Genomic DNA, 144,179 nt, shown 5'->3' with positions numbered 1-144,179 from the left:
CCATTGTGTGTGGGACGCCAAACTAGCTGCTCAAGACAGTTTTTGGAAAACATGTTCAAAAGTACTTCACAAGACAGTCTGTCTGCATCTCCTATAATGAATCCACACATGTCCCAGTCTATAGTTGGTAGGTTCAAGCTGCCACCAACTAGCATTGCATGATCTGGGTATTTATATGCAACTCACTATTGACTTTATCTGAATGACTCTAGAACTGTCACAGCGGAGTTGGTTAAAACATGATAAAATTTTCTCTTAAATACAGTTAATTTCAGGATTATCTCCGCCATAGCCGGTCCCAAGCCTGGTTGAGAAAGGAGGAGGGGGAGGAGTAACACCTCATTAAGAAAACCTTGGTTCACCTGGCCCGGGTGATAGTACCTCGTGAGGGCCCCTTGCCAGGGGTACAGTGAAGACCTCAATGGCAGCAAAGGTGGAGAAGATGGACTTGTGTATGGTGGAGCTGGCGGAAAACGCACCTTTTCTCTTTGGGTACAAAAAGAGTACATGTAGCAACTGTACCGCACAGGGGAGGCTACAGACAGTGTCTGACTCACGGTGAGCAGTTGATTTTAGGCTGGGCATCCTACTGCCTATGTGGAATGTAACGGGTAACTACAACATTACATTCCCAAGCAGTACATGGTATGTCTTTCCATGTGAAAGATTGCAGAGTTAAAACTTCCCCTCATTCGGATCTCCGGGAGGGGAACACATTGAGAGTAGACATCTTTGAAAGGAAGAAAGGGACAGTGAAGGGAGGAAAGATAAGGACTGGAACATGGAATGTGAGGACACTACTGCAAGCAGGAAAGTTAGAGAATGCAAAATAGGAAACGACAAGGAACAGATTAGATGACCTCGGTTTGTGTGAAATGAGACAGGGAGAGAATGGGGACATAGAAAGTGAAGATTATAAGCTCCTTTACTCAGGGGAAATCAAGAGTGGTGAAAACGGAGTAGGAATATTGATAGGACAAAAGTTGAAAAATAAGGTAATGAGGGTACAATATATTGATGGAATACTGATGATGATATGAATGAAGGGTAGTTCAAAAAATTTGGTATTAATACAGGTACTATGCCAAACAGCCAGCACAGAGATGAGGAAGTGGAAGAATATTATGAGAAAATACAAGAACTCATCAAGAAAGAAAATAGCCATTAAAATTGCTACACCAAGAAGAAATGCAGATGATAAACAGGTATTCATTGGACAAATATATTATACTAGAACTGACATGTGATTACATTTTCATGTAATTTGGGTGCATAGATCCTGAGAAATCAGTACCCACAACAACCACCTCTGGCCGTAACAACAGCTTTGATACACATGGGCATTGAGTCAAACAGAGCTTGGATAGAGTGTACAGGTACATCTGCCCATGCAGCTTCAACATGATACCACAGTTCATCAAGAGTAGTGACTGGCATATTGTGACAAGCCAGTTTCTCGGTCACCATCGACCAGACGTTTTCAGTTGGTGAGAGATCTGGAGAATGTGCTGACCAGGGCAGCAGTCGAACATTTTCTGTATCCAGAAAGGCCCGTACAGGACCTGCAACATTTGGTTGTGCATTATCCTGCTGAAATGTAGGGTTTTGCAGGGATCGAATGAAGGGAAGAGCCACAGGTCGTAACACATCTGAAATGTAACGTCCACTGTCCAAAGTGCTGTCAATGCGAACAAGAGGTGACCAAGACGTGTAACCAATGGCACCCCATACCATCATGCCGGGTGATACGCCAGTATGGCGGTGACGAATACATGCTTCCAATATGCTTTCAACACGATGTCGCCAAACATGAGTGTGACCATTATGATGCTGTAAACAGAACCTGGATTCATCCGAAAAAATGACGTTTTGCCATTCATGCACCCAGCAGGTTCGTCGTTGAGTACACCATTGCAGGCACTCCTGTCTGTGATGCAGCATCAAGGGTAATCACAGCCATTGTCTTGGAGCTGATAGTCCATGCTGCTGCAAATGTCATCAAACTGTTCATGCAGATGGTTGTTGTCTTACAAACGTTCCCATCTGTTGACTCAGGGATTGAGACGTGGCTTCACGATCCGTTACAGCCATGCGGATAAGATGCCTGTCATCTCGACTGCTAGTGATATGAGGCTGTTGGGATCCAGCACAGCATTCCGTATTACCCTCCTGAACCCACCGATGCCATATTCTGCTAACAGTCATTGGATCTCGACCAACACGAGCAGCAATGTCGCGATACGATAAACCGCAATAGCGATAGTCTACAATACAACCTTTATCAAAGTCAGAAACATGATGGTACACATTTCTCCTTCTTACACGAGGCATCACAACAATGTTTCACCATGCAACGCCGGTCAACTGCTGTTTGTGTCTGAGAAATCGATTGGAAACTTTCCTCATCTCAGCATGTTGTAGGTGTCGCCACCAGCGCCAATCTTATGTGAATGCTCTGAAAAGCTAATCATTTGCCTATCACACCATCTTCTTCCTGTCGGTAAAATTTCACATTTGACGCACGTCATCTTCGTGATGTAGCAATTTTAATGGCCGGTAGAGTAGAAATGCCTGCATTATGATCGTGGGGGACTGGAATGCAGTGGTGGGTGAATGAAGAGATGAAGATGCAGTAGGAAAATTTGAGAGAGGTGAACAACTAATTAGTTTCTGTAAAGATAATTCATTAGCAGTGGGTAACACATTATTTGAACACCACAAAAGGAGATGTTACACATGGATATCAAATTTGAAAAGGGAAAGATATCAGTTGGACTACATCCTGATACAAAAAAAGTTTAGGAACTGCCTGAAGAATCCTAAAGCTTATCCAGGGCAGATAAAAATTCAGACCACAGCCTAGTAATGGGAGAAATATAGGTGAAGTTGAAAAAAGTCTGGATAAGTAAAGCAAAGGAAAGACTAAACATAGAAAGACTGAAATAGGTAGGAAAGGCATCAGATTTGGAGAACAGATTTATGGAAAAATGACAAAGAGGTAGTGTTGATGAAAGTGTTGATGACAAATGGATAAAAATGAGGGAAGGACTCATGGACTCTGCCAAAGAAGTACTGGGAATTACAGTAACCCAAAGCACCAGGAAAGAATGGATAATAGAAAACATGTTGAAAAAGGTGGAAGAGCAGAGAAAGTGAAAAGTGTAGAAACTGAAGAAGGCAAAAAGAGGTACAGGAAACTGAATAATGAATTAAGAAGAGAAACTGAAGAAGCAAGGGAAAAATGGATGAAACAGAAATGCAACAAAATAGAGAAAACGGAGAAAGAGGGAAAGTATGAAATGATGTATAGACTGGCTAGTGAGATAGTTTTTGAATGTAAAAGAAAGAGGACTAACATGGTAATAGAAAGAGAGAATGGTACTCTAGCAGAAGAACCACTGAAGATTTTGAACAGATGGCAAGAATATATTGAATGTCTGTATAAGGGGGATTAAATGCAAAGTGAAATTATGGTTGAAGAGGAGCAATATGTGCCAGAAGATGAAAGGGATTCACCATCTTGGAAGCAGATGTAGAAAAGGCGCTGAAGGAGATGAAGATTAGGAAGGCATGTGGAATTGATGATTTGCCAGCAGAACTGTTGAAGAGTCTGGGAAACAAGGCAAGAAAAGAAATAGTCTACCTCTGTAATGAGATATATGACATGGGGAATGGCCTTAGGACTTCTTTGCAACAGTAATGATACCAATAGAGAAAAAGAGAAACACTAAAAAATGTGAAGAGTATCAGACCTTCAGTCTAATTTCTCATGCAGCTAAAGTCTTGCTGAGAGCGTTGAATAGAAGGCTATATGGCAAGCTGGATAGAGGGATTGCAGAGGAGCAGTTCGGATTTAGAAGAGGAAAAAGAACAAGAGATGCTATTGGCCTGTTAAGAACTTTAGTGTAAAGGCATGTGGAAAAAGGTAGATAAATCTTTGCTGCTTTTATAGATTTAGAAAAGGCTTTTGACAGAGTTCAGTGGAACAAGCTGATGGATATTTTGAAGAGGGAAGGAGTAGATTGGAAAGAGAGATGACTGGTACAAAATCTATATTTATGCCAGAAAGTAAGGATAAGGATAGGAAATGAAATGTCAGAAGGAAGCAGCATTGGACGAGGTGTTAGATGAGGTCGCCTTTCACCACTGTCATTTAATGCATACCTTGAAGAGATTATAGTGAAAGGTTTAGATGGGAAAAGAGGAATATGTATTGGTGGAAAGAGAATAGAATGTATAAGATTTCCTGATGCCATGGTATTAGTGGCAGAAAGTGAGCAGACAGTGAATAAAATGCTGAAAGATCTGATTGAAGCTTGTGTGGAATATGGAATGCAAATAAACACAGCAAAAACAAAGAGTATGGTCATCAGTACAAGACATAAACTGTCCAATATTAAAATAGGACAATCTACCATTAGCCAAATAAATGCTTTTAAATATCTTGGAAGTACAATAACTGAAGACTTGAGATGTCACCAGGAGGCGAAAACTCGAATTACCATTGCGAAGGAGGCATTCAACAGAAAGAGGAGACTCTTATGTGGCAAATTAGATAAAAGTCTAAGGAAAAGGCTTGGCAAATGTTTTGTCTGGAGTGTGGCACTATATGGGGCAGAAACATGGATGCTGAGACGAGAGGATGAAAAAAGGTTAGAAGTGTTTGAGATGTGGATGTGGAGGAGAATGGAGAGAATAAGCTGGATGGAAAGAGTGAGTAATGAAAGAGTATTGGAAAGGGTTGGTGAGAGAAGATGTCTGCTGAAGGTTGTAAGAGAAAGGAAAAAGAACTGGTTGGGACATTCATTGAGAAGGGAGATGCTTTGGAAGGGTTGATTTGTGGGAGGAGACTGAGAGGAAGAAGGAGATACAAGATGATAAGACAACATGAAGGGAACAGCAAGGTACGCAGACCTGAAGAAGATAGCAGAAGACCGGACAGCCTGGAGAACTACCAAGTGAAAACCTGCCTTTTGGCAGAACACTGATGGTGATCAGGGTTAGTAATGGATTGAAGTTCAGTTATTAATTACAAGAACAAATAAATTTTTATCTTTTTCATATATATTTTCTTTCCTGTTTGTGTGATTAGCACAAATATAGCAGTGCCCATGCACTTATATACAAGTATATAATAAAGGATAGTCTGCATGTAATGGTAAAAATCATGTTCTACGCTCTAATGCCTTAAAACAGACCCACTTCAAAGGAAGACAGACAGAGAGTGAAGGATACTCAGAAACATGTGATGAGTGAAATTCTGTCAGAGATAATTCAATTTAATTTTCTGGTGCTATTATCATTGAAAATGTGTATTTTTGAAGACCTAAATTATTGCTATAAAGTCTGTAAGTTTTGTGGTTGATACCTGTATAGCAAACCTGGAATTTCCACACCATGCTCTGCCACTTAGGTTCTGACATGAAATGCAGTATCCACATTTCATTGCCAGTGACAATGTGGTCCAGGAAACTGCCATCCTCCTTGGCCTACTTTTGGAGATGATTTATTGAAGCAAAATATTCTCTTGCCTTTCATTGTGCCATCCAACAGCTTAAGGATCATTGACATGAAACTTTCCAGTACCCTAAGGACCACTTTCACTAGTGCATCGACATGGGATATGTTGTCGTCAGCCTGTAATGAACGCAGTCTCCCTGAACTCACATAGTCAAAGTCTTCAAGGTCTTTTGTGAACTACCACCACACACTTCTCAAAGCTAGACACTTTTCCCCATATGTTGGCTGCATTTGCCTGTGGATTTTGATAGACGTTTGTCTCTTGATCCATAGAAAATGAATCACACTTGGTTGCTCACATACCATGAACATTCAACAACTGACAGCAGAATTGTGTCATGGAGCTACTGGCAGATAAGCCATGCTGGTCAGAAAAGGTCTGCCGCTGAGAATGAATATGTTGTCTTCACATTCACCCTCATATTTCTGTGTTACTTTCTTTACTTTTTGGTACATTTATGTTGCCCTCTGATGAATACAATTCTCTTTAGATTCTCTTATTATCTCGTTGAAATATCAGTATAGTTGCCACTTGAGTATTCATAAATTTTGAAGTTTTTGTCTGAGAAGATTTCAATGAATGCTTTCTCTAATTTAAAATTTCTTTTCTCTCAACATTAAATATGAATGATTGAATATTAAATATTGTAAGTGTGATGCAATATGAATGATCATTAAATCAAGTTTCGATTTTGATGCTTGGTGAGTCATTTAGGTAATGCATATGAGATTAAGTTTTTGCACGTGTTTCGTAATTTCTGTTTGAGATATTCATTGGGCTTCTACATTTGCATCTGCATCTATACTCTGCAAACCACCGTGAGGTGCATGGTAGAGAGCATGTCCTATTGAACCAGTTATTAGGATTTCTTCCTGTTCCATTCACATACAGAGCATGGGAAAAATGATTGTTTGAATGCCTCTGTGCGTGCAGTAATTATTCTAATCTTATCCTCATGATCCCTATTAGAGTTATATGAAGGGGGTTGTAGCATATTCCTAGAATAATCATTTAAAGCCGGTTCGTGAAACTTTGTTAGTACACTTTCTCAGGATAGTTTAATCAATCTTCAAGAGTCTTCCAGTTCATTCCCTTCAGTATCTCTGTGACACTCTCCCACAGAGTAAACAAACCATTGACCATTTGTGCTGCCCTTCTCTGTATATGTTCAATATTCCCTGTTAGTCCCATTTGGTAAGGGCCCTCACAATTGAGCAATACTCTAGAACTGGTCACACAAGTGATCTGTAAGCAATCTCCTTTGTAGAATGATTGCATTTCCCCAGTATTCTACTAATAAACCAAAGTCTATTGTATGAGTTAGCTGATTCCTACAGTGGCTCATTAATATTATAATCATAGGATACTGCGTTTTTTCGTTTCGTGAAGTGCAAAATTTTACAATTCTGAACATTTAGAGCAAGTTGCCATTCTCTGTATCACATTGAAATCTTATCAAGATCTGACTAAATATTTATGCAGATTGTTTCAGATAGTACTTCATTACAGATAACTGCATCATCTGCAAAAAGCCTGATTTTACTATTATGTGGTGTTGTGGATGCAGTGTAGCGAAACATTATCTGACATAAGCACAGGTACAGCAGAAGACCCAATGCAATATATCATTTCACAGAATACTTCAAGCAGAGCCCTTCCTTAGAAAAGTGTTAACAATGTTACAAAAGAAAAAGAGAATTCAATTCAGCTAGGACAGAAAGACTGTTGTACAAAAGCCGTTATGTTGAAATACAACAATAAAACTGTTTGTTGTGTGAAAATCCTTGGTTATTCATTATAGTAAACTTAAATAACATCAGTATGTCTACATTTAGAAGAGGAAAATGGATCAGTGTTCAGCAGGATTGGAAGACAAATAATTTTATACTGCTGGACCATCACACCGTTTCCTTCCTTATTCTGGTATATCTGTCTTTTAACTCCTGATCCCTCACATTTTCTAATCACATCTTCCTAACTGATCTTCTCTCTTCAATTTGTTGCTGGCACTCTTTACTGAACCACACCTTATCTAAGCTCTTTCATTTGCCTAGAATTCTGGAGGCTACCCTGTCATTTGCAGGTTTTATGCTAGTGTTGGCTTGTATTTTCTTTTAATATATTTATATCATAATAGTCTGCTTAGCTATTCTACATACCTTCTTCAATTAAATATTCATCCTACGCTTCATCAGGAAGTGATCAGTGTCACCATCCACTCCTGTATAGGTTCGGGTATCTTTGATGCTGTTTGCTTGCCACTTCTGGATACATGTTGTTGTTGTTGTGGTCTTAAGTCCTGAGACTGGTTTGATGCAGCTCTCCATGCTGTTCTATCCTGTGCAAGCTTCTTCATCTCCCAGTACCTACTGCAGCCTACATCCTTCTGAATCTGCTTAGTGTATTCATCTCTTGGTCTCCCTCTACGATTTTTACCCTCCACGCTGCCCTCCAATACTAAATTTGTGATCCATCGATATCTCAGAACATGTCCTACCAACCGATCCCTTCTTCTAGTCAAGTTGTGCCACAAGCTCCTCTTCTCTCCAATTCTATTCAATACCCCCTCATTACTTATGTGATCTACCCATCTAATCTTCAGCATTCTTCTGTAGCACCACATTTTGAAAGCTTCTATTATCTTCTTGTCTAAACTATTTATTGTCCACGTTTCACTTCCATACATGGCTACACTCCATACAAATACTTTCAGAAATGACTTCCTGACATTTAAATCTATACTCGATGTTAATAAATTTTTCTTCATCAGAAACGCTTTCCTTGCCATTGCCAGTCTACATTTTATATCCTCTCTACTTCGACCATCGTCAGTTTTTTGCTCCCCAAATAGCAAAACTCCTTTACTACTTTAAGTGTCTCATTTCCTAGTCTAATTCCCTCAGCATCACCCGACTTAATTTGACTACATTCCATTATCCTCATTTTGCTTTTGTTGATGTTCATCTTATATCCTCCTTTCAAGACACTGTCCATTCCGTTCAACTGTTCTTCCAGGTCCTTTGCTGTCTCTGACAGAATTACAATGTCACTGGGGAACGTCAAAGTTTTTATTTCTTCTCCATGGATTTTAATACCTACTCCGAATTTACTTTTGTTTCCTTTACTGCTTGCTCAATATACAGATTGAATAACATTGGGGAGAGGCTACAACCCTGTCTCACTCCCTTCCCAACCACTGCTTCCCTTTCATGTCCCTCGACTCTTATAACTACCATCTGGTTTCTGTACAAATTGTAAATAGCCTTTCACTCCCTGTATTTTACCCCTACCACCTTCAGAATTTGAAAGAGAGTATTCCAATCAACATTGTCAAAAGCTTTCTCTAAGTCTATAAATGCTAGAAACGTAGGTTTGCCTTTCCCTGATCTATTTTCTAAGATAAGTCGTAGGGTCAGTATTGCCTCACATGTTCCAACATTTCTACGGAATCCAAACTGATCTTCCCCGAGTTCGGCTTCTATCAGTTTTTCCATTAGTCTGTAAAGAATTCGCATTAGTATTTTGCAGCTGTGACTTATTAAACTGATAGTTCGGTAATTTTCACATCTGTCAACACCTGCTTTCTTTGGGATTGGAATTATTATATTCTTCTTGAAGTCTGAGGGTATTTCGCCTGTCTCATACATCTTGCTCACCAGATGGTAGAGTTTTGTCAGGACTGGCTCTCCCAAGGCTGTCAGTAGTTCTAATGGAATGTTGTCTACTCAGGGGGCCTTGTTTCGACTCAGGTCTTTCAGTGCTCTGTCAAACTCTTTATGCAGTATCATATCTCCCATTTCACCTTCATCTACATCCTCTTCCATTTACATAATATTGTCCTCAAGTACGTCGCCCTTGTATAGACCCTCTATATACTCCTTCCACCTTTCTGCTTTCCCTTCTTTGCTTAGAACTGGGTTTCCATCAAAACTCTTGATATTCATGCAAGTGGTTCTCCTTTCTCCAAAGGTCTCTTTAATTTTCCTGTAAGCTGTATCTATTTTACCCCTAGTGAGATAAGCCTGTACATCGTTACATTTGTCCTCTAGCCATCCCTGCTTAGCCATTTTGCGCTTCCTGTCGATCTCATTTTTGAGAAGTTTGTATTCCTTTTTGGCTGCTTCATTTACTGCATTTTTATATTTTCTCCTTTCATCAATTACATTCAATATGTCTTCTGTTACCCAAGGGTTTCTACTAGCCCTTGTCTTTTTACCTATTTGATCCTCTGCTGCCTTCACTATTTCATCCCTCAATGCTACCCATTCTTTTTCTACTGTATTTCTTTCCCCCATTCCTGTCAATTGTTCCCTTATGCTCTCCCTGAAACTCTGTACAACCTCTGGTTTAGTCAGTTCATCCAGGTCCCATCTTCTTAAATTCCCACCTTTTCTGGATACATACACAATATGTATTGTAGAAAATTCCAAGTTCTTAGGTGTGCAATTGATAAAAACCATATAGTAAACCTGGTAAAATGTTTAGGTTCAGCTACTTTTGCCATAAAAATAATTGCCATTGAGATATAGAAGTCAGTAACGGAACAAATTTTGCCTATTTTCATTCACTTATGTCTTATGTGGTAATATTTTGGGGTAACTCCTCATCTAGACAAAAAGCATTTATTGCAGTAAGAAGTGTATGAAAGAGGGCTGACTACATCTGTAACATAAAGATTTAAGCAATGCTTTTCACTGTCTACCACATGGTATCTCCAGATCCTTAAGCAACTTACAGGTTCTCTGATCAATGACACAGGAAATTGTGATAAAGAAATAAAATAGTAAATCATCCTTGGCCAAGCCTTAATGGTTAAACTCACTAAGATCTGGCAGAACTGGTAATATCCAAAGCAACAAAGATGTGCTTGGTGGAATCACTGGTGTTTACTGTGTTCTTGTATGGCTGTGAGACGTGCACCATGAAAATTAGTGCAAGAGTCTAATTGATGCCTTCGAGATATTGTGTCAGAGGAAAATGTTATACACTCCTGGAAATGGAAAAAAGAACACATTGACACCGGTGTGTCAGACCCACCATACTTGCTCCGGACACTGCGAGAGGGCTGTACAAGCAATGATCACACGCACGGCACAGCGGACACACCAGGAACCGCGGTTTTGGCCGTCGAATGGCGCTAGCTGCGCAGCATTTGTGCACCGCCGCCGTCAGTGTCAGCCAGTTTGCCGTGGCATACGGAGCTCCATCGCAGTCTTTAACACTGGTAGCATGCCGCGACAGCGTGGACGTGAACCGTATGTGCAGTTGACGGACTTTGAGCGAGGGCGTATAGTGGGCATGCGGGAGGCCGGGTGGACGTACCGCCGAATTGCTCAACACGTGGGGCGTGAGGTCTCCACAGTACATCGATGTTGTCGCCAGTGGTCGGCGGAAGGTGCACGTGCCCGTCGACCTGGGACCGGACCGCAGCGACGCACGGATGCACGCCAAGACCGTAGGATCCTACGCAGTGCCGTAGGGGACCGCACCGCCACTTCCCAGCAAATTAGGGACACTGTTGCTCCTGGGGTATCGGCGAGGACCATTCGCAACCGTCTCCATAAAGCTGGGCTACGGTCCCGCACACCGTTAGGCTGTCTTCCGCTCACGCCCCAACATCGTGCAGCCCGTCTCCAGTGGTGTCGCGACAGGCGTGAATGGAGGGACGAATGGAGACGTGTCGTCTTCAGCGATGAGAGTCGCTTCTGCCTTGGTGCCAATGATGGTCGTATGCGTGTTTGGCGCCGTGCAGGTGAGCGCCACAATCAGGACTGCATACGACCGAGGCACACAGGGCCAACACCCGGCATCATGGTGTGGGGAGCGATCTCCTACACTGGCCGTACACCACTGGTGATCGTCGAGGGGACGCTGAATAGTGCACGGTACATCCAAACTGTCATCGAACCCATCGCTCTACCATTCCTAGACCGGCAAGGGAACTTGCTGTTCCAACAGGACAATGCACGTCCGCATGTATCCCGTGCCACCCAACGTGCTCTAGAAGGTGTAAGTCAACTACCCTGGCCAGCGAGATCTCCGGATCTGTCCCCCATTGAGCATGTTTGGGACTGGATGAAGCGTAGTCTCACGCGGTCTGCACGTCCAGCACGAACGCTGGTCCAACTGAGGCGCCAGGTGGAAATGGCATGGCAAGCCGTTCCACAGGACTACATCCAGCATCTCTACGATCGTCTCCATGGGAGAATAGCAGCCTGCATTGCTGCGAAAGGTGGATATACACTGTACTAGTGCCGACATTGTGCATGTTCTGTTGCCTGTGTCTATGTGCCTGTGGTTCTGTCAGTGTGATCATGTGATGTATCTGACCCCAGGAATGTGTCAATAAAGTTTCCCCTTCCTGGGACAATGAATTCACGGTGTTCTTATTTCAATTTCCAGGAGTGTACATATCACAGGCAGAAAGAACAAATTCTTCCATTACAGGAGAACTTAGCATCACATGAAGCTTTTTTTCTCTTGTCTTTTAAAGCTATTGCCATTTCCTTGGCCACATATTGAGAGAGAGTGGGCTGGATCACATGAAGAAGATTACTGGCATCCCTCCTCATATTGTATGAAGAAGATCTGAAGTTCTCTGTAAGTGAATGGAGATGTCTGGTTGAAGATTCAGTTACTTAAGAAATGAATAAGGAATGAGGTCACGGCACTTACTAATGAGTAATCTGACTAATGGTGATAACAGTTACGTCATAAAGTTATGAAGAAGTTAGCACTGTGTGGATTGAAATAAAACGCCAATTATTTTAGCAAGAGACGATAGCTGGTATATGTGAGTACAGATCATCATTACTTAAGATAAAAATACACTGAAGCACCAAAGAAACTGGTACAGGCATGTGTATTCAAATACAGAGATACGGAAACAGGAAGAATACAGTGCTGCGGTTGGCAACGTCTGTATAAGACAACAAGTGTCTGGTGCACTTGTTAGATTGGTCACTGCTGATACAATGGCAGGTTATCGAGATTTAAGTGAGTTTGAATATGGTGTAACAGTGGCGCATGAGCAATAGGACACAGCATCTCTAGGTAGCAATAAAGTGGAAATTTTTCCATATGACCATTTCATGAGTGTACCATGAATATCAGGAATCCAGTAAAACATCAAATCTCTGACATTGCTGTGGCCAGAGAAAGATCTTGCAAGAATGGGACCAATGACAACTAAAGAGAATCGTTCAATGTGACAGAAATGCAACCCTTCTGAATATTGCTGCAGATTTCAATGATGGGCCATCAACAAGTGTCAGCGTGTGAATCATTCAATCAAACATCATCAGTTTGGGATATCAGAGCCAAAGGCCCACTCATGTACCCTTGATGAGTGCACAACACAAAGCTTTATGCCACACCTGGGCCTTTCAACACCAGTATTGGAGTGTTGATGAATGGAAACATGTTGCCTGGTCGAACGAGTCTTGTTTCAAATTGTATCGAGCAGACAGACGTGTACGGATATGGAGACAACCTCATGAATCCGTGGACCCTGCATGTTATCAGGGGGCTGTTCAAGCTGGTGGAGATTCTGTAATGGTGTGGAACGAATGCAGTTGGAGTGATATGGGTTTCCTGATACGTTTAGATATGGCTCTGACAGGTGACACGTATGTAAGCATCATGTCCGATCACTGGCATCCATTCATGTCCATTGTGCATTCCAACAGACTTGGGCAATTCCAACAGGACAATGTGACCCCCACACATCCAGAATTACTATAGAGTGGCTCCAGGAACACTCTTCTAAGTTTAAACACTTCCGCTGGCCACCAAACTCCCCAGACATGAACATTATTGAGCATATCTGAGATGCCTTGCAACATGATGTTCAGAAGAGATCTCCACCCCTTGTACTCTTACAGATTGATGGACAGCCCTGCAGGATTTGTGCTGTCAATTTCCTCCAGCACTACTTCAGATACTAGTCGAGTCTAAGCACATTGTGTTGCGGCTTTTCTGCTTGCTCGTGGGGGCCCTACACGATATTAGGTAGGTGTACCAGTTTCTTTGGCTCTTAAGTGTATGAATTCCACAAACAACTTCTATCAGACCTTACTTACTACTTGCCTGTGTTAATGACTGTTTGCATTATACAATATGCAAGACTGTACCATATACTGTATAATAAAACTTATGACTACAGAAGAAAATTTGTGTGTCCTAGGAAACATTAGAGAAATAATACCAGAGATGAGTGACTGTGTTACACCACCCAGCTGTGCAGTAACCAAAAAAAAAAAAAAAATAGAAGAAATTATCTTTACACTCAAGGTAGCCAAAAGTAAAATATGGAAAATAACTGAAATCGATAATTGTCCAAAAACAGTCTTCCAATGACACATCATCTAGGCAGCAATCTTGTTCATGTACTTTTTTAAAGAACTTAGTAAATACAAAATAGTGTTCAAACACTTATTCATTCATTATATTCTGTAGATACCAAGGGACATGGAATGAGTAAAGATGGCGCCAATAGGAAAGTGTAGTGACGCTTCTCTCTCGCTAAAAAGGCAAAAAATGAACAGTTCTTCGTGTAGAGAATGTAAAAAGCGTGTGATGAAGGGTATTCTGTGTATCAAATGCAACTTCTGGTTACACGAAAAGTGCGCGAAAGTAAATCTAAAGTTCGTCAGCGATGATTTTCCGTGGACATGTCACGGTTGTTTACGTGACGAAACGGCCGATCTTGTAAGTGCAGTTGATACAAAAAACGAAATTATAAAATTACTACAAAGTGACATTGAGGCATTAAAAACCGAACTTTCGACCATCAAGAAAGAAAACGATACATTAATACAAGAAAAGAAGTCCTGTGTGTGTAAAAGCCATCAAACGGAAAAGCAACAAGATAGCGAAAATACGAGTGACCGATCTTACTTTAAAAACAACATTTCAAGTGTTCCCGTTGATGTCTCGGTAAACTCAGTAAGCCAAAAACCGGAAGATAAATATAAATGGAAGGTGGTGACATGCAGCAAAAGGAAAAACAAGGCGACAGATACGCAACAAAAGGAAAATGACTTTTTAATAATTGGCGAATCGCTGCTGAAGAATATCGCTGTCCCCAATTGCAAGATCGACGTACGACCTGGTATTAGAACGCATCAACTCGGTAAACATTTTAAAAATATGGTAAATGCAAGACAAGCTACTACAGAACCATATTCTGAAGCCAGACGTAACTATAATGGGGTGTTTATACATGTTGGAACGAATTCGTTAAGGAGCAGCAGTGAGGAAGAAATGGCAAGCGAAACAAGAAACATGATTCGTTCTGCAAGAAATATGTATGCAGGATCTCGTCTGATACTTAGCGGAATCATAAACAGAAAGTCGGTGAGTGAAAAATATATCGCCAAAATAAACTGTGCTCTTAAAGAACAATGTGATCGTCTTGGGGCAATTTTTATAGACCCAAACAAATTCCTATGTGAAAACTCTCTAGCGAAGGATGGCTTGCATTTAAATAGACTGGGGTCTGTAACGTTCAGCAGAATGTTTGCAGATGTCTGCAAAATCATTAGATGCAAGGGAAACTAATATGGCCTGAAGGGGGTGAAAAATCATACACCCCAGCTGGAAAAGAAAAATATAAGCACCATACAAAAAAAGACGATACTAAAGAATTTGCCCCAGAATACAGCTCACAACATGTAAACCAACAAAAGAAAAATTACATAAAAGTACTTCATCAAAATATTCAATACTTTGGTAACAAAAAATTAGAAGCAGAAGTACTCCTGAGTGAAGTAAGACCAGACATATTATGCATAAGTGAACATGGACTAAATGAAAGTAAAATACATAATGTGGCAATAAAGGACTACAAACTAGCTAGTTACTTCTGCAGATCTAAATATAAGGGTGGTGGCGTTTGTACATATATTAAAACAGGTACTCTATCAAAGAATGTAAACAGTGAAGCTGCTACATTTCCCATAGCTAGAGAAAAAGACTTTGAAGTTACTGGTATAGTGGCAGAGGATTTTAGAGTGTTTTGTGTGTACAGGTTACCATGTGGCAATATTAGCATCTTTCTACAAAAAATTGCTAGCTTATTGAGAATGAATATGAAGAGAAATCTTATTATATGTGGAGACTTCAACATTGACATGGGAAAAGACACAAAAATAAGACAGGATTTTGAAGAATTGTTAATACAGCATAACATGAAAGTGACAATAACTGCACCAACCAGAGTGACTTCACAAAGTGAGACAATTATTGACAACATAATTATTAATATTTGTAACTATGAGTCACATGTAGTTCAGACAGAAATATCTGATCATCATGGACAACTAATCAGCTTTTGCAGAAGTAATGACACAGTATCAGAACCAAAACAAACAACCAAAGAAATTAGGATCATCATCAACATCTTTAGAACAATGTTAAGTAAGGAAACCTGGAATGAAACCCTACAGTCCCAGAGTGTAAATGAAAAATATGATGCATTTATTTCAACAGTTAAGTACCATTTTAATGTAGCATTTCCCAAAGTAAAGAGACAAGAAAGGCAGCAAGATCAAACACAGTGGATTACCAGTGAAATACTAGAACAGCGAAGGAAGCTTCAGGACGTGAGACGGATGGGCGAAGCTGAAAAATATAAAATGTTAAAAAAGAAGTATAGAAAAACAATAAGAGAAGCGAAAGCAAGAGCAATTGACACCACTGTAGCGAACTCAAAAAACAAGGCAAAGGCAGCTTGGAATGCAATCAATGCTGAAAGAAACGAAAAAGATGGGTCAAACAAAGAAGAAGGTATTAGGTCAATTAAAAAAGAGAACACAGTGGTCACAGATGGTATGGAAATAGCAAACATACAGAATAATAACTATATCAGTGTAGTAGAAAACCTAAAATTGGAAAGAAATAGTCAAAAACAGAAGGGTATTAAGGTACCAAAAAGATCATGCAGTACTATGTTCTTAAGACCAGTCATGGAAGATGAATTGCGGAAAACTATACAGAAACTGAAGTCCAAGAAATCAGCTGGTGATGATGAAATATCAAATCATGTAATAAAGCTGGTATGTGAGGAGATAATAACACCACTGCTGAACATAGCAAACTGTTCTTTCAGAGATGCAATTTTTCCAGAAAAACTAAAGATAACGAAGGTAGTGAGGTAGTGCCAGTGTACAAGAAAGGGTGTAAGGATGATCCCAACAACTACAGTCCAGTTTCACTGATATCAGGTTTCTCAAAAATCCTAGAAATGCTTATGTATACCAGATTAGTTAACTATTTGGACAAACGTAACATTCTCATGCCCTCACAACATGGTTTCAGAAAGGGTAAATCTACAGAATCAGCAATTGTCAGTCTAATAGAATACATTTTCCAGTCCTTAGATGAGAAAAAGGTTGTCTCTGCAATGTTTCTGGATCTTTCAAAGGCATTTGATACCATTGACCATGAAATGCTGATACAAAAATTAAGCAACTATGGCATTTGGGGGCAACCAGGTGAATGGATAAAATCATACTTGTGCAACCGCAAGCAGTATGTATCATTAGGAGACTCGTACCAATCAGAAACCAAATCCATCAAATATGGAGTGCCGCAGGGTTCGGTAATGGGGCCATTGTTATTTAATGTATTTGTTAATGATATAGGTGTTGAGGAGGACGAAAAGAAAATATTGTATACTGATGACATGACAATACTAAATAGTGACCAAAATATGGAACAGCTTGAGAGAAGAGCATACATATCTGCAAATGTCACAGCTCAATGGCTGTTGGAAAATGAACTGGTTATAAATCTAAAAAAGACTATGTATGCATTGTTTAAAAACAAGGAAAAGGCAGTAGACATGGATTTAGAGGTTGATGGAACAAGGCTGGAAGAAGTAGAATCTGCTAGATTCTTAGGTATTCTTGTGGATAATGACCTGAAATGGAAAAAACATATTAATAATGTCTGTAAGAAACTGAGCTCTGTCATACTCTTAATGATGCAGCTATCACAGTATTCAGACAAGAACCTTCTGTGTACAGTGTATCATGGACTTTTCGAACCATACTTACAATATGGAGTGACTGTGTGGGGAAACTCAAACAAACAAGAGACAAAACGAGTGTTAACATTACAAAAAAAAGCAATTAGGACCATTTTAAGAAGAAAGACCTCTGGAACATGCAGAAACTGTTTCAAGAATTTAGGTATCTTAACTTTTTCATCGTTGTATATATACAAGACAATAATGTACATCACAAAAGGTAGTGAGGACTCGATTACAAATGCTAGTGTACATACCCACAATACAAGAAAGAAGAATGAAGTACGGAGCATACCCCACTGACTGGCAATGCTAGAAAAAGGACCCCAGTACTCTGGTATCAGACTACTAAGAAGTCTGCCCAAAAACCTGCAAGATAGTGTACTTCATAATGACTTTCCAAAGAAACTTAAAGACAATCTCATTGGAAAAGAGTTTTACAGTGTTGCAGAATACTTATGCCATTAAATTTGTATATATTGTTACTCATTATCAGTGATGTAAAAATGTAAGCTAAAGGTGTAGAAAAATAAGTGATAAAGAATGTTAATACTTTGACATGTCCTATATTACACGTACATTTACTGTACACAATGTAATCTTACAGGATCAAATAAAATTCAATTCAATTCAATTCAATTGAATTCAATTCAATTCAATATACATTAATAACGGACAAACATGTCATAGAAACTTAATCTGTATACCATATTAACAATAAATTATCACTATACTGTTTAATGCTATTCATGCTCATGCCAGCTAAATTTAATCAAGCAAATTACAAAGAAAGCTGCTAATTTGTCATTTTGGCTGTCTTCCATTCTTCTCAGTTCTATCATTAAGCTTTTCTACACCTACTGGCAGCTTAATATTTAATTGATTACATCAATATTTTTGAACCAAAATTACTCATGTCCCTCGTCATGTAGCTTAACATCATTATCTACTCCCCTCCTTCCACCCCCCACCCCCCCCAGATACAGCTTGTCATCACTGCCACTTTGTGTGTCACTGATTTTAGTTATATTAATAACAACAAAAACATAAAGAGTTTTAATTTTGTAATAATAATAATAATATGTTTCATTGTAACAAAATACATAACACATTATTTTAATAATAATCATAATTTGTTTACATCAGAGCTTAGCATGAGTGATGTTTAATAAGTAATGCAACACACTTTGTCTTCTTGGCCTAATTTGGTTGAAAAAAATGCAGAATTCATTGTGGGACATCACATAATATTCCCACTTCATCCTCTAAAGTTTAATGAAGTTCTGATAGGTGGTGGCACAATACGTAGCCTTCAAAATGGCGTCAGTAGTGGAGGTGCATTCCAAGCAGAGAGCTTTCACTTAGTTCCTTTTGGCAGAAAAACAGAGCATCACAGATATCCATAGGCGCTTACAGAATGTCTACAGAGACCTGGCAGTGAAAAAAAGCATAGTGAGTCACTGGGCGAGGCATCTGTCATCATCACAAGAAAGTTGGGCAAACCTGTCCAATCTTCCAAATGTTGGCTGGGAGCACACAGCTGTGACTCCTTCAATGTTGGAACTTCAGCATGTTTCTTGCCACAAAAATGCAAATGAATTTCTCCTTCTCCATGACAATGCAAGGTGTCACACAAGACTGGGCAACTGAGAGGAGCTCAGAAAACTTCACTGGACTGTTCTTCCTCTTCCACCCTACAGCCCAGATCTGACACATTCCAGCTTCAATCTGTTTGGGCCAATGAAGGATGCACTCCACAGGAAGCAGTACATGGATGATGGGGAAATTATTGATGCAGCAAGACATTGGCTCTGATGTTGACCAGTAGAATTGTACCATGTGGGCATACAGGCCCTCCCAGTAAGATGGTCTAAGGCCATCACACTGAATGAAGATTATATTGAAAAACACGGTTTTGTAGCCAGAGGAGTGGGTAATAATATAGGATATTGGAATCATTAATGAAACCAACCTGCTTTTAGAAAAATAATATGTGTTGCATTACTTGCTGGATGCCCCTCATATATCATTTTAACATATCTTCCTAAAAATTGCTGTTCAGAGAAATCAGCATCTGAAAAAGATTTTCAAAAAATATGAGAATACATCATGCAATTGGCTTATGGGCACTAATAGCAACAAACTCACAAAACGTTGGTGTCATCATGATTTATACAATATGAAAGTGTATTGTGCACTCACATTTCATTAAGCATTATGACTGTGAAAACAGGTCTGCAGTCTAGGGCTACGCAAGTGTCTCAATGAGAGAACTGCTCTTTCTTTCAGTTGTTTCTGCCTATATTCAGGATGTAAGTCTTTGTTTTTCTTCTCTCCTTAGTGAAGGGTACTTCTCTTTCTGTACTACCTTACTCAGCTTCCTGTGGTTTGCCAGGTCGGTCTGTGGACTCATGTTCCTTGTGGGATTAGTAGTTGGTAACTGTTTATGAAAGTACACCTTTACTGGCTGGAAAATTCTTTGTAGGCAGTCAGCCCCAATGCCCATCCACATGGGAGGTCCTCATACGACCAACTGAAAGGTACCCTGTGTTAAACAGCTTGTAGGTTCTACAATTCCTTTGCAATTTTGAGATACTTATTTTTCACTATACTTTAGTCTACAAAGACTTAATTTGTGGGATCTAATATTGTCCTCTCTGTGGAAAATCCCTTACAAAAGCTACACTGAGAGGCAGTTAGTTAACTTCTGCTTAGTTAAATGAGACAGTATTCTATTTATAGGCTACTTGCTCAAATACTTCTGAAAAGACGGGAGGGGTGAAACAGTTCTATAATTAGAGGCAGTTTGCTTATTTTCAGTTTTAAATACGGATGTTACTTCAGCATATTTCAGTCAGGAAATATGCTCATATTCACTGATCAAGTACAAAGATAATCCTATCAAATCAGCATATGATTTTCATATACTACTAGAAACATCATCATTGGCAGCAGAAATGATACTTTTTTGTAGTGACCATATCAATTTTGGAATCTCCTTAAGTGTTGTATTTTTTACAGTAATGTCTACTGGTGGTGCACACAGTGTTTGCACAACTAAATATAGTGCACACGTATTTAGTTGCTTATTACAGGCTGCAATGATTGCTGCCACAGTGACAAGGTAATCATTGAACTTGGTGGCCAATCATTTCAATATGTCACTTCTTCCACAGCTGTTTCCTGGGGGTTGAATTTCATTTGGATTGCTACTTTTGTTCGTCTTTGTTTAATATTGTTCCAAATAGTCTGTGCCTTATTCTTTGAGTATTATTTCTTGGCCAAAGTATGCAAGTTCACTTTTTTAATGACAGACTGGAGTATTTTACAATACTGGCGGTATTGCAGATGATAAACGGGTATTCATTGGACAAATATATAATAGTAGAACTTACGTGTGATTACATTTTCACGCAATTTGGGTGCATAGATCCTGAGAAATCAGTACCCAGAACAACCATCTCTGACCGTAATAACGGCCTAGATACCCCTGGGCATTGAGTCAGAGTTTGGATGGCGTGTACAGGTATAGCTGCCCATGCGACTTCAACACGATACCACAGTTCATCAAGAGTAGTGACTGGCGTATTGTGACGAGCCAGTTGTTCGGCCACCATTGACCAGACATTTTCAATTGGTGAGAGATCTGGAGAATGTGCTGGCCAGGGCATTTGTCCGTTTTCATTCCAATCATAAGCTACATTTTCGACAATTTACAATTCTGCTTTAAGTACATGTCTAACTAACCAGTGGGAATCGGATTGTCGTCAATATCTGCCCACAAAATTTCTGTTCCGACACTGACAATGTTGAGTGTTTATGGAAAAAGTTCAAGGCAATCGTAAAATGCGTTTTAGACAGGTACGTGCCGAGCAAAACTGTGAGGGACGGGAAAAACCCACCGTGGTACAACAACAAAGTTAGGAAACTACTGCGAAAGCAAAGAGAGCTTCACTCCAAGTTTAAACGCAGCCAAAACCTCTCAGACAAACAGAAGCTAAACGATGTCAAAGTTAGCGTAAGGAGGGCTATGCATGAAGCGTTCAGTGAATTCGAAAGTAAAATACTAGGTACCGACTTGACAGAAAATCCTAGGAAGTTCTGGTCTTACGTTAAATCAGTAAGTGGCTCGAAACATCATGTCCAGACACTCCGGGATGATGATGGCATTGAAACAGAGGATGACAAGCGTAAAACTGAAATACTAAACACCTTTTTCCAAAGCTGTTTCACAGAGGAAGACCGCACTGCAGTTCCTTCTCTAAATCCTCGCACCAACGAAAAAATGGCTGACATTGAAATAAGTGTCCAAGGAATAGAAAAGCAACTGGAATCACTCAACAGAGGAAAGTCCACTGGACCTGACGGGATACCAATTCGATTCTACACAGAGTACGCGAAAGAACTTGCCCCCCTTCTAACAGCCGTGTACCGCAAGTCTCTAGAGGAACAGAAGGTTCCAAATGATTGGAAAAGAGCACAGGTAGTCCCAGTCTTCAAGAAGGGTCGTCGAGCAGATGCGCAAAACTATAGACCTATCTCTCTGACGTCGATCTGTTGTAGAATTTTAGAACATGTCTTTTGCTCGAGTATCATGTCGTTTTTGGAAACTCAGAATCTACTATGTAGGAATCAACATGGATTCCGGAAACAGCGATCGTGTGAAACCCAACTCGCTTTATTTGTTCATGAGACCCAGAAAATATTAGATACAGGCTCCCAGGTAGATGCCATTTTCCTTGACTTCCGGAAGGCGTTCGATACAGTTCCGCACTGTCGCCTGATAAACAAAGTAAGAGCCTACGGAATATCAGACCAGCTGTGTGGCTGGATTGAAGAGTTTTTAGCAAACAGAACACAGCATGTTGTTCTCAATGGAGAGACATCTACAGACGTTAAAGTAACCTCTGGCGTGCCACAGGGGAGTGTTATGGGACCATTGCTTTTCACAATATATATAAATGACCTAGTAGATAGTGTCGGAAGTTCCATGCGGCTTTTCGCGGATGATGCTGTAGTATACAGAGAAGTTGCAGCATTAGAAAATTGTAGCGAAATGCAGGAAGATCTGCAGCGGATAGGCACTTGGTGCAGGGAGTGGCAACTGACCCTTAACATAGACAAATGTAATGTATTGCGAATACATAGAAAGAAGGATCCTTTATTGTATGATTATATGATAGCGGAACAAACACTGGTAGCAGTTACTTCTGTAAAATATCTGGGAGTATGCGTGCGGAACGATTTGAAGTGGAATGATCATATAAAATTAATTGTTGGTAAGGCGGGTACCAGGTTGAGATTCATTGGGAGAGTCCTTAGAAAATGTAGTCCATCAACAAAGGAGGTGGCTTACAAAACACTCGTTCGACCTATACTTGAGTATTGCTCATCAGTGTGGGATCCGTACCAGATCGGGTTGACGGAGGAGATAGAGAAGATCCAAAGAAGAGCGGCGCGTTTCGTCACAGGGTTATTTGGTAACCGTGATAGCGTTACGGAGATGTTTAACAAACTCAAGTGGCAGACCCTGCAAGAGAGGCGCTCTGCATCGCGGTGTAGCTTGCTCGCCAGGTTTCGAGAGGGTGCGTTTCTGGATGAGGTATCGAATATATTGCTTCTCCCTACTTATACCTCCCGAGGAGATCACGAATGTAAAATTAGAGAGATTAGAGCGCGCACAGAGGCTTTCAGACAGTCGTTCTTCCCGCGAACCATACGCGACTGGAACAGGAAAGGGAGATAATGACAGTGGCACGTAAAGTGCCCTCCGCCACACACCGTTGGGTGGCTTGCGGAGTATAAATGTAGATGTAGATGTAGACAAGGCAAACTTCTGTACTTTTGTTCATGGAGGTAAAACAAAGACTTAATATACCATGAAGCAAATCATCAGAATGTAAAAGTACTACCAGAAAAAAGTTCCGTTCTTAAAAATATTTGAATTGTTTTCCAACATTTGCGGACTTCATCAAAATTGCTCTCAGATTCTACCAGTTCACGTATATTTGGCTATCATTTAGGTGAATATACCTGAGATCACCCTCTTTTCTGCAGCCAAATTTAGTACTGTTTGGTGGACGATGCTTCACGAGGGAGCGTCCTTTTGTGAATGGTCACTCAAAATTATTGATGTAGTTGATACTGAATTGTATGCTTTATCCCTCCCACAACTTCATGCCTCTGAGATTCAGACATAATTTTCAGATGGCGAAATGGTGCTCATAGGATAGCAGCAAGCTCAAGGTGGCTTTTCCTCTACATAACTTTTCAGCCGGATTCGCAATATTTGTTTCAGGGGCTTCTCCATCCTAAGGTTCTTTACTTAAGCATTTCAGGAGCTACATCTTCCATGGCAATAGGATGTGCAGTGAAGATAATTTTTCTGTTTTCAGTTCTTTTGACATCTCCTTGAAGGGATATAAGAAAAATACCTGTTTTACAATTCTTCAAATTATTTACATGCTAATGAATACTAATTTAATATAAAAACACAACAGCATACATACCTTTAGAACGGAAATCAGTTCGTCCATCCACGTGATGGCAAACCTACTCTCTGTTTCTCATTTCTCAGAGAGCTTTTTACACATTACCGAATACTGCCTTTTGACCGATTAAAGCATGGCCAGTCATGTGTTCCAGCGAGTACCTTTCGGCCGTTCTCTCTAGGCTACAAACAAGGCCACTTTGCTTTGCAAAGTCCTTCACTGTGGTTGGAACAAAATGAAGTCCCGGAAAATTGGATGACATATACCGCACATTAAAACCCTTAATTAGCACTGTGTTCAGCATGTGACAGGAACAATTCAATCTAGAATTTCCACTAAGAGCAGCGATTGTGTTGGCACCTAGGTCAATCGTAAAAGGTACGCAACATCTTTGAGATAAGACGTCCAAAAAACCTCCTTTCTAAATTTTTTATATATTTTAGACTTGTCTGGAAACGGGGTCGTAAACAACAAGCGTGATCTGTGGCCCCAGTTAACAATATAAGGAACTGTACGTGTCAGGTAACGAATCCTCTTTGCGTTACACATCCACCTACAAGAGTACTAGCAAAGTATTGCAAAACGACGCAGCAATAAGTCAAATCAAATGGTTAAAATGGCTCTGAGCACTATGCGACTTAACATCTGAGGTCATCAGTCCCCTAGAACTACTTAAACTAACTAACCTAAGGACATCACACACATCCATGCCCGAGGCAGGATTCGAACCTGCGACCGTAGCAGTCGCGCGGTTCCAGACTGAAGCGCCTAAAACCGCTCGGCCACTCCGGCCGGCTCAACAATAAGTCGCAGGAGGCTGATTGTTGTGGTGTTCTGAGAACACTTCACACTTGCATTGTAGCCAAGTCAGTGGGTGCAGTCGTTTATCGACACATTGACTGACATGAAGAAATTTTGACCATGCATTGCTATGCCACACTGATATCAGGAATATTAATTCTGAAGCCAAATTGATTCTTAGCTTCAAATGTCTTCTTTTGAACATGCAGAATTAAGTTACTTGATAAAATGTCAATTTATGACTGATCTGGACTGATAACAGGCCCAACAACATTTTAACACAATTATAATCTGTGGCCACACGTTGCTCACATTATTTAAAACCACAACAAGTATAAAAAAATCGTGTTTCAAGAAATGATTCAAACACTTAGTTTATTTGATTATATTAGCTACATATAATACCGCATTATTTACAATTTTTTTACTTGTTCTGACAATAATGTTCATGAATAAAGATCTTAGAATATTCCACTTCTTCAACACAACATTGTGAATGTCACTAAAACACTCGTTGCACATACAACTGTTACATTTAGTGCACACCCTCTTCACTTTCTTAGCAGCATCCTTTCTTTCTTCTGCTCTCTGCAGGCACTTGTAACAGCCCGAACATCATCTTTGACTGCTCTGCTTTGGTCCCTCTACTGTCACCTGGCGATGGCGGCTGTTATCTTCGTGAAACGGTTGTAGTGTTGCTTGTGGTTGTGGATCTTTGGCATTCAATAGCAGTAGAGTCAAGAGCTCTCTGAAAGGAATTATTTGTATGCGACACGTGGATCCTTTTTTCGCCAAGTTGAACAGCACTTGAGCATTTACAACAGATGTTCCAAAAAGGAATTCAAAAACGATCTTTCCATGCCATATAACTGTACACCAAACTGTCGTTGAGTATGAGCTCATTTGATTGGATACATCAATAAATGACTTGGTGGCATTGTAGTCCATGACTGCTTTGGGTTTCAAAACTTCCATGGCATTTTTATGTTTTACAGACACCATATCATCGTTATATGTATCTCCGATGTTTGCAATTAAAAATCACCATGGCTACCAAGTGCAAAAATATTGAGTGCTACGAACATGAGAGTGTTCAGTGGAGCAACCACTTTTAAACTCATGGTTCAAACGCATTATCTGTGAGGCCTCTAAACATAACTCACCATGTGAGCCGGTTATGGCTCACACATCCCACAGTACAATGTATATGTTAACCAAATATGGCTCACCTGGCGTCACAACCCATGTAACTGTGAGCCAACATTGGCTCACGTGGCAGTCAATGTGTTAAAAGGGTTAAGTTGATGATGATGATGATGATGATGATTGGTTTGTGGGGCACTCAACTGCGCGGTTATCAGCACCCGTACAAATTACCAATCTTTTCTCAGTCCAATCCTGCCACTTTCATGAATGAAGATGAAATGATGAGGATAACACAAATACCCAGTCATCTCTAGGCAGGTGAAAATCCCTAACCCCTCCGAAAATTGGCATCATGGTCACGAAGTGAGATTCAGTCAGTTTTGCGATACAACTTCGCGCGTTCTTTTCAATACAGACCAGAGATCTGTAGAAATTACTCTTGCGCTATGTCCACACCGTGCAACTATATTCAGTTGGTACGGAGTACTGCAAAGAGGAACTTTTACTCTGGAGGAAGCTAAGAGAACAGGAAGGCCATGATCATCAGTTACGAAGGAAAACATTGATGCTGCGAGGAACACAGGCAAATGACCTGTAAGCAGATAGGGGATACCTTAGCGCTAAATGCACCAGCAATTCGTTCGATTCTGCATAATAGTTTGTAAGTAAAGAAGTTTCGTTGTCTCTAGGTGCCGCATAGACTAACAAAAGAGCAGATGATACAATGTGTGACTTGATGCCGGGAGATGTTAAAGAAGTTTTCTGAGGACAATCTCAGTATGTTAATAACATCGTGACAGATGAAGAGGTATGGCTATATAATTTTGACGTGCTGACAAAGACTCGAAACGAAGTTTGGGTCTTTGAAGATGATGACACACCCCTAGCTCTCAGAAAGTCCCGATCAGTAAAGAAAATATATTTTTTTATTTTTTTTATTTTTTTCAAATCAAGTAGAATTGTGGAGCGTGTTATTTTGGACACACAGAAGAAGGTCACAACTATGTTGTACACTGAACAGTGCCTGCCAAAAGTCATCCAATCTTTGAAGAACATACGACCGAAGTCAAGAAAGAACACTTGGTTCCTCCATGACGACAAGGCTCCCGCTTACTGCACCTAAGCATGCACCGAATATTTACGGGGTACAGGACTTAAGCACCCTCCTCACAGTCCAGACATTGCTCCTTGTTACTTTGCATGTGCACTGTGCATGTGAAAATGAAGCTTAATAGTACCCAGTTTTCAAGTGATGATGACCTCCTGAGGGCTTGGGGAAACGAGTGTGCTTTATTCCCTTCAGAAACTTGGGAGGATTGGTTTCAGCGGATGGAGATGTGTATTCAGTCTGGCGGAAATTACTTCGAAAAAAATTAAATAAATAACGCTGTATTACAAAACTTTCCTAGTACCCTTTGTATCTGTCGGCAAGCATTCACCTCCGTTCACGTATTAAATTTCTTCAGGCATAATTTCTTTTCTAATGTTTTTCACTTTTTCTGCGGTGTGTCGTGAGAGTTGTGAGGTGAGGCATAATAGGTTCTGCGGATGCTTTTCCAAGTCATTGCAGTGTCAACTAATCTCTGAGCCAGATCCAAAAATCCGTCACCTCCAATAGCTTCAGAAAATCTCAAATCTCGTGGACAGATAGCGGCGCATTTCTCAGTAATCTTGCCCTTTGCAGATTTGGGAAGGTGTTTTTGTTCAACAAATGTCACTTGTTTGTTAGACACACACGAACAGCGCGTCCCTCTACTAGGGAAGTAAAGTTCATTGCGCTGACCAAATTGAACTTTTTGAGATCTGGATCAGGCTCTATGGTTCTGTTCTTACCAGCCATTAGTTTCTGTTGTACTTCCCGCTTTCTTTATTTACTTCCCTTTCTTTTCGAAGCACTTGCAATTTCTTCAGTCATTTTCTGTATTGCAAGAAAACATGAAAGTCTCTTTTACCATCACTTCTGTTTGACTCATAATAAGACAACGTACCTTTGCAAAAGATTAAATACGATTTTTATAAACGATTACCTAGAATTTATTAACGATTCGCGCCTCATTTATGCCCGTCGCAATAAGACTGCTGCTAATTGTGTTGGAGCAGTTGTGTTACAAAGCATCTATTTTAGAAGTATGAAGATGTCACAATGTCGTACAACTGCAGCCATCCTGGTTATGGTAATTTGAACAGCGTAAACGGTGCGAATGAAATGGCTTCGGCGATTAGTGTCATTTGATGAGGCAATAAAGTAGCCGATGTGAGGAAAGACGGCACTGAATTAAGACGCAGTATATCGCAAAATACAGATGCCAGTTTTTCTACGAGTGCTTCTGCAAAGTCTTATGCTCCAAGATCTCAGACAATACGTTTGTTTGCGGATAAGAAAACAAAAATCGCTATATATTGAGAAAGGAGGATAGTCTCTGTTTGATAATGATCTTGATTGTACGTGAAATAATATGAATTGGAGGAAAACGGCCTCAGAAGAAGAAAACGAAAATCGAGAAAAGACAGGGAACGTATTACTGTATGATTGTGTATACCAAAGCAATAAAAGTAGCTAATTTATTGTTGAATGACGACTCCAGATGTAGCTAATGAAATTAATAATAGTTCTACGCTATAGTAGGAAGATAAGTAAACACAAATCCAGATATATCTGTCGATGTTTTAACGCAGAGTCATAAATAAAAGTAACTTCCATTGATAAATACCGACCGACACACATCTCAAGCAGGTACCCTCAATCCAACCAAATGTACCAAGTGTAAACAGTACGACTGTAACTAGATATATGAACGAACTGAGCACTCAAAAAGGCACAAGTGAATCAAACGCAAGAAAAGAAAGTGCTAATAGTGCATCTATGGATAAAAATATGAACAAACTATCCACACAAAAATATACAAGTGGATTAAACGGAGAAAAACACAAGGTAAATATTCGTAAAGAAAAAAAAGTAAACAACCACTTTATGCATAAGCAAGGACACAAGCAACAGACATATATTTTTGCAGATAGTCATGGGAGAGGAATTACGGAAATTATGAGAAGAAATCACCCAGACCTTAATCTAACAGGCATCATCAAACCAGGCGCGCCATTACGCGAAATTCTGAAAAACAGTGACAACATATTAACGACCGGTAACAGCTGCATCATAATAGGAGGCGCAAATGATGTTTACTGTAATGAAACTTTGCGTGCAACGAGAATCCTAAAGGAAACAGTCAAAAGGATGCCTCGAGTGCATTTCTACATTGTTAGTATCCCCAGGAGACACGATCTGATGGAAAACTCGTGCGTAAACATCGAGATTGTTACAGCAAACAGGCTATTTGAGAAAATATGTAGAGGTTTCCAGAATACGACTTTCGTAGAGATAAACAGTGTTCACAGAGAGCACTTCACAAGACATGGTCTCCACATGAACGTAAAAGGGAAAAAGATTATTAGTGCCGAAATACTTAAATTTGTTAATGAGTCATCTGTAATGGAAGTGTCTCCAATCCCAATTCCGCCAAAACAAGAGTTGTCTGTAACAGTGGAACCATCATTATCTGCAGTAGAGCTACAACAAACACCAGTAGCAGCATCAAAGGCTCAGATATTCTCAGCAGCAATGTTAGATAAACCAATAGCAGCAGAATCACCACAATCATCAGCAGAACTGTCGTCATCAGCAACAGCATCCAGAACAGCAGACCCCATAATACTACCTCAAGGCAATGAAAATGCATGTGAGGAAAACATACAAGGTTCATTAGACGCAGCAGCTAACAAAGAAGGGCAGTCACCAAGTCGGGGAGCGCAGGAGCCACCAGCAACAGCAAACACACAGAAGAGGTACCTGAGGCCTGGGAGATCAACAGCAGAAGCAGCTTCCAATCAAGACAGATGCCTGAGAACTAGGAGACCTGCTACACTAAGTGAGGATTTTTTATGGTACCGAGTAAGCAGAAAGAGAACATGGAAAAAGATGTAAGTAAAACTGTCCATCTTAAATACCAGTGTGACAATAGTGAGAGGGACATAAACACCGGACAAAGATACGATCCAGGTTTAATGACACAAACTGAAAAAAAACATTGCATAGTACCAGAAGCAAAGGGAGCAAGTGAAGTGCTTAGTATATTACAGGAAGGGGAACTATTACATTTAAAGCCAACTGTTAGAATACTTCACCAAAATGTTCAATACATAAACAATAAAACAGAGGAACTAGAGGTAATATTACAGGAGTATAGGCCAAACATTCTAGTAGTTACAGAACATGGGCTAAAAGAAAATCACATAGGAATGTACAACTTGAAGAATTATGTGAAAGTAGCCAGTTTTTGCAGAACTTCCTATAAAGGTGGTGGGGTTGCGATTTTTTCTAACTATAAATCAACTAAAGCCATAAATATAACAAAATATGCTATAGAATTGAGCTTTGAAGCTACAGCACTGGAAACTAAAATTGCTGGGAATTTATGTTGTGTATTAGGTTTGTATCGATCACCAAATGGTATAATCAAAACCTTCTTTGAACAGCTGGAAGATATAATCCAACACCTCTCAAAAACATATGCTTATTTGATAATTATAGGAGATCTGAACATAGACACAAGTAAAAATACAGACAATACCAAGACCCTATTGGACATATTGTGCATATACAACCTTAAAATAAAAATAGATAAACCAACCAGAGTAACAAAGCATAGTGAAACTATAATTGATCACGTAATAACAAATATTCCTACATGCTATTGTGACACACAGGTAATAAACTCCACATTAGCAGACCATTTTGCAGTCATGATAGACATAAATATAAAGACTAGTGATTCAGTGCAGAAGATATGGGAGATGAGAAGACAGAACTACCCACATAACATAAATCTGCTAAAAAAGATGTTAGAGGCAGAAAACTGGGAAACAATATATGCAGCTAAAGATGCAAACACCAAATGGAACCAGTTTTTTTCTTTATTCAGTTATTATTATGATGTTACATGTCCTGTTAGTAAAAGGCTTGTCAGACAGCAACAAAAAAAGAAAAGCTGGGTGACTGGAGAAGTAATCCATGCCAGAAATAATCTGAGAGTGTATTATGACCTCTCCAAACAAAAAAATACTGAGGCCTACAACACACTGTATAAAATAAAAAAAGAAAGAGTACTGTAGTTTTATCAGAAAAACTAAAGCATCATTCATCAGGATGTCTATAGATAAGGGAAAGAACCACTCAATAGGTTTATGGTCGTTCATTAATGAAGAGAGAGGAAAAGTAACAAATCGGGCGGAGGACATCTGCCCACTGATGAGTGGGAAAAGCAACGCAAACCCTCTAGAAGTAGCCAATACTTTTAACAGATATTATATTACTGTAGCAGACGAATTAATAAGTCAAAATAAAACAAATGTAGCAAGTAAATTGTTAAACCCCCAACATACAAATCATACTATGGTTTTCATACCTACAACGGATGCAGAAGTGTCAAACCTAATAAAACAACTTAAAATTAAACATACATCTGGCTTGGATGGTGTCACATCACATCTCATAAAGGAATGCAGAGAATGTATATTAAAACCATTGACACACATGCTGAATGCTGCGATAGAAGAAGGTATATTTCCAGATTCACTGAAAGTAAGTAAAGTGAAGCCAATATTTAAGAAAGGGAACAGGGATGAATTAGGAAATTACAGGCCAATATCATTGATCTCAACATTTGCTAAAATCTATGAAATGATAATAAAGAATAGAATTGTAAGTTTTATAACAAAGTACAGTATACTGCATTCATCACAACATGGTTTCAGAGAAGGGAAGTCAACAAAAACAGCATCAACAGATATAATTGAGCACATTCTTAATTTACTTGACAGGCAACAAAAGACTTGTGGGATTTTTATGGACCTATCTAAGGCATTTGATTGTGTGAATCACTCAAAATTAATGATGAAATTATATCAGCATGGAATTAGAGGAAAATGCTATGACATACTTAAATCATACATTACAAATAGGAAACAATGTACAGAAATCAGACATACTAGTGGGGGAAATATAACAAACTACAGATCAGAATTACAAACAGTTAAACACGGTGTGCCGCAAGGGTCTGTGCTTGGGCCAATACTATTTATACTCTACGTAAATGACTTCCCTAGCTATATAAATCAGAAACTTATAATGTATGCTGATGACACAACAATCATTTGCACAGCTGACACAAAGGAGGAGCTTGAGAAGGAAGCACTCGTGACTATCGAAAAAGCAAATAAATATTTAACAGAAAACAACCTGTTTATGAATCAGTCTAAAACAATGAATGTAGTATTTCAGACCAAGCATAGTGAAAATTATAATATAAATGTTAATATAAATGGAAAGACTATTAAAGAAGTAACCAGCACAAATTTTCTAGGAACTATAATAGACAAACATTTGGCATGGGGGGAGCACATCGATGCACTGTGTAAAAAGATAAACAAACAGATCTTCATCATGCATAAAACAGCTAAGACTGTGGATGATAAAGTCCTCAGATCAATGTATTATGGACTTGTCTTCCCACATTTGTCTTATTCAGTTCATATATGTGGAAGTGCACAAGCTGGCTACCTAAAAAGAATATTCACAATTCAGAAAAGGGCAGTGAGATGCATTGCAAAAATACCACCAAGACAGACCTGTAGGCAAGCTTTTGTATACTATAATATTATGACAGTATATTCACTGTACATATACCAAAGCATAATGGCGGTAACGTCAAGTGATAAACACCTCCTAAATAAAGATGTACACAAACACGGTACAAGAGGAAATGAAAATTACTACATGATAAACAGAAATCTAAAACTGTCTATGACTGCCCCAGAAGAAGCAGGCAAAAGGTTTTTTAATAAACTCCCCAAAATCATTAAAAAAGAAACAGACTTAAAATGTTTTAAAAATCATTTGAAACTATATCTCACAGAGAAATGTATATACAGTTTGAGTGAATACTAAGATGGTGTTTAATATGTTATATCATTAAAATTATCATGTATGTTGTTTGGATTTGTATGTACATATAATGTGAAACATTTAATACCTTTGTATGATTATGGACTATTTCTGTTTAATCATTTGTTTCATTTATATATAATGAAATCAAGTTTGATGTTAATAGCCTATTGTATGACACACCCAATACTCTCAGCTGGATTTTCAGCTGGAGTCCATGGGCAAAGAATAAATAAATAAATAAATAAACAAATAAAGCCAAAATAGTATCTTTGACTCTGTATCCAGTAGTGAATTCCTCTACGTATTTTCCTGACCGAACGTATTTGCCTCAATTTTTTTAAAACAAGAATTTTTCAATGTACGGTATATCAGTTCGACTTTAACAATAACCATTGCTAACGTTCACTATCGAATTGTGGCCGGATTATCTTTGTTTCACATTGCATGCGATATTTCGTATGTTACATATTTGATTACGTATTAACACTTCTTATGTACTTAGCTCTATAATTATTTTCTTTTAGCGTAATGCATACAGGATTGGGAAAATGATCGTTATTTAACGCCCTATGTACACATGGGGCCAAACCTACAACTTTCGCCAACAGAAGCAAATTTCTGCAAGTGCACAGTGACAAACACCAGAAATTTTCAATCCAAATACATTTAAGACGCCACATTAGGATTTCTTACAATCAACTTTGTAATATTCCAACTTCAGACACTACAAAAACTATACATAGTTTCAGAAGCTGTGTTATGCTAAAATTAATAAAAAATCTAGTAGGTAACTATGATAAAAATTATTCTGAGCCTTACGCCGTGGCGTGTGAATGCTGCAGTTACAACACCGAGTTGCGTGTGTTGATTGAAAGGTTCTTCCCAACATAGCTCTAATTCTACTACATGGGCGACGCCCACGACATGTAGTTTTGATTAAAAGTAAAAATTAGTTTGTGAAATAGGATTACATAAATTAACGATAAAATAAAGTGTGTGTTCACAATTGCGGGAATAAAAGGAAAATACTGTGTGGAGCAGCCTGGCCTGCGCAGTGGCGTCATGGTCTCGCTTCGACCGACAATCTATTGCCGTACGGTGTCAAGGGCAACGCCGGCTCGCCACATTCCCGTCACACACAAGTGTCCCAGCCGGGCCCGTGCAGTGACGTCACGGGCTCGTTACTTCCAAGATTGCTGACGCCCAGTGCGGCACCCGCCCATGATGGTCTCGGTGGTGTAGGCTCCCGGGCGGTCGTCTTCTCGCTGACCCTTTTCAGGAATTAATCTTCATCTGGAGCTGGCACAAAGGCGTGATGGAAGTCGGTGGGCTAACCTGACGCACTGCTCACCCACTGAGCGGTGTTTTTGCACCCGCTACTGCCTGTCGGCGGATGCTTGACAATCACGCTTGCGCAAGCGTACACAAATTCCTCACGCCTCCAAACTCAAGCACGCACACGTACAAGCATCAGTTTGTTTACATTGGAAAACATCGAGCACAGACGACGATGCGTTTGCTGTTGCAGCCTTTTTTGCTTGTTTTACGGAAAAAAACAAAAGGGGAAACGCGATATGTGGAGTAATGAGTGGCTTAAAAAACGAATATCGTATTTTCATACAAATTTACTGAGTGAACTGAAGATATATCCTAGTGATTGGCATAATTACCTCAGGATGAATGGGGAAACGTATTTGAATCTTTTGTCCCTTGTGACGCCTTTCATTAAGATGCAGGATACAGTCATGAGGGAGGCTATAACACCACACGAAAAGCTAACAGCAGCATTAGGATTTCTCGCGACAGGAAGGAGTTATGAAGACCTCAAATTCACGTCTGTAGTTTCACCACAGGCACTATGTGTCATCGTGCCTGAAACCTGCCATGCTATCTGTGAGGTGGTCCAAAGTAATTTCTTAAAGGTAAATTAAATACGTTTTCTGATTACGAAGTTTTTCTCTGGCCACTGAATGTATTTTTGTTTTATGTACTTTACCTTCTTGGAGGCAATACCTTATTGAGCCAAAAGCATTTACAGTCCCTACTATATAAGTATTGTAATACTTGTTCACACCAAATAACTGCACATTTTTGGGCTTGAAATGAAAACATTTCATATGCTAGCAAACTATTTTTCATCAGTGCATTCATGGCAACATTTTATCAGTCGGCTACCTGTGAACCTCTTGCTTTTGTTTCAAATGGTTGTTGCCGTACCATACAGCATAATTTTATTTTATAGGCATTTGATGACAGCTGTCTCTCTACCTTTTGCTTTGGTTTGAAATGGTTGTAGCAATACCAAACTGCATTACTTTATTTGGTAGGCCTTTGATGACAGTGAATTCAACTGGAAAGTTGCAGGTCATTAATTGCAAATATCTTGACATTTCAAAGTGAATCTTCAATACTGAAATAATAACACTGCATGTCTTTACTTATTATTAACACTCGTTTTTCTTTTGGCACTGCCTGCAGGTACCCAAACCATTACATATAGGAAAAATACGCTACTAGCCATTAAAATTGCTACACACAGGAAAAAATTCAGATGATAAAGGGGTATTCATTGGACAAATATATTATACTAGAACTGACATGTGATTACATTTTCACGCAGTTTGGGAGCATATATCCTGAGAAATCAGTACCCAGAACAACCACCTCTGGCCGTAATAATGGCCTTGATACGCCTGGGCATTGAGTCAAACAGAGCTTGCATGGTGTGTACCGGTACAGCTGCCCATGCAGCTTCAACACGAAACCACAGTTCATCGAGAGTAGTGACTGGCATATTGTGATGAGCCAGTTGCTCGGCCACCACTGACCAGATGTTTTCAGTTGGTGAGAGATCTGGAGAATCTGCTGGCCAGGGCAGCAGTCAAACATTTTCTGTATCCAGAAAGGCCCGTACAGGACCTGCAACATGCAGTCGTGCATTATCCTGCTGAAATGTAGGGTTTCGCAGGAATCGAATGAAGGGTAGAGCCACGAGTCATAACACATCTGAAATGAAACGTCCACTGTTCAAAGTGCCGTCAATGTGAGCAACAGGTGACCGAGATGTGTAACCAATGGCACCCCATACCATCATGCTGGGTGATACGCCAGCATGGCGATGACACATACATGCTTCCAATGTGCGTTCACCGCGATGTCGCCAAACACGGATGTGACCACGATGATGATGTAAACAGAACCTGGATTCATCCGAAAAAATGACGTTTTGTCATTCGTGCACCCAGGTTTGTCGTTGAGTACACCATCGCAGGCGCTCCTGTCTGTGATGCAACGTCAAGTGTAACCGCAGCCATGGTCTCCGAGCTGATAGTCCATGCTGCTGCAAACATCGTCAAACTGTTCGTGCAGAAGGTCATTTTCCTGCAAACGTCCCCATCTGTTGACTCAGGGATTGAGATGTGGCTGCACAATCCATTACAGCCATGCGGATAAGATGCCTGTCATCTCAACTGCTAGTGATACGAGGCCGTTGGGATCCAGCATGGCATTCCGTATTACCCTCCTGAACCCACCAATTCCATATTCTGCTAACAGTCATTGGATCTCGACCAACGTGAGCAGCAATGTTGTGATACAATAAACTGCAATTGCGATAGGCTACAATCCGACCTTTATCAAAGTCGTAAACATGGTGGTACGCATTTCTCCTCGTCAAATGAGGCATCACAGCAACGTTTCACCAGGCAACGCCGGTCAACTGCTGTTTGTGGATGAGAAATCGGCTGGAAACTTTCCTCATGTCAGCATGTTGTAGGTGTCGCCACCGGTGCCAACCTTACGTGGATGCTCTGAAAATCTAATCATTTGCATATCACAGCAACTTCTTCCTGTTGATTAAATTTCCCGTCTGTAGCACATCATCTTTGTGGTGTAGCAATTTTAATGGCCACCAGTAGTGTAATCAAAAGGACAGTGTAACTTTTTAAAATTGGAAAAATTTAAATTTTACTCTAAAAGCACAAATGAACTTGTATTCAATGAAGAATGGTATTTTATTTTAATTTTTTATTACAAAATGAATAACTTTACATATTAATTATATAGTGTAACTGGTATTACTGACAAATGATGCAAGTGACTCTGAACTGCTTCTGCCCACTGTTGCACAGTAATTGCTATACAGCAGAGTGGAGTCTGCATTCACATCGCAAATTGTATGGGTGAGCTTCAACTGGCTCATTTCAGCCATGAATAGCGTATCATTTATAATCTTTTCTGCCACCAGCCTTTGTTTGTCGTCCAATATGTCTCTCATTTTAGTAGCAACCAATTTCCCAGAAACTTCGTGGTGGTCCTCATCTTTCTTTTGTTTTTGTCTTTGGAAATGTTCACTAATAACTCCGAGAACAGAGTACATTTCAGTACACCTTCTTTTACTATTTGGTCTACTTTGTTTACTTTTTGAAAGAAATACTTCTGGTGACCCTCCATCCCTAGTAGATGGGACAGTGGAAATTTCATATTGCTGTGAATGAAGTAGAGTCTCTACTTCCACCTCCAACTCTTCCTCCATACGCTGTGATATGGGGAGTAGTACTGTGGTAATTTCATTCTGCAAATAATACTGAACACTCGTGAATATCAAACGTTGAAAACACAAAGATGTAGCTATATTACACAACATAATCTTTTTTATAAAACAGTAAAGAACAATGCATGTAGTGTTCCATAAAAACACGGGAGAACTGCCGGATATCAGTAACTTCCTGCCACGATATTTCGGCGCAGAGTCTTCTGGCCATCTGTACTACACTGTAGTAGTACTGGCAAGTACGCGCTGAGCTCCGCTATTTAAAGCCTTCTGAGGTGACATTGCGCATGCGCTGCTCAGCGTGCGCGTTCATAACGGCTCCGTGCGCTGCGCCTCGCGCCCTCCACTGCGAAAGCCTGGCGTATCGGTGTCAGGTCGATTTCCATCTTTATGCAGATAACTACGTCGACTACGAAGTTTCTCTATAACAGGATTCCAAGCAGAGTTCAGCTGATAACCACTATCTCGATTGATGAGAGTCTCGTTGTCAGACAATCTTATTTCCACAGATTCATTGATAATCGAGCTCCAAAAGTTTGATGTATGGGCCAAAATTTTTGTGTCGTTGTAATTCATGGAATGGTCTGTGGAAATACAATGTTCGGCGATTGCGGACTTGGTGGGTTGGAGAAGGCGAGTATGCCGTTGGTGTTCCACAATGCGTTCCTGCACAGTTCGTGTTGTTTGCCCTATGTATGATTTGCCGCATTCACACGGAATTTTGTAAACACCTGGTTTACGCAGGCCCAGGTCGTCTTTAACGGATCCCACCAGTGATTAAATTTTGGAAGGAGGGCGAAAGATGACTCTCACTTGATACTTTCTCAATACTTTCTCAGTGAATGCGGCAAATCATATATAGGGCAAACAACACGAACTGTGCAGGAACGCATTATGGAACACCAACGGCATACTCGCCTTCTCCAACCCACCAAGTCTGCAATCGCCGAACATTGTATTTCCACAGACCATTCCATGAATTACGACGACACAAAAATTTTGGCCCATACATCAAACTTTTGGAGCTCGATTATCAATGAATCTGTGGAAATAAGATTGTCTGACAACGAGACTCTCATCAATAGAGATAGCGGTTATCAGCTGAACTCTGCTTGGAATCCTGTTATAGAGAAACTTCGTAGTCGACGTAGTTATCTGCATAAAGATGGAAATCGACCTGACACCGATATGCCAGGCTTTCGCAGTGGAGGGCGCGAGGCGCAGCGCACGGAGCCGTTATGAACGCGCACGCTGAGCAGCGCATGCGCAATGTCACCTCAGAAGGCTTTAAATAGCTGAGCTCAGCGCGTACTCGCCAGTACTACTACAGTGGCATTCACCTGAAGATGGCCAGAAGACTCTGCGCCGAAATATCGTGGCAGGAAGTTACTGATATCCGGCAGTTCTCCCGTGTTTTTATGGAACAATCAGTACGCCGGGAAAGCTTTAAACATCACAATGCATGTAGTGTTGGAAATCAAACGAGATTACAATTATAATGTAAATATAGTTGGGTTGTTTGGGGAAGGAGACCAGACAGCAAGGTCATCGGTCTAATCGGATTAGGGAAGGACGGGGAAGGAAGTTGGCCATGCCCTTTGAAAGGAACCATCCCAGCATTTGCCTGGAGCGATTTAGGGAAATCACGGAAAACCTAAATCAGGATGGCCCGATGCGGGATTGAGCCGTCGTCCGTCCGAATGCAAGTCCAGTGTCTAACCACTGTAAATATAGTAATAGTGGCAAATATTACCTTCATGTGGATAAACATGTTTCATGTGGGGGAGGGGGGAGAGGTCACATAGATGTGTTTATGGTCCCCAAAAAATTTAATAGATGTAAGAATATTATACAGTACTTTTTATAATAATGTAATTTTAAGCTAACATGTTTGAAATTGGGTTTTTCATTTTTCAGGTTCCTGAAACAGTGGATGAATGGGCCAGGATTGCAAAGGATTTTGAAAGGAGGTGGAATTTTCCATACTGTCTTTGAAGTATCCGGAAAGGATGTAGAGATTGTACCTGCAGCTGGAAGTGGATCATTTTATTTCAATTACAAAATACACAGTATGATTCTGCTTGCAATAGTTGATGCAAATTACAGATTTATTCTGTTCGATTTTGGCACAAATGGTAAAATATCTGATGGCGGTGTTCTTCGGAATACTGAATTTTTTAGGAGACTACAGAGTAACACCCTCAACATTCCACAAGAGAAAAAAGTAGCAAACAGTTCATGAAAACTACCATATGTATTTATAGGGGATGATGCATTTCCTCTGAGGACTGACATGCTGAAACCATTCTGGCAGAGTGACTTGAACTGCATGGAAAAGAAAGTTTACAACTACAGATTATGCAGAGCTCAGCGCACTTTTGAGAATGTATTTGGGATCTTGGCAGCACGCTTTAGGATTTTCCACACAGCTAGTAATTTTGAAGGTCAGCCATATCAATAAGGTGGTAAAAGCAACAGTTGCTTTGTATAATTACACTACTGGCCATTAAAATTGCTACACCACGAAGATGACGTGCTACAGATGCGAAATTTAACTGACAGGAAGATGCTGTGATATGCAAATGATTAGCTTTTCAGAGCATTCACACAAGGTTGGCACCAGTGGCGACACCTACAACATGCTGACATGAGGAAAGTTTCCAACCGATTTCTCATACACAAACAGCAGTTGACCGGCGTTACCTGGTGAAACATTGCTGTGATGCCTCATGTGACGAGGAGAAATGCGTAAAGGTCGGATTGTAGCCTATCGCAATTGCGGTTTATTGTATCGCGACACTGCTGCTCGCGTTGGTCGAGATCCAATGACTGTTAGCAGAATATAGAATTGGTGGGTTCAGAAGGGTAATACGGAATGCCATGCTGGATCCCAAGGGCCTCATATCACTAGCAGTCGAGATTACAGGCATCTTATCTGCATGACTGTAACGGATCATGCAGCCACATCTCAATCCCTGAGTCAACAGATGGGGACGCTTGCAAGACAAAGACCATCTGCATGAACAGTTTGACGATGTTTGCAACAGCATGGACTATCAGCTCAGAGACAATGGCTGCGGTTACCCTTGACGCTGCATCACAGACACGAGCGCCTGCGTCGTCATCACCATACTGGCATATCTCCCAGCATGATGGTATGGGGTGCCATTGGTTACACGTCTCTGTTACCTCTTGTTCGCATTGACGGCACTTTGAACAGTGGATGTTACATCTCAGATGTGTTAAGACCCGTGGCTCTACCCTTCATTCGATCCCTGAGAAACCCTACATTTCAGCAGGATAATGCACGACCACATATTGCAGGCCCTGTACGGGCCTTTCTGGATACAGAAAATGTTCGACTGCTGCCCTGGCCAGCACATTCTCCAGATCTCTCACCAATTGAAACGTCTGGTCAATGGTGGCCGAGCAACTGGCTCATCACAATACGTCAGTCTCTTACTTTTGGTGAAATGTGGTATCGTGTTGAAGCTGCATGGGCAGCTGTACCTGTACACACCATGCAAGCTCTGACTCAATGCTCAAGGGTATCAAGGCCAGTATTACGGCCAGAGGTGGTTGTGCTGGGTACTGATTTCTCAGGATCTATGCACTGAAATTGCGTGAAAATGTAATCACATGTCAGTTCTAGTATAATATATTTGTCCAATGAATACCCGTTTATCATCTGCATTTCTTATTGGTGCAGCAATCTTAATGGCCAGTAGTGTATTTAATGACTACTGTGAATCAGACTTATGCCCCACGTGATTCTCTTGATTTGGAGGACATGGAACATGGCTTGTTCCATAATGGCTTAACAACAGAGGATTCTAATATGCTACCATTCCAAAGGTCTACTGCAGGACACATTCCACTTGATGCCAAACATCTGAGAGAGGAATTTATGAACTACTTTGTGAATGAAGGACAAGTTCCTTGGCAACATAATTTTGTGCATTAGCAGTAAACAAAAATGTAAAAGAAAACAATGTGTACTGCAGTATAGTATAAACAAATGAAAGCATAGGCATATATCTTAATTGTAACAGTGCTACTGTAACTAAATACAACTACCAACCTATCTCACTTACCTCTATTCCTCGTACTCTAAGAGCATCTTGGTGCCTCGTGTTCATTTAAAAAGCGGAAAATGATCAAAGTACCACAGAACATGTCTGTAAATTTCATCTGCTGCAGCCTCTGATTTGTAACTGCTGTCATGCTTCCTCTTTTCTCGCCTGTAATTCGTTCATAATGTATTAATTTTCTTAATAACAGTATCTTTAGTTGCTGATGGCTCTCCTTCTTTGTACTTTGTGAGAAGCACCTCATATGCCGTGTCTATTTTCATTTTATCACAATATTCTTTACTTTTAATATTCCCTAAACATCGGTGTGCCTAATAAATTCCTCCAACACTTCCTGCTCTGACATCAGAACGAAGAAGGAAATGACACAAAATCTAAACTAACGCGCACTTCTCCACAGCCTATGTCTGAATGACGGATGTGTGCTTGTTCAAACCTCCCTGCTCTAGGCACACACAAGCAAGCACGGACACGCTTGGGGGCTTGCACAAGCACGCATAATCGAAATTCAGTCACGCGTCAAGCAGCTTGTGCAAGCCTGATGCTTGCGGTAATTTACCCTACACATGGTCGAGCATACTTGCGCAAGCGTGATTGTCAAGCATGCAGTAAGTGTGTGTGTGTGTGTGTGTGTGTTGGGGGGGGGGGGGGGCTTTAGTTTCTTGTGCAAATATCTGTATGGCAGCGGCCTTTTGCTGCATCATGAGCTCTATCATGCCCATCATTTGATGGAGCATAGACGTAAGAGCTATGACCAGGCTGCTGATGTCTCCTCCTCTCATGGCATCAGTGAAGTTGTTGAGTGGCACCAACAAATTGCAGTTGGCGGCACCAATGTTGCCGCCATCAACGCCTTCAGCTGCTTCGGCGTCACGCCTGGTCCTCTCTTCTGTTATCTGTTATAGTGGGCTGCCCTGCACTTCCAGCTCATGTAATAAGACTGCCCAACTGCACCTCCATGGTGCGCTTCCTAGTGTGGGTGAGCCATCTTCTTTGGTGACTGGCAGTCCTGTCTCCTGTGACAGTGGCCAGATGCCATGACACATCTGCACTGCTTGCCCTGGTCGCACTGAGAGTTGTGTCTGTGGATGGATGGCATGCTTCTAGATCTACATCTATATGGGTACTCTGCAAATCACATTTAAGTGCCTGGCAGAGGCTTCATCAAACCACCTTCACAATTCTCTATTATTCCAATTTCATACAGCGTGCAGAACGAACTAACAGCAAGATCTTTCCGTACGAGCTCTGATTTCCTGTATTTTATCACAGTGATCATTTCTCCCTATGAAGGTCGGTGTCAACAAAATGTTTTCGCATTCGGAGGAGAAAATTGGTGACTGGAATTTCATGATAAGATTCCGTTGCAACGAAAAATGATTTTGTTTTAATGATGTCCACCCCAAATCCTGCACCATTTCAGTAACACACTCTCCCATATTTCGTGATAACACAAAACGTGCTGCTCTTCTTTGAACTTTTCTGATGTACTCCATCAATCCTATCTGATAAAGATCCCACACCACACAGCAGTATTCTAAAAAGAGGATGGGCAGTAGTAGTGTAGGAGGTCTCCTTAGTAGATCTGTTACATTTTCTAAGTGTCCTGCCAATAAAATCCAGTCTTTGGTTAGCCTTCCCCACAGTATTTTCCGTGTGTTCCTTCTTATTTAAGTTGTTAATAATTGTAATTCCTAGATATTTTGTTGAATTTACTGCCTTTAGATTTGATTGATTTATTATGTAAATGAAGTTTAACGGATTCCTTTTAGAACTCATGTGGATGACCTCAAATTTTTCATTAGTTAGGGTCAATTGCCAATTTTCATACCGTACAGTTATCTTTTCTAAATCGTTTTGCAATTTGTTTTGATCTTCTGATGACTATTATTCGATAAACGACAGCATCATCTGCAAACAATCCAAAATGGCTGCGCAGATTGTCTCCCAAATAGTTTATATAGATATGGGACACAAGGTACTACTGGAAGTAAAGCTATGACGGGTTGTGAGACATGCTTGGGTAGCTCAGTTGGTAGAGCAGTTGCCTCAGACAGGCAATGATATAGAGTTGGAGTCTCAGTCCGGCACAAAGTTTTAATCTGCAATGAAGTTTGATAAGGAAAGGACAGTTTGCTGCCTACTGTAAAGATCACATTAGAAGACAATTACACAACAGCTTTCAGCCACAGCTTTAATCAGAGTAGGACACACACACACACACACACACACACACACACACACACACACACACACACATTCATTCAAACATACAAGCAAGCACACCTCAAATACACATGATCGCCATCTCTGGCAGCTCAGATCGGAATGCCAATTTTTGTTTCTTTAAGGACAACTCTGAGCCAGACACCGTGTAGCATGTATTACACTGACCCCAAGCCACTGCCATTTGCAACTTCAGTGGCGTCAAGAGAGAGCTCATTGGAGGGCAGCATGGAGGTCTGATGTTTTTACTGATGAAAGCAGGTTCTGCCTCAGTGCCAGTGATGGGCCCTGATGATTCGAACTATTGTGCTGTCATTAATGAATAGTGTTCTAGGGGGATGTTTTATAACGGGATAACACTCACCACATATTGATGTTGCAACCCAACATGCTCTACAGACTGTCGGCATGTTGCCTTGGTCTGCTCAACCACCACATCTGTCTCCAAATGAGCATATATGGGACATCAGACAACTCCAGCATCAGAAAACTCCAGCATCATCCACAACCAGCAATAACCACCCTGTACTGACCGACCAAGTGTAACAGGCATAGAATTCTGTCCCACAAATCGACCACCACCTATACAACACAATGCATGCACATTTGTATGTTTGCATTCAACACCAGTTATTAATGTACCAGTATTTCGCATTTGCAATGGCTTCTCATGTGTACATTACACTGTGGTCTTGCAATGTTATTCACTTACACGTTACCTAGACAAACATATTCCCAAAATTTCATTACTGTACACTAATTATTTTTTAGTGTTGAGATTTTTTTTTTCTGTCAGTGGATCTGTATGTGACAACCTGATCAAAATGTGAGGATTCACAACTGCCACCATATGACAAAATACTGGCTAGATCCAGAACCAAGGAACTATAGTTCACTCCAAAACAGCAGGTTGCTGTGTTCCGAGAAGGGGGAGCAATGCCACCTGCTGTATTTAATCCTCTTGTGTGGCAGTGAGCCACAGGCTGCCAACATTGCCTTTTGCAATTATTTGTCATTTAAGATTTTTATGTAGAAATGTTCTCACATTTGGTGCAGAAAGAGATGCTTGGATAGGGGTGATTACTGAGGGGCTGCAACTAGAATAACTGTGAAGTAATTAGAAATTTAAAGCAAAAATTCAACCTGCATTATATAAGGGACTTCCTTATCAAGAAGTGATGAGCTTAGTAATTAATGAAAATGTGAGAAAGAATCAGACTGGTCAAGATTTCAACAGGAGTTAATTATGGTTGGCTTCAAACAAAAACAGCATTATCTCCACAGTTTAATAACTGAAACAGGACCAGACAATTTAAGTCGTTTACACAAATGCACTCACAGGAAAGCAAATTTCCAACCAACCTTTTTCAAATAGGATTGAAGGAATCTCCATTACATGACTTATGACTTATGCGATGGAGAAGATGTGAAGCATCTAGCATTCTTTTGCACCCTCTACTAGATATAATAAAAAATATTTCACCGAATATTAGCTCCAGAAGAGGTTCCCCTCTTCAACACTGATGCAGTCTTTGTATCAACCCAAAAGAATGGGCTTTTTTTTAAAATGTGATGTTAACCACTTAAATATGTGTGATTGTGTGATCAACTATCTACCGACACAGTATATATGTTGTGTGGATATTTGTCATGATGCTGTGTTTTTAATGGTAAATTTTTCTAATAGCCATGTTTCAATCATTTATTTACATCTTTTTAAACTGCAATTATCTAAATGCATAACACAACAGTCCTAAAGAATGACAATGTGTAGATGTGATGGATGGCTGGATGGTGTATGCCAAATGTCAACAGAAGAAAACAACCTGTGCAGAAGAGCTTTAAACAAACACTGTTGTTGTTGTTGTTGTCTTCAGTCCTGAGACTGGTTTGGTGCAGCTCTCCATGCTACTCTATCCTGTGCAAGCTTCTTCATCTCCCAGTACCTACTGCAACCTCCATCCTTCTGAATCTGCTTAGTGTATTCATCTCTTTGTCTCCCTCTACGATTTTTACCCTCCACGCTGCCCTCCAATACTAAACTGGTGATCCCTTGATGCCTCAGAACATGTCCTACCAATCGATCCTTTCTTTTGGTCAAGTTGTGCCACAAACTTCTCTTCTCCCCAATCCTATTCAATACTTCATTAGTTATGTGAACTACCCATCTAATCTTCAGCATTCTTCTGTAGCACCACATTTTGAAAGCTTCTATTCTCTTCTTGTCCAAACTATTTATCGTCCATGTTTCACTTCCATACATGGCTACACTCCATACAAATACTTTCAGAAACGACTTTCTGACACTTAAATCTATACTCGATGTTAACAAATTTCTCTTCTTCAGAAACGCTTTCCTTGCCGTTGCCATCTACATTTTATATCTTCTCTACTTCAACCATCATCAGTTATTTTGCTCCCCAAATACCAATACTCCTTTACTAGTTTAAGTGTCTCAATTCCTAATCTAATTCCCTCAGCATCACCCGACTTAATTCGACTACATTCCATTATCCTCGTTTTGCTTTTGTTGATGTTCATCTTATATCCTCCTTTCAAGACACTGTCCATTCCGTTCAACTGCTCTTCCAAGTCTTTTGCTGTCTCTGACAGAATTACAATGTCATTGGTGAACCTCAAAGTTTTTATTTCTTCTCCATGGATTTTAATACCTACTCCAAATTTTTCTTTTGTTTCCTTTACTGCTTGATCAATATACAGATTGAATAACACCGGGGAGAGGCCACAACCCTCTCTTACTCCCTTCCTAACCACTGCTTCCCTTTCATGCCCCTCAAATCTTATAACTGCCATCTGGTTCCTGTACAAATTGTAAATAGCCTTTCGCTCCCTGTATTTTACCCCTGCCACCTTTAGAATTTGAAACAGAGTATTCCAGTTAACATTGTCAAAAGCTTTCTCTAAGTCTACAAATGCTAGAAACGTAGGTTTGCCTTTGCTTAATCTTTCTTCTAAGATAAGTCGTAAGGTCAGTATTGCCTCACGTGTTCCAGTATTTCTACGGAATCCAAACTGATCTTCCCCGAGGTCGGCTTCTACTAGTTTTTCCATTCGTCTGTAAAGAATTCGTGTTAGTATTTTGCAGCTGTGGCTTATTAAACTGATTGTTCGGTAATTTTCACATCTGTTAACACCTGCTTTCTTTGGGATTGGAATTATTATATTCTTCTTGAAGTCTGAGGGTATTTCGCCTGTTTCATACATCTTGCTCACCAGATGGTAGAGTTTTGACAGGACTGGCTCTCCCAAGGCCATCAGTAGTTCCAATGGAATGTTGTCTATTCAGGGGGCCTTGTTCCGACTCAGGTCTTTCAGTGCTCTGTCAAACTCTTCACGCAGTATCGTATCTCCCATTTCATCTTCATCCACATCCTCTCTCATTTCCATAATATTGTCCATAAGTACATCACCCTTGTATAGACCCTCTATATACTCCCTCCACCTTTCTGCTTTCCCTTCTTTGCTTAGAACTGGGTTTCCATCTGAGCTCTTTATGTTCATACAAGTGGTTTTCTTTTCTCCAAAGGTCTCTTTAATTTTCCTGTAGGCAGTATCTATCTTACCCCTAGTGAGATAAGCCTCTACATCCTTACATTTGTCCTCTAGCCATCCCTGCTTAGCCATTTTGCACTTCCTGCCAATCTCATTTTTGAGACGTTTGTATTCCTTTTTGCCTGCTTCATTTACTGCATTTTTATATTTTCTCCTTTCATCAATTAGATTCAATATTTCTTCTGTTACCCAAGGATTTCTACTAGCCCTCGTCTTTTTACCTACTTGATCCTCTGCTGCCTTCACTACTTCATCCCTCAAAGCTACCCATTCTTCTTCTACTGTATTTCTTTCCCCCATTCCTGTCAATTGTTCCCTTATGCTCTCCCTGAAACTGTGTACAACCTCTGGTTCTTTCAGTTTATCCAGGTCCCATCTCCTTAAATTCCCACTTTTTTGCAGTTTCTTCAGTTTTAATCTACAGGTCATAACCAATAGATTGTGGTCAGAGTCCACATCTGCTCCTGGAAATGTCTTACAATTTAAAACCTGGTTCCTAAATCTCTGTCTTACCATTATATAATCTATCTGATACCTTTTAGTATCTCCAGGGTTATTCCAAGTATACAACCTTCTTTCATGATTCTTAAACCAAGTGTTAGCTATGATTATGTTGTGCTCTGTGCAAAATTCTACCAGGCGGCTTCCTCTTTCATTTCTTAGCCCCAATCCATATTCACCTACTACGTTTCCTTCTCACCCTTTTCCTACACTCTAATTCCAGTCACCCATGACTATTAAATTTTCGTCTCTCTTCACTATCTGAATAATTTCTTTTATTTCATCATACATTTCTTCGTCACCTGCAGAGCTAGTTGGCATATAAACTTGTACTACTGTAGTAGGTGTTTATAACCCTGTAGTCACCTGACCAGAAGGATTGTTTCTCCTGCCACCGAACTTCACTAATTCCCACTATAACTTTAACCTATCCATTTCCCTTTTTAAATTTTCTAACCTACCTGCCCGATTAAGGGATCTGACATTCCATGCTCCGATCCGTAGAACGCCAGTTTTCTTTCTCCTGATAACGACATCCTCTTGAGTAGTCCCCGCCTGGAGATCCGAATGGGGAACTATTTTACCTCCGGAATGTTTTACCCAAGAGGACGCCATAATCATTTAATCATACAGTAAAGGTGCATGCCCTTGGGAAAAATTACGGCTGTAGTTTCCCCTTGCTTTCAGCTGTTCGCAGTACCAGCACAGCACCAGCAATAACACTGTGCATGACAATTTCCTAACAGTGTCCAGCCAGATTACAACAGGAACTATAGATCCAAAAGTATATAGATTTTATTTAGTTATGGAAACATGGTTGACACTGTCAAAAAATAAGCTGTAGATGTGAACCACTGAGTCATTCTGTCAAGCATGAGAAAAAAATACAAAAATATGGATATTTCATGGGATTTTATCGATTTTTGACTGGAAGATTACGTCAATTGGTGAACAAATAACAGTCATATTTTGGTTCCCATAATGAGGTTGGTGTTACCGAGAGATTTGGTACACAGTTGTGACTAACAATTGTGTTAAATACAGGGCGACAGTTACTGAACTACATGAAATACAATTTTCAAACTGCATGGTTGGCCACAGGGCATGATGGGAATTAGCATGCACAGTATGGTTTGGTTTAGCGGTGAAGCCCGTTTTCATTTAGATGAGATCACAAGAAGTTAAATTGGCGCATTTGGGGGACTGAGAATCCAAATTTCACAATCGAGAAGTCTCGTCATGCTCAATGGGTGGCTGTGTGGTGTGCAATGTCTGTTCACGGAATAATTGCTGTGATATTCCTTGAGGGCGCGGTGACTACTGAAAGTCAGGTGAAGGTTTTGGAAGATGATTTCATCCCCATTATCCAAAGTGATGCTGATTTTAACATGATGTGGTTCAATCAAGACTGACCTTGACCCCATCAAAGCAGGAGTGTTTGATGTCCTGGAAGAGCACTTGTGAGGACCGTATTCTGGCTCTGGGGTACCCAGTGGTCACTGGCACTCGATTGGCCACCATATTCTCCAGATCTGAACACGTGACTCCTTTTTGTGGGGCTTTATTAAAGACAAGATGTACACAATAACCCCAAAACTACTGATGAGCTGAAAACAACCATTAGGGAGGTCATCGATCGTTATTCGTCTGTGCATCATCACCAATGATGGCAGGTATATCAAACATGTCATAAGCTATATCCAAATATCTGTGGTGATGTTTACATGTTGAGTAATGTGTGTGTACACTGAAGTTTGTATCTAATTTAAGTTGGTTTTTTCTCATATAGTTCAATAATTGTCATCCTGTACATTCAGATAATAGGCAACTGTGTTAAATACATTCAGATACTATAACCTCAGGCACCAAAGTATTTCTAGTTGTAAACAGTACAGGACATTCTGTTAATTGCTACCATCATTCTTTATAAATCAGGAGAAGCGAACTGTGCCATTCAGTCACTACAGCTGTCAGCCATGAACAAAAGATCAGTGACAGTCAGGTAAGTACAGTAACAGCAGCACTGCCAGTTCCTAATGACAGCTGTGGCATGAGAATGGGGCTGCTGCAAAATGTTCCTGAGACCCAGCAAACACTAAAATCAGGTTGCTGCTTCTGATTCCCACTTTAAGAAAATGCTTATGCTGTACATGATATGTCTTGTCTACATAGTATTTGTTCTATCACATGATCTGAAGTGATAAATTTAATTTTATAATCACTATTTAAACAAACTGTTATCCTGTTTAAAAGTTCAATTCTTCAAACTGGAATACTTCAAAAGTACCTGATCATGTAAGGGACAGGCATAAATTGAGTGTGTTCCATCCTCCAGACATCCCTCCATTACAGCACTTGATGAAAACACAGTCTGTTGTTAAAATATACACCTCTGCTACCATTATCAGATTGATTTCTTCATAAACTGATAAATTCTGTCATCCTAGTATACATATTAGTATTACACGAGTGCTGCACAAAATACGTATTTACTAGAGAAAAAAACTATTTTGGAAAAGCTCTTTTCATAATTCCAATTATGAAAGAAAATAAGATACATAAGTAGGAGAACAATAAACAGAAATTGCTCCACTTTGAGATAAGAGATTTTGTTTCTCAGATGAAAGGGAAAGAAGGGAGCCAGGGAGCAGGAAGGTTACTATTTAACATCACTTCATTGTTACTAATGATTAACGTTAATTAATGTTGTTAATGTTTACGGGGCAACACACCAATATGAATGGCATCCATTTCCTGACATGTCACGCTGTAAAATTATACCTCAAAAAATGTGTTTTTGAGAGTGCATTAATCTTTTATTTAACACATCTTCAGATGTTTACATTTATTTGTGTGCCTTGAAAACTGTTTCTTTACTTAAATGATGTTTTACAGTAGCTGTCTTAAAACATCTGTTGCAAAATTCTGCAACACCATTAGTAAAGAAACAATGTTCATGACTTAGTCTTTAGTATCCACAAATACTATTAGCAAGCATTTTTTAAAAATGTTTATCCAAAAATACTTTTGATAACTGACTGTAAAACTATCTGAAAATGCATTCTGGATGTAGTATAATGCGAGTACCTTGCGGTGTCTCGCCCACACAAACTACTTCTGTGGGCCTGACTGAAATCAATTACGATATGGATCTGGCTTGCATTTGTCAACTTGTGTGTTAGTGTACACAACTTTATAATTGTTTTTGCCATGTAATCTTTCAACAGTGATATTTTTCTGCTGCAATTTCAGTTAGGGTTATTCCTTGAAAATGAAAGATCTATATGCAACTTCCTATTCATTTCAATAAAAACACAAATGCCAAAGTAATTTCAGTTTGATATGAAATAAACTGTTTAAATGTTGCACCTGTAGAGTATGTTACTAAAGCTCTCTCTTTGATTATCAATTACAAAAATTATATCACACAACATGCAAAATTACAATTTAAAATTTATTTGATGCAAAGATACACGTTTCTTCAATGACTGGTATCCCCACACACTTCTCTCCACATCTGAAATTATTTTCTCTTCCTTTTGATTAAGTGGCCCCATGAAAATGTGTAGATTTTAGAGTAATCTTATTTAAATCACAGTCTGCCAGTGTTTGATAACACCTTTTCTCTTCAAAAATGCCAAAAAACCTGATCAATGCTTTGTCATCATCAGAGAGTAGTAGTTTCAACTGAAAAGAAGCATGAAGTTCATGTATCATTCACATGAAGAGGTATCACGAACTTTGGTCCAAAAGGTGATGTGTATTTGATACCAATTTCCTCAAAAACCTGTTGTGGACACCCAAGGTTACAAAGATAAAGCTTTCCATTATTTGAACTGTGAGCAAGTGGCAAAAATGGAAGCAATGAGAATTTAGTGTCAACAAATGCTGTCCCACCAGCTGGTGGATCCAGGGCAAGAACAGGAGCACGACACTCATTTGCCCACATTGCTGCAGGCATGTAGTTAACAAAGTTCCTTTCAGGTGTGCTGGACTGCTCATCCAAAAGTGCCAGAATGATTAAATCAATAGCCAGTGATGGTAAGTCTGCAACGTAAGAAAACAGTGTCAACAGAAACATGAGAGTTGGACACTCACATCAATGACATTCACTATACTGAACAACAAAACTCTTATAGACTAATGAAATGATAATTTTAAAAAACTTAAAACTTTCACAACAGATTTTTTCTCCACTTAATCTGATGGTTAGGCAATGTTCATGTAAATAAAAAATTATGATGTGAAGCAAAATTCCTTACTTTAAACATAGTGTCAGCCTGACTGTCTTGTTACTCACAAATGATATGGCTGCCTGCTATGACAGAAATGTGTGACAAAACAACTGGGAGGTTCTTTGTTGGTGTCTTTAGAATATGGTGATTACTATACAATATATAAATAAAAACACTGACAAGTTAACAGTAATTTGAAAAGGAGAAATATCTACTTGGTAATTGTTGAACCAACCAAATTCAGACACAAGCATGTGCACACATCATGAATGTAAAGCCATTTTTATTACATATTTTCACCGTTAAATTTGTTGCCCTTGATGTTTTATGAGAGAGACTGGAATCAGACACACACAAAATACAAGTATGTCATGAAATCAGAGAAACTGACCATCTCTCAAATATCTGAGTTTGGGAACGATGTGTTAGGGGAAAAGCGAGATTAGAAAACATTTATGGATGTGTACACTGGCAAAATTTCACCACTGACTTTCTGCCCAAGTGCGTTTTGTTTTCATTCTTTGTAGTTCACAATTTTAGAAATGTAACTTTGCACTCTTGTAGTGCCACTGACATTTAATTTGTTCTTGTGTTATACAAACTCTCACTGCATTCTCCTATTAGTCTCTCACTACTTCCTGTGTAATATAAATAAGAACAATTCAATATGCAATTATGAACAATTGTAATGCATTTGTATTGTGCAAACAGTCTCTTATTAACAAATCATGAGAGGAAGCATTTTCATGAATATAATCCAAATTTCATTTCTAGCAACCATTAAGGAAAATAAATCTGCATACACCAAACTGTCTTATACACAGTGCATGGTGTGTAAGACTTGTATATTTTGAATGCTTTTTGGTTTCTCTCACCCAAAGCACTGTCAAGAGGGAAGTTCAGCATGAGACTACCTGTATAGTAATGTGAACAATTCTCTAGTTGTGACTCTTCAAACTTTCCCAGTGGATGTGTTGTAAATAGCCTTCACGGGTTTGCCACCAGATCACGTTGTGCAAATTCTACAATATTTCCTTGGAGAAACTAGTCGACATCTTCAGGTGGTTCAACCTTGCTCGTGGCTAGGTACGACTGACGGTATCCGCACACTGACGCCCCGTTTTTAGAACACGGGTGCATGAAGAATGCGCAGCCGCGGACATGGACATCACGCATTCGCAATGATTTGCCATATTCAAACTCCCTCTGGGAAAACCGCAGAGCAGCTCTCCCGCGCGTGTGCTGTACACTGCGTTTGTCAACAGTGCGACCAGACATTACTCACCAATGGCCGTACTAGGCCAGTGTTATAAACGGGCCTGTTATCGAAGAATCTTGATTTTCACGTTGTGATTTAATAGCAGCCAATGCAGTGTTCCAGGCTGTGCTCAGTTTAAATCCTGTATCTTTGTTGATGAGATTATACGCTGTACGGATATGTATTGCTTCCTTAATATCGCAGTCCCAGAAAGATGATGCCGGGGACAAAAGTTCCGCCTTTTCATAAATCATACGATGTCCTGTATTCAGGCAATGTTCCGCAATTGGCGATTTTTTTCAGTTGACAAAGGCGTGTATGACGCTGATGTTCATCGCAGGGTTCTTGTACTGTACAGAATGTCTGGCCTATATACGATGCCCCACATTGACAAGAAATCTTGTACACACCACATTTCCTCAGTCCAAGGTCATCCTTAACTGAACCCAAAACTGCAAAACTGAGAGACCTGTTGGCAGAATGTGTGTGTCATACATATGTCTTTCTCCCGCAGACTGGAAAGGGACACTATAGGCCACAGCATCAATTACATGACATTCAGAGAGAGGACTAAATAAATAAATCAGACACATAAAATATTGATGGGAACATTTCTCCTTTGAAGGCAGAAAGGGAAAATGCTATGGTGTAAGTAACCTGCAGAAATACCCATGGTAAGAACTCTATATTAGTTCCTCTCCATAAAGGAAATAATGCACACAGAGTGTTGTTGTGGTCTTCAGTCCTGAGACTGGTTTGATGCAGCTCTCCATGCTACTCTACCCTGTGCAAGCTTCTTCATCTCCCAGTATCTACTGCAACCTACATCCTTCTGAATCTGTTTAATGTATTCATCTTTTGGTCTCCCTCTACGATTTTTACCCTCCACACTGCCCTCCAATACTAAATTGGTGATCCCTCGATGCCTCACAACATGTCCTACCAACTGATCCCTTATTCTAGTCAAGTTGTGCCACAGACTCCTCTTTTCCCCAAACCCATTCAATACCTCCTCATTAGTTCTATGATCTACCCATCTAATCTTCAGCATTCTTCTGTAGCACCACATTTTGAAAGCTTCTATTCTCTTCTTGCTCAAACTAGTTATCATCCATGTTTCACTTCCATACATGGCTACACTCCATACAAATACTTTCAGAAACGACTTCCTTACACTTAAATCTATACACGATGTGAACGAATTTCTCTTCTTCAGAAACGCTTTCCTTGCCATTGCCAGTCTACATTTTGTATCCTCTCTACTGCGACCATCATCAGTTATTTTGCTCCTCAAGTAGCAAAACTCCTTTACTACTTTAAGTGTCTCATTTCCCAAGTTTTTATTTCTTCTCCATGGATTTTAATACCTACTCCAAATTTTTCTTTTGTTTCTTTCACGCAATATACAGATTGAATAACATCGGGGAGAGGCTACAACCTTGTCTCACTTCCTTCCCAACCACTGCTTCCCTTTTATGTCCCTCGACTTTTATAACTGCCATCTGGTTTCTGTACAAATTGTAAATAGCCTTTCACTCCCTGTATTTTACCCCTGACACCTTCAGAATTTGAGAGTATTCCAGTCAACATTGCCAAAAGTTTTCTCTAAGTCCACAAATGCTAGAAACGTAGGTTTGCCTTTCCTTAATCTAGCTTCTAAGATAAGTCGTAGGGTCAGTTATGCCTCATGTGTTCCAATATTTCTACGGAATCCACACTGATCTTCCCCGAGGACGGCTTCTACGTTTTTCCATTCGTCTGTAAAGAATTCGCGTTAGTATTTTGCATCCGTGACTTATTAAACTGGTAGTTCAGTAATTTTCACATCTGTCAGCACCTGCTTTCTTTGGGATTGTAATTACTATATTCTTCTTGAAGTCTGAGGGTGTTTCGCCTGTCTCATACATCTTGCTCACCAGATGGTAGAGTTTTGTCGGGACTGGCTCTCCCAAGGCCGTCAGTAGTCCTAATCGAATGTTGTCTACTCCGGGGGCCTTGTTTCGACTCAGGTCTTTCAGTGCTCTGTCAAACTCTTCACGCAGTATCGTATCTCCCATTTCATCTTCATCTACATCCTCTTCCATTTCCATAATATTGTCCTCAAGTACACCACCCTTGTATAGACCCTCTATATACTCCTTCCACCTTTCTGCTTTCCCTTCTTTGCTTAGAACTGGGTTTCCATCCGATCTCTTGATATTCATGCAAGTGGTTCTCTTGTCTCCAAAGGTCTTTTCAATTTTTCTGTAGGCAGTATCTATCTTACCCCTAGTGAGATAAGCCTCTACATCCTTACATTTGCCCTCTAGCCATACATGCTTAGCCATTTTGCACTTCCTGTCGATCTCAATAATGAAACGTTTGTACTCCTTTTGGCCTGCTTCATTTACTGCATTTTTATATTTTCTCCATTCATCAATTAGATTCAATATTTCTTCTGTTACCCAATGATTTCTATTAGCCCTCACCTTTTTACCTACTTGATCCTCTGCTGCCTTCACTACTTCATCTCTCAATGCTACACATTCTTCTTCTACTGTATTTCTTTCCCTCATTCCTGTCAATTGTTCCCGTATGCTCTCCCTGAAACTCTGTGCAATCTCTGGTTTAGTCAGTTTATCTAGGTCCCAAGGTCCCATCTCATTAAATTCCCACCTTTTTGCAATTTCTTCAGTTTTAATCTACAGTTCATAACCAATAGATTGTGGTCAGAGTCAACATCTGCCCCTGGAAATGTCTTACAATTTAAAACCTGGTTCCTAAATCTCTGTCTTACCATTATATAATCTATCTGAAACCTGTCAGTATCTCCAGGCTTCTTCCATGTATACAACCTACTTTTTTGACTCTTGAACCAAGTGTTAGCTATGATTAAGTTGTGCTCTGTGCAAAATTCTACCAGGCGACTTCCTCTTTCATTTCTTAGCCCCAATCCATATTCACCTACTACGTTTCCTTCTCTCCCTTTTCCTACTACCGAATTCCAGACACCCATGACTATTAAATTTTCGTCTCCCTTCACTATTTGAATAATTTCTTTTATTTTATCATACATTTCTTCAATTTCTTCAGTCATCTGCAGAGCTAGTTGGCATATAAACTTGTACTACTGTAGTAGGTGTGGGCTTCGTGTATCTTGGCCACAATATTGCGTTCACTATGCTGTTTGTAATAGCTTACCCGCACTCCTATTTTTTTTTATTCATTATTAAACCGCCTCCTGCATTACCCCTATTTGATTTTGTATTTATAACCCTGTATTTGCCTGACAAAAAGTCTTGCTCCTCCTGCCAACGAACTTCACTAATTCCTACTATAACTAACTTTAACCTATCCATTTCCGTTTTTAAATTTTCTAACCTACCTGCTCGATTAAGGGATCTGGCATTCCACGCTCCGACCCGTAGAACGCCAGTTTTCTTTCTCCTGATAACAATGTCCTCCTGAGTAGTCCCCACCCGGAGATCCGAATGGGGGGACTACTTTACCTCCAGAATATTTTACCCAAGAGGACGCTATCATCATTTAACGAAACAGTAAAGCTGCACACAGAGTAGCAGGAGGGGGAAAAAAAAGGATCTGAAACCAGAAGTGCTTAATCTGTGAAATATTAAATTTTGGCTGGAATATATATTGCAACTATTAGTTAAACAGCATCTAATTATTCCAGTATTTCATTATCTGTAAGATACAGTGATTAAAATTTCATCCTTATGTTCATTACTGAGAAGAGCCTGGAGCCTGTCCTACAAATGTAGAATGTGCGTTTGTAATGCTATTGGGTATGTGGGGCTTCACTGCAACTTTTCAGGTGTAGATCATAACACTGCATACCCAGAGAACATGCACATGCAGTTGATTGTTATCTTTCAGACTGAAAATGGGTGAGCCACTGGCATGAGGAACATGGGAGAATCATACAGACAGACTGCACAGACAGTTACATGTGGTGCAATGAGATGTTATATGATTGACTCAGGACAACAAGGTTACCAGACGGCATGGGTTCTTGTAGAAGATACCATGAGAAGGTCGTAGGACTGATTGACTGGCTCTGGCGAATAGTCAGAAGACAACACCTGAAATCATGGCAGATGCAACAGCAAGATCACTATGAACTGTCAGGGACAGATTACTGGAAGTTGGGTTGACATCTTCAACTGCCAAACATCACCTACTGCTGTCACTGTATCACGGACAACAGACATTCTTTGTGTAGAAACAGGGACATTGGGTAGCATTATGTTGTATTCAGTGTTATGTCTCACTACTTTTGCTGGCAGTCACGCCGACATTAACACGACCATAGATGATTTGGTGAAATGCCTTGGGAAACATCAATCCTCGAGATGCATACCCCACCAACTCATGTAATCACAGTGTGGAGAGCTAGTGATTATAACAGGTTTTACTTGTTAATTGATGGAGGAAGGCTGAATGCTCACCATTATGTGGCAAGAAGGAAAAACCATATTGTCATATCAATATCCTTCAGGACCAGAGTACAAAACAGCATATTTTCACATGATAATGCAAGAATCCATGCCGTAGCTCACACCTAAAACACTTCGAAGTACACAAGGACCCTTTACTGGCCTGGAGATGATGATGAAATAATAATAATAATAATAATATGAAGGTTGAATGAAAAGTAATGCTTCCACCTTTGTTAATTGGGTTTGGATGGGAACATTTTAATAAATCAAATGCAGAAATAATCCTTAGAATGTGATCTTTAATTATCAATATTCACTTTTCCAGGTAATCACCAGCCAATTGGATACATTTCTGCCAATGATGAACAAGTTTCCTGAAGCCGTCACAGAAGAAGTCGTCACACTGTTTCCGCAACCAGTCTCACAGTTCTCTCAACGTCTTCATCAGAAGCATAATGATGTCCCCGTAGATCGTCTCTCATTATCGGGAACAGATGGGAGTCAGACAGTGCTAAATCTGGACTGTAGGAGGATGCTGTACTGTGGTGTGATTCAGTCTCTGAAGTTCTGCTATGGTTGCACCCATCGTGCACTTATCTTCCAATATTCAAGCAAAGCAATGTCACCCACATGTTCTTGTGAAATGCTGATTGTGCTTGCAATTTCTCTCCAAGTGATATGATGAGCACCCTGAATCTGTCAACATTTTGCTTGTGAAACTCGGTGGTTGCTGTCACAGATGTCCAACTCTGTTTGTCGCGCAGATCAGATGTTCCCGCCTCAACATCTTTAAACGTACTCGCCCAACGACGCAAGTACTCACATCAACACACTCACCATAAACTGCTTTCATTCTCTGATAAATCTCCTTTGGGGTGACACCTTCTACTGTCAAGAATTCTATGACTGCACGTTGCTTAAATCGCATTGACCGACTGTCTGTGCAGGGTTCCATACTTTACACTGTAACAACACAACTGTTCCATGCTAAGGTTTCCCGTCAACTGGAGCTTTAGAGAAGAGGCTACGGAACAAGCCAGTACCTGCCGCATACCAATGCTGCCTACTGTTTAAGAGTTACGAAGGTGGAGGCATCACTTTTCAGTCAACCCTCATAATAATCTGATCACCAACACTTCATTTAAACGTAATATGGTGAAGGTTCCATCGTTAAGTGTAACTGATTTTTGAAGAGGTTAACCTTATATAATTGTGTAGGCATCCGTGGCCAGCGTCAGTCAACATGAAAGTCTTCTGGGTATGGTACCGCGTCATAATGTATAAAACTAATGCTGCTGAAGAAAAACCAATGTTTCGGCCAGTTGCAGTGGCCCTCTTCGGGGTGTACTGGTAGACTCAGGAGGAGGCCACTGCAACCGTGGCTGAAACACTGGTGTTTCTTCAGCAGCAGTAGGTTAACCTTAGCATTTTCCCCCTCCCAAGATACACCAGTGTGACCCGTGTAGTAGTTATAGCTTTGGAAACTTGAGTGAAGACAAGTGGAAGCATCACTTTGAAAGTAAAGGGCAAACAAGGCTGCAATATGATCTGTAGTTCAATTAAAATTACATGATAGTTGACCAAAGCTATGCCCAAACCAATTGCCGTTGCCGAACTGCCACTTCCAATTCCTTGTCCGGCTTTCTTTCTTGATGTGTGTGGATCCTGAGTCCAGGGTCTGGTTCTTTAATTTCGTATTTCATCACACACACACACACACACACACACACACACTAACGAAATACACACGTGTCATACAAGGACTAACCAAATACTACTGGATCCTTCTGTACAAGACATGATTCAGTGTCATTTATACATTAGATAAGCTTTGCACAACACTTTGTGAAGCCAAATTTTCAAAGGTTGTCTATCATTGCAACTGGCACACAAGAGTCATAAATAAAACAATATTTTGCAGTGTACTGGTATAACTTAGTGGTTAGCATATAAACATGATGTGCAGAAGGTCAAAGGTTTGGATCGTGTCAAAAGCTGCACAATTTTTAATTTCTGTAAATCTAATCAAAATATTGATTATTATTTTATTCATCTAATTGGTTTTAATGTATTTTTGTTAATTTCTAATACTTTGCCCTATCTTTTTCATCATCATACTAAGTTTTTTTATTTGCTCTTATTTTATTTCTATAATTCTTTTTTGTGTGGAGTCTGCTTGTGTTGCCTGTAATTTGCAACCAAGTGCCGACTAGGACTGCTCATTGATTGGTAACATGGCATCGCTTGTAGCCAGTGTGAGGATAGTTTTGGTAACCAATAACAGCAAGAAATTGGTTCGCTTTTACAGCTAAAACTGAAAATTTCATATGGAACATGGTTATGTAGACAGACATACTATGAAATTTTTCTGTCTTGAGTTTGCTCATAGAGGTTAGCCTTAAATGCCACAAACAAAATGATCATGATTAAGTTCTGCCGACCGCTGATCACCATTTTCTCAGATACACTGCACTCCACAAGGTTACGGTTAGGTTAGGACACGAGTTTCAGTCCAGGACTATGAAACCCATCATCTCCTGCAGTTCAGTGGTTGGTCACTTAGAATCAGCTGTCAACAGAGTCTCTCCTACTTCCGTCATACCTTGCAGTGGCTGCTTCCAACATTCCTTCGTGTTGTCTATTAACAGTATTCATGAAGTGAGCATCCATATTTGTGTGTCACCTGTAACTGAGCTATAGCCAGCAGCAGATGTGGCAACACTGTAATGACAAGTGACAGACATCAACTATCAAGTAATTTTAATTGGACTGTAGATAAGAAAGATGCCCAGTGGAAGCTTTGCTCAAAGTACACCATTGACTTGTAGGCGATGAAACTAGCTCCATTTTCACATGCAAGTGCAGTTTATAATACACAAAATTGGTTGTTCATAACTTTACAACGTATAATTTACAAAGTCAAGATGCAGTATGATATTGGTTTGATGACAAACCTTGAACCTGAAGAGGAAAAAAGAAAAGCCATGAGCTTACAAAGTCCATTACCTAGATTTTACCTTTTTCAACAACTATGCAGAGAAAAGTTTGTGGTTGTATCATTCATTTAGGCCTGGAAGAGCAATAAAAAATGAGACTATGGTTACGGACCTGAGGGTGATACAGTACCATCCAAATGGTATTATCTGCTGCAAGTGCACTTTCAATGTAGTATTCAAATGGTATTATCTACTACAAGGTGCACTTTCAACAAAGTGTGGCAAGAAACACCAAGATGTTCAAGAAAAATTCTTAGAAAAGTTTGCTTCCTGAAACTATACAAAGAAAGACTGTACATCAAGAAAGCCAAATGGAATAATTCACAACTTAAAGCTGTTCTTCCTAAGGACTGTCATTGGTATTATGACAAATCTCTAACAAATGATTATCACGTGGAGGTTACGGTTTTTAGGAGTGACAGCGCAGTGTAGCATAGTTCTTTGTTGCTATTTCAATGACATTTGGCACTTTTTTCGGTATCAAAACTGAACAGTATGGATATTTGGAGTTGTTTTTGTGAGGCCTTTCAATAAAAAATTGTTAATGTTCCAAAACGGTGTTCTTCCTAGCTTCCTCAGCATCACAAACAATGTAAACAAGGTAAGTTTTACAGGATACACTGGCAAACAAATAGCGCATGAATAACTTAGCCTGTCATAAATACTGAGAAAATTCTGTGTATCTCCCATAATTACGTTTTCCAAAGGGTATTTTCTTTGTTTCAGTTTCTGGTCTGATCCAAAATCTGACTGTAATGCTACAACACAAATTTAGTGTCCCTATGAAACTTATCACACAATGTAGACAGATTTTTACTCTCTTCTGTAAAATTCATATTTTGCTGGTTACATGCTATTATTTCTTTAACAATGAATTATTTACACACACCTAATTTCTTTTATTTATTTATATTTAATTCACATTAAAACACCAAAGTATCACATGAAGATGTTATATTTTTTCACATGGAGTAAACTGTACGTAATGGATGTAAAGCGCGCGCGCAAGCGCGCATTTTCACACAAACACACACACACACACACACACACACACACACACACACACACACACACACGCCTGCAGTCCCAGAGAGATGTGAATTGTGTGAATCTTTTTATTGTGCTATCGCGACTCAGCATCTCCGCTATATGCTGAGTAGCTACTTTCCTTCTCTGGTATTGTTAAAATGACAAAATGCTAGACAATAATATTGTTAATTAAGTCTACTATTAAGCTCTAAAATACTGTTTCAGCAATTCACCCAGGCACATTCCAGTCCCACAGCCTCTTAAAAATAGTTCTAAAATTCAACAACGAGTTCTACACCGCAGATAGATAAACTGGAGCAGCAATGGATCGTTTAGTGTTTTTCTCAAATTAATTTTTCATTAACAAGACAGCACTTGCCATCTAGTACTGTTCCTGAAAATCATCTAACATCTGCAACACAATGACACCAGAAATTGTCTGCAACTGTGCAGCATCCAGGTGAGAGAAGAAAACATTCTAGCGATTCAGTTCTGTTGTTAAACTTTGTTTTGCTTCTCAGTAAATTTAATCTCCTAACATACTCCTACATCATCATTTACAAAATACAATGAACAGTAAAAACTGAATCAATAAATAGAAAGTACAACTTGAGAGTCTGTACATATTATTTTCCTGTCAGCCTTAAATTTTCTCATGGTTAAAAGTTGTTACCATGCTATTTAAATTGACTGTGAAAGAGTAAGAGCTTAACTGTAAAATACCACATTGAACTACAGATAAAATAATGACAATGTAATTATGGAGTTGTTCATTTCTCTAAGTACGTTCATATTTAATAGTTTTGATTACTTACTCTTCATGAGAACAGAATTAAAACAATACAATGCCATAGCATATAGTGGAAGTTTCTTAATAAATCTTATGTTACTGTCTTTTTAAGCTTTAAATTTTATGTGGAAGTAGCGCCATAAATTTCAATTTGTCAAGTCAATTTATACATCAGTTACTGTTCTACGTAAGCTGCATGCATTTACACACTCTTAGCTTCACACTGTAAAAGACATACTTAATGTAATCAAACAACATTTTTCAGAGAATCCAGAGAAACAGTTCATCTTTCAGATAGTTGTCGATTTATAAGCCATTCTTATTCTGTTTCAGGATCCACACACATCAAGAAAGAAAGCCGGACAAGGAATTGGAAGTGGCAGTTGTGTGTGTGTGTGTGTGTGTGTGTGTGTGTGTGTGCTCTGCCATACATCATAGGTGTTCATGTGTATGAAAACAGTAGTGCAGCACGCGTAGGCTATCGTGTAGTGGTAGTACGTATTATCATCATCAACTACTGACGAGCAGTTAATTAAGTATTAAACAGTTTTAGTCTGTTGTTCTGTGAGGCAATGAACTTGCCAAAGAGTTTGCTGTAGCTTTGTTGGTCATATGCTGGATTGTCATCTGACGACTGTGGCTTAAGTCTCAATTAGCAGAGTCCATTCTTCGCAGCGTGTTCAACTGGTGGCACAGGTTGGTGCTAAAGATCAACAGACCTCTTCTTTAACATTACCTATAAACTCCTGATGTATGGGGTCAAATTCATGGCCCCTATCTCTTGTGTACTCAGTCTGACATTTCTGGCCACAATACACAGCTGTATGTCTTTTCTTAATATCTGACATATGAGACAGGCAAGATCACACAGGCCTTCCACAACTGCCATAGGTTCACAGTCAGGAATCACTCATATCTCTTTCATCTGACTTTTTCTGTTGCATTTCTTCAAAATGCTGGCACAACTTGAGAAATTATTCTACTGTTGTTACCTGTTTTACAAGAAAAGCTTAGTACATCATCTTCTGTGACCCATTTCATCAAATTTGAGTTTATATTGGCTTCTGTCCTATCAGATTCACGATGTTGAATAGGGCCAAAACATCCTGTATGTCAGAGTGTGTTGTTTCCCCATGACAATAGGCCCCTTCTGCAACTGTTCTTTCACTAAGTGGACTTGCTGCTGACTAATTCCAACTCAGTCTGGAATTTATCCCAGCTATTGAGCTGCTTTTCATTGTGCTGGTACCACTGTTGGGCTGTGCCAACTATGTAGAAGTACAAATGCTATCTCATCTGCCACATTTGGAGACTTTGGTGAATCTTTGCAGCCATTTCCTTGGGTCTTGCTCTTCATGTCCAGAAAATACTAATGGATGCCTGGTGGTGCAGCTGACGCACTGCTGCCTTGGAATCCATTGGTAACCTGAATATATGGATCTTGGGAATGATGTACTGCTTGTATTCACTGCCAAAGTGAAGCCATGGTGATGTACATGTTTTGAAGTACCCTGTGTCTCCACCAAACTCTTAAATCCAAAAGCAGGGTCACCAATGAAGTACAAAACTTAGCACTGAAGGCATGATTACAAACATCAACTTCCAGCCAGAAAATAAATGAGCTCCTGGACAGACAGTGCTGCTATTTATACAAACATCACTTCTGTGAGTGACTGTGGTTATGACATGACAGTATAGCATGTAAGTTGCAAGTAAAAATCAAAATTTAAAACTGTGTATGTGCTGTTCATGACAACCCTTATGTCTATTTATTTACTTTAAGGTTAGATTTTACTTTTTTGTGCTCTCTCTCTCTCTCTCTCTCTCTCTCTTTCTCTGTGTGTGTGTGTGGGGGGGGGGGGGGAGGGGGGGGAGAAGGGATGAGTGCACATTTTCTGTTTGTCCTTTCTATTTTGCAAATTATCTGTTAATAATACTTTTAATACTGGTCAGGTCTTTTGCAAAACTTCCACAGAAAATTATGACCAATATATGCCCACAAACACAGCAGTTTGCAATTGTGATAAATATTTTAAGAATAACCACATAAAAAAAAAAAAAAAAAAAAAAAAAAAAAAAAAAAAAACACAATTCAAGAAACTGTTGAAATTATAGTTATAAAAAGAAAAAGGCTGGTCAGCATTTAGCGTCAGGAGATACAACAGAGTACTGCCAACAGAAATGCTCTAAACAGAAAAAAACAGTTTGTCTAGTTTTTTAATTATTTCTCGTGTCTTCAGGGTGGAAGAGGTGACTGTCTGGAGGGGCTGGAAAGAGTGAATGACCTGAAATCTACCTCCCCTTTCCCAGTTTCCTCATACAATCTGGCTTTCCTCCCAGAGAAAAGGGACGCACATTCTTGAAAGCCAGGAGGAACTTTTTTTTCTATTTTAAGCATTTTTATTGAAAATACTGCTCGCCATGCCTTTTGAAGACAAGTACTGGTCAGCCCTTTCATCTCTCGAAAATGTTCTGAACAGAGGTTTAAAGTATCCATTTGGCAAACAAACCTTCAGTATTTGTAAGGATGGTGTTTCCTGTAAACTTATAAAGCTGAAGTTCAGTTCTAACTTCTGGCACCATATTGAGTTGATCCAGTAGAAATACAACTGTTTTCACACCATGGCTAGCCAACTGCCGAGCACAACTTATAGCATATGCACCCTGACGATGTGGGCCACATAATGCTACTACAGTTGGCCACTGGTGAACATTGTGAGGGTTGAGCCTAGTAAAAGAATGAATACGATTAAGTAATCAGCTACATATATTAATGGAAACAAAAATGACCTGCAGTATTCAAGTTAACAATGAAAATAAACAAACTCTAACTACATTATAACATACAAAATAAAATTTAACAAACACTAAATCATGTAACTGAAGCAAGCATGCTCACTGCTTTTTAATTGATTTGAGAGTATTAATTAAGTTCACATTATTTTTGAAGGGGTAGTGCAGAAGATGTCTTGTAACATTTCCCACAGGCAAAAACTGGTTGGCAATTTATTATTAATCAACTTCCAGTTATTCCTTGTGGGGTGGAAATGGGGATTTTCCATGAAAACTTAACATGCTGCTTGTATCTTTTCTGTGTTGTCACTTATCTGTTGCATAAAGATTTGTGTGTGATATGATAAGCCGGTTGGTTATAATTAAAGTGCAGCTACTCACAGAGGTTCACGGTGGGCTGTACTTATAGTATGGCAGTGAAACTTGGTAGATATGCTAATGTGTTAATGCAGAACTGATGTTCGCTGGATAAAAATTTTTTTCAATTTTGGCCACCAGGTGCAAATCTGAGGAGGCACAGATCTCATCGCCTCTGATGCTCATACTGAACTAACTGTGTAAGTGGTGGTTAATATTATAATCAACATTATGCCCTTCTCACTTGTTTGACCTTTCCTGCCCATGTCCCAGTCCTAACCAATCATAGATGGAAACATCTCTATGCATCTTTCTTGCATTCACAGTGCCTAATTTGTACCTGGTGGTTAAAAAGGCAACTAGTTTTTTTCCAGCATTACTGCATTAAAAATATCTACCAAGTTCCACTGGCATATTCCAGCCCACACTGGACCTCTGTGAGTAGCTGTGCTTTAATTATAACCAACTGGTATTATTATTGTTGTTGTTATGATGGTGTTGTTCAGTCCGAAGATTGGTTTGATGCAGCTCTCTGTGCTACGCTGTACTGTGCAAGCCTCTTTATCTCCAACTAACTACTGAAACCTACGTCCTTTTCAATCTGCTTACTGTATTCATCTCTGTCTCACTCTACGATACAATTTTTAACCCCCCCCCCCCCCAAAAAAGCTTTCCAGTACTAAATTGGTAATCCCTTGATGCCTCAGAATGTGTCCTACCAACTGAACCCTTCTTCTAGTCAGGTTGTGCCACAAAGTTCTTTTCTCCCAATTTCTACCGAGTGCTTCCTCATTAGTCACCCAATCGATCCAACTAATCTGCAGCACTGTTCCGTAGCACTACATTTCAAAAACTTCTATTACTGTCTTATCTAAACTGTTTATCGTCCATATTTCATGGCTACACTCAAGACAAATACCTTCAGAAAAGACTTTCTAAGATTTTAATCTATATTTGATGTTAACAAATTTCTCTTCTTCTGAAATGCTTTTCTCGCCATTGCAAGTATACAATTTATATCCTCTTTACTTCAGTCACTATCAGTTACTTTGCTGTCCAAATTGCAGAACAGCTTTGTGTGTCTCATTTCCTAATCTAATTCTCTCAGCATCCAATTCCATTATCATTGTTTTGCTTTTGTTGATGTTCATTTTATATCGCCCTTTCAAGACACTGTCCATTCCTTTCAACTGTTCTTCCAAGTCCTTTGCTGCTTCTGACAGAATTATGTCATTGGCAAAAAAATCAAAGTTTTACTCTGAAATTTTCTTTGATTTCCTTTACTGCTTGCTAAACCTACAGACTGAATAACATTGGGGATAAGCTACAAGCCTGTCTCACTCTCTTCTCAAACACTGCTTCCCTTTCATTTGCTTTGATTATCGTAACTGCAGTCTGGTTCCTGTACAAGTTGTAAATAGCCTTTTGCTTCCTGCATTTTACCCCACTACCTTCAGAATTTCAGAGAGAGTACTTAAGTCAACACTGTTAGAACTTTCTCTAAGTTTACAAATGCTAGAAACATAGGTTTGCCTTTCCTTAGCCTATAGTCTGAGACACAGGGTCACTATTGCCTCACATGTTCCTAAATTTCTGAGGAATCTAAACTGATCTTTCCCAAGGTCGGCTTGTGCCAGTTTTTCCATTCTTATGTAAAGAATTCATGTTAGTATTTTGGAACCATGACTTATTAAACTGATAGTTCAGTAATATTCACACCTGCCATCACCAGCTTCTTTTGGAATTAAAATTATTATATTCTTCTTGAAGTCTGAAGCTATTTCACCTGTCTCATACATCTTGCACACCAGACGGAAGAGTTTCACAAAACTGTCAGCAGTCCTGATGGAATGTATACTCCCTCCACATTTCAGCTTCCTCTTTTTTGCTTAGTACTGGTTTTCCATTATCGCTCTTGATACTCATACCTCTGCTTCTCTTATCTCCATATGCCTCTAATTTTCCTGTACGCAGTATCTATCTTTCCCCTAGAGAAATATGCTTCTGAATCCTTACATTTGTCCTCTAGCCATTCCTGATTGCCCATTTTACAATTCCCGTCAATTTCATTTTTTAAATGTTTGTATTCCCTTTCACCTGTTCATTTATTGTATTTTTATATTTTCTCCTTTCAACAATTAAATTCAATATCTCATGTGTTGTCAAAGGATTTCTACTAAGCCTTATATGTGTTTGATTCTCTGCTGCCTTCCCTGTTTCATCTCCCAAAGCTGTTCATTCATCATCGTCTGTATTCCTTTCTCCTGTTCTTGACAACTGTTGCCTATTGCTCCCTTTGAAACTCTAAACAACTTCTGGTTCTCTCAACTTATCCAAATCCCATCTCCTTAACTTCCTACCTTTTTGCAATTTCTTCAGCTTTAACCTACAGTTCATTAGCAATAAATTGTCATCAGAGACAACATCTGCCCCTGAAAATGTCTTACAATTTAAAATCTGGTTCTGAAATCTCTGGCGTACTATTATATAATCTATCAGAGATCTTCTGATATCTCTAGGTCTCTTCCACATGTACAACTTTCTTTTGTTATTCTTGAACTAAGTGTTAGCAATGATTAAATTATGCTCTGTGCAAAATTCTACCCGGTGGTTTCCTCTTTTATTCCTTTCCCCCAGTCTATCTTCAATTACTATTTTTTCTTCTCTTACTTTTCCTAATATCTAATTCCAGTCCCCAATTGCTATTAAATTTTTTGTCTCCCTTATTCATCTGAATAATTTATTTTATCTCCTCATACATTTCTTCAATCTCAATCTCTTTGCTATCTGTGGAGCTAGTTGGCAAATAATCAATTTTCAAAAGTTTTCAAGTTGTGAATTTATACATAATTGACAGTACTGTTCTATATTTGTCTTCTCTCCATATTTTGGTGGTAGTACATGGTTTTGAGGGCTCATTTCCCCGAAACTGCATTATATATCTATGTGATCAGCAATTGATTTTACATTTTAAAATTTCTTTAACTCATCACAAATGTCCAATTTGTGTTATTTTCAATGAACAGATTAACAGATTCATAGTGAGCATGTTCTGTACAAATTATGTTTGTTGGAACCACAGATATATTGCGAGGTCACAGATTTTCAGTTTTACTTACTGCTGATTTACTTTATATTCTTATTTGGCAGTGTTTCCACACAATATGCTACATTTACTCTAACTGAGCTATTATTTGTTTGTTTTAATTAAGAACAACACTACTGTTAACACTGTTTCCAAACACAGGACGGGATCGCCGAAATTTACAGCTAGAAACTGTGTTTACAGTACAACTTCTGAAGCCTGTAATTCAGCTAAATTTGTAGTAAATGATTTAATAATTAAGTATACATCTGACAAGGAGAGGGCACGACTTGAGAAATTTATCATGTAGCATTGGTAAAATGCACTGGCTAGCCAACTCCCAGGAAAAAGGTTTTGAAGTTTTACATCCACTTTATATACTAGTTTAATGTTCTCTTGAACTTACAATTTTTAACCTGCTGATCCAGGGTAAATCCTGGCTCCTGTCGTAAGTTTTTTAAGTTATAGTTAGAAGGATTTTTAAATAAAATGTATAAGCAAAACCACTGCAATTGAAATCATTAATGATTTTATTTTACATATAATGCAACGGTTGGTTGGTTGGTTTGTTTGGGGTATAAAGGGACCAAACTACAGGGTCATCAGTCCCTTTCTCCTCACACAAGCAAGGCTCAAGGAACACAAAAACCCAACACCACACCTAAAAAGAAAACTAATGGAATGAATAAAAAATGGGGAAAACATACACCACAAGGAAAAGTAGAAGAAGGTATTAAAACCATAGAGCAGATGGTCTGGGCCGGGTGATCACAATAATAAAAGAGGGTGAGCCAGCCACTCTGCAACACATTAAAATGTCCACCCCAAAAAGACAAGGTGAGATGAACATATGTAGGGAAAAGACGACCACCATGGCAAACAAATGCAAAGAAAGTGCGACTGAGTTAAAATGGAGGGTGGGTGGTGACCTCAGAGACAAGGCTAAATGCCCACCCTTAGATGGTACGATAACCCCCCCCCCACCCCAACCCCCTCACTAAAATGTAAAATTAAATCTGCTGTTATGGCATTGTCACCCCAACACTGAAGGTAGGGTGCTGGGAAGGTTAAAAGTTCGTCGCAGTGGGCAGTCCAGCAAGATGTGGACGACAGTCATATGTGAGCCACAGTGACACTGAGGTGGATCCTCCCGAGGGAGGAGGTACCCATGTTTTAGCCACGTATGTCCAATGCGGAGCCGGCAGAGAACCACAGAGTCCTTGCAAGAGGCCTGCATGAAGGTCTTCCACACATTCCTAGTCTATTTAAGGACATACAGTTTTTGTGTGTACTGAGATTATGCTAATCCATCTCCCAAAGCTGAAAAACTTTGTGGCGTAATAATGATCACAGGTCAATTACAGGGATACCAATATCCAGAAGAGGTTTCTGTGTAGCCTGTTTGGGTAGCCTATCGGCAAGTTGATTTCCTGAGATTCCAATGTGGCCTGGGGTACACAAACACCACAGAACGAATGGACTGTTCCAGGTCATAGATGATGGACTCCTGGATGGCCAATACCTAAGAATGGTGGGGGTAGCACTGGTCGATAGCTTGTAGGCTGCTCAAGGAGTCTGTACAGAGGAGAAACGATTCACCAGTCTGCAGTGAAAACACTGCCGCCATCTCGCAAGGAGCGCTGTTCAATATGTCCTACATGAACATATGCAAAGCCAACGTGACCATCAGCCATCGAGCCATCAGTGTAAACCACTTCATGGTCCCGGTTCATGCAAGAATTGAGAGGAAGTGACATCGGAGAGCCGGGGGTTAACTGAGTCCTTAGGACCATGCAAAAGGTCCAGGCGAACCTTCGGCCTAGGTGTACACCATAGAGGTATACGTGAATGGACCTCCAGTATAAGTAGTAAAGGCAATGACTCCACTTCAGACAACCAAGAGATTGGATGCGAAACGCAATCGTAAACCCTGAGCTGGGCCTCCGATGCGGGAGATGAAGCGCCATGGATGGGAAAAGGAGATGGTAATTCGAATGCTCAGAAGAACTACGCATGTGTGCAACGTAACTGGCAAGCAGTTGTGCACGCCTAACCTTCAATGGAGGGGCTCTGGCCTCCAACAGAATGCTGGTCACCAGACTTGTCCTAAAAGCCAGTCTAATGCCACAGTGATGCACTGGGTCGAGTAAACGCAACACTGAGGGCGCTGCTGAACCATACACCAGACTCCCACACAGTCAAGGCAGGATTGAACAAGGGCTGTGTAGAGAGAGCAATCTGCACCCCAGTTGGTGTTGCTCAGGCTGTAGAGGGCATTGAGGTGCTGCCAGCACTTCCACTTCAGCTGATGAAGATGAGGAAGCCACATCTATCAGGCATTGCAAAACTGTCCTAAGAATCAATGTCTCCACTACCATGAGTGGATCATCATTAAGGTAAAGTTCTGGTTCCAGATGAACAGTACAACGCCAACAGAAATGCACAACACACGACTTCGCAGCTGAAAACAGGAAGCCGTGGGCTAGAGCCCATGACTACGCCTTGTGGAGGGCTTCCTGTAGGTGCCGCTTGGCAACACCAGTGCTGGAGCAGGAGTACGAAATGTAGAAGTCGTCTACATACAGAGAAGGTGAGATCGATGGCCTGACAGCTGCTGCTAGACCGTTAATGGACACTAAAAATAGAGATACACTCAATACAGAGCCCTGCGGGACCCCATTCTCCTGGCTACGGGGGGAACTGTGGGAGGAACCAACTTCGACATGGAAATTGCGGAGCAATAGGAAATTTTGGATAAAAATCCGGAGCGGGCCCCAGAGACCCTACTCATATAATGTGGCAATGATATGATGTCGCCAGGTCATGTTGTAAGCCTTTAGTAAATAAAAAAGATGGCAACCAAGTGTTGGCATCTGGAAAAGGCTGTTCGGATGGCAGACGAGGGAAACTAGATGATCATTGGTAGAGCAACACCGGCTGAATCTGCCCTGAACCCTGGCTGAATTTTCCGTGACATGGAGCCAGTAGGCCATGTGACTCCAGGACCCAACACAATCGCCAACTTACCATACGTTCTAAAAACTTACAAAAAGACGGTGGTGAGGCTGATGGGACGATAGCTATCCACATCAAGCGGGTTTATACCAGGTTTGAGCATTGCTCTCCTGCCATTGCAATGAAAAGATGCCATTGCACCAGATCCAGTTGAAGATGATGAGGAGATGTCACTTGTAGTCGGATAAGAGATGTTTGATCATCTAACTGTGGATCCAATCTGGCCCAAAAGCTGTGTCGGGGCAATGTGCAAGGATGCTGAGGAGCTCCCACTCTGTAAATGGGGCGTTATGGGGTTCACTGCAGTGTGACATGCACTCAGACAGACTGCGCCAAGAAAACAAGAAGAAGAAACTGAAGAACACAAGTCATTGGCGTGCATTCCGTTTGTCGGAAACACCTCAAGAAAAATCGGTAGAATCCTGGGGAAACACAATGTGACATGAGTATTCCGACCCCCTGCAAAAACCTTGACTACTGGGTTCCGTGAAAGATGACCTAGGCATTCGAAAACCAGGCGTTTATCAAATTCCCTGTCAGTGCGGAAAGTCATACATTGGGGAGACAGTGCGCACTGTAGAATAGAGGTGCGAGGTGCTGCGAACACAAGCGACATACCGAATTACGCCAGGCCACTAAATCAGCCGTGGCTGACCATTGTATAAAGACTGGCCATACTATGGACTATGAAAAAACAAAAATACTCTGTCAATCCTCCTACTTTTGGGACTGCATTAATAAAGAGGCCATCAAAATCCGAATACAGGATGATCTAATTAACAAAGACAGCAGCCTTCAACTTAGTCGGGCTTGGAACCCTGCACTCAGCCTGGAGAGAAAGATGCAGTCCCAGAGATCGAGGACCGCCCACGACGGCGGCAGCAGGGAGACTGCAGACCCCAGTTCAGACCCAGCCGCCGCTTCCCCCACCCGCCGTGCCAGCCGGACCAAAGACACCAGGAGAGGAACGGTGGAGGGGGTAACGGCTAGTATATATAGGGCACCGAGAGGAACAGCACAGCATTCGTCAGGAACCACCTGAAGATGGCAGCATGTAGGTCTGCTGAAATATTGTGGAGAAATTAGGACGCTACCTGGTCAGATACCCGAGAACTGTTCAAATTGGAAATACGCCGGGAAAACTTCAGATCACACAGTTTTCATTGTTGTGGATGAGTTCTTTCTCAGTAACGAATATTTTTTTCAGTCAGTATGTCCATAGTACAAACTATGTTTCCTCAACTATCAACATCGCTTCACAAGAAATCAAAGTTGAAGATTCTGGTGCAATCAGATCACCACCACTCAGCAAGCCTATGTAATGAACAACCGCATCTCTCAACAGTAACTCAGCTTTTCACTTTATAATGAGTGTGGAAAAATCGTAGAGGGAGACCAAGAGATGAATACACTAAGCAGATTCAGAAGGATGTAGGTTGCAGTAGATACTGGGAGATGAAGAAGCTTGCACAGGATAGAGTAGCATGGAGAGCTGCATCAAACCAGTCTCAGGACTGAAGACCACAACAACAACATGAGTGTTTAGTAATTTTATCTCTCACTTCTCCTCAAGGTTTCCTTATTAACTGACATATTCACTTCAACAATCTTTAACAATATAAACATTCCAACCTTGGCAATATTTCAGAAATAACTGGCATGTGTATTCGAGTTTATTCAATACAACCAGTTAAATGTAGAATATGGAAAGCCTGTTTGTACTATTATTTGAATAGCTCCTGTAGTGCCTTGGATGCTCTGAAACATCTGCCTATCAACAGTTAAACTCTTCCACAGAAGAAACATCTTAAAAAAGTTCGAATGAACAACTCGCACCTGTTCACGTATAATAATAGTTAAAAACACTAATGACTTTTTAATGGAAATAGTACTGTACTAATATCTACTTCTCTAAAATGGATTTACTGTTACCTAACTATTTTAAAATACAATACATATTAAGTCATTTCATGAGTTTTAATAAATAGCTGCATCAGATATAAAATAAAATCATTAATGATTTCATTTACGATACTGTTTGCAACTACAAAAAATGTGTGTTTTCTTTCACCAGACATGTTCCACTTTATTGAGGTAAAGCATCATCAATGATCTGTTATTATGTTATTTACAGTTTGATTTGTTTCAAGATTGAAAAACAGTTCATTAACAATATACTGATTTTTACTTACAGTGAGTTCTGCTCGATTTCTCACCTACATCGGGAAATGCTGTTGCTAGCACATCATTGATGTTTTTCTTCTTTAGACACTAATAGTTATTGTCTAATTGTTAGTTGCTCTGCAGAACTATGGATTTTTATTTTTTTTACTCAGCACACTTTTTTGTACACCACTGTCTTCTGTTCATTTTTATACTTCTAAGTATGTATTGTGGTTTGTGTTTTGCACTGTTGCCAACTCAACATTGCCATTAGTTTGTTTCTGATCTACACTTTTTATTTTTTTAGTTTATTGTACTTGTGTAATTCTATTTAATTATGCTGCCATATATTTATATACTGTGGGAGAGTATTGAAGGAATAGTGATGGAGGTTTTTTTTTGGATGGGGGAGGGAGAAGCCATGATGAGTGGACATAAGTGTGTGGTAATGTGATGGAGTGTGAGTTGAAGAAGAAGGTGAGGAGCAAGAAGTGAAATGAAACTGGGAGCGGGGGATTGGGTGTGAGAGTCGGAGATGGTGAAGGATGAAACATGCTCTTTTCTTTTTCATGTAATTTCATCAATTATTTTATATAGAGTCTGGTTTCCAATATTTGTCACTGAGCAACTGTTTATTTTGTGTTAATGCTTTGGGTATGTGGAGGAATTGGAAAGCAACTACAGACCACATGGCCATTGTTGTTGTTGTTGTTGTTGTTGTTGTTGTGGTCTTCAGTCCTGAGACTGGTTTGATGCAGCTCTCCATGCTACTCTATCCTGTGCAAGCTTCTTCATCTCCCAGTACCTACTGCAACCTACATCCTTCTGAATCTGCTTAGTGTATTCATCTCTTGGTCTCCCCCTACGATTTTTACCCTCCACGCTGCCCTCCAATACTAAATTGGTGATCCCTTGATGCCTCAGAACATGTCCTACCAACCGATCCCTTCTTCTGGTCAAGTTGTGCCACAAACTTCTGTTCTCCCCAATCCTATTCAATACTTCCTCATTAGTTATGTGATCTACCCATCTAATCTTCAGCATTCTTCTGTAGCACCACATTTCGAAAGCTTCTATTCTCTTCTTGTCCAAACTATTTACCGTCCATGTTTCACTTCCATACAAGGCTACGCTCCATACAAATACTTTCAGAAATGACTTCCTGACACTTAAATCTATACTCGATGTATACATGTATACATGGCCATACAAATGAAGAATTCATTTACAATAGTTTTGGTTATTCATTTTATTTAAAATTCCTTCAAATTATAACTGGATAAAATTTTTTTTAGTGGAAGCTGGGATTAAACCCGGATCAGCAGATTAAAAAGTAAGCATACTGCCAATGAGCTATTTTTACACAAGTTCAAAGGAACATTAGACTAGTCTACAAAGTGCATGTAAAACTTTGAAACCTTTTTTCTGGGGACTGGCTGGCCAGTCCATTTTACTACTGCTACAGGATAACATCATTTAGGTAAATGACAAGCCAACCAAGTCTTACTCCAATCTGAATTTTCCAAGTCATGTCCTATCCTTGTGAGGGGAGAACATCCACTCTTTAAGCTCTAATGTAAATTACCTTAGGTATTCTGACATGTTACGGTACTATAATCATAAGCATATAAATGTCACTAACCAGGACACCTTACTTATGGACTTGCACTGACCACAGTGTTACAAATTCAAATAGGGCAGAATTAGTGATGAGAACTACTGAAAACTCTCCCTCGAGTGATGATGCTCTATCCATGAGATAAACAGACTGCCAAACAGTCCTACATAGTGATTTAATCACTTTTTTAAAAAACTGACCATTATAATCTTGAGGAGGACCTTCCACACACAAAATGGTAGCAGTTGTACACATCAGATTATGATAATGGATAGTATCTATTCATTTATATTATATTATGTTATCAACAACTGATTATTTTCATTGTTAGATTATGATAAAGAGATTTATAACAGATATTAAACCACAATTTTAATGGTGCATGTGCAAGGGGTAAAATCAGTGATGAAATCAGATTATTCAAAAGATCTTAAAAATTCCCCAAAGAATTCACTAGTTGAAGGAAAATATGAAGGGCATGAATGTGCTGTTCCAGGATACAAACTTGCAGCAATGCCTAATGAAGTACAAAAGCATTAGAAAATCACACAGGGGATTCCTGAAGACTAAAAACACATTATAAGTGTATTCATTATCACTAGTAAAATAGCCTGAAACATAATAAACAATGAAAGTGAAAAAGAATATCCCCGTTGTTGTAATATAGCATTAGGAGAACACTGAATGCTGATGAGCAACTCAAAGACAGTATGTGAATCCTTCATAGAACATTTTAGTTAGACATGCTAAGAAGAAGTTTTTCAATCAAAACTAACAATAAACTCAATTAAAATAGGTAATTCATGTTTTCTAAGAAATGTAACACAATATGAGGTAATGAAAATAACATCAAAACTAAAAATAGAATGTCTAGTGGCTGTGGTGATACATCACCTGCATTACACAAAGAACATAGAAATTAATTAATAATACCAGTAACATATTTAGTAAACAGTTCAAATGGCCAAGGGACCTCTCCTGATATTTTAAAAAATTAATGCAATACCACTAACATATAAAAAGGGAGCAACAGCTGACATACATAATTGCAGGTGAATTTCATTTACTTCAATGCCTTGCGAGCTGCCTGACACAATAATTTTAGACCAAATGGAATCTTTCTTCTGGAGTTGCTGTCTACGCAGGAGGCAGTGAATCATGTCTGATGTTTTTGAAGTACTACTGTGTAGATCATGATAGTGTACAGCATTCTGTATCAGAACATGGGACAAGACTGCTACTAAAATGCGGAAAAATGCAACAAATTGCCTGTAATGTCCTACGTAATAACTCATGTTACAAAAAAGGTTAAACCTTGAAAGCTGTTGTGGAAGCAGGATCATATTGCTGGAAATATTGAGTCAACAACACATCAAATAATTTACGGACAACCAACAGAAATAAAAAATAATTTCATTGAATATTAACTTGAAAAATATTAATCAGTAGTTCTAATTTCATGTTATAAATGCTTTCCATGGCGCTGGGAAGTAATTAAACAAATCATGTAACTGTGGCAGTTAGTGAGTTTACGAAGTATTATCATCGTTACTTAAATATTTCTGCATTGTACAAATACAGGTTAGCAGTAACAGCTTTTTTCCATGAACTGATAAACAGGTTGGATAAGAAGAAAATAATTGGGAGTTTTCTAGATTTATCTAAAGCGAAACTCACACATGCTGCACACTCACTTCATTTTGAGCACTGAACCTCAGCCCAATCTGCTGACATTGTGAGTGAGTAAATCTACAAGACTAAGACTCGTATAAATGTGAGGATACTACAGTTTGTCACTGGCAATGGAAGTGCTACAATGTGCATTGTTTACTTGGGTGCACAAGACCCCAAACTGGTGAAAACTTTGAGTAGTATCAATCTCTATGGTCAGGACAACAGTACCAAATCTACAATCTCTGTGCAAATTGAAGGGGCCAGAAGAAGAAAGTGTTAACTCAAGAGTATGTATTTAGTGTTACTGCTTGTTGAATGATTGGTTAAATTCAAAGATAAGAGTGTAAACATAGTAAGATAAAGCAGTATATATAAAAAAAAAATAGAGGGAAGCATTCCACATGGGAAAAATATATCTAAAAACAAAGATGATGTAACTTACCAAACTAAAGCGTTGGTATGTTGATGGACACACAAATAAATACAAACACACACACAAAAAGGTGAAGCACCCATAAGACCTAGTCCAATGTCAACATAACTTATGCACATGCATACTATCAGTAGTTATGTACATGACTAGTGAACCCAGATATGCTCCGCAGTTGCTAAATATGTATGAGAATTGGTTACACGCCCTAATTTGTGTATCTCTAGGAATTGTGTCAGTATGCAAATTTTGGTTCCTTACTGAAATTTTGCACAGTATTGAAAATATAGAACTTCAAAGTGTAATAAATCACACAGAATATGAATGAAAGGAAATCTGGTAAGTTCTTAATTTTTATGATACTCTAATAAACATTTGGACTGGCACAAACTTTATTTTTTAACAATATATAGTTTTTCTGTTAATACTGAATGCAAGAAAGGAAAGACTGTGCTGTGAAAGTGTGTCGAATAAAATACACACACACAAAAACAATCTGAACTGTCCACAACTTTGTAACGCTACCCATTCGTAGAGTGAAACTGTGTAAAATAATGTCACTGAAGCTGCTATGCTCAAAGATACAGCAGCTGGAGAAGTCCTTCTCACATCCCATACACCAATAATCCCAACTGATTTACCCAATCAATTTAAGCTGTCTTAGTTAAAACCTACTGCGAGAAAGAAAACAAAACCGCACATTTATACAGGAAAGCACAGTACAGCATTTTCTTCTTCCTACTCGGTTTGAACATAGAACCTGCACATTATTGTTTTTATATATATCCCATGGCATATACACAAACCGGTAGTGGGCATAGGACACCACGTGATTGACAGATGAAACACGCAATACCTTTGTCAGTGGTGCCGAAAATGTGGAAGATTTGACTGTGTGATGTGGTATTTTGCACATAGAGGGAAAATAGTATGTTTTCAGACATAAGTTCTTATGCTGAACTTAATCATCTTGGCCCAAACTACAGTCCTCAACATCTGTAAAGAGAATTTAGTTACACTGTACAGTAGTACACATTGGAGCTGCAATTCTCTGAGACCAGTAAACTCACAATTCTTTAATAATCCAATACTTGTGTATATAACAGCTTCAACTGTCCGATTACTTTTATCTCCTGTGTATCATAAAATGATATTTTTTGCAAGCACATTCAGTGACATATATGCACATACTGTCTGCAAAGTGTATTGTGACTAAAGTAAAAGAGTAATATATTAAAATGTCACGTCTGCTGATGATTTCTGCCGAATGAACAGCAAAAATGTTGTAAGCAATAAACTTATTTCCTTTTGTCATTTTGTGATTGGTGACAGTGACAAAAAGTTTTGTAAATGTTTAAAATTATGTGTAATGTTTATTTCAAGTAGTTCAGTATTCTACTTCTCAGATACTAGATGAATGATGCCCGTGTATGTGTGTGCTGTCAGTTATGTTGGCTCAAGACAAACACACAATTTTTAACAGTAATACTTTTCTTATTGTGTTGGAAGTTTCAATATCAAATTCTACCCCTTAATGTGCAGATTATGGCAGCATTTTAAATATTTAAATCCAATGAATAATTAAATGAAATATGTTGCCCTTTGAAACTATTAGGTAGGCAATCTGCAACTGATACCAGATTCTGGTTTCGCTGCTTAGTAATGTAGATACATATAATGGCCACCGGAGAGCATTAGCGTTGTTAGTGTTTAGTTTTGTTACCAGGCCTTGTAGGATATATAAGGGGTGTGAACAGTGTCAGATGTAGAGTGATCACTGTGAGGGAGACGTATCATGTACTCGTGCAAGACAGCATTATCAGCACCAGACAGAGTTTGAAAGGCGCCTCATTGGTTAGTCAAGTAATGCAATACCGAGAACTGAGGGCACTCATATGTGACAGTGGCCCAGTGTTGGATGCATTGCACCACCAACGGATGACCACAAGATAAATGAGGTCAGGTGTACTCGTCTTCAAGGTTCTGGCCAACCATGACTGGCCACCACTAGGGTGAATTGCCATACTGTGCACCAAACACATAATAAACTCTTCACACCTGTGCATGCCATATGAAAAGAAGTAATTTACTCTCTGCAACAGTCTGTGACATGCTGCACCACTGCTCAGAGATGATCAGCAGCTGGACAAGGGAATTATCATCCCATGCACATAAACAACACAGCTGCGTTCGGACTGGGGCTGTGACTGGGAAGCATGAACTACGGATGTATGGAGTTGCATTGGGTTCAGAAGTAACTCGGATGACCGTCGTCAGCGAGTATGGTGAGAACCTGGGGAGAAGTTCCATCTTTGCAATGTTTTGGAGAGGCACAGCAGTGTTACTCCTGGTGATGGCTGGCAGTGATGGGGAGAACTCTGTTGGTAAAAAAGTACATCACAGATACCCTGTGTCCTCACACTACCTCTCACGAGACAGAATGTCAATGGCATTTTTCAACAGGACAATGATCGTCCATGTGACAAGTGTACCTATTAACTGCCTGCGTGATGTTGACGTACTCCTGTGGCAAGCAAGATCCTCAGATCTGTCCCTGATAGAACATGGGTGGGCCAACTTGCCTCAAGAGGGTATGCAATAGCTTTATGCCACCCTTCCTAAGCAGTTTAGTGCATGCAACTATGATGTAGATAGTGCAATGTCAGACTGATACATGGGCTAATAACGCCAAGCTCTATGTAAATTTTATTCAGTAGTGTGATCATTGAAACATAACATGTCTTCCAACCTGTTAAGTTTCATTTCATTTCATTTCCTCCTACCCTTCTGAGTGCTCCCTTTCTTTTTTTGTCAGGCACTGCAGTGGACGGCATGTTATGAGGGTACAAGTGGAACCCTTTGGGTGCTTTCAAACACAACAGATGATCAGTACTTTCTTCCACAAAACCCTTCAATTATCCACAGCTAAAGCACATAAATTTACTTGGAAATCATCCAACATCTACATGCCAATGCAGTAGACCATAGTCTCTTCTGCAGTGCGGAGATGATGCGAACAGCAGCATTTTTATCAGAAAATAAAGGCCCATAAAACTTTATGAACAATGTGTCACAACATATCTTCACCTTCAGGGAGTCCATTCTTTTTAATCAGCCCGTGTAATGGCTCACCATACAAGAATTCCTCTCAAGCTGCACATTTTAACCACAATTATAAAAGAAGGAAATTTACACAGAAATTAGAAAATTTGGCATACTGATGATCCGCACCTGTGCCCACCACCTAAAAGTTGCAGAGCCATTTCAGTAGCTGCACGGCCCATGAGCTCTATCTGTCGTTCTGCTGTCAGTCCTCTTTCTTCGGCAGCTCGGAGCAGATCACAACGCAACTCTAGACTGATACTGGGGATGACCAAACCATCATCTATAAACAGACAAATCTCTGTGACTTATCCAACATTATTAATCATCACTGCATTTTTTTGTAATTCTGACTATGAGTGCAAATGTCACAGTGATTCTATGACTTGCTAGTACATGATGTACTTGGTCTGTATGATCAGAAGTCCAACTGCAGTTGCCTCATTTAAAAACCGTACTTGTATAAAACACTCACCTTATAATTTCTTCAATTTAGCAGACAGCTATTAGAATTGGCAACTGTTAGACTCTTCTCACTTTTATTTGATAAACACTTATATCTCGTACTGTGTTTTTATCACATACTGCTGATAACAAATGGGCACTTGTGAGCATTAATTTATTCTAGTTTCTCTCTGTTCAAGACAATGTTGCTGATGTGAGCTGCATTGTAAACAGCATCACAATAATCTTTATCATACCACAGTATTTGCCTTAGGCTAAAGTTTGCCTTCGTTAGGGAACCATGGAAGAAAACTAAGCAATTTTTTGGTCTGCCAAACTTGAATCGGTGAATGTTCCTCATACATGTAACTTTGGCCTGTAAGTTTATTTAAGAGGAGAAATCTAAATTAATTATCACAATTGCAAACATTTCTTTAATCATCCGAAAGATGACATCTGACTGAAAAGAAATAATCACTGATAGAATCTGTTTCCTACATTTGCAACAGTCTTTGCCTATTTACAAGGCAGTTAAGTTCTAGTTTTTCTGTTACTGCTTTTCACATTATTAATTATAGCTTGAACTGTAACGTAAACTCTTCAATTAGGCTGAGCAACATTAGACTTGGCCATTAAAATCAAACATCTATGACATTACATTACAACTGCACAATTTAACTTCTGAATTAATTTTCTGATTTTTTTTTTAAGTACTGCAAAAATAGTTGGAACTTGCCGTTGGTGGGGAGGCTTGCGTGCCTCAGCGATACAGATAGCCGTACCGTAGGTGCAACCACAATGGAGGGGTATCTCTTGAGAGGCCAGACAAACGTGTGGTTCCTGAAGAGGAGCAGCAGCAGCCTTTTCAGTAGTTGCAGGGGCAACAGTCTGCATGATTGACTGATCTGGCCTTGTAACACTAACCAAAATGACCTTGCTGTGCTGGTACTGCAAACGGCTGAAAGCAAGGGGAAACTACAGCCGTAATTTTTCCCGAGGACATGCAGCTTTATTGCATGGTTAAATGATGATGGCGTCCTCTTGGGTAAAATATTCCGGAGGTAAAATAGTCCCCCTTTCGGATCTCCGGGCGGGGACTACTCAGGAGGACGTCGTTATCAGGAGAAATGAAACTGGTGTTCTACGGATCAGAGCATGGAATGTCAGATCCCTTAATCGAGCAGGTATGGTAGAAAAATTTAAAAAGGGAAATGGATATATTAAAGTTAGATATAGTAGGAATTAGTGAAGTTCGGTGGCAGGAGGAACAAGACATTTGGTCAGGCAAATACAGGGTTATAAATACAAAATCAAATAGGGGTAATACAGGAGTCGGTTTAATAATGAATAACAAAATAGGAGTGTGGGTAAGCTACAACAAACAGCACAGTGAACGCATTATTGTGGCCAAGATAGACACGAAGCCCACGCCTACTACAGTAGTACAAGTTTATATGCCAACTAGCTCTGCAGATGATGAAGAAATTGAAGAATTGTATGATGAAATAAAAGAAATCATTCAGATAGTGAAGGGAGACGAAAATTTAATAGTCATGGGTGACGAATTCGGTAGTAGGAAGGAGAGAAGGAAATGAGGTAGGTGAATATGGATTGGGGCTAAGAAATGAAAGAGGAAGCCATTTGGTAGAATTTTTCACAGAGCACAACTTAATCACAGCTAACACTTGGTTCAAGAATCATAAAAGAAGGTTGTATACATGGAAGAAGCCTGGAGATACTGACAGGTTTCATATAGATTATATAATGGTAAGACAGAGATTTAGGAACCAGGTTTCAAATTGTAAGACATTTACAGGGGCAGATGTGGACTCTGACCACAATCTATTGGTTATGAACCGTAGATTCTGAAGAAACTGCAAAAAGGTGGGAATTTAAGGAGATGGGACCTGGGTAAACTGAAAGAACCAGAGGTTGTACAGAGTTTCAGGGATAGCATAAGGGAACAATTGACAGGAATGGGGGAAAGAAATACAGTAGAAGAAGAAGGGGTAGCTTTGAGGAAGGAAATAGTGAAGGCAGCAGAGGATCAAGTAGGTAAAAAGACGAGGGCTAGTGGAAAGCCTTGGGTAACAGAAGAGATACTGAATTTAATTGATGAAAGGAGAAAATACAAAAATGCAGTAAGTGAAGCAGGCAAAAAGGAATACAAACGTCTCAAAAATGAGATCTACAGGAAGTGCAAAATGGCTAAGCAGGGGTGGCTAGAGGACAAATGTAAAGATGTAGAGGCTTATCTCACTAGGGGTAAGACAGATACTGCCTACAGAAAAATTAAAGAGACCTTTGGAGAAAAGAGAACCACTTATATGGATATCAAGAACACAGATGAAAACCCAGTTCTAAGCAAAGAAGAGAAAGCAGAAAGGTGGAAGGAGTATATAGAGGGTCTATACAAGGGTGACGTACTTGAGGACAATATTATGGAAATGGAAGAGGATGTAGATGAAGATTAAATGGGAGATACAATACTGCGTGAAGAGTTTGACAGAGCACTGGAAGACCTGAGTCGAAACAAGGCCCCGGGAGTAGACAACATCCCATTAGCCTTGGGAGAGCCAGTCCTGACAAAACTCTACCATCTGGTGAGCAAAATGTATGAGACAGGCGAAATACCCTCAGACTTCAAGAAGAATATAGTAATTACAATCCTAAAGAAAGCAGGTGCTGACAGATGTGAAAATTACCAAACTATCAGTTTAATAAGTCACGGATGCAAAATACTAACACAAATTCTTTACAGACGAATGGAGAAACTGGTAGAAGTCGACCTCGGGGAAGATCAGTCTGGATTCCGTAGAAATATTGCAACACGTGAGGCAATACTGACCCTACGACTTATCTTAGAAGCTAGATTAAGGAAAGGCAAACCTACGTTTCTAGCATTTGTAGACTTAGATAAAGCTTTTGACAATGTTGACTGGAATACTCTCTTTCAAATTCTGAAGGTGGCAGGGGTAAAATACAGGGAGCGAAAGGATATTTACAATTTGTACAGAAACCAGATGGCAGTTACAAGAGTCGAGGGGCATGAAAGGGAAGCGTGGTTGGGAAGGGGGTAAGACAGGGTTGTAGCCTCTCCCCGGTGTTATTCAATCTGTATATTGAGCAAGCAGTGAAGGAAACAAAAGAAAAATTTGCAGCAGGTATTAAAATCCATGGGGAAGAAATAAAAACTTTGAGGTTCGCCGATGACACTGTAATTCTGTCAGAGACAGCAAAGGACTTGGAAGAGCAGTTGAACGGAATGGATGGTGTCTTGAAGGGAAGATATAAGATGAACATCAACAAAAGCAAAACGAGGATAATGGAATGTAGTCGAATTAAGTCGGGTGATGCTGAGGGAATTAGATTAGGAAATGAGACACTTAAAGTAGTAAAGGAGTTTTCCTATTTGGGGAGCAAAATAACTGATGATGGTCGAAGTAGAGAGGATATAAAATGTAGACTGGCAATGGCAATTGCATTGGTAAAACAGGACCTTCCATAGTGTACAAAAAAACATTACCCCACTGAATTATAACATGCTGTTACCGAATATAAAATAATGGTGTTCTTTTCCGACATATGGGCCAATGGATTCAAAGGCTGTATTCTGTAATGTTATTTCATGTGTCTGAAGTCTGTAATACACCCTTGCATGACAGTTTATGTACAGACACTGATTTGAGAGCTAGGGAGGCGCTCAAACCATGCAACTTTGTCCATAACACTTAAAGAAATTGTGTAGCATAGGTAGTTTATTTCTTTGGATTTTAAAGTCATGCTTTTTCTTTAGCCCGATGAAAGTTTCGAAAGAATGAGGACATTCTACAGTGATCGGTAGTTTTTGCGGCAAAATAGCGAAATGCATTTCTGAAGAAAAGAAATCTGTTAACATCGAGTATAGATTTAAGTGTGAGGAAGTTGTTTCTGAAAGTATTTGTATGGAGTGTAGCCATGTATGGAAGTGAAACATGGATGGTAAATAGTTTGGACAAGAAGAGAATAGAAGCTTTCGAAATGTGGTGCTACAGAAGAATGCTGAAGATTTGATGGGTACATCACATAACTAACGAGGAGGTATTGAATAGGATTGGGGAGAAGAGAAGTTTGTAGTAGAACTTGACTATAAGAAGGGATCGGTTGGGAAGACATGTTCCGAGGCATCAAGGGGTCACCAATTTAGTCTTGGAGGGACGCGTGGAGGGTAAAAATCGTAGAGGGAGACCAAGAGATGAATACATTAAACAGATTCAGAAGGATGTAGGTTGCAGTAGGTACTGGAAGATGAAGAAGCTTGCACAGGGTAGAGTAGCATGGAGAGCTGCATCAAACCAGTTTCAGGACTGAAGACCACAAGAACAACAACAGTCCAGAACAGTGAAACTTTTGTGTGAAACTGTAGTAACTGAAGAAATTGGAAGCAGATAGTTATGTATAATGTAACAGTCATACGTGAAGCACAACATCAAATACATCTAATAAATCATATGTTGTATTATTTCACAGAAGTCTTCCAGTTTTCCAAACAGCTCCACCTAACTGAAGACACTTGGAAAAAGAGAGGCTGGATTCATTTAAGAAAATACTGTCATTTTTCTTGTGATTTGTTTATTGTACATGGTATCTCTTCTCTTTAAAGATAGTGACAATTTTCTTTCCCACTGAAAAAAACCACTCTCAAAACAAACAAAAACAGAATCACACTCCTCTGTCAAATAAATCAGGTAGCCATAAGCTGAAACCTCACTGTGTCGGCAAAAGTAAAAGCTGGAGATGTTTCAAGCATGTAAACATGTTATTACAGATGACTTACATGCATTCCAAGATTAAATGCATGACAGTTTCAGGAAGAGTTTGTTCACTCAGTGACAAAGCTGAGAGAAGAAGCATTGCTAATTCTTTATCACTGTCCAGCTCATGCACCTACTGATGTCTCTCAGTCAGAAGATAAAAAAATAAAAACTGTTTTTGCCCAAACACACAATGGTATTAATTCAGCTTCCAGATCAGGACTTCATAAACGTATTTAACACTCATCATCACTGTGAACTGCTCATACACGAATAATAAATTTAGATGAGGAAATGAAAATGTCCTTTAAATCTGAAGACTGCTGCAATATTCAGCAGACCTGTCATGATAAATCATCAATCTGACCACTACTAAGAATTGCCAGAACAATGGTTCCTCTGAAGAAAATGCAGCAGAAGAAGAATTTAGTGATGTAGTGACACAGGTTTCAACATCAATGATATCAAGTCTGCACATGGAGTTCTGTAGTGCAGTAATGATTTTTAGACTTTAACCACAGGGCAGTCAATGAGGAATCAATTTCAGAGATCATACAAGACAAAGACATTGCTGATGCTGTACAGAATGAGAGGGGTAAAGCAGACACACGTGATGATTACGAAGAAGAAAACAATGAAGGTGCTCCCAGTACACCTAAAACATTGGGTAATGTAACTAAAATGATTAGGCCCACATGGAGTGAGAGAAACTGAACCAAAACTGTATTCAGCTGTGGCATTTGATCAACATAAAAACAATACACACAAAAGAAAATGCTTGAAACGGCCTGCTGAAGAAATCTTACCAACTTCTTTAAAGCAGTGGAAAAATGAACTTACAGTAGCTTGGATACAGTGTTGTTAATTGTGACTCACATTCTAATGTATTTTATCCACCATAGAGCAGTACAGTATTTTATTTGAACTACTGTACTGTTCTTGGTTGGACAACATTTGAGTCAAGTTTGTCAAATTTCTGTATTTGTTAAGGCTTTTAAACATTTAAAAAAAATTTAAACATTGTACATTATACAATTAAGTATAACACTGCATTATGTGCTTTTCCAATCTTTGCCATTCTGTAGCTCACTCTAGTTTATTTTGTTAAGCTATAAAAGGGGGGGGGTCATACATTTTTCCTGACAACAGCATTAGATCAAGCCTATACTGTACCTTTTAATTCGATTTTTGATAACATAACTAATTTAAGATTAAGAAACATCAAATGAGAGAGAGAGATTTTGTTTCTCTTTTTAAAACCTCACTGATAATTCTGATAAAAATACTATAACAAAAATAGTAATTTTTTGAAAATATTACATACCTAGTTACATAAAAAATCTACTCACCAAACAGGGGCAGGAGAAAAATATGTAAAGGTAGAAATTTTCAATCTTTCAGAGCCAGTGGCTCCTCATTCTGATAGAAGGGTAAGGAACAGGATTGAAGGAAAACGACTGGTTAGGTTTAGGAAATGGGAAGAGTTCAGAAAAATCACTCAGAACCCCAGATGTGGGAAGGCTTACCAGACAGGATGAGAAGGAAAGACCAATTGTTGGGGACGGCACTGGACGAGACAGAAAAACCTGAGAGCTTAAAGGTGGAAGGTGGGGCAAGAAGCACACATTACTGGAAAAACACCATGCAAGAGTTAATAAAAGCAGAAAGCTAAGTGCATTGTATGTGGTTGAGGTAGAGGATGGGAAAAAATAGACATGTCAGAAAATAAAAAATACAGAAAACTAAAGCAGAATGAAGAAAAAGTGGTTACTGAGAAGAAATGTTGAGATCAAAGAAATTAACATAAATTAATGCCAATTAGGTGGCACGAACCAACGACATGTTGTAATGCCAGTTCCCACCTGGGGGACTTTTCTGAACTCTCCCCATTTCCTAAATCTCACCAGTTCTTTTCCTCCACCCCTTTCTCTTCCCCGTCAACCCTTCTCCAAAAGAAGGAGCCACTGGCTCAAAAAGCTTGGAAATTTCAATACCTTTATATTTGATTTCTCCTGCTGCCGCTTGTGGGTAGATTTATGTATCCAATTACATTATATTTTTAATAAAAATATTTTGCATGACAACTTTCACATGTACACAAAAATTATTTTCTCTTGCTAGTAAATACATACGAAGTGTGAAATTACTCTTAAAAGTATCGTGTGCAGAAAGAAGTAAGCACAGTCAGTCAGAGTCAGTCTCTGTCTCTCTCTCTCTCTCTCTCTCTCTCTCTCTGACACACACACACACACACACAGTACCAGAAAATGACAGACATGGATTTCAAGATGATGGGTCACGTCTGAGAATTTAGAGCACAATGCTGAGTAGCCATACATGACAAATTTAACAAATAATCTCGAAAATTCTGCAACTACCATGACATGATGAAGGAATAATCATGTAATAAGTTATTCGCTGAAAGTATGAGCATAAAGTGTGCAGGGGAGGAATTGAAGGAAAGTGTGTGAAGGCTGCATTGACATCTATCATACTAACACGGGATAAGATACACAAACTTAGGGATTACTGCTGATGTTCCAATGTTAAACTGATAGCAGACGACACTGTAATTCTGAAATCCATACATTGTGCCAGAAGTCTCCACAACATAACAACAGATGGGTCAATTATCACACAGAAACCTATTTTTCAGTCTCTTGAGTCGTCAATATGCAAAGGGAACCTGTTTTTTTTTTTTTTTTTTTTTTTTTTTTTTTTGAGCAATTGATAACTGGTGATGAAATATGGAGCACAATCCAGATATAATAATTGATACGAGTGGTGGACTTCAATATCTCATTGGCCACAGAGTGTTGACTAAGCATGTCTTCCATAAGAAGTTTCTGTAACAGGGACAGACAGGCCTGGGAAAGAACTGGGAAGTGTGAGATATGTGCATGTTCAGCCTGATACTGCCAAAAGCGAGATTCCTCACTGTAATAACGCACTCAGGAGAAAGATTACTTGTTACTAAAACAGTTTCTGCGAAAGCAAATCAAAGCACCCCCACCTCATACTTTCAACAACTTCATCTAAGTGCCACCTCTACAAAATTTCTATTTCCATGTTTCAAACTTGTCAGATCATCATTTCAAATCTTCTAAGTTGAGCAGGATTAATTATTTTTAGATTTTAAAAGCACTGAGACAAACTACGGCAAGTGAAACACCGGAAATGATTATTCGAACTCAGCAATGTTACTTTAAAGATTATTAGGCATACATGGAAACATCTGTAAAACAATTTATCCTCAATTTTCAGAAATATCTTTTGATTCATAAAGTCTCTGAAGTTAAATCACAGACATAATGAAGCATGTTGAAATTATCATGGTGTGTTGTTCTCTTCCGTCTGAAGACTGGTTTGATGCAACTCCCCCGGTTTGTCCGTCCTGTGCGATCCTCTTCAACTCCACTTAACAACTGCAACCTACATCCACTTGAACCTGCTTACTGCTGTCAAGCCTTGGTCTCCTCTTAAAATTTTTACTTCTCCCTCTCCTTCTTCTCCCCTCCTCCCATTACCTAACCAATAACTCCTTGATGCCTCCAGATGTGTCCTTATCAACAGATCTCTTATTTATACAGGTCGTCCCACTATTTTCGTTTTACTCAGTTTGATTCATCTAATCTTCAGCATTCTTCCGTAATACCACATTTCAAAAGCTTTTATTCTATTCTTGCCTTTACTGCTTACTGTCAACATTTTGCTTCTGTACAAGGCTATACTCAAGACAAATGCCTTCTGAAAAGACTTCTTAACATTTAAATTTATATCTGATGTTAACAAAATTCTCTTTTTTAGAAATGCTTTTCTTGCTATTTCTAGTCTGTAATTTATACGCTCTTTACTTCAGTCCAAACAGCAGAACTTATGACAGAGCAAGTCGGACCCATTCTCTTGTTCTTATATCACCAATGACAGTAAATACAAATTAGCTACTTTATTATTCAAACAAAGAATCTTGAAGTCTAATTGTTCACAGTGTAATTTCCACATTAATAAATCTTACAGCCTAACTGGTTTACACAGAAATAATTATTATGAATAAATATTAATGATTTGGGGCTCTCAGATGACATGTGGAGATAGAATTTGGAGTGAGCTGGTAAGTGGTTCTGACTGAAGCAATGTCCTTCATCCGAAAGCCCTCATACCTATCTTCTCAGAAAACATTTCATTTTTTCCACAAAACTTCCTATTTCCTACGTTATTTGTCATTAAAATTTTGCATAGTTTGGAATGTTCCATTTTTGACTGGTGCTTATTTCCAAAATTCAGAGCCATAGTTTTGAAGCCCTGATTTTTCAGATTTGAGAAACATCCACTTGCACTATGTCAGTTAGCTCATTGTTTGATCTAGAAAATTCCATATTTTAGCCATTTCTAGCATGAATTGTGAAACCCCATGGGAGTAAACAGAGTATTCACAACATAGTCCACATAAATTTGACAATTTTCCAGTTTTGAACCCATAGTTAAACCAGATTACGCCTTCATTTAATGAAACTCCATATCCACTAATTTTGCTAGCTTTAGTGTTATAAAGTAAAATATAACAAAGACTTTTATTCACCTGCATATCTGTAAATAGTAGTAACAATGCTTCAGACAGTTCGTGGTTTGCATTCTTTTCGTCAACATCTTTATGATCAGATCTATCAGTCATTCCTGGGTTAGTTATCAATGTGCAAACATTTAAGTGTAAATGTTTTTGTGAAAATTTTGAGTCGATCTGGGTTAAGTAATCAATTAGTTAACATCTTATTATCACTCCAAAATTGAAGCATACCACTGGTCAGCTAAATGATTCCAGTCAAATATACTAATAGGATGAGAACAATATAAGGAAAAGCCAGATCACTACTCACTGTAAAGATGACATGTTGAGCTGAAGACAGGCACAGCGAAAAGACACTTACACATTAGCTTTCAGCCAAAGCCCCTGTCAGAAAAGGACAGACAAACAAACAAACAAAAACACACACACACACACACACACACACACACACACACACACACACACACACACAGTCTCCAGCAGCTCGGATCAGAATGCAAATGTCATGTAGAACATAAGTAGTAATTTGTGAGGGGTTGGGGAAGGAATAGCAGGGTACAGCAGCAGAGAGATAACAGCATTGTATAGCGGAATGTGCAAGGATTAGACTACTGCCAACAGGCACAGCATCAGAGGCTGTGGGGTAGGGAGGGAGGGGATTGTGGGGGGGGGGGGGGGGGGTGAAAAAGGAGAGGAGCAGGCAAGGGAAAAGACAGACAGGCACATTAGTAGAGGGTGGCACACAAAGGTCGGAGACGCGAACAGACAGGAGGTGACAGGATAGAGGGGGTGGAAACTGTAATATCTCTTTATATTCGATGAATTATTCTGATACAATTCTACCCTTGAATGACGTTTACAAATTTTCTATCTTCATACTCGCAGAATCCATGCGCAAAATAGTTTCATACAATAGCTATGCCATGAGCGCATAATTATTCTTTGTAGTACTCTCTCTGGGGGTTGTTAGAAAAAAAAAAAAGCTTCCGAGATTGTCTTCGTGCCGATTAGCCCGAGCTTGGTTTGAAGAATTATAATTTGAATATTGAGATTTATGACAAAAGATAAATGAGACGAAATTGTACGATTAAAAGGGAAATATACATATATATTGCTCCTTCATACAAAAGGTGTGTATTTGACATTTGAGAATTAATGATATTCATCGATATATTGTGTAGTTGTTAATCAGAAGGGAACTTCCGAAAGACTGGATATGAACCTGCATTTAATAATCCAAGAGCTCCATTACTTCTTCGAAAGGTTAAACTTCATCAAAGCCAAATATCCGCTTGATCTGAGGTTTCCCGACTGATCATACAATGCTCCCAAAAATTACAAGGCATTTTATTTGTACAGATTAGCAGACTGCTGCAAAGCACGAGCCTCCAGAGAAGAAGAATCATTGCCTGATTTCATTCTAACAAGTAAAATTTCTGAATCATTTTGAGTGAATGAGCAATGACTGTGTTTCATATTATGAATGACTGATTGCTCGAACGAATTGAGAGCTACATAATCACGTAGATAGGAGGAAAAATTACAAAACTGTAGCATGGAGAGCAGAGAATGTGTTGTAAGGATAACTCCCATCTGCACAGTTCAGAACAGATGGTGGTGGAGGGAAGGATCCAAATGGCTCAGGTAGTGAAGCAGGCATTGAAATTAAGGATGTAATGTTTAGCTGCATGTTGTGCCACAGAGTGGTCTACTTTGCTCTTTGCCACAGTTTGGCAGTGGCCGTTCATCCTGGTGGGCATCTGGTTGGCAGTCACACCAATATAAAAAGCTGTGAAATGACTGCAGCAGAGCTAGCATATAACATGTTTGCTTTTCCCAGGTGACCTGGCCTCTGATGGGGAAGGATAAGCCTGTGACAGGACTGGAATAGTAAGTGCCACTTCCAATCCCAACCCCCTGCCACAGGGATCACATCTCTGTGGAAGCTTCTGGTGCCAGATCCACCCAGTTCACCCACCCGCGTCATTTAGCTAGAGACCTCTGCGTTTGTGTTATGGGTGCAGACTCAGTTACTACTGACAGTTCCATTTTAAGTAGACGGAACTGTGGTAGTCAATCACCATCTCTATGTAAAGACCTGGTCTTTTCGTCAGTACAATTCCTTTAGAGCAAGTATATCATGAGTTGGTACTGTTTTCTGAATACAGCCAGAAGTTGTGAAACCACATATGTGTCATCCCAGTATTTGTTCCAAGTCTTAACTTTGTTTTTAAGGGAATTTTAACAATATTTTCAGGTCAAGACCCCATCTCACTTAGGCGAACCAACTATTTCCTTCTTCCAACACCTTGTCACCCAACTCCAAGTGACGCTCATGTTTGGGATGCAACAAATCATCAAGTAACAATAAATGTGAAAAGATTTCAAGTTAACCACCATGGTGTTGCGTCCATCATTTCACAATCAGGTTACTAAACCAAACAGTTTCAGAAACCGTGATGTAAAGAGCAGCTGTTACCAAGGCCAAGTAAATATAGGTCAGTATATTTACAAACACTACTTTCATTCTAGAGGCTAATTTCCTACTCTAATTCCCTCAGTATTGCCCAACTTACTTTGACTACATCTTGTTACCCACATTCTACTTTTGTTGATATTTATCTTATTACCCCTCTATCCATTCTGTTCAACTGATCTTTGAAGTCCTTTGCACCTAAGACAATTAGTGTCATACGCAAACCTAAAAGTTTTTATTTCTTATCCCTGAATTGATTTTCCAAATTTCTCTTTAGTTTCCTTCACTGCTTGTCCAATGTACAGGTTGTTGCAGCCTATCTCCAATGTTATTCAATATCTCAATCATTTCTCAACCACTGCTTTCCTTTGATGTTCTTCAAATCTTGTAACTGCTACTTGGTTTCTGTACAAGTTGTAAATAAACTAAAGCTTCTTGTATTTGACCCCTGGTAACTTCAGGATTTCAAATATCATATTCCTGTCAACATGTTCAAACTCTTCCTCTGAATCTACACATGCTGTAAATGTTGGTTTGTCTAGCTTAAAATTGATGTGCTAGGGTAAGTGTTACTGTATTGCTACATTTCTTCAGAACGTAAAATGATCTTCCCTGAGGTTTATTTCTACCAGCTTTTCCACTCATATTTAAATAACTGAAATCAGTATTTTTGCAACCATGACTTATTAAACTGATAGTTTGGTAATATTCATATACCTGTCATCACCTGCTTTCTCTGGAACTGGTTTCATTATATTATTCTTGAAATCTGAGGTTTGACTGTCTCAAACATCTTGCACACCAGGTGTAATAATTTTGTCATGGCTGGCTTTCCCATGGATATCTCTAGTTTGAAGGCATTTCATCTACTCAAGGTGCTTTGTTTCAAGTTGAGTTTTCCTCCTCAGTCAAATTATTCTTGCACTATATCTCGCATCTCATCATCTGTTACTTCTTGTCCTCTTTCTATAATATTGCCTTCAAGTTACTTTCCCTTCTACAGTGATTTTATATATACCTTCCACCTTTCCCTTCACTGTTTTCTAGCGGTTTGCCACATGGGTTCTTGGAATTCACACAGCTGCTCCTTTTTTCTGAAGGTCTCTTTAATTGTATAGGTGGCATCCAAGTTTCCCCTAATCAGAAATGCTTTCACAACTTTCCCTCTTTTGCATTTGTCAGTCTAATTTTTTTACAGTTCTGTATTCCCTTTACCCTTGTTCATTTTCTGCATATTTTTTCTCTTTTTATCAATTAAATTCAGTATTTTGTGTGTTACACAAGGATTTATGCTGAGCCTCTCCTTTCACCTATTTGATCGTAACTACCTTCACTATTACCTCTGAAAGCTACCCATTCATCTCGTCTTGTATTCCTGTACACTGTTTCTGTAAATAACGGTCTAACACTCCCTCTCAAACTCTCAACAACCTGTGCTCATTTAAAATTACCCCAGTCCCATTTCCTTAATTTCTTACCTTTCTGCCATTTCTTCAGTTTTAATCCACAGTTCATAACCAATAAATTGCAGTCGGAGTCCCTGTCTGCTGCTGTGAATCTTTTTCCATTTAAAAATAGTATCCTGGATTTTCCTTTTTTTCATTTAAAACCTTTTTTAAAGCTCTTTCTTACCACTATATAACAAATTTTCTGAATTATCCACATCTCTTGCTTGTGTACAACCTTCTTTCATTTATAGCAATGATTTGTAATTAGTTTGGGTGAAACAGAGAAAGCAGAGAGATAAGCATATGGTAAGATACATGTCAAATTCTCATGAAGCCACCACATTTGACAAAAATACATTACCTGTGACATATTCTGCCAACCCTGGTGCTGGTACTATAATTTGTCTGTATGAAGCTGGTGAGCTTTCTATAACATTTTCATAATGGCGATATTTTTGATTTCGTTTTGCAAAGTCTGCTTGTCGAATCACATCAGGCCTTTGTGATGCATTGATCTCATCATAAATTGCCTATAAATAAGAAAACAGTGGAGAGATCGTCCAAAAAAATTGTGATTTATTTCTTAACTACAAACTGTCTAAAAAAATTAAATGTTTCTTTCTCACCTTCTTATTAAATAATGCTAAATTTTTTTCAAAATCAAATTCATGGCCTAATATGTTGTCAACTGATGAGCCAAAGCAAGCTTCATCTCTTTCTGACATTTTCTGGCGAGCTCTGTCCTTTTTGCTGGGTGTTCTGCTCCCTTCATTAACTGTAATAAGTTATATTTAGAAGGAATCACATGTTAACCATTTTAAATATTCATTCATTACACTGTAATTTAGATTAAAATATGCTTTAAATGAAGTAAATTTTGCTGATTCTTTCTCATACACTAATTTGGTAAAATATTGCATGGTTTCTGTGAAGTCATTCAACAACACCCAAAAGCTTCACCAACGTGGTTACTCTGAAATGCATAGAGGAACAGCAGATAACAATACAGATAGACAGACAAAATCTTCATTTTCAAAATATGAAGCAATGATACTGCTTTGTTTTATGAAGACTAACTGTAATCAAGAACTGAAGATAATACAAATAATACAGTGAAGCTCTTTTCCAAGAATTACCAAAGGAAAGAAGTCCAAAGCCGTAGCAAAAATTTATAAGTAAATAAAACAAAACTTACAACAACAAACAATATGCAATGCTATTTCACATGAAATGAAAGCTGACACAATTGAGACTGAGTTCACTTAATTTGGCTGTGAAAGATAATAATACCAAATATAGCCAACATTACATAGGATGGTGCTTCCGCACATATGGGCGGATCGATAGGGATGCGTGGAGGGGATGAGATGTGTGCATGCGTGGCAGCACAGAGCAGGCAAACAAATTCCACATTACCGAACTGCGTTGCTGTGGGCAAAAATCACTTCATTTGCCTATGGTACATTGTATTATACATTCAAATCTGTAAGGGGAATAATAAATTTTAAAACAAAGTTCGATCAATCGTCTTAAGAAAAATTTTGTTTCACGTCTTTATGACATTGTGTCCATCTCTGCACAGCTTTAGTCCATGTGATGTCTGAAGGTGAGAACAGCTGACACAGCTTTGTGAAGATGTGAAGTACAATTTTTCTCAAAATTACAACTGTCTACCGACAAGATCATGAAACTACTTGCAATAAATGTCATTTATTGCGATTTGGACTGTATTACAAGTAAAAATGTAATATACAACAAAATAAACTTCAACCACAAGCCGAAGTTAACATATTTGCCCAAAAACTGCTTCTACTCCATAGAATTTTTAAAAATGGCATAAGGCGTAAATGTGGGTCTTCGACAGTAGTTCAGTGTATAAAGAATTAATGGTAGAAAAGACTAATGTAAAAAACTACTATAAAAATGGTCAGTATGGTGTTATATTTTTTGCTGTCAATGGGCATTGTGGGTGTAAATTAACTCATTCGACATGACAGTGAGAGACAGCATTTATAACCCATCGAAAAAGCAAACAATTAACCATCGTCTGTGAATAGCCCATGGGACCACTGACTTATAACGCTGAACACCACTGATATCTCAAAAAGTAACTTTCCCTGTCATTTGAAGGCATTTTCTAATTCGTGCGTTGAAAGTGACAGGGATTTAACTGTGGCAATATCGGAGTTTCTGATGAATTTATCCAGCCACATTCTCATGGGTTATTAGATCATGCAACACACTGAAAAGCTTAACTTCTCCTTGGGCAATGTGTTTAATATTATAGTCTGCATACTTCACAGGATATAAATTCCTAATCAATAAAGGCTAGGAAGTACTTATATACCATGTATGCTACTGATATGTTGACAAACACATTTTTTAAACCGTGAGTCTTTAAAACTACAAAATATTACTACTTTACTTTATTTCAAAATCTACATCACACTACCATAGTCTGCTATCAAGAGTATGTTCGAACCATATGATCATAAATTACAATGATGGGTAAAGGATTATATCCATCTTCACCTCGCTATCAAAGTACTCTTCCTGAAGCTTTTAAGCATGCATCAGACCGTGCCCACGCTGAAGGGGGGGGGGGGGGGGGGGGGGGGGATTTGTGTCTGTTATCTTAAATGATTTTTTTCTCCCACATAGACTTTAACCTTTGCCCAAATTAATTTCATGGTACTACACTGAGAATGATATGTGGATAAATGCAAAACTGTGTGACAACACTGACATCACGGAACTTATGTATATTAACAAGCTGCAGGAATTCGGCACGAGTCTCGTTTACACTCTGTGAAATATTTAAATTTTTAAGCTAGGGCAAAATATTCATTCTCCTTGTGTTTGTACTTGCTGTTTTATAGGTAACAGTTGTATGATAATTCGCATGGTACATTACAGTGACTGACTTCGAAGCAAGGTACTGCATGAATTTTTCAGTGAACCACTTCACGAAACTGGCTGTGTGTGTTTTTGAATGGTAGTCACAGCCGTTTTTCTTACACATAAATACTAGTTCACTCTCAGTAATAAAACCAGAAGAGCCGGACTGCAGAATAATTATCGGAGAACCTATTCCTATGGGAACTTTGAAACCGCCAGTACCATCACTCATTTTCCAGCAGGTGTTCCTGGAAAGATTCTGATTCACTCACGTTTCATCAAGAAAATACTCTGTTTAACTGCTGCCTCCTCCTGTATTGCACATCTTTATAAGGGATGTAGTTAGTGCTGCACCTACGTCACTTCTTTCAACTAAAATCTCTCTTTTTAACATATTTTAAACCAATGTCTTTCAAAATTCTTTACATTGACGAAGTTTTTGTGATGTCGGGTATTCACCATCCACACAAAGTGCTTTAAAATCATAATTGTCAAAAGCACCCATATGTGTCAAAGGTTTCTTGCAATTTCGATGCTTTCCAGGTGACACGAAACCAATTTTCCATAATGTTCCTACAGCTCTGATGCTTCCGTTTACAATCTTATTTACAGTTCTCTTGCAGTTACCGTATGCTTCTGCAGTCCATTCTTGTGTCTTCTGATGTCAACAGTATGAATTCCGCTTTCAAATTCACAACTGAAAGAGGTATAAATGTGGTAAATAATCCCCCTTGACTGCTTGTGAAGACAAGCATTCATTCACAGCTATAACGCTACAGGAAAAAAATCATAGACAGTTGAATGAATAATTTGGTTGTTGTGAAGTACAACAGTGCAGCATGTAGGAGACGGAGTCTCACAGTCTAGATGTAACTTGCAGCTAGCCATTTGGAAAGGGAATGAATCTTATTGGCTAACAATGTTTAATGTAGGGGGATGCACAGAACAGCAGAAAACTGGGCCGTCTTCCTACATGATGTGGACTTTAGACTGCACCCAACAAAGTATTTAAATATTATGCTGATTTATAGTCAGCATCTTGAGCCATCCTTCTCACTAGACACAAGTCTCAAAGTGTTTTCTCTGATGGACCCAATTATGCAGTTATAGTGAGGATTTACTAAAGAAGTGATAAGCAGGTAACATCTACCCATAAACTGACATCACTCCTGTGTTATAGGAGATTTTTTAGAGGGGAGGGGATTGGTGGTGGTGGTGGTGGTGGTGGTGGTGGTGGTGGTAGTGGGGCGGGAGGGGGGGGGGGAGGCAGTGATACTATTGTATCAACTGCATCCTACTTTCATGTATGAAAACTGATCTCCGTACTAGAAAGAAGAGTCACACTAACAAACTGAAACTCATGAACAAAATGAACCTCAGCAGGGTGGGATGTTAGATGAGTTTGGTACAGACTCCATTCTCTCATCCCTTCTGTAACCCCCTCCCCCCGTTGTGCGTACTGTTATGTCATTCCGTCTCCCAAAGCCTGAAAACCCTGCAGTGTAAGACAGAATGTAAATCAGCTTCGGAATGCCTATCTCCAGAGGCGGTTTCCGCATCGCCTGTTTGGCCAGCCTGTCGGCAAGTTCATAACCAGGGATTCCGAAGTGTCCTGGGGTCCACACAAACACCACGGAATGGCAGGACTGTTCCAGGGAATAGATGGACTCCTGAATGGTTGCTATCAGAGGGTGGCGAGGGTAGCACTGGTCGATAGCTTGTAGGCTGTTCAAAGAGACAGTACACAGGAGAAATGACTCGCCAGGGCATGAGCGGATGTACTCAAGAGCACGAGATATGGCCGTCAGCTCTGCAGTGTAAACACTGCACCCAACTGGCAAGGAGTGCTGCTCAATATGTTTTCCATGAACGTATGCGAAGCCTACATGACCATCAGCCATTGAGCCGTCGGTGTAAACTGCTTCAGAGACCCAGAACACGTCAAGAATCGAGAGGAAGTGACAGCGGAGAGCGAGGGTTAACGGAGTCCTTAGAGCCATGCAAAAGGTCCAGACGAAGCGGCGGCCGAGGCGTACACCATGGAGGTGTACGTGAATGGACCACAAGTAGAGGTGGTAAAAGGAAGGACTCCAGTTTGGAGAGAAGGAACCGCATGTGAACCGTAATCGTTACCCTGATCTGGGCCGCCGATGCGGGAGATGGACTGCCGCGGACAGGAAAAGGAGATGATAATTCGGATGCTCAGGGGCACTATGAATGTGTGCTGCGTAACTGGCGAGCAGTTGCACATGTCTGATCTGCAGTGGAGGGACACCAGCCTCCACCAGTACACTAGTCACAGGACTTGTCTTAAAAGATCCTGTCACTAATCGAACCCCACGGTGGTGCACAAGGTCAAGTAAATGCAATGCTGAAGGTGCTGCCAAACCATAAACCACACTCCCATAGTCCATTTAGAAAGGGCTCTGTAGAGCTGCAGCAGCATAGAGCGATCTGCACCCCAATTCGTGTTGCTCAGGCAACAGAGGGCATTGAGGTGCTGCCAACATTTCTGCTTAAGCTGATGAAGGTGAGGGAGCCAAGTCAATCGAGTGTCGAAAACCAGTCCTAGGAATTGATATGTCTCAACTACAGTGAGTGAATTGTCATTAAGGTAAAGTGCTGGTTCTGGATAAACGGCACTGTGCCGACAGAAGTACATGACACACGACTCTGCAGCTGAAAAGTGGAAGCTGTGGGCTAGAGCCCATGACTGGGCCTTGTGGATGGCTCCCTGGAGGCGCCACTCAGCAACAACAGTACTGGAACAGCAGTATGAAATGTATAAGTCATCTGCATACAGAGAAGGTGAGACAGAGGGTCCAACAGCTGCTGCTACACCATTAATGGCCACTAAAAATAGAGAGAGACTCAATACAGAGCCCTGCGGGACTCCATTCTCCTGGATATGAATGGAACTATGAGAGTCGCCATCTTTGACATGGAGAGTACGGAACGACAGGAAGTTTTGGATAAAAATCGGGAATTGTCCCCGGAGACCAATTAGGTGTTGCCGTCTGGAAAAGGCTGTTCGGATGGCAGACTCGATGGACACAAGATTATCAGTGGTAGAGCGACCCTGGCAGAAGCCACCCTTGTCATGGAGCCAGCAAGCCACGTGACTCCAGGACCCAACCCAACCGCCGATATACCATTTGTTCCAGCAGCTTACAAAGAACGTTGGTGAGGCTGCTGGGCCAATAGCTATCCACATCAAGCGGGTTTTTACTGGGTTTAAGCACCGGTTAAAGTTCCCCAGTCCGCCTGATGCTGGGGCAGTGACAGGAAGTGGTCACTACCACTCAGGTCGTCATGTGTTCTCCAGTGGATAGATGGGAGAAGTCCTGGGCTGCAAATTGAAATCAATGGCCGAGTAACTACCATGAGCCACACTGAAATGTGTGGCAGCCCCAATATTTAAGAGGCAGAGATTGAATTGCGACGGTAGAGTTTCGACATCTCTGCCTTGGCCAGTAAGCATGGTACCACCCCACAAGGGGTTATGGGCATTAAAATCTCCCAGAAGTAGGAAAGGGGTACTGCACCATCTGGACGAAGACATACATTGACGACAGTTATTTCCTGTGCTGTCCTTATTCTGACAGCCACAACTTCAAGAGGGGATTGAAGGGGCACATGTACACTACAGACCGAGTTTAGGACATAAACGAAAACTCCACCTGACACTCGATTATAGTTGCTATGGTTCCTGTAATATACCTTATAGCCGCAGAGGGCAGCGGTCCGCATTGCCGGGAACCAGGTTTCCTGGAGGGCAACGCAGATAGCAGGTGTAAAGCTTAACAGTTACCATAGCTCAGCCAGGCAGTGGAATAAACCACCGCAATTCCACTGGAGGATGGCATCGTGAGACTGGGAAGGCATGGAACATTCAATGAGGCAGTTTACACCTTAGAGTCACCTGCTGCCACCGATTTATTGCCTGAGCAGTCTATATCCATTGTGTCTGAGGGTCTGGCGAGATCTAGGTCCTCAGGGGACACCAAAGTCTCCACCCCATCCTCAGCCGCAGAGCTTGTAGGTAGTGGTGGTGTGGGTGCCACCGCAATTTCCTTGGTCTTAGGGGTTTTCTTTTTGGATTTCTCTCGTTGCCCCTTGGGTTTCCCTGGCTGTGAGGACTTCACTGGCTCAGTCTCCGGGACTGAGGATGAGCTCTTCAGCCACTGGCGGGTGTCGTCTTTCCCACTAGAAGAAACCTGAGAAGGGAGTGACCCAAGGGACTCCTTCCTAGCAAGAGAAGCCAAAGAAGACTTACACTTCTCCGGTTTAGAAGTGGGGATGGACATCCCCGATGGTTGGGGGAGAGGGGGGGGGGGGGTTGCTCCTGAAGTAGGTGTTGCAGGAGCAACAGCGAGGGAAATGCCCCCCACCATCAAGGGGGCATGCGTAGTCTTCCGGCTCTGAGAAGTGACCTGGGTTGGCAGAGCTGATGGTGCCAAAACTGTTGTATCGGCGGTGTAAGATGATGTCATAAGCAAGGATGCAGGCGTTCAAATTTTCTCTTAGGCTCAGTGTAGGTCAGTCTGTCCAGGGTCTTGTGCTCCATGATTTTCCTTTCTTTCTGGAGAATCCTGCATTCAGGCGAGCAAGGCGAATGGTGCTCTCTGCAGTTGACACAGATGGGAGGTGGGGCACATGGAGTATTGGGATGTGATGGGCGTCCGCAATCTTGGCATGCGATGCTGGAAGTACAGTGGGAAGGCATATGGCCGAACTTCCAGCACTTAAAGCACCGCATCGGGGGAGGGATATAGGGCTTTACATCACACCGGTAGACCATCACCTTGACCATCTCGGGCACTGTATCACCCTCAAAGGCCAAGAGGAAGGCATCGGAGGCAACCTGATTATCCTTCGGATCCTGGTGGGCACGCCAGATGAAATTTACATCTTGCCGCTCTAAATTGGCGTGCAGCTCAATGTCGGACTGCAAAAGGAAGTCTCTGTGAAATATGATACCCTGGACCATATTTAAGCTCTTATGGGACGTGATGGTTACAGAAACATCCCCCTGCTTGCCACAAGCAAGTAACTCCCGTGACTGGGCAGAGGATGCTGTCTTGATCAAGACTGACCCACATCTCATTTTGGACAAGCCCTTCACCTCCCCGAACTTGTCCTCTAAATGCTCAACAAAAAATTGAGGCTTCATCGTCATGAACGATTCCCCATCATCTCTCAAAGATACAAGGTACCGGGGCGAATAACATCCGCTACTATCCTTAGCCTGACGTTCCTCCCATGGTGTGGCCAGGGAGGGGAACGATTTGGGGTCGTACTTCTGTGCGTTGAATTGAGCTTGTGATCACTTAGAGACTGCTGGTGTTTTACCACCAGCAGGAGATGATGGACTATGCTTCATTGCGTGTCATCTGCCCTGATGCCACCCACTACGACCAGAGGCCCTCTCCACAGGTGCCACCCAGCCTCAGCAAAGGCCACCTGGCAGGATGGCCATTGCCGAGAGTCCCGATGCCCCAGGGGGATGGGCATCTACCTCTTGGCATACATGAGGAGTTAACGGCGCAGGTATCAGCAGAGTGATCCCTGTGTGCTCAAGGGGCTACAACCAACAGGGTACATGATGGCCCCACCACAACAGACTGGCTACCGTGCTGGATATAGGGTGCAAAGAAGTCCATGGTCATCGTCGACGCAGAAATCGACACTGCATAGTGCATGGTGGAAAATGCACCTAAGAAGGTGTCCTTGCCCAAGAGATGGAGAATGGGCAGGACTGCAATGCGACGATGAGAAAGTGGGCTAAAGATCTCAATGCATGATGGACATAATGCACCTTGTAAGGCACTCCTACCCAACTGGCTTGCTTTTCAGGAAAATTTTGAAGAATGGAGGTCAAATCCTACAGGGGACCATGACACAAAGGCCGAAATGTGTGAAACTCCTTTTAGGCACCTCGTACGACCGGCAGGAATACCTTGGGCCTATTCCAACCCCCGGACCTGCAGGGGGATACTGAAGTCTTATGGTGATTTCAAACACCCTGGAACGATTGGAATGACATATGCTTACGAAATAAATGTACCAACAAAATGCCAGAACTTAATAATACCAGGCACAGCTGAACAAGATCATAACTAGAGATGCAAGGTCCTTTTCTTGACAGGCTGACTTATCTTGTAATGGAACATTAATTTGAAATCATTTTAAGAATAAACAAACTATGGTTGACAATCTAGAAACACAAGTTGCTTATTATTAATGGTAAGTCTACACAGTAATTAATGTAAGCAGGGGTTAGTTAATTACAACTGCCCATCAAGAGATTTGCATCCCTGAGCAATTCCCATCATGAGAGAAATAAAAGAATACAATATTTTGAATGAAAACATATTTTAGACTGTATCAGAAATGCAGAAACATGAAGCGTTTCAAATTCAAGATTCACTAAGACTCCAGAAACAACAGAGATATCTCACCAGTGTTCTGGCGTATGCCAGAATCATCTGCAAGTTTACGTGGTGATTCACGAAGTTGAGAAGTTTTTGTAGTTGCCAAACTTTCACTCATGGAACGTCTGGTCGTTTTGCAATTGGTTTTGTTACAGTAACAACACTTTGTGAGGATCCTAGTGATTCCACATCATCAACAGCTGATATAATTTTCAGGCTCTTAATATCAATAGCTCTGCAACACAGTTTTTAAATATAATATTAGTTCCACTATTATATACAGTAACTTCACTTAGCTGTTAGAAAAACATTCTCAATTTTGTTAAGTAACACACTGTGAACAAAACATACAAGTTTAGTTTTTATAAATATCATGAAAGTTAAGTATACAGAAAACACACATATTATTTAGTATTGGACAACATACTATGTATGTGGCCACATCTGTGAAAGATTTAGCAAATTCCTTGCATGTTCAGAGGACATATTTTGACATCATCTGCAAAATTATATTTATAAATCAGTTCCATTAATAGACAGTGCTGAAAAATCCAATATCAATTTAGTACACACATATAAGAAAAGATAATAAATGTCCTTGAGAACCTTAAAACCTTCTCCCCCATTTACTCAAGCCCTTTTGATTAAGTGCACCATCACCCTGCATGGTGACCTCTTCCTCATTGATAATTTCATAAGAATGTGTGTCACCTCTATTTCACCTATGTGGTGGTGCCCCATCAATAGCAGCTCTTTTGGAAGCTCTTTGCCCTGACCTGAACAACCTCACCCCATTTAACCCTCTTGTCAGAGCATCTACACAAGCCTGTTCATGATGCATACATATCCCGAAGCTCTGCCATGACCTTTCCTTTGGAACAAAGGCTCGGCCTCATACTTTTTGATGGATTTTTTGGTTCAACAGTCCTCTGTATTTACTGCTGGAAGATTGACAACAACATTGGTTACGCCTTTGAACAATGTGGTGGTCACCAACAACACTTCATACTGTAAGACTGCAGCACTTTTATGACAGGATTAGTGACCAGTATCCAAGTACTTATTATGCTTACACTTAAATTCGCAGGAATTTCCCGATCTGTGGCGATTCTAAGCAGTCTACTGGTCATAAACCAATGCTTTCTTCAGACCCATTTGGCCATATACAATCTTCTTTCTGGCCTCCATGGTACTGGTAGCATGATTGTCTTTCTAGACCTCAAAACATATAGATAATCCTGGGAATAAGCTTGCTGTTGGTTGGTTAGTGAATGAGGTTACCATGAGGGAAACTGGAGATGGGGATACCAGGAGCTGATTTACAGTTAACAGTTAGTCTTCAGCTTTTGGAGGCCTGGAACAGGGACAGACAAGCCATGGCAGCTATGAAGAAGTTAAGAGGAATAAAAGCATCAACAGCTACTTGGCAGTCTTCCCTTTGCCCTTCCCAAAGAGAATCTACTATCCTTTGCTGGCTCCATATTGGTGCCACCTGGCTAACTCATGCTCACGTCTTCAGATGAGAGGACCCAATTTGTTGTTATTGTTACACCCTGCTGTCAGTGGTCCATATACTTTTTAGTGACCACTTTTGTTGCTGTACAATGTATACTAAATCGTGAGGACTCAACGTGTCATCTGTTTGGTGACAACATTCATGTCATGAGTCTAGTTTCACATTTTATTCAAGTGTTTGGTTAATTTATCATCATCCAAAGTTGTCTTAGGCAGCAACTGGGGGTGCTAGTAGTCAGCTGCAGAAGCTGGCCTGTCGTGAGTCAAGATCCAAGGGGCTTTCAGCTATTTTTGATCGGCAAACCTCTCTAACCTCCCTACATTTTATTGCTTCTTTATCTATATTTTTACCTGGTTCTGCATTTCAGATGAAACTGCAAATGATTGAATTGATTGTCCACACTTTTCTCTTGCTAAAGTCCTTCTGCCTTTCATTATTTAGCGAGGAATGAACAGATTATCTTTAATTTTGCTTTGTTTTCAACCATTCTAATCAATAAACCAGTTCACACAGAATTATCTCCAATGGATGCAGTTAAATTGGTAAACCATGTGTGATTTAGCAGGATGCCCTGTCTTTGACACGATTGCAAATGCTAGCGATAGCTAGAACAAGAAGTGGTAGCCATATGTGTGGGACAGGTTTTGCACCTTTACCCCATCACAGGAGTTGGGAATGAGAGAGATGTAGAAATTAGGGAAAATGTTGCATAGATAAAGTGAGAGGTAGAATACCATTTAGAAGGTGTGTGAAGGATATTGAGGGGGGTTTTCCTCATTTCAAGCCATGCAGAGTAATAGTCAAAGCCATTGCAGAGAACATGATCCGGTTTTTCCAGTACTGGATTGTAGTGAGTGATGGGGGAATTTGTGGCAGGACAGCAGATGGGTATGAAGCTTGTTGGGTGTGATTCCTTTTGGGCAAAAGCCATCCTTATAGTGGATTCCAGGTGAGTCAAATGGTCAGTTGTGGACAACTACTACCAAAATCCACAGTGGGAGTTGGACAAAAGGGTTAGTATGAATGTTTCCATATAAGAGGCTACCGGAAAAACTAGTTGCTGGCTGGTGGGCATAGATACAACACAACTTGGCCCTTACCTATGAAGAAGAGGTAAGAGCACCTTATGGTGTTTTATGAGACAGTCTGCCTTAGCATACAGACTTTTAAAGGTAATAAGCTTTCCTATGACATGATTTTCTAAGACACTCATGGGACTAGTTCTAATTAGGAGTTTGCAGGTGAAAAGGGATATTAATTCTGCAACTTTTAGTACTGTAGTAGTTGTATCTTCGGGTGCACATGCAATAAAAATAGGATGATATGTGTGATGACTTGTTTCATTAGCAATCACTCAGTAGCAGGTTAACCACCTTTCAATACATTAGTTCCCTATTTGAAGAGGGATGGTACATTACAGACAGTAAAATCTGTAGTTTTACATATGCAACAGTCAAAGCCTCTTAACACCGTATTGAGTACTATTGGTTAACTAAAAATGTCCAAAAATGTCAATGTATAGACACCACCATTATTACCTTTGCTCAATGTCACAGGCAAAGACTACTGCTCCGAGAACAGATAAGGAAAAACATTCCAAGATCTTTATACCATGCTAAATGAAATTTTTGTCACAATGTACTCCCGTGCATACCATTCGCTGTGTTCAAACATGTAGCACAAAATCACTACATATACTTCTTCACACTTCTCCACATATAAGATATTATTTGCAACATTTTGAGGAACATTAGACATTAATGCCTGCGATAGTGACCTTGGGCACCAGAATGATCACAAAAACTGAGATACACTGCCAATAACAGATTGTTGTGTTGTCAATTACCTATGTACCCAAACTGCAATAGAACTGACTGACTGATTCAAGGGCACGGGAGGGGGGGGGGGGGGGGGGGTGTTATGGGACTGAACAGTGAGGCCATCAGTCCCACAATTCTAAAGTTATGTGCATAGAGACGTCTGTCTCTCCAGACAGAGGGGTTAAACTATAAAGCAAGGCAGCTAAAAACACACGCAGTAGAAGGCATAAAAGATTAAGTCACATCTAAAAACTGGAAAAACAGATGGATAAAATAGTGGTCTTTGCAGGGGGGAGTGGTCATGGGTCCCAGACCCAGAAAACACTAAAAGAAATCCCAACCACAACTGCCCTCCCCTGCTCCAGGAGAAAAAAAAAGAAAAGGAGAGAAGAAGAGGAAGAAAAAACTGAAAATGAAAACCACTTTCATGAAGGAAACTGAGGACCAGTTCAACCATTCATGAATCATATGCTAGTATTAAAGACAAGGAATTTGGAAGGCTATACTTAGTATGAAGGACCAAAAGAGGGAACATTCCACTACCATATGGGATACTGTCAGTCTGGCTCCACAACCACATTTTGGGGGTAGCTTGCTACACAAGAGAAAACAATGGAAGAGCCTAGTGTGAACGATATGTAGACAGCATAACACAATGGACTCCTCCTGAAACAAGTGCACGGAAGAGTGCCAAACTGCAGTAGTCTCCTCGATTTTGCGGCGTTTATTACTGAAAGCAGCAGCACATGACATGTCATTCCACTTTTGGTCTAAAGGAGATTTGATGTGAATGTGCATATCTGCTCCTGGAATCATGAAAGGTAATGAGGGTTAAGTATCTGCCTCTCTACCAAAATAGTACACCAGTTCATCCGCTGGGAGGCCCACATGACTGGGGACCCAAAGACAGACAACTGAGCATGCGGCATGGCCAAGGGCAAAGAAAGAAGGTCACAGATAACGGAGACTACAGGGTGATGAGAGTAGCATCAGTCTATAGCCTGCAGGCAGCTCATTGGGTTGGTACACACTGAAACACCATGGAGGGAGGCCTGCATACTAAAATGGAGGACCCTGTTAATGGCTAGCAACTCTGCTATTAACTCATTACTTGATCCCGGCAATAAATGGTGTCCCATGCCAGGAGAGACAAAAGCATATCCCGTCTTATCTATCATTTTAGAACCATCATGCAGAAGATAGAAGCAGTCTTGAACTCATCAAGTATGGAATGTAAATGACGCTGGAATACCATGGGGGCGACAGAGACCTCAGGACTCTGGAATAAGTCGACCCTTATCTGTGGTCAAGGCACCATCCAACGGGGGCACGGGAAGAAACACAAAGGGCAGTTTCCAGGGAGTGGAGATGAAGATGAAGATGGAGATCCCGATGGAGGGAAGTGAGATGCATTCCAACCCAGCAACCCCATCCAAGAAACCAGGAGATGGCTCAGTTGTATTTGCAGAGGGGAATGCCCGCTTTTGCGAGGAGGCTGTTGACAGGAGTAGTGCAAAAGGCACCGACAGCCAGCCACACCCCATGGTTATGAACGGGGTCAAGTAGTTTCAGAGTGGAAGGAGCTGCTGAACCATAAACCTGTAACGCCGGAAATGCATATCCTCCTATTTCCATCTATTGTACTATAAATTTGTTTTCCTTATTTTTGTTACCTGAATATATGACATTTCTGTGTCTCATTGTAATTGTTTTACTATATATATATATATATATATATATATATATATATAATTTTTACGCTGGGTCTTGCCTAGGGAAAACTGCTATCGAACGAATACGTCGATAGGTCGTGTGGAGAACCAGAGAGTTTAGGATCTTTGGTAGTGTTAACTCTGTCGCGTGGAGCGCGGGCAGAGAGAGTCTGGCTGGAGTAGCGAGTGGAGCAGGTGTGTTGTGTGAAGCTCCCGCGAGTTGCCACGCTTTTGGGGTTTGGCAGCATGTAATTGCGCTCGACTTGCGATGATAGTTTCTGACATGGTGTCGCGGACGGGAAGCATTAGCTGGCACACATCAAGAGCCCGTTTCGTCTGGTGACCGTGTCGAGAAGAAGGCGCACCAACATCCAGCTTCTGCAACAGCGACGGCCGACAATGAGTGACAGTCGCCACCTCCTCGATCGACGGCTTCAAACCTTCAATCAACCAACAAGGAAGACAGGAAGCACGTAAAGTTTTAGAACTGTATGGCAGACCTCAGCTTTTCAAACTTTTAAAATTGTTGCATCACAATATTACAGCAAATTAGCATGAACCTTTGTTGCTCATTGTCCCAATTGCATTGCCAAGCAGGGTCCCTTCCTTTTCCGAAATGAACCCGAGTGTCGTAGAAATTCAAACGCCAGCATTAACGTAATATAATTCAATTTCGCTACTTTAATTTCAAAGTTCAGTTAAAGTATTCATAGCTGGCTACAATATTCAGATTACACAAGCACAAATTAAGAGTGCGAGTTTTGTTACCGTATTTTAGCTTACCTGTGACTGCAGCTCAGCTTGGTACGTACTAAATTTTACTATTGTTAATTGTTCAGAATCATTTAATTAAAGTTCAAAGTTAAATCTCTTATTTCTAAATTGCGTAGATTCAAGTAGCTTTTGAAATGATTGTTGAGGTAGTCAAAGACTAACCGTATTTTACTGAATTTCGATGTGCTTCAGAAAGAAAGCTCACTATTAACTTCAGTCACTAAATTAACTTTCGATTTTCCAGTTTTATTAATTCTTTTGCTAAATTAAGTCAGAGTGTAGCGAAATTTATTACTTCTGACAAACTTTCAGTTTTCACACTACACTTATCAACCTTCAGTTGCCACGCTTCTAGTGCTAATTATATGTGTAATAATTTTTCTTTTTCAGTTACTATAGTAATTGTCCTTAGGACTGGCGACCGTAATTTCCCCCAAATCTCAAATATCTAATTACCGCTAGTTGATTGTTAACGTAACGGCCGTACATTTACTTTCTTTATTAACTTTACCTCTATTTCAAAATTAATTTCCACCAGTTTCATTAGCATTTTTCGTTTCATTTAGATGTAACCCTTTCCTCCCTCTTTACTGACAAATTAACCTCGGTGACGATTGCTTTTCCCAAATTTCCATTAGGTACACGCGGTTTATTTTCACTGTCATTAAGGTCGATAAGTGAGGGGGAGGTTACAAACCCAACAACCGTAATCTAATCTGGACAAAACCAGAGCATGGTAGAGAAGGAAGAAGAGTAGCACAGTCTGCATCCCAAGATGTTTGAGCCAGGAGGCAGAGAGCATTAAGCTTCTGCCTGCATGTAGTCTTCAGGTGGTGAATATGAGGCAGCCAAGTCAGCTTTTTATCAAAAAGAAGGCCCAAGAAATGGAATTGTGCAACAGAATCTAGATGCCGGTCAGCTAAAAAAAGTTCTGGATTGGGGAGTACTGTGGGTCAACAGCAAAAATGTATAACCCACACTTTGGATGGAGAAAACTGGAAGTCAGAGGCCCATCAAATGGCACCTTAGAGCTGGTGTTCAGCACATGTTACCAAGTGGGAGCTGCACCAGATTGGTAACCAGAGGCCCACGAAAAGGTTCAAGCCCATTGATGGCAATGGGAAAGGATGTGACACTTAACACAGAACCCTGTGGGATATCGTGAGGTGCCAATTCGAACCTGGAAGAGCCGGTGGGATAAAAACTCTTAGATAAAAAATAAAGTGTTTCCAAAAGCCCCAGTCACAGAGGGTAACTAAAATGTGATGGTGCCAAGCTGTGTCGAATGCCTTACGTAGGCAAAAGAAGACAGCGACAAAGTGTCGTCGGTTAGTAAATGTCTGTTCGATAGCTGTTTCCAATCTGAGTAAATGGTCAGTTGTAGATCGTCCTTCCTGGAAGCCACACTGATACAGAGACACAAGGCCCCAAGATCAAGTACCCAAAGTAACCTGAAGCTAACCATCCTCCCGAGCAGTTTACAAAGTACATTGGTAGATAGTTGTTGACAGACGTTGGGTTCTTCCTGGGCTTAAGACAGGGATAACTATGCTGCCTTGCCATAGTGAGGGAAGGGCACTTGTGGGCCAAATACGAGTACATATTGCCTCTGGATAACGTCCACATGTTGGATCATCTGTTTGTGGATGGAATCCGGGCCTGAGCTCGTGACACATGAAGAGGTTAGAGCCTGCATAAATTCCCATCCAGTGTTGTTGTTGTGGTCTTCAGTCCTGAGACTGGTTTGATGCAGCTCTCCATGCTACTCTATCCTGTGCAAGCTTCATCATCTCCCAGTACCTACTGCAGCCTACATCCTTCAGAATCTGCTTAGTGTATTCCCTCTACGATTTTTACCCTCCACGCTGCCCTCCAGTACTAAATTGGTGATCCCTTGATGCCTCAGAACATGTCCTACCAACTGATCCCTTCTTCTAGTCAAGTTGTGCCACAAACTCCTCTTCTCCCCAATTCTATTCAATACCTCATCATTAGTTATGTGATCTACCCATCTAATCTTCAGCATTCTTCTGTAGCAGCACATTTCGGAAGCTTCTATTCTCTTCTTGTACAAACTATTTATCGTCCATGTTTCACTTGCATACATGGCTACACTCCATACAAATACTTTCAGAAACGACTTCCTTACGCTTAAATCTATACTTGATGTTAACAAATTTCTCTTCTTCAGAAACACTTTCCTTGCCATTGCCAGTCTACATTTGATATCCTCTCTACTTTGACCATCATCAGTTATTTTGCTCCCCAAATACCAAAACTCCTTTACTACTTTAAGTGTCTCATTTCCTAATCTAATTCCCTCAGCATCACCTGACTTGATTCGACTACATTCCATTATCCTCATTTTGCTTTTGTTGATGTTCATCTTATATCCTCCTTTCAAGACACTGTCCATTCCATTCGACTGCTCTTCCAAGTCCTTTGCTGTCTCTGAGAGAATTACAATGTCATCGGCGAACGTCAAAGTTTTTATTTCTTCTCCATGGATTTTAATACCTACTCCGAACTTTTCTTACTTACACATTCAGTGTAGGGTTCATTATAGGCTTCAGCTTGGCGAGGCTTGAAACAGAAGGGTGTTTCTTCAACTTGTTTCTGCTGGAGAAAGGTAGCAATATAGGAAGAAGACTGTAAGACCCTGGACGGTTGGTTGTCACTGGTGGCCCAGAAGGCTACGGAGCTTGGAACAAACCTGCAATGAGGCATACATCCACAAGGAGAAAACTAGCATCTCAGCATTGCTTTTTACTCTGCTTAAGAAGGTAGCGAGCCTTAGCATGGAGACACTTACAAGCAAGAAGTGTTCACCTGTGAAGGATTTTGTTTAAATCATCGCAACGTCCGTCTGTGGTCCTGGATAGCCAGGGAGAGGGAGTGGTACCCAGAGGGGAGGTTGTGGGAACTGTAGGGGGTGGGGAGGCGGGAGGGGGTCAGGGCTGGAATAAGGAAGAGGGACGAGGGGGAAAGGATGTAACAGAGGCAAAAGCTGAAGAAATCTACAATTCCTGGAGTCGGTCCTATTTTTGGTGAGCCTCAGCGTAAGATACACAATCCAGGGACTTGTACTCTTGGATCTACTTTTCTCTCTTTTAAGCTGGGCAGTCTGGCAAGTGTGGAGAGTGGCAGTCACAACAATTTACACACACAGGTGGCAGAACACGGGGCTTGCTCCATGGACTGGGTGTCCACAGTCATCACACAGAGGGTCCGAATACAGTAGGAAGACATATGCCCAAAACGGAAGCAACAGAAGCATCTCATGGCTTGTGGGACGTACGGTTCATGTAAAATTGGTAACATATGACCTTCACCTTCTCAGGGAGGGTATTTCCCTCAACAGCCAGAATAAAGGTGCTGTATCAGTGTGGTTGACTTTATGACCTTCTACACACGAGGAACAAAGTGAACATTGCATCGCTCCTGATTAGCCCTGAGTTCCTAATCAGTTTGCAGGATGAGACCCCAATGAAAAATCACTCCCTGGACCATATTCAGTGACTAGTGAGGGGTTATAGACACCAGGATATTGCCAAGTTCATGAGATGCACGAAGAGCTGCAGATTGGATGACAGAAGAAGCTTTGATCAGCAAGGAGCCTGACTGCACCTTACTGCAAGAATGGCCAGGTTTTTGAACCCTGATACGCTTCATGCACCAAGCATCCACCCTGATACTACCACTCCAATCAGGGGCTCTCCCCATGGGTGCCAGCCAGCCACAGCAAGGGCTGCCTGGCATGGTGGTCATTCCTAGGAGTTCCAATGCTCCAGGATGACAAGCAACCACTACTTGGCACACAGGGAGAGGCAACAACTTGACTATCAGTAGAGTTATCTCTGCATTGTCAGGGGGCTCAGCTAGATGGATACATAACAGCCCACCACATAGACTGGCTACATGTGCTGGTGAGCTAGTAGGCTTGAAGGGGACTATGGCGCAGAAGGAAGAGTTCCCCTCTTGGGGGATGCAATGTTCACTTTGTTCCTCGTGTGTAGAAGGTCATAAAGTCAACCACACTGATACAGCACCTTTATTCTGGCTGTTGAGGGAAATACCCTCCCTGAGAAGGTGAAGGTGGGGGGAGAGGAATCCATGCCGTAGATACTGGGGAGGTAGTTGTTCTCCAAATGGCTCACACAAAAGACACAAAATTTAGAAGTGGAAGTTGAACCCCAAGGGAAGCCTAAAATGCCAAAAGGTATGGAAGAACAAGCAAGAGGAAGAAAATTGCAAAGAACACAGGGAACCAGGTGTGTAGCTAGGTCAACACAACTCGGAACAAAGAGAGGGGAAGAAGGGGACAGTGGAGAAGGAGCGAGGATAGGGTATGAGGGCCATGGTGAAGGAAATGCAGCCATGGAAGGAAGCTGCAATAGCTCAGGACCCCATGTATGAACTCACGAAAGAACTGTGAGCCCCCCCTGGGGAAAAGCTGCTATGGAAGTCCTCTGTAATGACTGACTGACTATACACTTTCATGATTGGCAGTTCTCATAGTAAATTTCTTAAAATCAGCAGACTGGGTTAGGGATTTCGTGATCCTTTCCATTCACATTAATACTGCCACAGATGAAGATAAAAAAAACCAAGTATCAGTATCGTGTAGTGAATAAATAATTGGACTATCACGTAAAGGGTCATGAGTTTGAGATCCACCCTCTCTGGAAACTTTAATTTGAATACTCAATTATAGTACATTCTAGTTGTTTTCCAGAATAAAATTCAATTTTCAGTGGCAAAAACTTTTTATTACACCTTACTGGTTTCAACAAATCAGTCTTTTAGTCTTCAGGTGCCTACAGAATTAGAACTATTATATATCTTTAGTATTCTTCTATACATTTATGTTGTTGTTGTTGTTGTCTTCAGTCCTGAGACTGGTTTGATGCAGCTTTCCATGCTAATCTATGCTGTGCAAGCTCCTTCATCTCCCAGTACCTACTGCAACCTACATCCTTCTGAATCTGCTTACTGTATTCATCTCTTGGTCTCCCTCTATGATTTTTACCCTCCACACTGCCCTCCAATGCTAAATTTGTGATCCCTTGATGCCTCAGAACATGTCCTACGAAACGATCCCCTATTCTAGTCAAGTTATGCCACAAACTTCTCTTCTCCCCAATCCTATTCAATACCTCCTCATTGGTTATGTGATCTACCCACCTAATCTTCAACATTCTTTTGTAGCACCACATTTCGAAAGCTTCTATTCTCTTCTTGTCCAAACTATTTATCGGCCATGTTTCACTTGCATACATGGCTACACTCCATACAAATACTTTCAGAAACGACTTCCTTACACTTAAATCTATACTCTATGTTAACAAATTTCTCTTCTTCAGAAACGCTTTCCTTGCCATTGCCAGTCTACATTTTATATCCTCTCTGCTTCGACCATCATCAGTTTTTTGCTCCCCAAATAGAAAAACTCCTTTACTACTTTAAGTGTCTCATTTCCTAATCTAATTCCGTCAGCATCACCCGACTTAATTTGACTACATTCCATTATCCTTGTTTTGCTTTTGTTGATGTTCATCTTATATCCTCCTTTCAAGACACTGTCCATTCCGTTCAACTGCTCTTCCAAGTCCTTTACTGTTCCTGACAGAATTACAATGTCATCGGCGAACCTCAAAGTTTTTATTTCTTCTCCCTGGATTTTAATACCTACTCCAAATTTTTCTTTTGTTTCCTTTACTGCTTGTTCAATATACAGATTGAATAACATTGGGGAGAGGCTACAACCCTGTCTCACTCCCTTCCCAACCACTGCTTCCCTTTCATGCCCCTCGACTCTTGTAACTGCCATCTGGTTTCTGTACAAATTGTATATAGCCTTTCGCTCCCTGTATTTTACCCCTGCCACCTTCAGAATTTGAAAGCGAGTATTCCAGTCAACATTGTCAAAAGCTTTCTCTAAGTCTACAAATGCTAGAAACGTATGTTTGCCTTTCCTTAATCTTTCTTCTAAGATAAGTCGTAGGGTCAGTATTGCCTCACATGTTCCAACATTTCTACAGAATCCAAACTGATCTTCCCCAAGGTTGGCTTCTACCAGTTTTTCCATTCGTCTGTAAATAATTCGCGTTAGTATTTTGCAGCTGTGACTTATTAAACTGATAGTTTGGTAATTTTCACATCTGTCAACACATGCTTTCTTTGGGATTGGAATTATTATATTCTTCTTGAAGTCTGAGGGTATTTCGCCTGTCTCATACATCTTGCTCACCAGATGGTCGAGTTTTGTCAGGACTGGCTCTCCCAAGGCCTTCAGTAGTTCTAATGGAATGTTGTCTACTCCCGGGGCCTTGTTTCGACTCAGGTCTTTCAGTGCTCTGTCAAACTCTTCACGCAGTATCGTATCTCCCATTTCATCTTCATCTACATCCTCTTCCATTTCCATAATATTGTCCTCAAGTACATCGCCCTTGTATAGGCCCTCTATGTACTCCCTCCACCTTTCTGCTTTCCCCTCTTTGCTTAGAACTGGATTTCCATCTGAGCTCTTGATATTCATACAAGTGGCTCTCTTTTCTCCAAATGTCTCCTTAATTTTCCTGTAGGCTGTATCTATCTTACCCCTAGTGAGATAAGCCTGTACATCGTTACATTTGTCCTCTAGCTATGCCTGCTTAGCCATTTTGCACTTCCTGTCGATCTCATTTTTGAGACGTTTGTATTCCTTCTTGCCTGCTTCATTTACTGCATTTTTATATTTTCTCCTTTCGTCAATTAAATTCAATATTTCTTCTGTTACCCAAGGATTTCTACTAGCCCTCGTCTTTTTACCTACTTGATCCTTTGCTGCCTTCACTACTTCATCCCTCAGAGCTACCCATTCGTCTTCTACCGTATTTCTTTCCCCCATTCCTGTCATTCCTAACATTTATGTTAAGTATAAGAAATAAATGACTGAACTTATTTAGTATTAGTTTAGCAGCTATTAACATCTTCTTCATAGAAGCATAACATCATGATATGTCCAGAAATGTATATATTGAATGACATTATTGTAAAAACAGATTGAACGGAATGGACAGTGTCTTGAAAGGAGCATATAAGATGAACATCAACAAAAGCAAAATGAGGATAATGGAATGTAGTCGAATTAAGTCAGGTGATGCTGAGGGAATTAGATTAGGAAATGAGACACTTAAAGTAGTAAAGGAGTTTTGCTATTTGGGGAGCAAAATAACTGATGATGGTCGAAATAGAGAAGATATCAAATGTAGACTGGCAATGGCAAGGAAAACGTTTCTGAAGAAGAGTAATTTGTTAACATCGATTATAGATTTAAGTGTCAGGAAGTCATTACAAAGTATTTGTATGGAGTGTAGCCATGTATGAAAGTGAAACATGGACGACAACAAGTTTGAACAAGAAGAGAATAGAAGCTTTCGAAATATGGTGCTACAGAAGAATGCTGAAGATTAGATGGGTAGAGCATATAACTAATGAGGAGGTATTGAATAGGATTGGGGAGAAGAGAAGTTTGTGGCACAACTTGACTAGAAGAAGGGAGCAGTTGGTAGGACATGTTCGGAGGCATCAAGGGATCACCAATTTAGTATTGGAGGGCAGCGTGGATGGTAAAAATTGTAGAGGGAGACCAAGAGATGAATACACTAAGCAGATTCAGAAGGATGTACGTTGCAGTAGGTACTGGGAGATGATGAAGCTTGCAAAGGTTAGAGCAGCATGGAAAGCTGCATCAAACCAGTCTCAGGACTGAAGACCACAACAACAATAACAATAACAATAACAACCTACAACAGAATATTTTATCACATGACCCATGTTTGTTATTTGACAATATACCTAACAGTGGACTTGGGTATATGTTGATCCTTGTGAAATATATCTGATGAAATAAATACTTTTAGACCTGAAGTGGTAGGGAGCTGGCTGGGGAGTGGAAAAGAGCTGCGAATGAAAATAAAGTTTACTACAAGGAATTTATTAACACAAAAATTGAACCTCTTACCATGAGAAAATACACAGTTAAACACATTCCTTGATATATAGGAGAGTAAGATGACAATTAAAAAAACAACAACATAGATTGACCCACGCTGAAGGGCCAAAATGAAATTATCAAGTAGCTCAAGAACATCAATTGACTCTACTCAGCAACTGTGAAAATGGATTGAGGCCCAGTGATATGTATCTTGAACAGTTATGCCACAATAATTTAATGTTTTAAGTAGCTACAGTAGAAGTGGTTAACAGAGTTGCAGGTTAAGACCAACCAAATAATTATTCTCCACAAGAGAGAAATGGCTTAAGGCCCAATGACAAATATCCACCATGGTGAAATCATTTCCAATAATACAATTATGTGGCCTGGTGCATGAATCTGATAACCCACATTTAAGAAAAAAAAGTTAGTACAGCTGAGTGACAGTTAATGCCATCTGTTATTTGCTAAATAATGGAGTTTATATACGTTTCCATTTTCACTCCACAGAGGCCATTAGTGGTTCTGTGTATTTGTAACTAAGCATCCTCTTGTGCAGTACTTTGAATTTGAAATATTGAAACATACTATTAATTGGATAAACATATGAATTTGCTTATTGTGAGAACCACTGATTCAATTAATGTAACTGAAGGAGTGTACCGTATCATCACTAATGACCAAAGAGAATAACTTAGTGAAATCTGAATATTAATGTTGCTAATATTCTATTTTCCACATTAATTTCAAGTTAGACAACATCTAAGGAAAGAGGAAGAAAGCATAAGCATGATGAATCACTGTGGCACAGGAAAAAAACAGGCAATGAAATGTAGAGATGGAAAGAAGTACATTGGCTACTAAGGAAGACATGATGCTAAAATTAAAAAAGGTAAACCATGTAACTGCTCGAAGAAATGCTTCCAGAACATTCAAGAACATGAGGTCCAATATCCGATCTCAATAGTACAGCCTTACCGATGCCACTGCTCAGACATTATATTTCTCTGTGAATGCATTACACTTTTGTCACCAAAGACGTGTTACGTAGCTAGCTCCCAAGAAAAGAGAGAGAGAACTATCAGTGTACACCACCATCTATTTGTAAGTACAGAAAACATTGTAATCTGTTAACAAGGACTAGCCAGTGCTCTTGGAATTAAAATTGCATAAATTAATTATATAACTGACATGATGAAAGTGAATGGAACATTGACAGAAGACAAAATGGAAAGAATGCCAATCAAGACCAAACAATACAGCTGAAGAACGGGGGAATATTACTCGAGATTTCATTAAAAGAATATCAAATACGAGAGTCATTTCACAAGAAGACATAATCCTAATAGAAAGTAACTGTCTCCAGAACTCTCTAAAAGAATGCTGTAAGACATATATATGGAGAGTTGTGCTGGCAATGCACGAGAACCAACAACATTCACCTTGTTCACACACATTTTCAGAACGTAATTTAATTTACATTTTGGCAAGCCCAGTTTTGATATGTTAGAGAAATGACTATAAGAAGCACTAAATCAGAAACAGAGAAAAAGGAGCATCCCAAGAGACAAAGAGCTGCACCTTCAGAACACTGTAAAAGCCCAAACACAAATGCTGCTGGAAGTGAAACACTTTTCACAACAGCATTTGATATGCAGCAAATATCTACCAGTATCACATTTTATTCCAGGCAACTGTGGTCACAAAACCTTTAAGTCCATGACTCTAAAGGAGAATGTCACATGCATATGTGATAAGAAGTTACTGCTAGTCGGGGATCACAAGAAGTACTATCATGTTTGTACGCATACCTGAAATGATTAGAAGGCTCACAGAAGCCAAACACTTGATTGCTTGATCATACTCATGTGGAGGCCAAAACAAAAACGTGTGTGTAAACTATTCCATACAGTGTAACACCAATTTCTTACACCTAGGCATACATTTTTATCTTGTGACTATGACTTCGGTGTTAAAGAAAAGAAGGAAAGGAAAATCCCTGCTTTCTCTACACCAGAAGGCCAGAAGGTTGGTATAAATTAGGAGAAATGTACAAGAGAAATCAGCTTTTCATGTGAAACAGAAGGTCCAGGAAGACTGTCAGTTGAAAATTTGAAGAACTATCTGATATTTAGGAAGAAAGACACTGATAACATTGTGAGAATACAAAAGGCTGCACACACATGATTAACCAATGCTTACCAGGAAAATACTGCATTGCATAGTCACACAGCCAGAAATGGAAAAATACAAAGCAGTAAACATTGCAAGGACAGGCAAGATACCCACAACATGCCTAACACCTGTCCACCAATACTGTCTTCCAATCAATGAAGATAAACTGAAGGGCTTGAGGAAACTGTGCCAGTTTATACATGAAGAACATTGAGAATTTTATGCTGGACTGAGGAGGAAAGTGCCTACATCATGCAAACCACGGGGTAGAAGGTGACAGATCTACAAACAGAAGATGGGGAACAGCAACACACACACACACACACACACACACACACACACACACACACACACACACACACTGAATGTGTCGGAAAATTCAGGGGATGATGATGATGATGATGATGATGATGATGAGTAAGAAAAAAACTTATTGTGGTTTATCAGGTCCATGTAGTGAAAGGCTTAAATTTTGTTTGGTGCATATTTTCATTTTTATTTTTTTCATAGAGAAAACATTATGTTATATTGCCAAAAATTTGTGGATAATTAGTTTATATTGTTAGCTTTGAAAAGGCAAACATAAATAAAATATAATCCAATCACAACCTGTAAAATATCACCAGTTTGCATTTTATTACAAATCTCAAAAGTAACATTGTGTGGGTTCTCAGGTTCATGCATCAGGCCACAGAATTTTACCTGCAATTTTCATTAAGGAATATGGTTCCTCACCCACAAAGACCAGTTTACCAGTAACATTGGCCAAACTTAAGGGGACTGAATTACTCTGCAAGGAACCTTTATAGCATTTCCAACAAAAAGAGGGTAACAGAATTAATGGCCAGTGGCCATGCAACAACTTTACAACTGGTGGAGGTGCTTCAGGGTTTATGGAAATTAGTAGCACACACAGAGAACTTTACAGCACAATGGCCAACCAAAACATCACGTGTCGCTTAGATTGACTTAAACAGGATTTGGAAGAAATTGGTGGCATTGAAACACCAAAGCAAGACAAATGCTTGATTTTAGAGATTACAAGAAAGCAAACAGAGGCAGTAGCTGATCAAATATACAGACAAAATCAACTAAGCCTGGTGGACAGAAACTGTTAATAAACAAATGACAAGACAATTATTACACAGGCAGCTAGTTCAGAAAACAGCAAATGACAACTAATGCAGACTTGCTATAATCAGTTTGCCAGCTGTCTTATAAGCTAGATACCTTTTCCACAGACATTAGAGGATTTTAAAAGATCATTTGGTAAATGCCACCATACCAATCAAAGCATACAATGAGGCCTCTGATAAACAAGGCACTAAATAACGGCTAATCTGTCCTTTGACGCACATGTACGTATGATTGAACACTGTCCTTACTAAATATAAACACCACTGCATAAGACAAGTTTGACAAGCACCATGCCCTTAACACAATTCTAGTGAAATGCCAAAACCATAAATGAATTAAAAGTCTGGCGAGTGTTGAGTAAACACTACACTACACTACACTACACTACACTAGATAATATTCCAGGCAGGCACTTAACAGTTAATCTCAGCACGAAGAATGTTAAACACTATTTTAGTAACATGCACGACACATCAAAGAAAGCAGGCAAGCACTGCATAAGCAGTAAGCCAGGCAGGTAACTACAGAATGATTTCACAGAAAGCACATAAAGCATGTCTTGCACACACAAACAAGACAGCCATATTGCTCAGTAACATAACGAATAGACAACAAATCAAAATCTAATAATTATTTATCATAAACTGAGAAAATGTGTTCAGAAAATTGGCCAGATATATCCTAGAATCACAACACAAACATGTGCCTTCGGCTCACAATAGTGGACCAGAGGAGTGACAAACATCAAGTAGGCCCAAAAGGAACCAGTATGCAAAGGCTCACACATAGGTTGAAAACAAAATTACTGCTTCACCATATAATCCACAATATGGCACTAAACAGCTCCCCGAGCAGGCTCACTTCCTTGAATGTTCAAATGTTTGTGAATTCCCAAGGAACCAAACTGCGGAGGTCATCGGTCCCTAGGCCTACACGCTACTTAAACTAACTTATGCTAAGAACAACACACACAACCATGCCTGCAGGAGGACTCAAACCTCCGGCAGAAAGGGTCACGTAACCTGTGCCGTGGTGCCTCAAACTGCGCGGCTAACTGACAGTTACAACACCAACCGTCATAGTGCCAATAACACTGCACAGACCAGCCCACCACCTATCAACTATGTTTGGCCCATCAGACTGCTCACACTTCCTCGATAAACCCAGACCTCCAACTGCCCATTGCTGCCAGCGAGTCACTTGCCATCACTAGCTGGGCACATCCCTTCCCTTCCCCCCCCCCCCCCCCCCCCCGTCTCCCCCCCCCCCCCCCAGCAGCTTGCATGACCCCTTGTGGCCCAGTGTTTTCTCTCATCTCCCAGCAATGGACCACAAACATAGGGCAGTTACAATCGACAGTAGACTGCCAAGGATGTCGTGTGTGCGTGGCATGGGACCCCTACAATCATCCTATATTCAAACTCAATATTCCCTGTCGTCTCATTCCAACAGGAAACACTGATACATTTCAACTGCACCTTTACATCATTTTACTGATGTCACACTGAACATATTCAGCATTGGCAGATAGTGCTTTTTGGTTGCGAAGTGTATTTGTAACTATTCTGTGGCTGCACTATTGGCATTTTACAATGAATTATCCCGGAATACATTTTTTCCATTTCAAAAGCATAAAGTCAAAATGACAATAAATACACAACTAAAATATGTCAGTCAAATTTTCTACTGCAACTTCAAAAGTAAAGCAATAACAAACTAGTCTACTGATGGAATATTTATACAAAATCACACAGTGAATATTCACTGGTGATAATTTAATTGCTACTGTGATACTGAGTTATTGTGTAGCTGCTTACCTCAATGTCACTTCTGTGGAAGGATCCGGAACACCGTTGCGAAATGCTTTCCTTAGTGTTAAAGTTTGGTCCTTCCCGTCTACATGACATATCTGCCCCTGGTATTTTCCCAGAGTGTCACCACAGTCAATAGATACAGTATAACCAATCCACTTCTCTGCCATGTTTACGTAATATTTGTTTCTACAAAATACATAAATTAAAAATGACAGAACATTAAATATTAAGTGCTTGTTCCTATACAGTAATGACTAATAACAAACTTAAATAGGAAAATTTCTCCTCTGAAAAAATAAACTTAAGGGTGAATCTCCAAAGAGTCCCAAACCAAAAGTTTTATGGAATAAAGCGAAAAAGAAAAAAACCAGCAACCACTTACTCACAGGCAACTGAATGATAGACTTTAAGGATCAGGAAATTCATTACCTTAATGAGTTCTTAAACTAGGCTCTTCTGCATTTCCACACCTATTATTCCAGGTTAGTAGCAAGCTGTCCTGCTGTGTAAGACAGTACAACCACTATCAAAATTTGGAGTAAATTTATGATCATTGTTTAGCTCTAATTTCAAATTTACTGAAACACAAAACAGAATGTTCCACATGGCGTTATTCTGGCTTGAATCACTGCAACTTTATGAACCAGTTACTGCAACTTTATGAACCAGTTAGTTCTCACACCATCAAATCTGAATGCAGAGTCGACAAGAAATTTAACTAAAGACCCATTCATTGCAAACTGTTTGTGTTTGTCACAGTGCCTCCATCCTCTGCACTGTCAATAACACACAACCACTGACACCAACATCCGAAATTGCTGCAAGGTGGCAGCATATGTCTGTCATGGATTGACTCATTGCGACAAATGCCCAATAAAAGCTACAGTATAATAGAGTTAAGACAGTTCAGTTCAAAGAATCTCATGAACCCTTGGTACTGAACAGCACAGAAATAACTACTTCTTCTGCAAAGAAAAGGAGCACCATAACTTGGACTGGACTGCACTGAACACACAAATTCTAACTGTAAGAAGTTGTCAGTGTCACTTAATTCCTACAGAAATATAAAAATGTGCATCCTTTGAACTTAAAAACAAACTTTTAGTCGCTAATACTGTCCATACTCTATTACCGTGATCCTATTTTACAAAGACTATTGTACGAGAGCTCACACTGGCTGGACTGGCAACAAATGGTTGTGTGTGATACATATGTGATGTACACTTTTCCGATATGACTCCTGCCTATGAACAAATATCACGGGCACGTAACCATAAGTGTAAAGACTAGCATACCCTTTTCTCCTCTATTGTCTTCTCAATCATTGCACTCCCTCTCATTTATCTTCAACTTTTACTCTACTATGAGAACAGCACAGAAGAAACACCTATTCTCAATAAAGTACAATCCTCTCCACCACTACAGGGTCGACCAAAGCGTCCGATCCCACCCGTTGGCTTTGACCTGTGACGTGAGGCTGTTGTGGTGCGTGATGTCATGACGGAATAGAGTTTGGTTTGTGAGTGTGGCGTGTATGTAGGTGTCATCGTGTTGCGATTCGTGGTGGCCTCTGGTGGTGTGTTTAAGGGTTTCGTGTTGTGTGGGGTATTGGGTTCAGTGGCTGGTTCTCGTTGTGGCTGTGTTTTTGGAGTGGAATTGGTTTCAGTGAGTTAATGATTAAGTGTTTTTGCGTGAAAGTTATTGTAGTGCTGTTCACTGTAGATTGTGTGTTAATATGAATAAATTAATTTGTTGTTGCTCTTGTTAGGTATGGATATGACCGATAAAATAAATAGTGTGCAACTCCATGCTATGATGGGCACGACTCAGTTGGAACTGATCAAATTTCTACAGCTTTTCGGGTTGACTGCGGAGGTGGTTAAGTGTGCTGTCTGTCAGAATGAAATGACATTGGCAAAAGTTCCGGCATCTAGGACCAGGGACAGTCATGTGTGGCGGTGCCATAGGGATAACCTATGGCGCTCCATATGCTGCGGTTCCTGGTTCGAAAAGTCTAGGTTGGACATGCACGAGATTGTGTTGTTGGCATATTACTTTTGTGATAGATCCTCTCAAAGTTTTTGCGCACATGAGACTGGTGCGAATGAGATGAGTGTGCTTGACTGGTTTCTGTTTTGCCGTTAAGTATGTTCTGAGTTTATTAAGGTCAGGGATAAGATGGGTGGGCCTGGGGTTGTGGTGAAGGTGGACAAGTCGCAGTTTGGGAAAAGGAAGTATGGGAGGGGTAAGTCTGTGGTTGGTCCCTGTGTGTGGGGAGCTGTTGTGCCAGGGGATTGGTGTTCGGAATGTGTTTTTAGGGTTGTGTATGGGCGGTCTAAGGCGGAATTAGTGGGGTTAATTGAGGAGTTTATAGAACCGGGTTCCACTCTAGTTTCCGATGCTTTTTTTTCTTATAGGTGGTTGGGTGAGAGAGGGTACAATCATTTAGTTGTTAACCATAGTTTAGAGTTTAAAAATTATGAGACGGGGGCTTGTACGAATACTATAGAGGGAATGTGGGGGGACCTTAAGTCAGTTCTCGGGAGGGAGATGAGGCGCTCTTCTAACCTTCAGTCTCATTTAGATGAGTACTGTTGGTGGAAGAGCGTCCCTGAGGGCAAGTGTGTGTGTGTGTGTGTGTGTGTGTGTGTGTGTGTGTGTGTGTGTGTGTGTGTGCGTGCGCCCCCCCCCCCGGGTTTTCTTAAAGGGCTATTAGTAAGATGTACAGGCCGAAGGTGGTTAGTTAGGGTGGTTTGGCTGACTGGCTGGCTGGCTGGCTGCAGCGCAGCTCAGGAGGGGGAGGGGGGAGTTAGTTGTTGGTAATGTTTGTGAAAGGGGGGGGGGGAGGGGGAGTGTGTTGGTTTGTGATTTAGTTGCATAGGATCTATTTTGTTGCAGTTTTTGTGGAGTTGTAGTGTGCGATTGAGATTTTTTTTATTTTGCATTTGTGTATTTGTTTTCGTTGGTTTTGTGTGTGTGTGTGTGTGTGTGTGTGTGTGTGTGTGTGTGTGTGTGTGTGTGTGAGATTGTGGTGGCCGACCTAGGTTGCGGCGCTGGAAATTTGTTGTGGTAAATTTTTATTTCCCTTATTTTAAGTGTATTTGTTGTGTGTTGGGGGTCAAGGGAAGTGTTCCATTACAATGTGTGGTTGCAGCTGTAGGTGTTCCGGTATCGGGAGTTGCTGTTTAGCTATATAGGTCAAGGGAAGTGTTTGATTCCAATTTGTGGGATCGGGAGCTGCTGTTGAGTTATATAGGTCAAGGGAAGTGTTCGATTACAATTTGTGGGATCAGGAGCTGCTGTTGAGTTATATAGGTCAAGGGAAGTGTCTGATTCCAGAGGATATTGTGTTTAGTGGAATTTGGGAAGTTTTGTGTTGTCGAGTTTTTTTGTCGTTTTGTGTGGTTTGGTATGGTGGTGTGTGTTTAAATTTGTTTCTATTTACTTTGTGCCAACCGAAAAACCCACCATTTCCCATGCTTGTCACGTTAGTGTCATTAGGTTTGGGGGGGCGGGGGTTTGTTGTGGGGGAGAGACCAGACAGCGAGGTCATCGGTCTCATCGGATTAGGGAAGGACGGGGAAGGAAATCGGCCGTGCCCTTTCAAAGGAACCATCCCGGCATTTGCCTGGAGCGATTTAGGGAAATCACGGAAAACCTAATCAGGATGGCCGGACCCGGGATTGAACCGTCGTCCTCCCGAATGCGAGTCCAGTGTGCTAACCACTGCGCCACCTCGCTCGGTGTGTCATTAGGTTTCTTGTGGAATGTGTGTGTGTTGGTTTTTCAGTGTATTTTCGTGTTTGTTGTCATATTTACATAATGACGTCATAGGCGCCATATTTGAGTCATGGTGTTTGGTCGTTTCCGCCATATCTGTGACATCAAGGGTCAAAGCAGACAAGTGGAATCGGATGCTTCTGTATTTCCCCGCTACACAACACTGCCAAGTTCTGTAAAAGTCATGGGATACCTACTAGTATCACACTGGACCTCCATTTTCCCAGTGCAGTGCAGCAGCTCGATATGGCATGGACTCAACAGGCCATTGGAAGATCCCTACAGAAATACTGAGCTACACTGCCTCCTTAGCTGTCCATAATTACAAAATATAGCCAGTGCAAGACTTTGTGCATGAACTGACCTCTCGACTATGTTCCACAAATGTTAGATGGGATTCATATCAGGCGATCTGGTTGCCCAAATCATTCGCTCAAATTGTCTAGAATGTTCTTCAAACCAGTCACGAACAATAGTGGCCCAGTGACATGGTGCATTATCATCCATGAAAATTCCATCATTGAATGGCTGCAGATGGTCTCCAAGTAGCCACACATAGGCATTTCAAAGTCGGTGCTCCGTGTGAACACAGCCCACACCATCAGCTTGCACAGTGCTTTGTTGTCAACTTGAGTTCATGGCATTGTGGTGTCTGCACCACACTCGAACCCTACCATCAACTCTTACTAGCTGAAATCTGGACTCATCTGACTATTAACACCAAATTTTGCTGCATTATCTTAACAGATATGTTCTGTCGTACATTCCACGTTAATTTTTGCAGTTATTTCACACAGTGTTGATTGTCTGTTAACACTCACAACTTCACACACACGCCGCTGCTCTGGATCGTAAAGCAAAAGGCCAATGCATTGGCCGTGGTAAGAGGTAATGCCTGGAGTTTGGTGTTCTCGGCGCACTCTTGATGCTGTGCATCTCAGAATATTGAATTCTCTAATGATTTCTGAATGGAATTTACCTTTCCCCTATCCCCAACCACCATTCTGCATGAAAGTCCATTAACTCCTGTCTTGCAGCTATAATCAAGTCGAAAACCTTTTCACATGGATCTCCTGAGTATGAACGACAACTCCAAAACTGCACTGCCCTTTTATATTTTGTGTAGCCGATACCCCCGTCATCTGCATCTATGCATATTGGTATCCCATAACTTTTGTCACCTCAGTGTGCATGAATGAAGCAATTGCATACTTAACCACTATACCACGATTTAGTGGTTATAGTACTAGCTGTAGAGCTAATTATGTTTACTCAAATAACCTTAAGGTAAACACTAAATCCTGAAAATCTTTATGTTCAGCTTATATCAAATATCATTATCATCAAATTTTCCTTATTAAAAGCACAAGTAATTTATCACATTGTTTCTGCTTCTAAGTATAATGAAAGGGAGTACAGATGGTTGCGGTGACAATGTGGTGGGGGTTATCCTATGGCACTCAATGGCATGATTAACAGTGGCAATGCTGAACATCAACATACTATATTCCTTTTATGAACAGTGATAACAAGACTTTCTGCTCAAACAGTGTTACTATGACAGCATCCTATGGTAATGTATTAGTAGCTTCCTTGAGAACATTTAGATATACATCTACATGTACACTTTGCAAGCTACCTTACTATGTGTGGTGAAGGGACTTTGTGTCACTGTCAATTTTGCTTTTACTGTTCTAGTCGTGAATGATTCGCAGGAGAGCAATTACTGGCGAGCTTCAGTGTGAACTGGAATCTCTCTAACTTTACCTTCATGGTCTTTTTTGGCAGATATACACAGCAGGAAGCACTATATTAGTTGACTCTTCTAGGAATGAACACACTAAGAATTTTAACAGTAGACCATACCATGATGTACAACACCTCTCTTGTAGTGCATGCCACTGGAGTTGACTGAGCATCTCTGATGATTTCCTGCTCACTAAATGAACCTGTAATGAAACGCATTCCTCTTCTCTATTTCTTCTCAATGCTGTCTGGTACACATCCCACACTAACGAGCAATATTCAAGTATTGTTCAAACAAGTGTTTTGTAAGCTACCCCCTTTGTTGATGGACTATGTTTCATGATTTTATTTTCACTTTAAACTGCACAGTAAAAATACTCCTAGATATTTTCTGGGCATGGCAGCTTCCAGTGATTGTTCTGCAATTGTTTAATCACACAGTAATACTTCTTTCTGCCTATTTATGCAAAATATGTTACATTGTCAATGTTGAGGGTCAGTTGCCAATCCCTGCACTATGCAATGATCCACTGTAAGCCTTCCTGCATTTTGCTACAATTTTGTATGCTTGACTTCTCTGCATACATCATCTGCAAAAAGCCTCATTGAATTCCCAATACAATCCACTGTGTTATTTACACATATTGTGAAATTAAACAGTTCAATAAGTCTCCTTTGACATACACCCATGTTACTTTTACACCTGAAGATTTCTTTCCATAGAGGATGACGTGTTGTGTTCAATTTAGTCACACAGCTGGTCCCTTAGGTGGCAGTGCAGAACAATATCAAACACTGTACTGAAGTCTGATAGTAATGTGGAAGTATGAAGAGCTGTCATTATCAGTCCTAGGGGAAACAAGTGACCCCACAACTGCCACCAAGACAAGCACTGCCTGACTCAATACTCTGGTAGGATCAATCCACAACCTTCCTTGTCATCATTGGGAAATCCATACAGAAAGGTGAATGGACATTACAGACAGATTATTCAGATCTTTGCAATACAGAATACTTTTCACAAATTAGATGTTGTCAACGTTTGGGAGTGAGAGGATGGCTCCCTTTATGGACCAGACCCATCACGACAGCCAACTTGCTGCAAATGCCCCTGATACCAAAACAGACCAAGCACACACAATGCTGTGCAAAAGCACCCCAGTTCTTACAGGATTAGAGTGAAACATTTTTTCTGTTCATCAATTTACTTTCAAGTAGCAGAATCACCAATTATGTTTTTCTTTCCACACACATTCGTAGAACAATTAATGCCAGAACAAGAAACTTCACAAGAGGAAGGGAGGAAGATAGGCAGGATTTAATGTTCCTATACAAAATAGATCACAAGAGACTAAGCACAAGTTCTGAATAAACAAGCTTGGGAGAGGGAATCGAAAGGGTGAAGGGACATCTGGTAGTGTGTTTCCTTGCACTGACCTTAAAAATTTACATAGCCCAAAGCAACCTGAATGGCCAGAGGTGTTTCAACCTAGTTCCTTATGGATTTGTGCCTTATCGCTTCCAACACCTCTCAGCGCTAAAGAATGGCGATTTGTATCCAATTTAATACAGCTCTTAAAACATATCAAATCATTCTAAAGTGTTGATTCAAGTATTTGTTAGTGTAGCCATAATAAAAGCAAAGTATTGATCGTAATATGAAAATGAATTTCCCCTAATGTGCATAACAAAATTATGAGCTTACTACAAGAGCACACTGAAAAATAATACCTACAAATTTACGTGAAAGCCCTTAAAGCTTTTTATATAAAACAAATTTTATTAACATATTACATCTTTATTCTCCATGTCTACACATTTATTTCTCAACATGGTCAACCTGATGCCAAACAAATTTCTCCCAACGAAATACCAGTTTGTTAATACCATCACTGTAGAATATTTGAGTTCTTTGATTGGAGCCACAATCTCACCTTTGCTTGCACCACTTCATTATCATCAAAATGAAGTCCTCTAAGTTTTTTTTTAAGTTTTGGAAACAGAAGGAAATTTGTTTTGGAAACAGGAGGAAATCAGATGGGGCCAAGTCGGGACTGTATGGAGGATGATCAATGATAGTGAACCCAAGGCTTTTGATTGTTGCAGATGTCACAGTGCTCTTTGTTGGTATCACATTGTCATGATAAAGGACAGGGTGCTCTGTGAATGGATGAACTCTTCTAATTTGAAATTCAATAACAGCACATTGTTTCTCAGGCATCAATATAGTAATATTACACCGCCATGTTCCATGCTACAATATGCAGTCCCTAGCAGCAGAAGGTTGCAAATATGTAGACATGACAACTAAATACGTAGAATGTTAATAACATTTATTTTATTTAAAAAGCTTTAAGAATTTTCACATAAAAAATTGAGAGGCATTACTTTTCCGTTTGCCCTCATTTTCTATACATTCTACAAAGTTAACCATCATCGGATTAGAAACTTCCTGGCAGATTAGAACTGTGTGCCGGACCACGACGCGAACTCTGGACCTTTGCCTTTCGCGGACAAGTGCTCTACCACCTGAGCTACCCAAGCACGGCTCACGACCTACCCTCACAGCTTCAATTCACCCAGTCCTGTGAGGACAGGTTGTGAGTCATGGTTGGGTAGCTCAGATGGTAGAGCACTTGCCTGCAAAAAGCAAAGGTCCTGAGTTTGAGTCTCGGTCCAGCACACAGTTTTAATCTGCCGGGAAGTTTCATATCAGAGTGTGCTCTGCTGCAGAGTGAAAATCTCATTCTGGGTTATCTGGTTAGTTTAAGAGTTAAGCTGCAACACAGTTGTCACAATGAATGCTGGTTATACTTAACTGTGCATCTATAAGCAGTCCTGTAAGCAGTGTCACAGTACAAGTATTAATGCCCTAAATAACAAGCTATTAAGCATGAACACTCAAAGTATTAGGCTGCAAAGTAATAGGGAATCACAAAAGATACGTTTTCATTGTCAGAAATGTTACAAGTATTCAAGCACAGCACTACAGTACAGAGTTTTACTGGTTGTAGTGGGCAATGACAATACTATGAACTTATCAGTAGCATATCATATGACCACTTGCAATAGCAAGTGAAGCTTTCTTGAAAGATTTTTCAATACTGAATATAAATTTACACGTTTTTCAATACTGAATATAAATTAACATGTTTGGAAGTATTTGCTGAAGATATATGGAGTGTGGCCTTCTATGAAGCCAAATGTGGATGATAAAAAAGTATTGGCAATCACAACAGAAGACTTTGAAATGAGGCAATACAGAAGGATAGACGATTAGGCTTAGATAGCTAGTGCAGATAATTGATCAAGAAGTACTCAAACGGATTGGGAAAAAAAATGAATTTAACGTACAACCTGTTTAAAATACAGTATATGCTCAATTGAAAGGACACATACTAAAGCAGATGTAATAGTTAGTTTGGCAATGGAAGGAAGTGCGGGGGAAGAGGGTTAAGTTATGAAAGGTGTCCAAGGCTTGTCAGCAGTAATCAAGGTCAAGTAGATTGAAATTGGTACTTCAAGATGAAAAGAACTTTCAAAAGAATGACTAACATGGAGACCTGCATTGGACCAGTCTTCTGACAAGAGACCAGAGAAATATCATAAAGTACTTCCACTGTTTTCAGAAATGCTGACTGTCACTCACACTCAGTGAAAATTTATTAGATGAAAAATGAATAGTAGTTTACCTTGGACATCTGAACTCTTTTTTAAAAACAGTATTGCAACACCATAAATCCAGCTTTGCTTTACAGTTAGTGACAATTACAGTGGAAGCCAAGAGATAGTGGAGGTAACTTCTGAGTTAGAAGTATCTAGTACCAGGGAGAAGAGAACTTCCCTTACTATAAAGGATTACTTCTAATAAAGATGAAGGGCCGCTTCAAGCAGTATTGCAAAAGTCACTGGGCTATCAACAAAGCAAAACCCATACATATACTACCCACAAACATTTCAAAACTCCAAGGACAATGCCAAGACATTTTGGAACAATATTATGCGTTATTCAAATAAGCTTAGCAAGGCAAATGATCCAGCATTGAGACATGTCCAGAAAAGATCAATCACTTTGACATCATATACACGAACAGCAGAGATCAGTTTTCACAACTCATCTGCTGGATCACAATAATAGTCACTCTTATAGGTCCGATATTTTCAAGTACAAAAATCTTGTTCCATCATGGTGAAACAAAGCAAGAAAAAATATTCTGATTTTATTTACTGTAATTGCCAAAGTCTTTGATTCTGTTAGAAAGAAATTTCTAACGGGGAAAATAGAATTGAATGGTATTATTAATAGCATTTTCCTTGGCTGGATAGAGCCATTGCTTACAATCTATGACCGAGAGTTCTGAAGAAAATTTGTTTAATAAAGGTTTTCGAGAAGCCAAAGAACAACTAGGCAAAGAATCAACATCAATCACAACACTATGAGGGTAGTCATAATGACTGTAACAGAAAACCAACTACTACATTAATGAATGGTATCATGGGAACTGATCTGAATTCAGATTGGGGAAATATTGGTACTCTGTAAGATTTAAGCTTAGCCTACTTTTATTATTGACATTCATGATCCACCAGGAACTTATCAAAAAACAGAGTTGATTGCTTGTAACTGGAGTACAAATGACCACAGGTACTGAAGGAGAGATCATGGTCCACACATTGGATAAAGCTTCATGTGTGAAGTCCCAAGGCATCAGAAAGGATAAATTCTGGTGGTACCACTTAATGGATACGTTAAACAAAAGGCTCAGTTTTGCCTACATTACAGTAAGAAATTTCTGTTACTGTATTGACCTTACTCGTACCACACAGATGACTCTGCTCGGTTATAGGATTAACGGAACTTTATGTGTAATAGGAAGCACCGTTATTATTGTTTTGTACGAAGACTAGTTATATTAATCTTTACCATTATTTTACATAAATTCAATGGGCCTTGCGCTACTGAAATGTCTATTAGTTTCTGTGTACAATTCTAAACAAGGAATTTGCACTCCGTTTTGTTTTTCCTACATGACCATTCAAAACTTCATTAACATGAACATACTCAATGGTGAGTTACCTTTACGTTTAATGATGTTACGAGCTCAACGTTTTCTCCTCGAGTTACAAATAGTTTATGGTGAGGTTCGACGCATGCAAAATAACAATTTGATCGACATTCTCAAATCGTTTACTCAGTTACGATTTCAGGCACTTCGCTTATTGTTAAGATATACTTTCCACATCATACGTAACTACACGGATTGCATAGAACGCTTTCAAACGCGAAAATGATTTACAACCAAAATGACAGTACTCGCGTGCAGCCTGTCCGCAATTTATTTCTTCTTCACCTGCAGTATCTGAAGTTGTCAAACAACATGCATTTAATTCTTGTTTGTAAAGATACTTTGCCTATTGGTTCTAACCTCCTTCGATAGTTCGACCTATTGACACACATGCAACGATAGTGTCGCCGCAGTTAGTGGCATCTGCAGATGCAGTTCTCTTTATTTATTTATTAAACTATGGAAATTATTTGCCCATGGACTCTATGTTAACTTACCACCGAGAGTTTAGAGGCCAATTCACGCTGTCCGTCGAGAAACCGTCATCTCATGTTACCATCACGTCAAGGTGTATTCACACTGCCTGAGTGTCCGTCACGTTACGACACTTCAAGCCATTTGATCTCAACTGCCATTGCTGTCCTCAAGTATTCTTTTAGCGGGAATTGCGATCTTCGTATGATGATTTTCAACTGTTTTTATGCGCGAAGTGCACATACACAATGCGGTAGCTTATATACGTGTATTCTAGAATCCATATTTGTGCGAAAATGAAATTGCGTGGACCAGAAAATATGTCATTACCTTGTATAGAAAGGGAATTTCACAAATTATGCAAAGAAAGTGAGTGGGATGGATCTCCATTTTATATTCTGGAACGTGGAAGCATCACTTTTTTCATTTGTCATATCAAATTGCGACCAGAATTACTAAAAGAACACAGTGTTATGAGTTGCTATCACATCCCGTGAATATTTGGTTTGTTTGAAGTTAACATCAGTTACTAGCCCAATGCAAATTTTTGCACACTAGTGATGTCTCCCTCCATACGTTCCCATTCATGTTATATAGATTTTCTTCTCGTGTTGTTAAATTTGGCTTTTAATAGCACATAACGAACAACTGATATTATCCGCGAAAACCACGACAAAACGAAATATGGAAACCTGCCCATGGCCGTGTATTGTTCGCGCAAAGTTGACACTCGGCGCGGTGGTTGATGGGAGCTACTGTAAATAGGAAGTGACTTTACGGTCATTCCCGTCAGCAACCGCGCCGAGTGTTAACTTTGCGCGTGTAGTATACTCTATAGGGAGGAAATGGGCTTGTGGGTCATTTGATTAGCAACCGATGGGTGACGTCAGCAATCAAAACTTTCCTCCATAGAAACCTTGATGGTGCCATGGCGTGACGTGACATGAGGTGACATGACGGTCAGTGTGGAGGCCGCCATTTGAAATGCATGGCAGAATGTTTTGAAGGGAAGTGACATGAAGTCCAGTGTGAATTGGTCTTAATTCTTCTCTGGAGGAAAGTTTTGATGGCTGACGTTATTCGTCGGCTGTTGGTCACGTGACCGCCGGCTTGTGGGGTCACGGTGACCCACAAGCTTCGTTGTGGTTTTCGTTGTTGCTAACAGTTGTTTGTTGTTCGTTATTTGTTACAAATTTTTTGCTTCATTATTTCTTTTGTTAAAATTGATAACAAATGACGACAAATTAATTGAAGCAGTGAGCCATCAATCTGAACTGAACAACATGAGCGTTTGAAATTACTTGCGCTCGACTACATTTATGAAGTTTATCGTTGTAGATTCCATACCTTATTTAATGTTTTACAATGAAATGGATTGCAATATGGCTGCAACCTGAAGTGGAAAAGTACTGTGGGTAGAGTCAGATTGATTAGCAGATGGAATTTATTTGTATTTTGTCAGTCATTTTAGTGTTTCATAAAGAAATACCCTGAAACTTTCAGACACTGTAAATTGTTTGTTTCAATATGTACTTAGGGCAGCCCTCTTTATTGTTAAGTAGCTCTCTGAATTGCCTGTGAAACAGTTTTTAAAGTATCACTGGTCAATATTTATATGGTTTCGTTAGCTAACCCAGTACAAATAAGGCACTTGAACTATTAAAAGCAGAATTTAACAACATGTAAAGGAAACCTATATATCTTAATGGGAAAGGCGTGGAGGAAGATATGACTATTGCACAAAAATTTGCAATGTGTACTAAAGTTAACCTTGAACAAATCAAATATTCACGGGATGTGATGGTAGCTCATAATGCTGTGTTCGTTTTAGTATTTCTGGGTGCAATTTTATGCAACACATGACAAAACTGATGCTTCCACCTTCCAAAAAATAAAATGTAGATTCTTCTTCCTCAGACTCCTTGTATGATGTGTGATAGTCTTCTTCTGTACCAAATAATGACATTTTGTGTTGTTTTAGACTTCTGTCTCCCTTCTCTAACATACAAGCTATCCCGGCAAGCTGCAATCCATTTAAATACAAAAACGTCATTTTAATATAAATAGGGACTCCAGCATCCACGTATATAAGCTCTCACGTTGTGTGTGTGCACTTAGCACGTAAAAAGTTGAAAATCATCTTTCGAAGATCGCAGTTCCCGCGAAAAGAACAATTGATATGGTTGTTGGGGTGAGTGATAATGTGAATTGTCCAGACCTGAGGTAATTATCGTTTCGCAGAACCAAAAATCGTCTACCCAGAAATGCGCGCAGCCTTTATAGCATGTAAGTTTTAGTTATGGAAGATTTTTATTGTATGTTTATAGGGCAGAGAAGCTCAGAAAACACGCTCGCCGAGCGCGGGAAATTATTTAATTTGACATTGAACTATTTAAACACGTAGTAGACGTGCGACTGAGACGCAGTGCGATTCGTCGTGACTAGGCCCTCCTGTCGGGTAGATCAAGTTTTTCGATTTGACGCCACTTCAGCGACTTGCGCGTCGATGGGGACGAAATGACGATGATTAGGACAACACAACACCTAGCCCGTGAGCGGAGAAAATCTCCGACTCAGCCGGGAACCGAACCCGGGCTCTTAGGATTGACATTCTGTCGCGCTGACAACTCAGTTGCCGGGGGCGGACGCAGTGCTATTGAGACGCGGTGCAGCGGCAGCCGCCGAGCCGAGAGGACGCGCAGTAGCAGCAGCAGCACTTGTGTGATAAACAGTAAATTAATTTAGTCTTTCTTTTTTGTTCACATACTTCTGCAAAGAAGTGAACCGTACATGCATATTATACTGTGTAGACTAGTGGTTAGAAAATTAATCGTAGTTTTTGTTGTTGCATAAGTCTTGTGAATATCCTTGCGTAGCGCGGCTTTCTAGTGTAAATTTTCTGTGTAGAGGAATTTATTTCTGTTTAATAGCTTGCGGTCTCAGACTACAGTGAGAAATCTGAACACCAAGTTTTAGTGTTACTTTATTCTCCTTTGGTACATTTTCAAAACCAGTAGCACCATTTGAGACCTTATATCTATTTTATACACAGTACGATATGGCTAGGGACTATGCTTGTTGTGAGCGGACAAAATGAGAGTTGGCTGCTGTCATTAAACAGCTGGAAGCTGCGTTGGCTACCGTCGACAAGCTTCTAGCTAATGCTCGAAATTGCGGTGACGTTGGGGCGCCAGTGAGACCTGTGATACCTTTTGTGCCACTGTAATTCTCTGGTGACCCAGACGTCACTGTGGCTTCCGATACACAACATCTGACCGGTCTGTCCTCACTCCAGAGTGGGTGGCAGACAGTGGTGGGTCCACGTGTCACTGGAAGGAAGATGAAAGAGGGAGCAGGCCGTGCATTTGGCTCCCTACATCTTAGCATTAGGTACGAGAAAGCAGTGTTGATGATAACTCTGAGCCAACATGCGATGCTTCTCCTGTTGGGCCACCGGCCGATTTTCCTGCCCAGTCTGGACAGGTACAGAGGGTGGGTTTGCTAGTCATTGGGAGCTCCAATGTTAGGCCCTCAGGGGTTGGGTTGTTTAGGGGAAGAGACCAAACTGTGAGGTCATCCGTCTCATCGGATTAGGGAAGGAAGTCAGCTATGCCCTTTCAAAATAACCATCCCGGCATTTGCCTGGAGCAATTTAGGGAAATCACGGAAAACCTAAATCAGGATGGCCGGATGCGGGATTGAACTGTCGTCCTCTCGAATGCGAGTCCAGTGTGCTAACCACTGCGCCACCTCGATCGGTAGTCCCTCAGGGAGATAGCAGGCAAGGCAGGAAAGAATTCCAGTGTGCATACGGTATGTTTGCTGGGAGGTCTCATCTGTGATGTGGAGGAGGCCCTGCTGGCAGCTATCGAGTGCACTGGGTGCAACTGGTTGCATGTAGTGGTACATATCGGCATGTATGACGCCTGCTGTTTGGGCACTGAGGCCACCCTTGGCTCCTTTCAGTGGCTGGCTGATTTGGTGAAGGCAACTAGCAACACACGTGGAGTGCAGGCCAAGCTGTTTATTTGTAGCATTGTACCCAGGCTTCATCGCAGTCCTCTGGTTTGGAGCAGAGTGGAAGGTCTAAACCAGAGGTTCAGACCGCTCTGCAACGGTATCGGATGCGAATTTCTCGATCTCCACTGTCAGATGCAGAATAGTAGGGTTTGCGTTAATAGGTCAGGCATGCACTACATGCAGGAATCGGCTACTAGGGTAGCGGAGTACATGTGGCATGCACATAGGGTTATTTTTTTAGGTTAGAGGACCCCTCCCTTGGGTGCAAACGCGATTTGCCTGTTAAAACAGCCACAGCGATCTCAGAGGGTCTTAGTCCTCACAAATCAGAAATAGAAAAGATTAATGAGTTTAATAAACTATAGGAGTATCCAAGTTAAGGTCTCAGACTTAATATCGCTTACTGAAGGTTATAATGCACAGATAGTATTGGAAACAGAAATCTGATTGAAGCCAAATGCCAATGACAACGAAATTCTAAGTTGAGATTGGAATCTTCCAGCAATTTTCGGGTCTGCAGCCGGATACCATGAACATTCTGCCACAATATTTCGCCCCAGAGACGTCCGGCCATCCTCAGGTGAGTAGACGAAGTACTGAAGAGACCTGATGCAGTCATGATATTTACAGCGAATTCCGCACATGCGAATCGTACTGCTGGTTTATGGCGCATGCATTAGAAGGTGACATGTGCGAGGCAGCTGAGTCGTGTGTGCTGCCCTCTGTGGTGAAGTAAGAACAAACTAATCACTAAGTATCGACTGAGCATGTCGATTACGTTGTGACTTCATCATTTTAATAGTAGGATTCCAATTTTTATCAAGCTGAAAGCCATTGTCACGATTCATTAAATTATCAGCAAGACATATTTCCACAACTTGGCTGCCTCGCGCATGTCACCTCCTAATGCATGCGCCGTAAACCACCAGTATGATTCGCATGTGTGGAATTCGCTATAAATACCATGAAAGCATCACGTCTCTTCAGTAGTTCGTCTACTCACCTGAGGATGGCCGGACGTCTCTGAACCGAAATATCGTGGCAGAATGTAGATGGGATCCGGCTGCAGACCCGAAATTGTTGGAAGAAGAAATACGCTGGGAAAATTTCAGAAGTCACATCAGATTGGAATGTTTTTCGTAAGGACAGGTTAGTCGCCAATGGTGGCGGCAAGTTTATTACAGTAAAAAAATTCGATAAAATCTAGCGAGGTTATCAGGAATTCCAAATGTGAATTAATCTTGGTGAAACTGAATATCAAAGAACAGTCAAAAACGGTGATTGGATACTTTTGTAGACCACCTGGGTCAGGATCTGTAGTTGTAGAGCGCTTCAGACGGAACTTGCAGAATATCATTAGTAATTTTCCTGACCATGCCGTTGTAGAGGGGGTTACTTCAACTTGCCAGGTATAGATTGGGAGTGTTATGCCACCAAACCTGGTGCCAGAGGCAAGGAATCATATGGTATTGTTCTGGATGTCTCGTCCGAAAATTACCTTGAGCAGATAGAGAACCAACTTGTGAAGGTAACATCTTAGACCTCCTGGCAACAAATAGACCTGAACTTATCGAATCAGCTAACGTAGAGGAAGGTATCAGTGATCATAGGGCTCTGACAGCATTTTTGACGATGGACCCTACCAAGAATGTTAAGAGAGGTAGGAAGATATATTTGCTCAGCAGGGGTGACAGGATACAAATTTCAGAATATCTCATCAGTCAGCATTAAATATTCGGTGATGTGGACGAAGATGTGGAGGACAAATGGAAAAAATTCAAAGGCATCATTCAATATGCCCTAGACAAATATGTTCCCAGTAAGAATTTAAGGGATGGGAAAGATCCACCATGGTTTAAGTAGTGAAGTAAAAGGGATACCGAAAGTACCCTCCGCCACATACCATTAGGTGGCTTGCGGAGTATGATGTAGCTGTAGAGGGGGGCCAGAACTGAGTATGCACTATAGCTAGCTTTAAGATTGGCAATCTCTGCACATGCGCATAGAACAGGGTAAGCCAACAGATCACTGCCAGACGACAATTGTACATTAGCAAAGAAATGCCAGGCAATCTACACTTAGAGAAACTTTGCAATATAAGTTGACTACACTACAGAACTAAACTAAAATTACGAAATCAGGAAGAAGTAAGCCAGGGAATATACACATCAAAAAAAGTTTGGCATCACCCCAGTTCCCAGAACTCCTATACAGACGTTGACTGTGGATATTGTATCACAGACACAGTTCGTTTGACTGTTCAGAGATGTCACTAAACCCGACCAAAGATGTAAACAACCATGCATGAGCAGCGCCTATTAGACGGAGGGGGTCCGACAACCGATCAGTTCCAGTCATACCACCAGGGAGAAGGTACATGGCTCCCGTTGTCCATAGTTTAACCATGCCCAGACGGTCAATACCGCAGTTCGATCGCGTCTGCAACGTTACTCTGCGCCAAGAACGGCTCTCAACAAGGGAAGTGTCCAGGCGTCTCAGAGTGAACCAAAGTGATGTTGTTCGGACATGGAGGGGTTACAGAGAGACAGGAACTGTCGATAACATGCCTCGCTCAGGCCGGCCAAGGGCCACTACTGCAATGGATGACCGCTACCTACAGATTATGGCTCGGAGGAATCCTGACAGCAACGCCACCATATTGAATAATGCGTTTTGTGCAGCTATATGGACCACGACACCACGCAACGCGACACAGATGACCCCAACAACATGCAGAATGGACCGCTCAGGATTGGCATCACGCTCTCTTCACCGGTGAGTGTCGCATGTACCTTCAACCAGACAATCGTTGGAGACATGTTTGGAGGCAACCCGGTCAGGCTGAACGCCTAAGGTACACTGTCCAGCGAGTGCAGCAAGGTGGAGGTTCCCTGCTGTTTTGGGGTGGCATTATGTGGGGCTGACGTGCGCCACTGGTAGTAATGGAAGGCACCGTAATGGCTGTATGATACGTGAATGCCATCCTCCGACCGATAGTGCAACCATATTGGCAGTATATTGGCGAGGTATTCGTCTTCATGGACGATAACTCGCGCCCCCATCGTGCACATCTTGTGAATGACTTCCTTCAGGATAGCCAGGATAACCACATCGCTCGACAAGAGTGGACAGCGTGTTCTCCAGACATGAACCCTATCAAACATGCCTAGGATCGATTGAAAAGTTCTGTTTATGGACAACGTGAGCCATCAACCACTCTGAGGGATCTACACTGAATTGCCATTGAGGAGTGGGACAATATGGACCAACAGTGGCTTGAGGAACTTGTGGATAGTATGCCACGACGAATACAGGCATGCATCAATGCAAAAGGACGTTCTGCTGGGTATTAGAGGTACCGGTGTGTACAGCAATCTGGACCACCACCTCTGAAGGTCTCGCTGTACCATGGTACAACATGCAATGTGTGTTTTTCATGAGCAATAAAAAGGGCGGAAGTGATGTTTATGTTGATCTCTATTCCAGTTTTCTGTACAGGTTCTGGAACTCTCAGAACTGAGGTGATGCAAAACTTGATGATATATATATATATATATATATAATGTATCATCAAGTTTTGCATCACCTCAGTTCTGAGAGAGAGAGAGAGAGAGAGAGAGAGGATGATACATTATGATATTATGTGCAGGCTATATAATATATACAGGGTGGTCCATTGATAGCGACCGGGCCAAATATCTCATGAAATAAACACCAAACGAAAAAACTACAAAGAACGAAACTCATCTAGCTTGAAGGGGGAAACCAGATGGCGCTATGGTTGGCCCGCTAGATGGCGATGCCATAGGTCAAACAGAAATCAACTGCGTTTTTTAAATAGGAACCCCCATTTTTTATTATATATTCGTGTAGTACATAAAGAAATATGAATGTTTTAGTTGAATTACTTTTTTTCGCTTTGTGATAGATGGCGCTGTAATAATCACATACGTATAAGTACGTGGTATCACGTAACATTCCGCCGGTGCGGACGGTATTTGCTTCATGATACATTACCCGTGTTAAAATGGACCGTTTACCAATTGCGGAAAACGTCGATATCGTGTTGATGTATGATATCGTGTTGATGTATGGCTATTGTGATCAAACTCCCCAACGGGCATGTGCTATGTATGCTGCTTGGTATCCTTGACGACATCATCCAAGTGTCCAGGCTGTTTGCCGGATAGTTACGTTATTTAAGGAAACAGGAAGTGTTCAGCCTTATGTGAAACGTCAACCATGATCTGCAACAAATGATAATGCCCAACTAGGTGTTTTAGCTGTTGCCACAGATAACCGCACATCAGTAGCACGTAAATTGCGCGATAATCGGGAATCTCAAAAACGTCGGTGTTGAGAATGCTACATCAACATCTATTGTACCCGTACCATATTTCTTTGCACCAGGAATTGCATGGCGACGACTTTGAACGTCGTGTACAGTTCTGCCACTGGACACAAGAGAAATTACGGAACAATGACAGATTTTTTGCACGCGTTCTATTTAGCGACGAAGCGTCATTCACCAACAGCGGTAACGTAAACCGGCATAATATGCACTATTGGGCAACGGAAAATCCACGATGACTGCGACAAGTGGAACATCAGCGACCTTGGTGGGTTAATGTATGGTGTGGCATTATGGGAGATAGGATAATTGGCCCCCATTTTATCGATGGCAATCTAAATGGTGCAATGTATGCTGATTTCCTACGTAATGTTCTACTGATGTTAGTACAAGATGTTTCACTGCGTGACAGAAGGGCGATGTACTTCCAACATGATGGATGTCCGGTACATTGCTCGCGTGCAGTTGAAGCGGTATTGAATAGCATACTTCATGACAAGTGGATTGGTCGTCGAAACACCATACCATGGCCCGCACATTCACCGGATCTGACGTCCCCGGATTTCTTTCTGTGGGGAAAGTTGAAGGATATTTGCTATCGTGATCCACCGACACCTGACAACATGCGTCAGCGCATTGTCAAAGCATGTGCGAACATAACGGAAGCGGAACTACTCGATGCTGAGAGGAATGTCGTTACACGTATTGCCAAATGCATTGAGATTGACGGACATCATTTTGAGCATTTATTGCATTAATGTGGTATTTACAGGTAATCACACTGTAACAGCATGCGTTCTCAGAAATGATAAGTTCACAAAGGTACATGTATCACATTGGAACAACCGAAATAAAATGATCAAACGTGCCTATGGTCTGTATTTTAATTTAAAAAACCTACCTGTTACCAAATTGTGAGCCATATGTTTGTGACTATTACAGCGCCATCTATCAAAAAGCGAAAAAAGTGGTCCAACTAAAACATTCATATTTCTTTATGTACTACATGCATAAGTAATAAAAAATGGGGGTTCCTATTTAAAAAAAAGCAGTTGAGATCAGTTTGACCTATGGCAGCGCCATCTAGTGGGCCTACCACAGCGCCATCTGGTTTCCCCCTTCAAGCTAGATAAGATTCGTTCTTTGTAGTTTTTTCGTTTGGCGCTTATTTCGTGAGGTATTTGAGAGGATGATACATAATGATATTATGTACAAGCTATTTGCATTATGGCAACCAATAAATAGGCTTGCCATAAATACATATTGAAACCAACAACTTCCAGTGTCTGAAGGTTTCAATGTATTTCTTTACAGAACACTAAATAATTATAGTGATCATAACAAATAGTTAACACTATAATAATAATTTTCAAAGAGGAAATGGAAATGGGAACTATCACAATGGAAATCAAAATGTGGAATGAAAGATTTGAGGGCAGGCACATCACAAAATGCAATACCAAATACGTGGTTGGGAAACTAGAGATTGTGACATCTCAAGTCCATAGGTGACGAAATAAACTGGCACTGAAAAGGACAAGTAGTTTTTAAAATTCCGTGGTTGTGAAGATTTGGCAAAGGAGCCACAAATGTTGGAGATGGAGTTTATAAGAAATAAAAATAATATGGGGAATAATTTTAAGTGGCACAACCATAAAGAGGGCGTAAGAGATATTGTAAAATGTGTTGAAAGATTTGATAATAGTGATATGGTGCTGAAGAATATATTTTGTGAAAGGGAAGTGGATGATGGGATGATTGTATGTTTAGTGGAAAATTTTGTGATCAGAAGAGAGGATGAGGTGGATCTGAATTTGGTGGAGGTGGAATCTATGACGAATT

General features: G+C 40.3%; 1 protein-coding gene across 1 annotated transcript; it reads right to left on the bottom strand.

Annotated features, from left to right (window-relative positions):
• Positions 1–51,371: 51,371 nt before the first annotated feature.
• Positions 51,372–134,128, bottom strand: LOC126191241 (enhancer of mRNA-decapping protein 3). Its single transcript, XM_049932050.1, is given in 9 exon segments — positions 51,372–51,983; positions 65,191–65,408; positions 81,047–81,200; positions 95,004–95,172; positions 95,269–95,417; positions 104,002–104,100; positions 104,103–104,209; positions 122,904–123,086; positions 133,990–134,128. Coding segments are annotated over 8 exon segments (1,401 nt in total). The 5' UTR covers positions 123,068–123,086; positions 133,990–134,128; the 3' UTR covers positions 51,372–51,642.
• Between the last annotated feature and the right edge of the window lie 10,051 nt (positions 134,129–144,179).

This window comes from Schistocerca cancellata, chromosome 6 (genome assembly GCF_023864275.1).
Source record: "Schistocerca cancellata isolate TAMUIC-IGC-003103 chromosome 6, iqSchCanc2.1, whole genome shotgun sequence".
Taxonomy (NCBI): domain Eukaryota; kingdom Metazoa; phylum Arthropoda; class Insecta; order Orthoptera; family Acrididae; genus Schistocerca; species Schistocerca cancellata.
This window is presented reverse-complemented; position numbering and strand designations above follow the sequence as displayed.